This window comes from Hemiscyllium ocellatum, chromosome 34 (genome assembly GCF_020745735.1).
Source record: "Hemiscyllium ocellatum isolate sHemOce1 chromosome 34, sHemOce1.pat.X.cur, whole genome shotgun sequence".
Taxonomy (NCBI): Eukaryota; Metazoa; Chordata; class Chondrichthyes; order Orectolobiformes; family Hemiscylliidae; genus Hemiscyllium; species Hemiscyllium ocellatum.
The window spans coordinates 41,112,733-41,256,911 of record NC_083434.1 but is presented as its reverse complement, the minus strand read 5'-3'; the positions used below and the strand labels follow the sequence as shown (position 1 = coordinate 41,256,911).

Genomic DNA, 144,179 nt, shown 5'->3' with positions numbered 1-144,179 from the left:
CAGCTGAACATTGCCAGTTCTCGACTTGGAAGTCGAACAGGTACCTAGTCCGTTCAACTTGTTCCAAAGGAACTCCAAGTTGCTCAGTGGGCACCAATATTCTCGGGCATGAGCATGCCACATGTCGCCCACATCCACAGACATTGGTTTCCAACATGTGGTAGCCCCTAGGAGCCCTCATGACATATCTCCAGGAGACATCAGCATTTTAATGGTGCACCTTAGAATGCAGCAGTAACTCTCATGGTAATGCCACATCAAGGACACTGTCCACTCAGGGACATGCCCCCAGCTTGAGGGCTGGATCAGGCTGCGTTTCCTACCTGTTTCCTTGCTGTCTGATTGCTCACTCACTGTGAGTGTCCCTTAGCCTTCCTGGATGGTCACAGCATTCCTGCCTTGCATTGCCTTTTGCAGTATTCCCCCGCAGCCAGTGATACCTGCTTCATCATGCAGCTATATTGCCAAGCCTTTTGGTGCAGTCACACTGCCCAAGAACCTTGTTATGGTCGTTGGCAATCTTCAGCCAAGTCAAGGGAGATAGACTTTGGTCAGGGGTAGGTCAAGAGCAGCCTTCAATATCCATCCAGGAGCTTGGACATAGTCAGTCAGCTGCTGGGGGTGATCAGTCAGGATTCTGTCTATGTCAGGATAAGGAAGCAAATATCAGGCAACCCATCACCTATCTTAACTCTTTCTGCCCTACTAGGGAGTGTTTTTCTCCCAGAATGATAGAGAGAGGTAGGTATTGAGAGAGATGACAGAGGATGACTTAGCTGTTACTGTTGGTGTGTGCGTGGGGGTGGGGGAGGGGGAGGGGAGGTGTCCCAAGTGAGTGAGAAAGTAACACAAGGGAGCATGCAGGGTTCATGATGTTAGAGATTGGGCGGTAATAGCAGCAAGGGAAGATATTGCGAGCAATGGTGAGAGTGGCAGAGCGTGAGCCTTGGAGAACGTTGGGTACAATAGCAGTGAAAGCGTGAGTGTGAGGTAAAGGAGAGAGAATGCTGGCACTTGTCCTGGCTGAGTGGAGAAGGCCATTGACCTTCTTCCTACAGGATTGGGCATTCCTCCCGATGTCTGAGACTGCACTGACCCAGGATGGGGGAAGTGTGGTAACCCCAGGCCAGGCTGTTGTTGTGATCTTCACTGCTGGTCCTAGGGGAAGAGAATGTCCAATGTCTGCAATACCTGATTCTGCAGAGCCTCCAGGACCCTCCGTGCACAGTGGAGTAAAGATCTCCCCCTTGTCTGAGATGTCTGAGGCAAATGTCAGGAACCGTGCAGAACAACTGATGTTGTTTTTCCAGGTCTGTAACAGTCCTTACATAGATGGCATCAGTGCAGGATCCAATGAATTCCGTATACCCCAACAGTGGTGAATTGTCCTGGGAATGGTGTACGAAATTGGGCAGGAGGGACACCATAGGGACGGGGGCAGTAGTTAATGAGATGCATTTGGTAAAATACAGAGTCAATTCTCATGAGGGCTCAAGCCTTCCAAAAAAACTCAACACAATTAGCATTTAGCCCATAAAATGTAAGATACCTGCATTTCAAAAAAAATATTTAGTTGTCTGTAAATTGTTTTGGGATAACCTGAGGTTCTGGAAAGTATTTATTATATTTAACTTTGCCTTTAACATTTTTATTGTATTTTATTCTCTATAGTTGCACAGCCCTTGGGATGGTGGAGAAAGCTCCTGGTAATGCCACTTCTGATGCCATGTGCATTCGTGCTTCAACACCACCCAGTTCAGGTACTGTGGCTGTAATATCTATCAGGTGCAATTTGGAGTTTTGCAGTGTAATACAAATATTGAGCCTTCAATAATCTCATTTTTGTTTTATGTATTTTCTTTCATGGGATTTGGGTGTCACTGACAAACATAGACCATAAGGTATAGGAATAGAATTAGGCCATTTGGCCACTGAGTCTGCTCCACCCTTTGATCATAGCTGATGTTTTTCTCAAACTCATTCTGCGTCTTTCTCCCTTTACCAATCAAGATCCTATCTATCTCGGTCTTTTATTCTATGAATGGGTGCTAGGTAGCACATGTCTGTGTGGAGTTTGCACATTCTCCCCATGTCTGCGTGGATTTCCTCTGGGTGTTCCGGTTTCCTCCCACAATCCAAAGATGTACAGGTCAGGTGAATTGGCCAGGCTAAATTGCCCATAGTGTTAGGTGCATTAGTCAAAGAGAAATGGGTCTGGGGGGTTACTCTTTGGAGGGCCGAAGGGCCTGTTTCCACACTGTAGGGAATCTAATCTAATTATCCATCCATCTCTCCACACCTCCCCCACCCACTCCCCGGCAAGATTACCCACCAGCATGTTTCCCACCCTATCACAGGCCTCGACATTAGCAAACTGGGTTCTAAAGTCTGATCTTCGTAGGAATTTGCTGGCGATCCAGTGAAGAGAAAGTAAATCTTGTTTTCCTTCTTCTCGTGAACGTCCTGAGTAAATGGGTTCATGGGAACATGGAAGGAAAGAGAAGATATGTGGCTTTCAGAGACCACCTCTTTTCTCTCCACATTCGACTGTCCCCAGATTCCAACAAATGGAAGTCAACACCTCACCCTGGCTCGGCACATAGCTGTTTAAGTAGTTGTTTCTGTCCTACCAGGGATGCACACAATCGGGGGATGACAAGCTGAGGTCTTTAAGTGACTATTTAATGATCCTAATTGCCAACAAGTTAAAGTAGATGTACGATTGAGCCAGTATTTAATGCTGGCCGTGTTTGGGATTCCTTTTAATTTGTTCATGGGAGGTGGCTGTCACCGACTAAGCCAGCATTAAATGCCCAACCCCAACTGCCCAGTAGTAGTTAAAAGTCAGCCACATTTCTTTGGTTTGGAGTCACATGTAGGCTAGACAGGGTAAGGACAGCAGATTTTCCTCCCTAAAGATGGGTTTTTGTGCCAATGATTACATGATTCAGGATTTTGATTGAATTAATTCAAATTTTAACCATCTGACATGGTGGGATTTGAACCTACATCCCCAGAACATGGACCTGGAATTCTGGATTACTACTGACTGGGATGTTACCACTAGATCACCAAGTGTACTACATGTGGCACAAGTAGTAATCCTGAGATTACTACACTGCTCATCCTGCTTTTTAGTTTCCAACCTAACTCACTGAAATCACGTTTTAGATCTTCATCCATTTTCCCAGCTAAGTCATTGGTGCCAATGTGCACCACGACTTCTGGCTGCTCACTATCCCCCTTTAGAATCTTGTTGACTCGATCAGAGACATCCCAGACCTTGACACCTGGGAGGCAATGTACCTCCTGGGAGTCCCATTCGTGAGCACAGAATCTACTGTCCGTTCCTCTAACTATTGAATTTACTATCACTAGCACTTTTCTAATCACCCCCTTCCCTTCTGAGCCACAGAGGCAGGCTCAGTGCCTGAGACCTGGCCACTATAGCTTTCCCCGATAGGGCATTCTCCTCACCACACACCCCCTCCTCCAACAGTATCCAAAACAGTACATATGTTATTGAGGGGAACGGCCACAGGGGATCCCTGCACTGTCTGCCAGTTCCCTTTCTAACCCCTGACTGTAACCCATCTACCTCTTTCCTGTACCTGAGGTGTGACTACTTCCCTGTAACTCCTCTCTCTTAGCCCCTCCACCTCCTGAATGACCTGAAGTTCATCCAGCTCCAGTTCCCTAACAGTTTCCAAGGAGCTGGAATTGGGTGCACTTCCTGCAGATGAAGTCAGTGGTGACACCAGTGGTAAACTTTACCTCCCACATCCTACAGGGGGAGCACGCAACTGCCCTAACATCCATTCCCACGGTTCTGAATTTCCAAAGAGACTATTGAAAAAGCTCATAATCATACCAAATCGGCGCACAGAACCCTTTTTTTTGGATAGAAGAGGAGGATGGGTGGGAGACACTACCTAAATAGTGTTTCGGATAAAGCAACTGCCCAAATATATTACCTCATTTACTCAGCAGTCCAGTGTCTGCTCCTGCTCAGTGGCACTCTGCCTATTTATGAGATAAGTTAATGAAGGATTCATTTACCTTCCCGGAAACCTCCTGGTCCTTGCTCTTATTACTCCCACTGCTGCTGCAGAAATGGAGGCTGCTGATCCCACAAGATAAGTTTTTAAAGGATTATTGACCTTCCCAGCAGCCCCCCATCCTCACTCTCACCGTTCCCATCGCTCCTGCAAAAGAAAAGCGTAACATCCATTTGTAATTCTAATAGATTGGAGAAACTTCTCAGCATTGAATTTCCTGAGCAAGCTGTGTCTGCCAAGACTCCAGCAACAACTGTGTAGTATTAATGACTTGACTGTACTGCCAGACTTTGTATTATGATAACATTTATCCTTTTGCCTTCAAAATAACCCATTGGCTAAAACGGCCTTTTTTTATTCAAAAAGTCAGTCTCTCCAGAGAAATTATTTTTATCCTTCTCGTTTCCTGAAGTTTTAGGGATATTTTGAGTGATAAGCATGTATATTTCTACACTATGAACTGTGAATGTTAACTAAAAGTTGCATTTTTATTAAATAAGTTTTGTTTTGATAAACCAGAAGTTATCTTTATTAAGAAACCTAGTTGATAGATCTTGTTGTTTAAAATCTCATATAGTTAAGAAAATTAATTGACCATTATGGTAACTAGGGAAAGTTTATTTCATGTGGTGATCCATGGAGCCATTGGACCAGCGATGGTGCACTCTCCAGCCTTAATCAGAAGAATAGACTATCAAATTTCCAATGGTCATGCTCACAATAAAATCAGAAACTTTACAAGGACAGTAACATAAGGCATAATATTCTTCTGTCAGGTCTATCATGATCACAAAATCTAATTCTAACCCAAAATTTGATCAGTCTGCAAATCACCCCAATCAAACAATTAAATTGAAAATGCTGTGTTCAGTCATAGTAATTAGATTTTCCAGTCCTTCAAGAATTAACCAAAGCTTCACATTGGCAGCAGAACAGCCTTATGCAGCAGACAGTGTAATATTCTCAGCATTATAAAACAGAGCGACTTGCTCAGACTAATGCCACTAGAGATCTGCTAACATATAAGTGCACACATTAAGGTGAAGCCAGATGCATTTGTAATAAATTTGCCCATAGTCGTTACTTTCTTTTCATTTCTAATCTTATAAAGCTTGTGTGAAAATAAATGCATTACAAATGCATTTATGCCATCAATGAGTTCATGCTACCAGTTGCAAATTACAGGAAACATAACTTTCTATATTCCACGTGGACAGGCATTCTCCATTCAACTGCCACCAGTCGTTTCTATCCACGATGGAGTTTGGAAGGTTGAGGGCAGATCTAATTGAAACTTACAGAATATTGAATGGCCTGGACAGAATGGACATTAGGAAGATGTTTCCATGGTAGGAGAGACTAGAACCCAATGGGTCCTTAGAGTAAAGGGAATACTATTTAGAATGGAGATAAGGAAAGATCTCTTCAGCCAGAGAGTGGTGAATCTGTGGAATTCATTGCCACAGAAGGCTGTAGAGGCTGGGTCACTGAGTATATTTAAGACAGAGATAGATCGGTTCTTAAGTATCAAAGGGATCAAGGGTTGTGGGGAGAAAGCGGGAGAATGGAGTTGAGAAACTTAACAGCCATGATTGAATGGCAGAGCAGACTCGATGGGCCAAATGGCCTAATTTCCGCTCATGTGTCCAATGGTTTTGATCTGTTACTTGAAGCTCAGGTACCTGTGCAACTGAGAACTTTTGACACTCATTCAGGAGAGAAACCCACCTCAATGTGACTCCAAACAGGGCTGAAACCGAACTGGAAACTGACAGAGTGAAATTGAATGAGATTCACGGAGAGAGAGAGAGAGAGAGAGAGAAAGAGAGAGAACTGCTCCCCTTCAGGGTGCGTGCTGTAAGAATCCAAGGGGAATCCCCTGCACAGGGCTTTTTCCTGTTGATGTGCAAACATCGATTCAGCCCCCTCCACAGCTTGCCATTCAATAAATTCACTTTGGATCAGACGTGACGTGATAAAGACAAGGACGTTGCCAGGGTTGCACTACAGGGAGAGGCTGAATAGGCTGAGGCTGTTTTCATAGAATCACAGAATTCCTACAGTGTGGAAACAGGTCCTTCGAGCCAAAAAGACCAACCCTCCGAAGAGTAACCCACCCAGACCCATTCCCCCACCCCTATTACTCTACACTTACCCCTGCACCTAATCTACACATCCCTGAACACTATGGGGCAATTTAGCATGGCCAATTCACCCTAACCTGCGCACCTTTGGACTGTGGAAGGAAACCGGAGCACTCAGAAGAAAGCCACACAGACACGGGGAGAACGTGGCTGGAATTGACCCCAGGTCCCTGGCGCTGTGAGACAGCAGTGCTAACCACTAAGCCACCGTGTCACTTTCCCTGGAGCATCGGAGGCTGAGGGGTGACCTTACAGAGGTTTATAAAATCATGAAGTGAATGAATAGGGTAAATATACAAGTTCTTTTCTCTGGGGTGGGGGAGTCCAGAACTGGAAGGAATAGGTTTAGGGTGAGAGGGACAAAGGGACCTGAGGGACAATTTTTTCACACAGAGGTTGGTACCTGTATGGAATGAGCTGCCAGAGGAAGTGGTGGAGGCTGGTACAATTACAGCATTTAAAAGGCATCTGGATGGGTCTATGAATAGGAAGGGTTTGGAGGAGTGTGGGCAAAGTGCTGGCAACTGGGACTAGATTGGGTTGGGATATCTGTTTGACATGGACAAGTTGGACCGAAGAGTCTGTTTCCCTGCTGTACATCTCTATGACTCTACGACATAGTGTACTTAATGTATCAGCTTTAACATAATTATTTATCCCTAGATCTAACGTGAAAGGATGGATTGATTGTTCCATTAGTTGCAGTGTAATGGTGTGCCTGTCATGTAACTAAAATATCCATGGAATTACAAAGCCTGTTCGATATAATTTTTAAAATGTCTTCTTTCTTGGAATGTGGGCATCATTTGATTAAGACTGCAATTGTTGCACATCCCTAATTGCCTCTAAATTGAGTGGCCTGCAGGACTATTTCATAGGGCAGTTAAGAGTTGTAGGTCTGGAGTCACCCCATTTTTTTGACAACAAAGTCACGACAACATTACCTGTGTCTCAAATTACTAGTCCAGCGATGTTACCAATTTCTATGCCACCATTTCTATTACAATCTGATCCTGTCTTATTCTTCTGTTGTAGGTTACTCAATACTGGCAATCATTGTGGGCCTTGCATTTGGATGCGGAATAATTATATTGTTTATCTACACCTTAAGGTCCCACAGAAAGTATCTGACAACACTTTCAGGTATGTTGTGACCATCCGTATGGTTTCATACAAAGTCATAAGTTAATGAAATGATAGTAAGTCTAGATTGTCTTCGGTTGTGTCATTCCTGAGACATTGACGAGAATATTCTTCAGAACTGCTCCCTCTGTCCCAGAATCCCATTGGTAGAAACCCAAACTGTTCCGAGGCAATTCCGGGCCAATACATTCTCCACAGTTAATGCATGCATTTTTATATTTGCCAGTGTGAAGGAATATTTTGTATGTTTGATTGCCACAGCATCTCTTCAGGACATATTTCTAAACCACCACTGCAAACTTTCAGCAGAAATGCGAACTCTAACTGCACGTGCATATGGATTTTCACCAAAGGTGATGAGGCACAGAGCGGGAGAAGCCTGTCAAATACATTATAGGAGAAATAAGACTTGCAAGTGGCTTCAGTCAGAACTTTTCTGCCTTTTGTTATACAATCTATCTCTTGTCAAGAGGGTAAATGTTACAGGCTGTGGTATTTCGTTGGGTTTTTCACTCCAGCAGTGGTAGTTCATTGTGTTTATTGCCCCTGTAGTGATAACTCATTAGGGTTTATTCCCTAGTGGGTTTGTTGCCCTGGTAGTGGTAATTCGTTAGTTTTTTTGCCTCATTACCAGTAATTTGTTGAGGTTATTTTCCTATTATTGCCCTAGTACTGGTAGTACATTGAGTGTTTGCCTAAGTAGTGGTAGGTTATTGGGTTTTTTGCCCCATTAATGGTAATTCTTTGAGTTTATTGCTCCAGTAGTGATGATCCACTGGGATAATGATACCAGGAGTAATCCGTGTAAGTTATGGGTCAATTTTTATTCTGCCTATACTTCACAATGTAATGCAACTGTTTTGTTGGGAAATAAGGATTGATTTTAGTGACAACTTCTGGTTTTGATACTATATTACAATCCGATATTTGACATGTTACCTTCCATGTAGATTGTGTTCAACAGAGATTTGTTGATGCCTGGTGCAGCATTAGAGGAAAACAGAGAAATGAGGTGAGTTGAAGCCAATTAAAATTGCAAAACTGTGTAGAACTGAAAAAATAGTCAAGACTTTCATAATTAGTGGAGCCCCTCAAATTCCCTTAGTTTAAAGGGAAATATGCTGCCCTGATGTCTGAAACTATTAATAAAGGGGAGACATGAACTATTACAGTGGGTCTCAGTCCAATTTTAAGTCTAGCATAATAATTAAATTTGATGATGTAAAATCCATTAGCTAAACTTTGTGGTGTTATTATGCTGAATTACATGGGATAAAATTCCTCTTAAACTGTCTGAATATGCCCAAAAACCTTGGGGAGGGAATATTTTCCAATTCAGTCAATAAGCACCATCAGTCAATAGTTGAATCTCGATGCTCAGAAAACGTTTGATTTGATTTGATTAACGATTGTCACATACCTAGATACAGTGAAAAGTATTGTTTTGCATGCTAACTGGACAAATCAACTCTTACATAAGTACATCAGGGTAACAGAACAGAATGTAGTGTTACAGCTACAAAGAAGGTGCAGAGAAAAATCAACTCTAAAATATGAGAGGTCTGTTCATAAGTCTGACAACAACAAGAAAGACGTTATCCTTAAATCTGTTGTTACGTGTTTTCAAACCTTTGTATTTTCTGCCCAATGGGAGAGGATGAAAGAGAGTAGAACCGAGGTGGGTGGAGTCTTTGATTATGTTGGTTGTTTTCCCAAGGCAACAAGAAGTGTAGACAAAGTCAACTGATGAGCAGTCTCTTGGAGAGTTGGCATATCATTATTCCAATTTTCACAAGGACAGTTTTGCAGTTTATCTGGTTGGATTGTAATTTATACTGAATTGGGAATGGTGTTTGAATTTACACCAGTGCCCATTGGAAGCTGAATCAAGAGTTCCCAAACTAATTTCACGAAGCAGTTTTGTGAGGATACTTTTGACCTCCAATCTGTTCTGATTTTAAAACATTGCAACCCCTGATTTCTGACAATGCAATACACTGTCAGTAAAACAACTCCCAAAAGGAAGCCAATTTTATTACCAAGTGACACAGACTATAAAATTTGAATCTACAACTCAGTTATTTAGACATGTCTTGATAATGAAGAAAGTAAAGATTTTTTAGAAAACGGGAGAAAATATAGAGGAAAGGGATGGACAGAAGTAATTTTTTGAAGGTGAAGGATGTATTAACAAGAAAACCCAAGTTTATAACAGGGAAAGAAGAAGTCAGAAGATGCTACATTCTATTCATTTTTCATTATACCTTAGAAGGCAAAGTCTTTTCCCTGGGGTCGGGGAGTCCAGAAATAGAGGGCATAGATTTAGGGTGAGAGGGGAAAGATATAAAAGAGACCTAAGGGGCAACTTTTTCATGCAGAGGGGTGGTACGTGTATGGAATGAGCTGGCAGAAGAAGGTACAATTGCAACATTTAAAAGGCATCTGGATGGGTATATGAATAGGAAAGGTTTGGAGGGATATGGGCCAGGGTGCTGGCAAGTGGGACTAGATTGGGTTGAGATATCTGGTCGGCATGGACGGATTGGATCGAAGGGTCTGTTTCCGTGGTATACATCTCTATGACTCTATGAATAAGTATGGGAAAAAATTGTGGGCTTTGAAATGTGGCTACTCGGACATCTGCTAATCTTTTGTTGGTTCAATATCCCATCTCAGATACCATTTCTTGGAGTATGTTTTCATGCTTCGGGCCAGAGCCCTTCATCAGGAATGGCAGAAGGTAGAAACGGGTGGTGCGGGGTTGTGGGACTATGAGGTTGGAGGCAGTGGATGGAAGATCCCCTGAGGTGATGAGGTTATTGATGGTCTGGGAGATGATGGTTTGGTGGTGGCTCTGGCCCGAAACGTCGAATTTCCTGTTCCTTGGATGCTGCCTAACCTGCTGTGCTTTAACCAGGAACACATTTTCAGCTCTGATCTCCAGCATCTGCAGACCTCACTTTTTACTCATATGTTTTCATGCCACAGTATAAGGTGGATTCTTTACAGATTGGTTGAGGAGAATACAAAGATTAGACTTAGACTTAGACTTCACCAAAATACTATTCATTATTCATTAAAAATGAATAATCTCATACATGGTTGTTATAGACATACTGACTGACAGTTACATAAGGTAATCGATTGTGTGTTTTCTTCATATGTTCATGTCCAATTGCTGTCAGTCTCTCTTCCAGGGAGACACATTACAGCAGGGCCTTCCAGAAATCTCCCTTCTTTCTCTGTACACTCTGGTATTTATAGTCTGTGATTTGCAGCTCTGAGGCAAGTTAGCAAGATTGCTCTGGGATCCTGATGCCATTACACAACAGTTAACATTCCATGCATGGAACATAAGACCAAGAAAGAGGTACTTGAAATAACAAGAACCGAAGAATCTTAAAAAACTGCCAGCCAGAAAAGAAACTCAGTATTTTGAGCATTTGATTAGAGCTGTGCACGGCAGCACAGAGATCCCCTCCAGAGGACAAGGTAGAGAGCAGCACAAAAAGAGGTCAAGCTAGGCATTGGTGGTTGGTGGACAGAAGTGACAGAGCAGTTGCACACAGGCTACTCGTGATGTGTGAGGCTGGCGCAACAGGATGATGTGGCATAGATTTCAGATCACAGTTCTTATCACCGTACACCAGGATAGTACACCTAGACAATACAATTACTATTTCAAGCCCATCAGCCTGAAGGGAATTTCTAAGACTTGTCAATTAATGAATTAATTTGCAACCTTAAGCACCAAAATGGACCAACATATTAACTCTGTTTAATTGCAGTTTTCTTGATAGAATCACAGGATTTGGTCAAACGTAATGTTTTCCTTTGACATCTTTGCCCATCACTCTGAAAACGTTCTGTTATTTTTCCAGAGACATCCACCTGCCGATCAAGCAAATAGTAGGTTGCCAATTGATAATCACCACTGGAATCCAGAGAGTGAGCTGTTTATATTACCCAAGACTCCAGTGAAGGCAACTGATCATCTTAGTGGCTCCGTATTTTATGCATTTTCAGAGCATCCAGTTTGTAACACTGCGTTGAAGTCTTGCTACGAAGTTGAGTCCCTGTGCAATGCCACACATTTTTCAAGGATCCCAAGGGAGAATCCCGATGGCAAATGCTACACTGGAAACCAAGGGGAAGGCTGCAGTGCTGCACATTTGGAAGACCCAAGCACAGGATCAGTTAATCCCCTATTGCCCTCTGGGCATACAGTAGAAGAACCAACTCACCTTAATCTATCCACTCAAGAAAGCAGACACAGTGTCAGCGCTGTCCCCTGCCAGTCAGAATCATCTGGTAATCCTTGGACCTTAGGTAGCTCAACTCCATTGCTTTCCAGAGAGTCGACCAAAGGGCATACTATGAAGTGTGATTGTCACACGAGTCGTCAAAGTAACTCTTGCAGATACAGTCAGAGCTCTGACCATACCGATGGAGACAGTTCTAACAACACAGATCCTGACCACCCAAATCTAAGTGATGAAAACAGTCAGAAGTCAGCCAATTCAACTCCATCCGGTAAACTAACCTTTTTCCCTTAAACACTTGTTGGCTTAAAGAGAATGTAATATAAACATGTAGGAACTAGGAACAAGAGTGAACCATGCAGTTCTTTAAGCAAGCTCCACATCTCCAATGATAGCTGACCTTCTACATGAACTGTACCTTCCATAACCCTTGATTTCCTTAATGTCCAATATTTTGTTGACCTCAGATCTTGAACATACTCAAGAGTTGAGTATCCACAACCTTCTAAGGATAATTCTCATGATTCAGAACCTTCTCCTCGTGTTCGCGTGGGCTTCCTCCCACTGTCCTAAGATGTGCAGGTTAGCTGGATTAGTCATGCTAAATTGTCCATAGTATCCAGCGATGTGCAGACTATGTGGGTTAGCTATGGGAAATTGAGGGTTACAGGGATAGGATAGTGAGGTGGGCCTGGATGGATGCTTTTCAGAGGGTCGATGTGGACTTGATGGGATGAATAGCCTGCTTTCGCACTGTAGGGATTTAATGATTCTCTCCATCTCAGTCCTAAATGACTGATTTTTTTATTTCCAATACTCCTCATTGACTCTTTCCCACTAGCGCCCAGGTCTTTGTGACAATAATGTGCATTGTTACTAAATATTTGTTTCTAAAAGTATCTCCATTCTTTGCACTGACTTCCTCTCAGTGGATTCTCTTGATTCCCTGATGCTAATTACCCTTCGTATCGTTACATTTTGGAATAATGTACCATGGCTCCTATTTGTCCATCAAAACTAAAGATGTATTCCAAATGTTTGTCACTTCGCAAGTTACTGCTAATTTCCAATATGCTGATGTGGTGGTTCAAGTATTTTAAATTTTTAAAAAAGCTGAAAAAACATTAAACTTTTTTTCGCTTAATTTGCCAGGATTTTCTTGCGGAGATAATGCGACATACAATACAAGCGGTCAGTCCATGCTGAGTGTCGGTGGTTCAGTTGTCTTCAATGTAATTGTCAAAGTGAATCACACGGCAGAACAGAACAGCAAAGGAGACATGAATACAGGAGCTGATTTTCCTGCAAGGCAAGATACCCACAAGGATAATGGCACATTCCCTACAACAGAGGCAACGCCAGGCAACGGCTGTGAGCTTGGAGCGAATGCAGGCTTGCCTGTGCAGGAGGAAAACTTTGAGGAAAGTGTGTGTGTCCCTGTCCAAGAGGAACAGAACAGCAAGCATGGCCATGAGGTTCACATTCCAGTGCAAGAAGAAAACAGCAGGGAAAACTTGGAAGGAAGTCTGGACTTGGCCAGTGGAACAGTCAGACAGGAAAATTGGGTGCATCCCAAAGAAAGTACATTCATTCCTGAGCAGTAAGATGGAAAATCTGAGCATTTACACCACAAGGAATAGAATTGGTGATTAAAACAGTTAGGATCGATATGGGTTTTTTTGCAGTTCTGGACTCTGTCTTTTGCAAGTTATGTTAGACATATCTGAAGATGGTACACTAACACTCTGGGAGAGCTGCTATTTATCTATTTCTTCTAGAGACTGTAATTGAATTGTTAGGTTTTGGTGTGTTCACCAAGATATTTTACTTTTTTAGTAGCCTATTGGAATTATTTCTTAGTCCCAGAGAAGTAAAAAAAACGGATGGGGGCATAGAAGATAGAACACAGTACAGGCCCTTAGGCCCTCAATGTTGTGCTGACCTGTGGAACCAATCTGAAGCCCATCTAACCTACACTATTCCATTCTCACCTGTATGGGACTTCGATGTTGTGGCATTTCGGAGACATGGATAGAGCAGGGTGAGGAATAGATGTTGCAGGTTCCAGGGTTTAGATCTTTCATTAAGAACAGGCAAGTCGGCAAAAGAGGGAGAGGCATGGCCTTGTTAGTCAAGGATGGTATAATAGTTACTGAGAGAACTTTTGATGAGGACTTGTCTACTGAGGTAGTGTGGGCTGAGGTTATAAACAGGAGAGGAGAGGCCATACTGCTTGGAGTTTTTATAGGCCTCCACAGAGTTCCAGGGAGGTGGAAGAGAGGATTAACAAAATTATTCTGAGTAGGAGTGAAAGGAACAGGGTGGTCATTATGGGGGGACTTTAACTTCCCCAACATTGACAGGAAATGTTAGAACTCTAATATGTCAGATGGATCAGTTTTTGTCCAATGTATACAGGAGGGTTTCCTGACACAGTATGTCGAAGGGCCAACAAGAGGGGAGGCCACACTGGATCTGGTGCTTGGTAATGAACCAGGCCAGGTGTTTGATTTAGTTGTAGGTGAGCACTTTGGAGAGAGTGACCATAATTCAGTTATGTTTAGTTTAGTGATGGAAAGGGATAGGTACATGCCACAGATCAAGAATTATCGATGGGGCAAGGGCAATTATAATCCGATTAGGCAAGAATTTGGATGCATAGAATGGGGTAGCAAAATGCAGGGGATGCAGACAATGGAAATGTGGAGCTGGTTTAAGGAACAGATATTGCATGTCCTTGATAGGTATGTCCCTGTCAGGCAGGGAGGAAGTGATAAGGTTAGGGAACTGTGCTTTACAACAGAAATTGCATCTCTTGTTATGAAGAAGAAGGAGGCTTATGTGTTGATGAGACAAGATGGTTCAGATGAGGCGATGGAGAGTTACAGATCAGCTAGGAAGGATTTAAAGAGACAGTTAAGAAGAGCAAAGAGAGAACACAAGCAGTCTTTAGCAAATAGAATAAAGGAGAGCCCTAAAGCTTTCTATAGGTATGTGAGGAATAAATGGATGATTAGGGTAGGAATAGGGCCAACCAAAGACAGAAGTGGGAAGTTGAATGTGGACCCTGTAGAGATCGGAGAGGTGGTAAATGAACATTTCTCATCGGTGTTCACTCAGGAAAAGGAGAATATTGTAGAAGAGAAGAATGAGATACGAGGTATTAGACTAGAAAGGATCGAGGTTAGTTACACACAGGTGTTATCAATTCCAGAAGGAGTGAAAGTAGACAAGTCCCCCGGACCGGATGGGATTTATCCGAGGATTCTCTGGGAAGCTAGGGAGGAGATAGCAGAGCCTTTGACTTTGATATTTGAGTTGTCATTGTCTACAGGTTTGGTTCCAGAGGACTGGAGGATTGAAAATGTTGTGCCCTTGTTCAAGAAGGGCAGTAGAGATGACCCAGGTAATTATGGACCAGTGAGCCTTACTTCTGTTGTAGGAAAGGTTTTGGAAAGGATTATAAGAGATAAGATTTATAATCATCTAGCAAACAACAATTTGATTTCAGATAGTCAACATGGTTTCATCAAGGGCCGGTCGTCTCTCACAAACCTCATTGAGTTTTTTGAGAAGGTGACCAAGCAAGTAGATGAGGGTAGGCAGTTGACATGGTATACATGTACTTCAGTAAAGCCTTTGATAAGATTCCACAAAGTAGGCTGTTGGAGAAAATGCGGACACATGGTGATTTAGCAATTTGGAATAGAAACTAGCTTTCTGAAAGAAGGCAGCAAGTGGTGATTGATGGAAAATATTCAGCCTGGAGTCTGGTTACTTAGATGCAAGCACAGGTGGATGGATTAGTAAATTTGCAGACGACACTAAAGTTAGTGGAGTAGTGGACAGTGTGGAAGAATGTTACAGGTTGCAGGGGGACTTGGATAAACTGCAAAATTGGGCTGAGAGGTGGCAAATGGAGTTCAATGCAGCTAAATGCGAGATGATGCACTTTGGGAAGAATAACAGGAAGGCAGAGTACTGGGTCGATGGAAAGATGCTTGGTAATGTGGATGTGCAGAGGGATCTTGGTGTCCATGTACAGAGATCCTGAAAGTTGCCACCCAGGTGGATAGTGCTGTTAAGAAGGCACACAGTGTGCTAAGTTTCATTTGTACAGGAATTGAGGTCCGGAGCCGCAATATCATGCTGCAACTATACAAAACGCTGGTGCGGCCACACTTGGAATATTGTATACAGTTCTGGTCCCCATATTTCGGAAAGGATGTGGAAGCATTGGAAAAGATGTGGAGGAGATTTACCAGGATGTTGCCTGGTCTGGTGGGAAGGTCTTATGAGGAAAGGCTGAGAGACTTGAACCTGTTCTCATTGGCAAGAAGAACACTAAGAGGGGATTTGATAGAGACATACAAAATGATCAGAGGATTAGGTAGGGTAGATAGTGAAAGTCTTTTTCCTAAGATGATGACGTCAGTGTGTATGAGGGGGCATAACTACAAATTGAGGGGTGATAGATTTAAGTCAGATGTCAGAGGCAGGTTCTTTATGCAGAGAGTGGTAAGGGTGTGGAATGCCCTACCTGCTAATGTAGTCAACTCAGCCACATTAGGGAGATTTAAACAATCCTTGGATAAGCACATGGATGATTTTAGGATAGTGTAGGGGGACGAGCTGAGAATAGTTCACAGGTCGGCGCAACATCGAGGGCCAAAGGGCCTGTTCTGCACTATATTGTTCTATGTTCTATGTTCTATGTTCTATATGCGTATCACATGAGCAGTTAAATGCCCTTAAAGTTGGCGAGTCTATTAATGTTGCAGGCAGTACATTCCATGCCCCTACTACTCTCTGAGTAAAGAAATTACCACTGACATCTGTCCTATATCTATCACCCCTCAATTTAAAACTATGTCCCCTCGTTCTAGCCATCAGCATCCAAGGAAAAAGGCTCTCACTGTCCACCCTATGTAACCCTCTGATTATCTTATATGTATCAATTAAGTCACCTCTCAACTTTCTTCTCTTTAATGAAAACTGCCTCAAGTCTCTCAGCCTTTTCTTGTAAGATCTTTCTTCTATACCAGGCAACTTCCTAGTAAATCTCCTCTGAACCTTTTCCAAAGCTTCCACATCCTTCTATAATGCAGTGACCAGAACTGTATGTAATACTCCAAGTGTGGCCGCACCAGAGTTTTGTCCAGCAGCAGCATGACCTCATGGTTCCGAAACATAATCCCTCTACCAATAAAAGCTAACATACCATATGCCTTCTTAATAACCCTATCAACCTGGTGACAACTTTCAAAGATCTATGTACATGGCCACCGAGATCTCTTCGTTCATCTACACTTCCAAAAATCTTACCATTAGCCCAGTACTTTACATTCCTGTTACTCCTTACAAAGTGAATCACCTCACACTTTTCCACATTAAACTCCATTTGCCACCTCTCAGCCCAGCTCTGCAGCTTTTCTATGTCCCTCTGTAACCTACAACATCCTTCTGCACTGTCCACAACTCTACCAACTTTAATGTCATCCGCAAATTTACTACCTCGTCCTTCTATGCCCTCACCTCTGGCTAGATCAGCATTTATTGTCCATCTCTAATTATCTTTGAAAAGCTGGTGGTGAGCTTCCTTCTTGAGCTGTTGAAGTCCATAGGGGCACCTCACAATATCCTTGAGGGAGTACTCTCTGAAGGAACAGCTCGTAGTACAGTGAAGGAACAGCTCGTAGTTCCAAGTCAGGGTTGTTTGTTTTATTATTCGTGGCAATTTTAGTTGTAGAGAGATTTCTTTACAATATTATAGAATAGTAGAACGTTAAAAAGGAGCAATCTGCACTTGAGCAAAACTTGTATTTCTGGTATGTCTTTTATGTTGTAAAATGTCTTCACGGGATCATTATTAAGCAAAAGATCATATTGAAACAGAAGACCAAAGGTATGTTTTAAGATCATCTTTAAGAGAAAACTGAAGCCGAGAGGCTCCTAGGTTTGAGTGGGAGGGTAATTCTCGAGCCAGTGGGAAGGTGGGAGCCTGTGAAACTGAAGGCATGGCTGCCAAAGGGGAAGCAACTAAATCTAGGGATGCTCCATTCTTATTGACAGTTCTCTCTATTCCAAATTTTCATGATCAAAATAAGAAACCAAATCAAATTAAATTAAGACACTAAGACGTGTATTTTTAAATGATAAGCCAATTACCAAGCATTTGCATAGGTGGAAAGGAAATTCTGTCGTTTTGCTTAGTGGAGAGGGGGGAAGGGATTTAACTGTTTGGGAAACTTTCATCAGGTTGTCAGTTTGCCGGCTGAGCTGGTGGGTGTGTTCTCAGATGTTTCGTCACCATGCTAGGTAACATCGTCAGTGAGCTTCTAGTGCTGAGGATGACACCTAGCATGGTGATAAACATCTGAGAACATAGCCACCAGCTCAGTGAGCAAACTGACAATCTGATCCACAACCTGATCTACAAATCTTCTCCAAAATCTCAATCTTTCGTCACTATTAGAGTGAAGAGACGTGAATGTACAGGGTGGATGGGATGACTATTATAAGAATTATGGGTCCATCTATTGGTAAAAGTTATGCGAACCGTGCTTTCACTTTCATGCTCTAAGAGAAATAAATAAATGAATTAAAATGACACTTATACAGAACATTTGAGATGGACAGTAAAGTTGCATATAAGTAGAAAGGTTTGATTGTGTACTACTATAGAATGATTGAAACAAAAGGATAAATGTTAATTTGCATCTTTTTATTTTATATTGTGATAAATTTTGTTCAATCAGCTTTGTGTATAACTCGCAAAGATACAATGCTTAAACAGCTATGTTACAAAGTATAACCTTGGGACTTGACTTCCCAATGTTCATTTTGTTGGACTTGGTAAACAACTAGAAAGACCTCATCTCAAAAAGCTCTTGTTTGACTCTTGGTTTTATTTAAAGCTGGTAACTTATAAGAAGCCAAAGTAGTGGCAATTTTCTATATCAGTGACTCTAATGTCAAAGGGAGCAATAATAGTTGGGTTTAGCAAATGTCTTGTTCGAATTGAGAAATGAAATCCCGAGATCATCAATGCAAGTGATTGCAGAGATTGAAAGGAAGATAGAAAATGATGAAACAATATATTGTGTTTAAAAACCTGATGAGAAGGTTCACTGAAAGCAGTAACAGGTGTTAATAAAGCTATTTTTTAAAAAATGAAACATATCTTTAACTTTTCAATTCTTATAATTCTTATAATCTTAGCAGCACCTTATAACGAGCTGTGAAGGATCAAGCAAGTGATACAGCCTGTGTTGTGAAAGTGCATAGCGGCTGAAGAAATGGCCATTTTTTGCACCAAATGCTGATGCCATTTTAAAATAGCAACTGGCCAGTTCCAAGCCAGCAATTAACATTCCTGCTCAGTGTAGAGATGGACCCTCATTTCTGGAAGAACTTTTCAAGGCTTCAAATACGTCAGTATCTACAGTCAGAGTAATTATTAACTGTCTGATTTTCCAATTTACTCACTCTATCTCCAATCTTAAATTAGACAATAGACAATAGGTGCAGGAGTAGGCCATTCTGCCCTTCGAGCCTGCACCACCATTCAATATGATCATGGTTGATCATCCTTAATCAGTATCCTGTTCCTGTTTTATCTCCATAACCCTTGATTCCACTATCCTTGAGAGCTCTATCCAACTCTTTCTTAAATGAATCCAGAGACTGGGCCTCCACTACCCTCTGGGGCAGAGCATTCCACACAGCCACCACTCTCTGGCATCTCTGTCCTAAATGGTCTACCCCGTATTTTTAAGCTTTATCCTCTGGTTCGGCACTCACCCATCAGCGGAAACTTGTTTCCTGCCTCCAGACTGTCCAATCCTTTAATAAACTTATATGTCTCAATCAGATTCCCTCTTAGTTTTCTAAACTCAAAGGTATACAAGCCCAGTCGTCCAGTCTTTCAGCATAAGATAGTCCCGCCATTCCTGGAATTGACCTCGTGAACCTACGCTGCACTCCCTCAATAGCCAGAATGTCTTTCCTCAAATTTGGAGACCAGAACTGCACACAGTACTCCAGGTATGGTCTCACCAGGGCCCAGTACAGCTGCAAAAGAACCTCTGCTTCTATACTCAATCCCTCTTGCTATGAAGGCCAGCATGCTTCTTTACTATCTTTACTACCTTTTAGATTGTATCGAATATTTATCATTTTGTTCTGACTCACTGAAATATTTCAGCATTGTCGTTAATGAAAAAGGAACAGTTTAATCTCAAGTCTTATTTTCAAAGGGAAAACCTTCTTCCACTTACGCTGTCATGTTGAATACTAATTCACGGCCACAGCCATGTTTATGTGATTCCCATTCAAAGAAGATCTTGAATATTCAGCTATGCTGTTATCTCACTTAGAAAACCCTTTTTGAAATTAAAATCAGTAAACGAATGCTATAAATCAGAAATAAAAACAGAAATTCTGGAAAAGCTCAGCAGGTCTGACAGCATCTGTGGAGAGAAAGCAGAGCTAACTTCTGGGTTGAGTGACCCTTCCTCAGAACTGAGGTATTGAAAGTATTGAAAATCATAGCCTCACATCTTTCTTAGACAACACGAGGTATCGGGAGTTGAATTCTCACCAGTGAATGGCAAGGTTAATTGAAAAGATAATTCAAAGTGGGCACTTTGTTTGATGAGGAGTTGAGAGCTCTCCTCCACAGGGGCAAAATGGGACTTAGCTCTGTCTCCATTCCTGTCCTAATTTCAATCAACCTTTAATCTGCTCCCACTTTGTTCACTGCCCTCAGTTTCTCTCCAACATCGTTTATTTCCTTGAGTCAGTACCACTTGGTTTACTGCATCTGATTTCCTTGATTACCAGCATTAAAATATAAGGCGATGTTAATCAGAGAAAATTAGTACATACTCGTAAAACTGGGTGAAGAATGTGATTAATGTTATTTTTAGCTTACTTCATTCTTATAAATATTCTGGTATTTCTTCTGATAATGTGATGAGTGACACTCTAAGTAATAAATTTTTCTCCAATGCACATAACCACAAGAATATGCTTGTTACAATAAAAATGTGCAACAGAAATATTAAAATGCGGTTAAAGACCCCATAACTTGCAATAATTGTTTAAAGATTTTAATATACTTTGTGCAGAGATACTTTGTAGTTCTGGATCAATTAACAGGGTTAAAGTCAAGTTCATAATTTTACTTTACAGGAGACCAGCTATAGCTCTCATGACTAGTGCAGGAAACTCAGCAGCCAATTACTACACAACATGGTCCCACAAACTGAAATGTAATAATGATTTCCAATGGCTCTGAGCAATTTGTCCCATGCAATCTTCTACGTTTCACTTCATTAATTATACAACCTGGCTTTAAGGCACCTTTCTCTGGTAACTGTGTGGCCAGAAACGCAGACGTGTTCATCACTTGTACGATCATGCAGTGTACTAGCCTCTAGTATAATTTCTAAAGCCCAGCTCCTCACCATCTCACTGGGAGTCATCCAGGAACTCAGCCTCACCCTGTAGTACTTGAGCTTCAGCGTCCACAACATGGCCCTAAGTAAAGAAAAACATGCTCCCCGTTTTACAAACAATGACCTGGAGGTGGTGCTGGATGGGGGGTGCAGGGATAGTGAGGAGTGCCCAGATGGAGTGATGGTGGGGAGTGCCAGGGAGGGGTATGGAGAGGAGTCTCTGGAAGAGAGGATGGAGAGGAGGGCCCGGGTGGAGGAATGGCAAAGAGTGCACAGTGTGGGGATGGAGAGGAGTGGCTGGGTGGGGGATGGAGTGGAGTGTCTGGGTAGGGAGTGGAGGGATGGAGAGGAGTGTCTGGGTGGGAGGATGGAGTGGAATGTCTGGGTAGGGAGTGGAGGGATGGAGAGGAGTGTCTGGGTGGGGGATGAGAGGTGTCTGAGTGGGGGGGGGATGGAGTGAAGTGTCCAAGTGTGGGGATGGAGTGGAGTGTCTGAGTGGGGGGATGGAGAGGAGTGTCTGAGTGGGAGGATGGAGTAGTGTATGGATGGAGGCTGGGTGGGATGGAGAGGAGTGTCTGGGTGGGGGGATGAAGAGGAGTGTCTGAGTGGGAGGATGGAGTAGTGTATGGATGGGGGCTGGGTGGGATAGAGAGGAGTGTCTAGGTGGGGGCTGGGCGGGATGGAGAGGAGTGTCTGAGTGAGGAGTGAGGGGGATGGAGAGGAGTGTCTAGGTGGGGGGTGGAGAGGAGTGTCTGGGTGGAGGGTTGGGGGGATGGAGAGGAATGTCTGGGTGGGGATGGAATAGAGAGGAGTGTCTGGGTGGGGGGATGGAGAGGAGTGTCTTGGTGGGGCATGGTGGGATTGAGAGGAGTGTCTGAGTGAGGGGATGGAGTTGAGTGTCTGGGCGGGGGGATGAAGAATAGTGTCTGGGTGGGGGGTGGGGTGGATGGAGAGGAGTATCTGGGTGGGGGGTGTGGAGAGGAGTGTCTGGGTGGGAGCGTTGGAGAGGAATGTCTGGGTGCGGAAATGGAGAGGAGTGTCTGGGTAGGGAGTGGGGTGATTGAGTGGAGTGTCTGAGTGAGGGGATGGAGTTGAGTGTCTGGGTGGGGGGATATGGAGAAGAGTGTCTGGGTGGGGACTGAAGGGGATGGAGAAGAGTGTTTGGGTGGGGTGTGGAGCGGAGTGTCTGGGTGGGGAGTGGGGGGGATGAGAGGAGTGTCTGGGTGGGGGGATGGAGAGGAATGTCTGGGTGGGGTTGGGGGGTTGGAGTGGAGCGTCTGGGTGGGGGGTGGGGGATGGAGAGGAGTATCTGAGTGGGGGGATTAGAGGTGTCTGAGTGGGGGGATAGAGTGGAGTGTCTGGGTGGGGGGTGGGGGATGGAGAGGAGTGTCTGGGTGGGGGGTGTGTAGAGGAGTGTCTGGGTGGGGGGATGGAGAGGAGTGTCTAGGTGGGGGGATGGAGAGGAGGGTCTGGGTGGGGGGATGGAGATAAGTGTCTGGGTGGGGGGTGTGGGGATGGAGATGATTGTCTGGTTGAAGGTGTTGGAGAGACATGTCTGGGGGGGCGGGGGGGATAGAGAGGAGTATCTGAGTGGGGGGATGGAGTGGAGTGTCTGGATGGGGGGATGAAGAGGAGTGTCTGGGTGGGGGGGTGTGTACAGGAGTGTCTGGGTGAGGGGATGGAGAGGAGGTTCTGGGTGGGGGGATGGAGACGAATGTCTGGGTGAGGGTTTTGGCGAGACGTGTCTGGTGGGGGTGGTGGGATAGAGAAGAGTGTCCGAGTGGGGGAATGGAGAGGAGTGTCTGAGTGGGGAGATGAGAGGTGTCTGAGTGGGGTAGGAGTGGAGTGTCTGGGTGGGGGGTGAGGGGATGGAGAGGAGTGTCTGAGTGGGGGGATGGAATGGAGTGTCTGGGTGGGGGGATGGAGAAGAGTGTCTGGGTGGGTGGTGTAGAGGAGTGTCTGCATGGGGGTGGGGGGGTTGAGTGGTATGTCTGGGTGGGGGTGTTGGAGAGAAGTTTCTGTGGGGGGGATGGAGAGGAGTGTTTGGGGGTGGATGGAGTGGAATGTCTGGGTGGGGTTGGTTGGTTGGAGTGGAGGTCTGAGTGTGGGGGGGGATGAGAGATGTCTGAGTAGGGGGATAGAGTGGAGTGGCTGAGTGGAGGGTATGGGGAGGAGTGTCTGGGTGGGGAGTGGGGGGGATGGAGAGACGTGTCTGGGTGGGGGGTGGAGAGGAGTGTCTGGGTGGGGTTGTATGGAGAGGAGTGTCTGGGTGGGGAGTTGGGGGGATAGAGAGGTGTGTGTGTGAGGGGTAGAGAGGAGTGTCTGGGTGAGGGGTTGGGGGGATGGAGAGACGTGTCTGGGTGGGGGGTGGAGAGGAGTGTCTGAGTGAGGGTGTTAGAGAGACGTGTTTGGGTGGGGGGATAGAGAGGTGTGTCTGAGTGGGGGCATGAGAGGTGTCTCAGTGGGGGGATGGAGTGGAGTGTCTGGGTGGGGGTGTGGAGAAGAGTGTCTGGGTGAGTGGATGGAGAGGAGTGTCTGGGTGGGGGTGGGGGGTTTGGAGTGGAGTGACCATGGGGGGATGGAGTAGAGTGTCTGGGTGGGGGGATGGAGAGGAACGTCTGAGTGGGGGGATGAGAGGTGTCTGAGTGGGGGGATGGAGTGGAGTGTCTGGGTGGGAGTGGGGTGATGGAGAGGAGTGTCTGGGTGGGGGGTAGGTGGGATGCAGAGGAATAACTGGGTTGGGGGATGGAGAGGACTGTCTGAGTGGGCGGATGGAGAGACGAGTCTGGGTGGGGGGATGGAGAGGAGTGTCTGGATGGGTGTGGGGGTGTGGGGAGGAGTGTCTGGATGGGGGGTGGAGAGAAGTGTCTGGGTAGTGGTGTTGGAGAGAGGTTTCTGGGTGTGGGGGTGGAGAGGAGTGTCTGGGTGGGCGTGTTGGAGAGACGTGTCTGGATGGGGGGCGGTATAGAGATGTGTCTGGGTGGGACCGGTGGAGAGACGTGTCTGGGTGGGGGGATGGAGAGAAGTGTCTGGGTGGTGGGATGGAGAGGAGTGTCTGTGTTGGAGGGATGAGAGGAGTGTCTGGGTGGTGGGATGGAGAGGAGTGTCTGAGTGGAAGGATAAGAGGAATGTCTGGGTGGAAGGTGGGGGAGATGGGAGGAGTGTCTGAGTGGAGGTGTTGGAGAGACGTGTCTGGGTGGGGGGATGGAGAGGAGTGTCTGGGTGGGGGTGTTGGAGAAATGTGTCTGGATGGGGAGATGGAGAGGAGTGCCTGTGTGGAGGGATGAGAGGAGTGTCTGGGTGGGGGGATGAGAGGAGTGTCTGGGTGGGGGGATGGAGAGGAGTGTGGTTTGTCTTGCAGCTGATAATCACAAGAGGCCATGATCCCAGGCAAAGCCTGCCTGGATCTAGATAGCGACCCAAGTCAGTGCCATGCCTCAATAAAATGGGATGCCCAGCACGACATGAAGGTCAATCAGTTTCTTTGCTCACCAAGGGTAAGTACCTCCATCAACTCTCTCATACACACATCCATAACACACACTCTGTCACTGCACAAACCTCTCACCAAGACTCATGTAGCACAGCTCTCACTGTTTCAAGCATCATGACCATTCAACAACTCTCACCCACCTCATCCCCCACAATGATTAATGTCATGCCCTCTGTACTGCCTGTTTATCACGAGGAACCTGTCTTCCATCTCCTGCTCTTCTGCAATGAGTAACCATTTGTTCATTCACCCTCATCATAGTCCAGCTATCCTTTTGTCTTATTGAAGGATAAAATGTCCCACAGACTGAGAGGTCTGAGACTATACTTCTCAGGGTGAGACTTCTAGCGTTAGCTGGGGAAGAGTGTGATTGCTCATGTGAGGATAGAGGAACCTCAATGAACAACCTACACAGTCAGCTTCCAGGTGATGTGCTGTTCTGCTCTCCCATTGCCACCTCTGCTCATTTAGTGTTAATCTGCACAAGCTTTCATCTCTGTTCAACAACTGAATCCCTCTCTTGTCTAATGCTGGCACAGTCAGCACCTAACTAGCCTCCAAAGAGGCCAACACCGGACACTCTCAGCTCCACCATCACTTCTGAGGAGGGGAGCCACTAAGTGTTCAGAGGCGGCACCAGCAAAGTATTCACCAAACCCTCCACCAGTTCAAAGACTCTCTCCTCAGTAGCTACTCTTTCACAATCAGACCCAGGAACACAGTCTGGTGAGCACAGCACTGACACACTTCCACAGTCAGTCAAGGAAGGAGCATACATAGAGAATGCTGGAGAAACTCAGCAGGTCTGTCTGCACCTGTGGAGATAGAAATAGAGTTAATGTTTCAATTTTTAAAAACTAATTTAAAGGATGAGGGCATCGTTGACCAGGCCAGTATTTATTGCCCATCTCTAATTGTCCCGAGGGCAATTTAAGAGTCAACCCCATTGCTATGGGTCTGGAGTCACATGTAGGCCAGACCAGGTAAGGATGGCAATTTCCTTCCCTAAAGACAGGAGATCAGATGGGCTTTTCATATAAAAGACAATGGATACATGGTCACCATTAAACTCTTAATTTCAGATATGTTTGAATTCAAATTTCACCCCCTGCCATGGCAGGATATGCAACCAGGTACCTAGGACTTTACCTAGCTCTCTGGATTAATAATCTAGTGATAATACCACTACGCCACTGCTTCCCCAGTGTGGGAATATAGTATGACTCATTCCAGAGTCTGGTATGACTTTTCTTCAGAAGGAGTCTCCCAGTTCTCTGACACTTAAAGGACGTCCTGGGACCCAACACCTCAGTTGGCCCAGCTCCAGAGAGAAGACAATCCCATGGTGTTGGTCATCCATCATTCCATGAAAATGCACAGGGCAGACACAGGAACAACAGGCAGACACAGAGGTCCGAGGAATAGTCTGACTGGACTCAAAACATTAACCCCGTTTTTCTCTCTCCACAGATGCTGCCATACCTACTGAGTTTCTCCAGCAATTTCTGTTTATTTTTTAGATTTCCATTATCTGCAGTATTTCACTTTAATGAAAGAAGTTGTATAGGCTGAACATTGCTCATCTCCCATGAGTATCAGACTCCTGGACAGCAAATAACCCCAGACCATAATACAGCCTTGATTCAAACATGGGCAAAAGAGCTGAATTCCAGATGGGAGGTGAAAATGACAGCTCTTGATGTCAAAGTCACATGAAAATCTGTTCAAAGTGCTGCCCCTCTGACGTTCAAAGCTTTCTTATAGGATGCTCGAGCATTTCAGGGTATCTTAGTAGTCTACGAGAACTCTGAAATATTGCAGGGTCAAAAGGAGATTAACAGTGTGAAACAGCAAGCTTGATCTGTTGCTCAAACTTTTCAAATACTTAAGGATTCCAGGGGAATCTGAGGTTGACTGGGCATTTGTCAGGAAACAAAGTGACAGCCTGCCATTCATGAATGAGTCTGTGTGATATACGGTGAGAAATAATTGATCAGTGTCATCATTATCCCACAAGGTGGCATTCTATTTCAACATCAAGCTTCAACTTCAGAACATACTCAACTTCAGTCCTGCCAGAACACTATTAAATTGCCCTGGATGGTGTCAACCTTCTTGAGTATTGTTGGACCTCCACTCATCCAGCCAAGTAGGGAACAACCCATCACAATTTTGACTTGTTTCTCATAGATAGTGGACACGCTTTGGGGAGTCAAGAGGTGAGTTACACATTGCAGGATTCCTAGCCTTTGTTAGTGTTTAATTCACTTGTACTTCTCTTCCAGAATGATTACATTGAAAAAGTTTTTGCGTTTCCAATGGCAGAATTTCAATTTTCTCTCAATAAAACTTATAACATCTGAGAGACCTGAACTATTAATGCTAGTTTTTCTTTTTACTGCTTCCTGCCCTGCTGAGTATTTTCAGTATTTTCTTTTCATATTTCAGATTAATTAGATGGGCTGACATTGGTCAGATAGTATATGTTCAGTGAATAATTCAGACTTGATCGGTCAAGCCAAATTTATTTTTGCTCTGTTCTTGAAAAGTGAGCATCCCAGAAATAGTTTTATTTTCAATTTGAATAGATTAAGATTTTGCAAACAACACCAGCAGCTCAAGTTCCCCTCCAGGCCACTTCTGACTTTGGAATTTATTGTTGATCTTTCAGTGTAGTTGGATAAAAATCCTGGAATTCCCTCCTTAACAGTATTGTGGGTCAACCTACAGCCTGGAGACTATATTGGTTCAAGAGAGAAGCTCACCACCATCTTCTCAAGGGCAACTAGGGTGGGACAATTAATGCTAGCCAAACAGCGACTCCCACATCCCATGAATGAATATAAAATAAAGTTGTGAGTTAATTCCAACAGAGGGAGCCTTTACATCATATTTGGCAATTAGGACTTTGCAACACTTTACAAATTGTGTGTCTCAGGAATTGTGTTAATTCCAATAAATATTAAACTATTCAAAACAGAATAAGCTGGGAACACTTTATTGTTCTGAGTATTAAGAGAGCACTTAGAAAGATCACTACTTTTAGTCACTGTCTGAAATGCAATGCTGTGGTGAATTTTAGAACATAGAACATAGAACATAGAAAAATACGCGGAGTACAGGCCCTTCGGCCCTCGATGTTGCATCGATCCAAGCCCACCTAACCTACACTAGTCCACTATCCTCCAATGCCCGTTTAAATGCCCATAAAGAGGGAGAGTCCACCACTGCTACTGGCAGGGCATTCCATGAACTCACGACTCGCTGAGTAAAGAATCTACCCCTAACATCTGTCCTATACCTACCTCCCATTAATTTAAAGCTATGCCCCCTCGTAATAGCTGACTCCATACGTGGAAAAAGGTTCTCATGGTCAACCCTATCTAAATCTCTAATCATCTTGTACACCTCTGTTAAGTCATCCCTAAACTTTCTTTTCTCCTATGAAAACAACCCCAGGTGCCTCAGCCTTTCCTCATATGATCTTCCTACCATACCATATAAACCATTCATGTGAATAAATGATAGGAAAGAGGGAAGTAACTCCCCTCGACATCTCCCACCCACCCTTATATTGTTTTCTGTGTTTGGATTGGATAAAGTACCTGCAAAGTACTTGTGTCTCTTTGGTATTGTAAGAATGTCATCACAACTTTACACTTGAAGTGATATTCCATTGTTTTTAGAGCACATAACCCGCCAAACTCTGTCCATTCTCTATAATTATTTGACAAGGTCCATTGAAGTTGCAGCAAGTTGATTTGGTCAGTGTTCTGTAACAATTTAAAATTTTGGATCAAATACTATTCTGAGCACCGCTTACAGTAATATACAGTAGCGCCTTGACATATAAACGACCCCGTTCATGAACAAATCGGTTTACGAAGAGGATTGTATGTAAAATTTTGCTTCAACGTACGTACGAAATTCAAGGTACGAACGCAAAAAACCTGTGTGTGACCATGTGGTTTCATTGTTCTGCTTTGCTACACGCGCTTTGAACGCAAAAGCTCTCGGGCCCCGTGTGATCTCATTCAGTTCGTCTTTGGCACGTGCGCTGTGAACATCGCTCGTTGCTACGTCCAAGCATTCTTACGCTATCTGAACAATGGGAAAAATTGATTCAGTTCGCGAACTTTTCGGTTCGCCAACTGGTTCCCAGAACGGATTAAGTTCGTAAGTCAAGGCGCTACTGTATTATTATTAAAATACTGATTTAAGGGAAAAGCCAACATTTATACTTTATGAAAGGAGACTGCTGTTTGATTGTTAAGTGGGCAGCCATTAGGTGACAGCTATTTGCTGGGTCATTTCTTTGGGCAATGCTTTGATTGACTAGAGTCAACCTGCCTGATTTTAACCTTAAACAAAGACTGTCAGTTTTCATTACCTTGTGCATTCTCTGCAGTTACTCCTGTACCAAACAGAGGTCAGCTACAAACCAATCATGATTTTCATCTCCTGCAGTATAAATGTTGGTACTCCCCTTAAATTAGTATTCTTGCAAATTGTCCTGATAAGTGTAAACTTTTAAAAATGTCTTTTTTTTCTAGAAATTTTCAAGTTCTACATGACTAAACAGTAATTGTTATAACAATATTATTTAACAATATTTCAGAACCAACAGAACACTTCACTGGGGCTAAACCAGAAGCATTGTACAGGTTTTTGGTCTCTATATTAGATTAGATTACTTACAGTGTGGAAACAGACCTTTCGGCCCAACAAGTCCACACCAACCCACCGAACCGCAACCTACCCATACCCCTACATTTACCCCTTACCTAACACTACGGGCAATTTAGTATGGCCAATTCACCTGACCCACACATCTTTGTGACTGTGGGAGGAAACCGGAGCACCCAGAGGAAACCCATGCAGACACAGGGAGAACGTGCAAACTCCACACAGTCAGTTGCCTGAGTCGGGAATTGAACCCGGGTCTCAGGCGCTGTGAAGCAGCAGTGCTAACCACTGTGCCACCGTGCCGCCCACAATATTGAAGGAGGGATATAGTTACCTTAAAAGAGATGAGATAAATAATCACTCAATTGATTTGTGGAATAAGGGGATTGGTGAATGGGGAGAAATTGAATAGAATGGTGTTCATACTCTTTGAAGGTTTGAAGAATGAGAGTTGGTCTAATCAAAGTTTTTTTTTAATGTATTCATTAACAAGATGAGGGTGTCGCTTGCTTGGCTAGCATTTATTGGCCACCCCTGAATGCACAGAGGGCAGGTAAAAGTCAACCAACTTGCTGTCGATCTGGAGTGACATGTAGGCTAAACCAAGTAAGGATGATAGTTTCCTTCCCTAAAGGACATTACTGAACTAGATGTTTTTTTTTACCCTGACAATCAACAATTAGGGCTCTTAATGCCAGAATTCTGTTGAATTGAAATTCCACCATTGTATTTGGCAGGGTTCAATCCAGCTCCCCAGACTGTTAGCTGAGTCTCTTGATTATTAGTATAGCGATGATACCACCAGGCCATTGGCTACCCAAAGTGTGTAAGACTCAGACAGGACTTCACATGGGCAGATATTGAGGGGTTATTTCCTTTGGCTGGTGAGAGACTGTAACCAAGAAACAGTGTCTCAAAAGAAGTGCTCAGCCATTCAGGACTGAGATGAGGAGAAGTTCCTCTGCCCAGAAATTTGTGAATCTTTGGTATTCTTTATCCCAAAGAGCTAAGGTGTGCAATGGTTGAGTACATTCAAGATTTCTGTATATGTTGGATTCTATTGGAAACACCTTGGGTAGAATCATTCTCATCAGTTCTTCTTGCTATTATTAGTCTAAGCTGCTAATGGGGAAGGAAGTACATGCAAATTCTTCATAAGAAAATAGGCTTATTCCTTAAAAAGAATAAATGGGTTTATTGAAAATTTCTTAGTAGCTATTACGTTGCATCAAAGATGCATCATAGTCTCCTGTGAGTCTATAAGGCTGAACTTAAGAATTAGGTACATGTGACTGCTTTAGTCAACTGCTGTTAACAGTTTCTAGATTAGAGTGGTGCTGAAAAAGCACAGCAAGTCAGGCAACATCCGAGGAGCAGGAAAATCGACATTTCAGACAAAAGCCCTTCATCAACTGCCTGAAATGTCAATTTTCCTGCTCTCGGATGCTGCCTGGCCTGCTGTGCTTTTCCAGCACCACTCTAATCTAGACTCTGGTTTCCAGAATCTGCAGTCCTTGTTTTAACCTTGCTGTTAACAGTTTGATAATCTCTGAAACATTATACCCTCCAGTGAACACGTACAGAACTCATAGAATCAGGATTAGCTCCTCCCAGGGACAGTCTTTACAGCCTGATGGGAAAAAAATGATATTATGATATCAGTTAATTCTTCAGGTATTTTCTGTCTTATGCAACAGAGGTCAGTAGATTTTCAGACACGAGGAGAATCAGGCGATACGCGGGTAGTGGAGGAAGGTGTGGTCATGGTAGAAGATCAGCCATGACTTTATTAAATGGCTGAGTAAGCCCAAGGGTCAAATGGTTCCGCCCTGCTCCTATTTCTTATTTTGGCAGTACGTTTTATAATAAGATATGGCCTACGTTCTTGAAGGTGAACATTACTTATTCAATATAACTATATACAAAGGATGTAAGAGATGAAAACTTTCTGGAATGTCACAGACTCAGGCTCCTGTTCCATATCCTCTGACGTCATAATAATAAAATATATTTATGCACATACTCAGCAGCTGTTCTTAGAATGAAGGCATAATTAACCTTTTACTCATCAGGTTACAGGAAGCCAATCTCAATTAAATGCTAATTACAATTATGATTCATTATTAAACATTTGATTACCAAAAAAAAGAAGAAATCTGCATTTTTACCATGCCTTTCACAACCTCAAGTTAGCTGAACTTCAATAGAGAATGATGTACTTTTCCAATGGTTAGTTACTCTATTCCCTGCCTATTCATGTGTCTATCAAGATGCCTCTTAAATCTTGGCATATGTTCTGGGTGTGGAATAAAGCAAACATTTAAATATTTCCTGCTGTTTGTGGAGCTCATCAACCTACTTTTTGTTAGTGTGGTGTGAAACAGCATCTAGTGGCTGATGGTTAATTGGATTCATGTAAAGATGTGGCAGAAATTAGGCAGGATCTCTTGAGGTTAAGGTGATTCACTATGAGTCCAAAAGAAGGTCATATCAGACTCGAAATGCTAACGCTGTTTCTCTCTCTGTAGAGGCTGTCAGACCTGCTCAAATTTTCCAGCATTTTCTCTATTGTTTCAGATCTCCAACAAGTAATTTGCTTCAATTGGAAAGGACACCCCTGATAATGAAAGGCAAATAGGTCAACCTGCTGTGGCAGAATGAGTAAGTGAGTAGGCTAAGAGGTGGTGCACTTCTTCAGGGCATTGTTGATGATGAGTCAATCATTCTGGCTCACTAATGGTGGAGAAAGTGAGATCTGCAGATGCTGGAGATCAGAGTTGAAAATGTGTTGCTAGAAAAGCGCAGCAGGTCAGGCAGCATCCAAGGAACAGGAAATTCGACATTTTGGGCATAAACCCTTCATCAGGATGAAGGGCTTATGCCCGAAACGTTGAATTTTCTGTTCCTTGGATGCTGCCTGACCTGCTGCGCTTTTCCAGCAACACATTTTCGGCTCACTAATGGTACCTAAATATCTTTCCTCATTCAGGTGGACTCTGAGACTGAAGCCCTGGGTGGTCCTGGCTGAACGAGCAGCAGGAAACTCATGAAAATGTTCAAGCAAGGTGTGTCTGGTTTAAACTGTAACCCTGCATGTGATTGAGGATTTGAAACCTTATCACTGAAAGCCTGCACCTACGATTTCTAGACTTAGGTTTTCAAAATATGCCCATTGTCAATTATTGAGCGCACTCATTTGTTGGAAAAGGGGCATTACCAGTGAGTATAGATCTACCACTTATTTGAAGTGGAAACTCATAAGCATGATGACTGCTTTCACATGTATCAAACACCCAGCTAACATTGTTATATTAATGTTATGGTAGACTCTTCAGGTTAAAAATTCAAACATGCTGTTATTTGGATTATATTGAGGACGTCAAATCACAGTTCTAGCTCACAATTCTCTGTATAATAATGGCTGGAAAATCACATGGTGAAAGTGCACAATCCTGTTGCACATCAAGGGGGAATATCATGGAACTTTTGTTCCTTTATCACACTGGCTCTGTGGTTAGCACAGCTACATCACAGCACCAGGGACCCAGGTTTGATTCCAGCCTTGGGTGACTGTCTGTGTGGAGTTTGCACATTCTCCATGTGTCTGCGTGGGTTTCCTCCCACAGTCCAAAGACGTGCAGGTCAGGTGAATTGGCCATTCTATATTGCCCATAGTGTTAGGTGCATTAGTTAGAGGGAAATGGGTCTGGGTGGGTTACTCTTCAGAGGGTCGGTGTGGAATTGTTGGGCCGAAGGGCCTGTTCCCACAATATAGGGAATCTAATCTAATCACTTGACAGTTTGTAGTGGAATTGTGAAATGTTTCCTGACTATCTTTGTAGAATGAGATTTGTTTTCTAGGGTAGATTTCAGTTGTCAGGCAACAGGTCTCATTAATGTACATGTGGCAATTAGTATCATATGAAGTAATATCTCAGTACCGCCCACCAGCTCTAAGCTGGTGCAACAGAGGCTGGGCCTGGTGATTAATACAGCCAGGAGAAAGGTAGACCCAGAGCAGTGGGAGGGGAGGAGAAATGGTTGATTCAGCTGGGGCTTGGGAAACTAGTGGCAGCCTTCATTATTCTCCCAGAACCTGGGCAGCAGTCTTGCTTCACCTCGTCAAAAAATGGAACTCGCGCTTTTACTTAATTGGGTTTCTTCAGTTGTACCAGCAGCTTTTACTGGGCAGAGCAACACTAGCCCTGGTAAAATAATCAAAAGGCATTGTATAAGATGGGCTGAAGGGCTAAAATTGTTGATGATACTTGACAGCTGCATGACCTTGAAAGAGTCCTGTGAAGATTCCTGTATGTGCCAAAGATGGCATAATCAAACTTGTTTTCTGTACTGTTTGCTGTGCTGGCTGTTTGTGATGCTGAATAAGAGAGAGAGAGTTTCGTTCCAAGTTGTTGGACTTCACCTCGGACCGGGATCTTGAATGGTACCAGGAACTAACCTAAGCTCACTTGTCACTGGCTGCCGACCTGGGAAGGACCCTTTTATCTTCCCTCTCTGCTTTCTGCCAGACTGACAAGCTTCTATCCAAGCTAACACCTTGCCTCTGACACCACCTTATCTTACCCAATAGTGTCCTGTGTGGCTACTCCTTCCTTTTGTCATTTTTTAAATTACTTAATATTACAGTCACTTTTTCCCTTTCTTTTCCATTTTCTTATTATTACTTCATAAACATTCATATTTAAGCAACAGCGCCAGGAACAAAGCTAAGCCCCTGGATAAGCCATCGGTCGAGGGTTCCCCGACAGAAAGAAGGGCATAAGGCTCATTGCTTTCTTTTCCATAAGACCATAAGATGTAGGAGCAGAAATTAGGCCATTAAGCCCATCAAGTCTTCTCCGCCATTCAATCATGGCTGATAAGTTTCTCAACTGCATTCTGCCATTTTCTCCTCCTAACTCTTGTTCCCCTTGACAATCAAGAATCCGTCTATCTCAGTCTTAAATATACTCAGTGACCTGGCCTCCACAGCCTTCTGTGGCAATGAATTCTATGGATTCACCAGTCTCCAGCTGAACAGGTTTCTCCTTATCTCCATTCTAAAAGGTCTTTCCTTTACTCTAAGGCTGTGCCCTGGGGTCTTTGTCGCTCCTACAAATAAAAACATCTTCCAAACATCCACTCTTTCCAGGCCATTCAATATTCTGTATGTTTCAATTAGATCCCCCCTTCCTTCTGAACGCCATTGAGTATAAACCCACAGTCTTCAAACGTTCCTCATATGTCAAGCTCTTCGTTCCTGGGACCATTTTTGTAAAGCTTCTCTAAACACATTCTTCCTGAGATATGAGACTCAAAACTGTACACAATACTCCAAATACAGTCTGACCAGAGCTATATAGAGCCTCAGAAGTACACCCTGCTTTATATTGAAGTCTTCACAAAAGAAATGCTATCTTTGCATTTGCCATCCTAACTATTGACTCAACCTGAGAGTTTACCTTGAAGACTCCTGGACTAGAACTCCCATGTCTCTTTGCCCTTCAGACTTTTGAATTTTCTCCTCACTTAGAAAGCAATCCATGCCTTTATTCTTCCTACTAAAGTGCATGACCTCACAGTTACTCACTCCGTCTGCCACAACTTGGCCCACTCTTCTAACCTGTCCAAATCCTTCTGCAGCCTCCCCGCCTCCTCAATACTACCTGTCCCTCGACCTAGCTTTGTATCATTTGCAAACTTAGCCAGAATGCCCTCAGTTATAGAGTCATATGTACACCACAGAAACAGACCCTTTGGTCCAACCCGTCCATGCTGACCAGATATCCCACCCCAATCTAGTCCCACCTGCCAGCACCCGGCCCATATCCCTCCAAACCCTTCCGATTCATATACCCATCCAAATGCCTTTTAAATGTTGCAATTGTACTAGTTCCTTTATCTAGATTATTAATGTGTAAAAAGAAAACATATGGTCCCAACACTGAGCCTTGCAGAACTCCACTTGTCACTGGCTGCAGTCCTGGGAAGGACCCTTTTATCCCCATTCTCTGCTTTCTGCTGGACAGCTAAGCTTCTATCCATGCTACTACCTTGCCTCTGTCACCATGGGCTCTTATCTTACTCAGTAGCCTCCTGTGTGGCTAATCCTTTCTTTTGTCATTTTTTAATTATCTAATAGATGTTCATATTTCAGTCACTTCATCCCTTTCTTTTTCATTTTCTTATTATTGCTTCTTATTACTTCATAAATGTTCATATTTAAGCAAATTGCTATTGTCGGGTCTTCTCTTAATAACATTTACCCGAATCCAAAAGAACCACCTGCATACACTCTGTGTTCCAAGACAGCATTGGAGTGCTGGGCATGTAGATTAATGTGACTCTGGTTAAATTTAGGTATTTTGACCAGACAGTCCCACAGCAGGTGAAGCAAGACCAAACCTTGAAAATCTATTATCTGCTTCCACAGCTTGGTCACCAACCCGACTGCCACCAGCACCACGCCTCACTGAATGGTATCAAAACCTTCTCTGAGTCCTCCTACATCATACTCCAGGAGCTTACACTGGCATATTGTGTTCTCTTTAGGATGTGAAATAAATGGTCCCATAGATGGAAAAGCCAGTGTGCGTGGCCCACAAACTTCAATAGTGCTCTTGCGACAATCAAGGTAGTCCATGTGCACTCAAATGTAGAAAATCCATCCTAAACAATTTTCCCCAATTACTTGACTAACTGCTCATTTTGATGTTCCGACTACAATGTAGTAATCTGACGTGTATTGTAGGAGGATATAATAGAGAAAATTGTTTGCGGTGGATTAACAGCCTCTAGATGCCTTAGTGCTCATTCTTAATTCTCTCTAGTTCTACCTATGCTATTTGTAAGTGGCATTAGATGACGGTCCAGGGACATGACCAACTGCCATGAATTAATAGTGCTACGGTTACAGTGACACAATAATTTTTCACTATGGCACTGACAACAAACAAGTTTTCATTCAAATGGCAGGTGTTGTGGATACTGAAGTCTACATGATGTAAGTTAGAATGTGTTATTGTGATGTAGCTGCTGCCCTCTCGATAGTTGCAGAAGTGCCTGGCAACCACATTGTCACTAAAGAGTGAGATCCCTGGAAAACACACCTCAGCAAAGTGAATGTCATCTGTTTAATGAAGGTAGCTACTTTACAAGAACATCGATATAATGTACTTCCAGTACTTTGTCACTATAGACATTTTGATTATTACGGATAGTCCCTGACTTACAAACATCTGACTTAAGAATACGCATACTCACGAGCGGGATCCCATACAGGGGTGTGTTAATATTAACCTTAAAAATTCCAACTTCAATATTTGCTGATACTTTCTAACAGCTGTTTTATATTGTACTGTATTGTATTCTGACCTGTGTACAAACATACTCAAGAATGGAACCCATTTATAATCTGGGATTGCCTGTACAGTAACCGAGGAACCAAAAGACCAACAGTATAATGTAAGGAAAGGAAAGTTATAATAGTGATTATAATTCAGGTTTTTAATTTAACAATTGAGGCTCAGAATTAAAATTCAGCTACGCTCACATATTATACTTAGGCTTCTTGAATGCATAGCTTTTTTCATGTCTTATGAGTGCTTCTGGCTAATTTTTAACAGGGATATTTAAAATTATTGAGGGGTTTTAAAATTAAATTGGACAGAAATATAATATTTATAGTTCGTAAGGAAATTCAGGAGAAAACCCGTGACTGCTCAAGTGATGAGAATGTGGATTTGGCATCGTAAGGAATTGATGAATGGAACATCATGGATCATTTAAGGAAACAAGTCCAAGAGGGGAATTTATTGAAGGATATGCTGGTAAGCTGAGATAAAGGACTGGGGCATTAATACCAATGTAGACCAACATGTGACCAAATAGTTTCTTTCTCCATTGTATCTTCTAAATAATTCCATATTCATATTGTATGAATGTTTCAGGTCACATCTTGTATTGCTTACCTTTCCCTGCTTTCCCTTTCTTTTGTGCCTTCAAACATCCATCCCAGTAACAAGTGAATGAACACATCCAAAGGAAACCCAGCCAATCAACTTTAGCAGTGCCTAGTCCATCCTAGTGTCAAAATCAGAAGTCACACAATTCCAGGTTATAGTCCAACAGATTTATTTGAAATCACAAGCTTTCAGAGCACTGCTTCTTCATCAGGTGAAGTCTTCTGAAGACTTCTGACTTTGTCAACCCCAGTCCAACACCAGCACCTCCACATCATGGGTATCCTAGTGTCAAACAAGGCCGTTGTATTCCATAGCTTTTTTGTAAAAGACTGTGTTGAACTGAAGAATTTAACATAAAGTTGCCTCACTTCTTACTGAAGCCTTCCTGCCGAGCTGCACTCTCCGTAATTGCCACAGTAGTAAGCACATTGCCCTAGCTATCTCAAACTCAAGACCATCAGTAGAGTGTGAGTATTTTCTTTTACTGCCTCATTCATCCTTTAGAGGATATAAGTACCCAGGCCTTGATACTAAACAAGCCAAGTTTATGAACCTTTCCTCTCTCTTCAGTCAGAAATTAAGATGTCTACATTGGTTTTAATGCTCCAGTCCTTTATCTCATTTTAGCAGCATATCCTTCAATAACTTTTGGAAAATATTCTCAAGAAACTCTAACAAGGTTGATCAGCCACTCATATTAACAGTGGTATTGGTTGATGAAACAAATTTTTATTCGTTCTGGAATTAAGGACAAATTCAAAAGAGTTCTTTGATGAAGAAGAAGTTGAATTTATATATTGCCTTTAAGGTAGATAAACTTCCCAAGATACTTGACAGAAGTGCAATGAGTCAAAATGCAATGAGTCACTGAGCCAGAGAAGGAGGATAAATATTGTTTTGATTTTTATTAAATAGTTATTTAAAGGACTGTCTTAAAGAAGGAGAGGTGCAGTGTTTAGAGCGGCTGCAAAATCTTGCAGTGGTAGTGAAGATAGCACTTACTGAAACGTTTGATGTTATTGGTAATGAGAATGTGGCCTGATGTGAAACAGTCAGGTGAAGTTGTACTGTTTAGAACAGTTTTAGAAAAATGTAAAGAAAGAATTTTTTAATGCAATGTTAGGCGCCTACTGTTATGACCAGGTGAGGAAGGGTGATTAAGCTCCCCTTTCAATAACACCCCTTAGTCAGTTGCAACTAATATTCTTAATTTCTTTTAACACACAGCTAGATCACATGTTAATAAGTATGTAGTTCAGAAGATCAGAACAAAGGAGCCCAAGTTCCTTGAGTGAAAGAAAGAAGCAGTTAATACTTATTAACCTTGAGGAGCCATGACAAAATATAATATCAAGCTTACACACTAACGTACATAACATGCTTAAAAGGGAGAGTGTTTGGTACAGACAGAAAGAATAACTAGCCTACTCAGGGAATTTCACCCAAAAGGTGGGAAAGTGATAGATTGGAGCATGAAGGTGGCAAGGGAGTAGAAATAGGAACATGAGTCTGAAATAACTCCACAGAGACCAGTATCCCATCAGCAAGTCACCCTTTATTTGCACATATCTAGGACTTAACAGTGGTCCAGCTCCCTCAGAGCCAGCTCTCAGACTGAATAGAACCTCTGAGATTTTATATTTGTTTATACTGTCTGTATTTTTCAGCCAGCACTCCCTGATTGAACCAGATTAACAGTTCCAATCAGGGAACTCATATTCTTGAAATCCAGAAACAAAAACAGAAGTTGCTGGAAAAGCTCAGCAGGTCTGGCAGCATCTGTAAAGAAAAATCATTTGAGTTCACATTTCAGGTCGAGTGAACCTTCCTCAGGACATCACCGGACCCAAAACGTGAACTCTGATTTTTCTTCACAGATACTGCCAGAGCTGCTGAGATTTTCCAGCAACTTCTGATTTTGTTTCTGATTTACAGCATCCTCAGTTCTTTTGGTTTTATATTCTGTGAAGTCCACCTGGCTGACCAGGTGGTTGCCAAAATGGGAAGTAGAAAAATATAAATTAAATCTAAGGTATGACAAAAGCAAAATGGCAAAACATGGATGCTTAACAATTTTGTCATATTATTAAATGCTTGTCAATATTGCAAAGTGTCTACCTATCACTCTACTAGTAAAGTATATTTCTGGAAATATACTGTAATCTTGTAAACACTACAATCTCACTCAAACCAAAATCTGTGATTGAATCCATGAAAAAGAAACTGATTTTGGATATTGGATTCAAACTGAGGAAATAATCAAATTACTGAAGTATCAACCCTTAAGTGCCAACCTAATACAAAAGGAATGGAATATAAAAACATATTTTACTGCAGCTGCACAGGACATTGGTGAAATTACATCTGTACAGTTTTGGCTTCCTTATTTGAAAAGAAAAAGGATATAATTAGATTCAAAGCTCAAGGAAAGGCAGTGGTGTAGTGACCAGTGGTCCAGAGCCCCAGTTTAATGTTGTGGGAGCATGGGCTTGAATCACACCAAGGTGAAATTGGAATTCAATAAAAATATGATATAGCCCAATGGTGACCATGTAACACTGTTGATTGTTATTTGAAAACAAAACCAACCCATCTGGTGCACGAATGTCCTTTAGGAAAGGAAATCTGCCATCCTTACCTGGCCTGTTCCACTTGTGGCTCCAGAGGCACAGCAACGTGATTGACTCTTAGCTACCCTCTGGCCAATAAATACCCAAATCCCATGAAACAAATAAGTAAAACATTTTAGAGAATGTTCTCATAACTTATTTCAGCGATGAAGGGCTTATTTTATGAAGTAAGATTGGGCCTATACCCATTGGGTTTTAGAATAAGCAGTAATCTTATCAAAACATATAAGATTCTGAGTGAACTTGACTGGAAGGATATTTCCTCTTGTGGGGAGTCTAGAAATATGAGACACAGTTCTGAGTTCATTGTTCCTTTGAGAGTTTTTGTAGGGAAACTAGATAAAACTGATTACTTAAAAGGGAAGAGGCACTTGCATTTATATTAGGGAAGAGGAAGCATGCATTCAGGAAAAGTAAACAAATTCAGTATTAATCTGGTAATTCATTGTGCTTTGTCTAAAATGCTAATAAAATGATGTGTGATGAACATTTTCTGTGATGACAAAACATCACCTGTTTGGTACAGATTTCCTTAGTTCCTGGTACATTTTTACTTTGTTCCAGTCATCTCCTCTGAGGTAAATTGAGATAGTTTGCTGTTAGGTCATTTCACCTATAGATGCAGACAATGCTTACAGTTTGAATTTGTGATTGTTGTTTCCCACGATCTGTTCCCATTTTACTGCAGAGAACAATGTGATGTGCACTGAATCTCCAGGCTGAAAGTAATATCTATCTGTCTCTCCTGTTATTTCATAACACTGGCATTTTAATCAAAATGTCATGTCACGTTGTGGTATAATTATCTCCTCAAAAACAATGTATTTTTTAATGAGTTGCCAACTTTGAATTGATTCTTTTGCTACTTATAGGTGGAAATGTTATTGTGTGTCAAAAGCTCAAATGATTTTCACAGTTCAAACTTGTGGGCTGTTGGTCTGAATCTTACTATCATGTTTTACCCTGCTAAAATACACTCTTTTATTTCAGCAGTCCAACATGATGAGTTTGCATATCATCATGGAGACTTGGGTGAGCGATGTTTCAGCCAGTCTTTGTTTAGTCCAGGAACACCCAATTCGGTGAGCTAAAATCGTTCAACATCGCATATGTACAAACTTGAGAAGCAGAAATGACAAATACTGTGTAGTTCAACACATTTATCACCAAATGTTTTACTTTTCAGCTTAAAGGTACAGTAACTTTTTGATGATTTGAATGAATTGAATTAAATTTTATGAAGTTTCTTTGATGCTACACTCAGTCAAATGCTGCCTGGTGTCAATGGGCAGAGACAAAAAAACTGCAGATGCTGGAATCTAAGGTAGACAAGCAGGACATGCTGGAAGAACGCAGCAAGCCAGGCAGCATCAGGAGGTGGAGAAGTCAAAGTTTCAGGTGCAACCCTTCTTCGGGTTTGGGGGTGGGTGTAAGGGGAGCTGCAGATAAAGGGGATGATGCGAGGGGAAGGATGTTGGGTGGGGAGAAAAGCAGCTGGGCAAGGTAGGGATGGGTGAATACAGGTAGAGGGTACTGCCTTGTTGGTCAATGGGAGGAATGAATCCAGTTGGTAACTAGAAGGAAGGGTTGGTCAGACGACTGGAAGAGAGAGGAGTATGGGCTGGTAAGGGAATTGGGCAATGGGTGGAAAGGTTATTTGAAATGGGAGAACTCAATGTTGAGTCCTGTAGGCTGCCCAGGTGAGACGTTCCTCCAATTTGATTCACTGTGGCAATGGAGGAGGCCAAGGATGGTCATGTCAGAAAGGGGAATTAAAATGGGCAGTGACTGGGAGGTCAGGTCAGCCCCTCAGACCCGGCTGAAATGCTTGGTGAAATGTGCCCTTAGTTTATGTTTGGTCTCACCGATGTAAAGAAGGCCACATCGGGAACACCGGATACAGTAAACCCGGTCGGAGGAGAGGCAGGTGAACCTCTGTCTCACCTGGAAGAACTGTTTGGAGTCCTAGATGGAAATGAGTGGGGTAGTGTGGCGACAGATTTTGCATCTTTGTAACTGTACCGAGGGGGTGGGTTTGGGTGGGTGTGGTGTTGGGTTATGGTACAGGGGATTGGTGGGGAGAGTGGTGTTAATCAAGGTTTGGCGAAGGGATCAGTCCTTGCGGAAGACAGAGAGGGGTGGAGAAGGGGCGATGTTCTTGGTGGTGGGGTCTAGATGGAATAGCAGTCAATTGGAATGGCAGTGGCAGTCAATCACATCTTGCCACTGGAATTTAGCCCTTTTGTCCATGTTCAGACCAAGGCTGTAATGAGGTTTGAAGTTGAGTGATGTTATCATCTAATAAGGTCTGGGAGGGATGGCTGAAGCCTTCTGCATTTAAGGAACAGTTGATGGAAGTATACTTATTAAGGTGAACCAGACCTGGCAGAAAGCAATCAGAGCATCAGGGCACAGGCTATTGGTGAGCAAGTGCTCATTATTGGTACTGTCAATGGCATCTTCTGTCACTGGATTGGATTGCTGTTGCTTTTTGTATATAGGACATATCTCGACCTTTCTATTTGTCAGATATTATCAATGCTGAAGTTATACTAAACACATTGGCTAGAGATACAGCTACTTCTAGAACACAAATTTTCAGCTGTACAGCAAAGTTCTTCTCAGACCAATACAGTATCCAATGTATTTAACAATTCCTTAATATGTCACAAAGTGAATTGGATTGGCTGAAAACTGCTTCTGCAGTGGTGGTGACCTCAGGAGAAGATTGAGATGGATCATACACTCGGCTCTTCAGGCTGAAGATGGTTGAAAATACTTCAGCATTGTCTTTTCAACCAATGTGCTGTGTCCCATCACTGAGGTTGTTCATTGAGCCTTTTACACCTGTTAGCCTTGGATTATCCACAACCAATTACAACCGGCTATAGCAAAAACACAAAGTCTTGATAAGATCTGTTGCTTGTGGGATTGCTCCACTTCCATTTATAGCTGTGTTTACCAGTTCCATTATTTATTTTGTATCTAGTCCTTCCTTGTAGGTCTGCCACACTGCCAATTCATGTTTGGGTTAGGAGCTTTTCCTAGCATGCACTTCTATATTTGCTAAGTTAGATCTGATGTCCCAACATAATGGTAATGATAGAATGAGTAATGCACTGAGCCAAGAGGTTACAGATTGTGTTACAAATCTACTCCTGATGACTCAAGGTCACTGTCAATTTTCAGATGACAAATCTGTTCTGAGTGAACTTCATTTAGCATGGTGACAATGTCACACACTACAGGATGCCCTCAGAACAAAACTATGACTTTGACTCCACCAGGATTGTACTGTGCTCACTCTTACCAATAATGTCATGGAATAATGCAACTGTGACAGGTAGGTTGGTGGGAGTGGCATCAAGCATGCTTTTCTATGTTATTGGTTCTCACATCAGTCTCACAGGATGTAGCAATGATTCTACCAAGCCCCTCTTAAAGATGGACACTGACCTACCTCCGCAGTTCTGCATCCTTGCTAATCTTAATGTTTCTTCCAAGTGTTATTCACCCTTGAGGAGGACTAATTGACCAGCTAGGGAGGGCAGAATGTGATTAACATTCTTCTCATTCTACACTGCTTTGTGACAGGGCCTCAGTCCAACAATGTCCATCTTCTAAATCATTCACCTTCATTAAAGTAAAATATGCATTTATATAGCTGCTTTCACAACTTTTGAACGCCCCATAGTACTTTATAGTAAATTAAACTCCTTATATAATCATATTAAAGATGTGTTTCTGAAGTCAAGTATTTATCCATAAAGCCAGTGATTAGTTTCTGCACCAGTAGTATTATTGAGGAGTTGAAATCCATTCTTTCCCATCACCTTACTACAACACCCTTTAATGTTTGATGAAGTCCATTTCCAGCATTCTATGAGATTATAACATTCAGAGAGCAGAACATTCCAAAAGATTTGGGTAGCAACATTCAGTCCTGCCTTGTGATAGGCCAGGGCTTATTGTAAGGGCTTCAATAAGGCACAAAGGACAGTATGGAGGTCACTTAAAAGTAGTTCCAGACACAGAGAAGGAGAGATAGAAACAATCAGAACATCATTGTTCAGTAGATCTGCTAAAAGCTGGATTGCTAAGGAGGTGTCGAGTAGTAGAATATTTCTGTGTTTTCAAAACTAACTCAGGACAAAGTTCTAGCAATTAATAACCAACCAAGACTTGGAGATGAGATTCAGAAGTGTTGAGGAGATGAGAATGTATGAAGATTGCTGACTCCATATTGGAGGAAGAAGAGAGGGCCATGGACGAAACCTGTGAGTATTAATATTTCAGTGCTGCTGAAATAGTAGGGATCGAAAACCTGATGAAGGGCTTTTGCCCGAATCGTTGATTTTCCAGCTCCTCGGATGCTGTCTGACCTGCTGTGCTTTTCCAGCACCACTCTAATCTTGACTCTAATCTCCAGCATCTGCAGTACCCACCTCTGCCCAGTAAAACTGAGCAAAGTTAGAGTTCAGGAATACTCAGGGACAGTCGTTAACTTAGTAAAGGTGGCTGTCATTGAAATGCTGGAGTTGTGCCTGTGACTAATCACTGGAGTGCAGTTCCAGAGAAGGGAAATATAAACCCAGAACAGTAAGGTGATTGATGAGAAACAAGTAATTGTTGAGACATTTGTGATGGAATGGCTCTTGAGAGAGAGTTTCAAGGCCATATCAGCAAAGTGAAAAGTTGTAATCTCTTGTGAACTTTATGTAGATTTGAGATTATAATCGGTGGGGAAGGAGAAATGTTGTTGAAAAACTCATGGAACCTGTCCTGATTGCATTCTGTATTTGATATGTGCTGTGGAGCCTTCTATCACAGTCCATTACCCATGTTTACCGCATTCATTTAGGGCATTAGGAATAAGGAGTGCACAAATTGTCAATTGTATAATTGTTCTAACTTGTACTGAAAGGTGATTTTTAAAAACTTCATTTATTGCAGGACCAGCATCTATTGCCCATCTCTAACTGCCTTCAATCTGATTGGCTTACTAAGAGTGCATGTGAGAGTCAACCTCATTGCTGTTGGTCTAGAATAACATGAAGGCCGGTCCTAAGGACAGAAGATTTACTTTAAGACTGGCCTTATTCTCTTACTAAATTCCCTCGATCTCATCTATTGTGTCCTTTAATGAAAAAGGTTCCTAACCAGATTGTAACGTAATTTAGTGATCTTAACCAGAATCATATCATAAAGTTGCAGATGTTTCTGGGATCATATTGTGTAGTACATCAGGTGATCACAGAATTCCAGGTCCAATCTCCTGTCAACCTAAATATGTCGCAAAGGAGCCAAAAATTATTTTATTATATGTGCAAAATAAAAGTGCCTTGGAGTCAGCCATTAATTTACTTATACATGGACTACCTACAGAATGTGTGATTTTTGATCAAAATCTATAGGTGGTCAGTCCATGTGACATTTTATAAATAGAAATAGAACAGGTCTGACTCAAGGTTGGAATACAGATAGGATCTAAGCTTACACCTTTAATGCATTGTCTAAGCTGAGATGTCACCTTTATTTATAAAACCTTAAGTTATCTTGGAATGTGACTTGAATGAAGTTCTAGGAATTACATATTAATGAATCAAAACCTGCAACCAGTTCTGAGTGATTAAAAACTTAACAGCAATCTAGGTTTGTTCAATACATCACATCAGTTGTATGACACTTTGATCTTTTACAATATATGCTGTGACCTATGATCCTGCTCCACTAACTACCTGATGAAGGAGCAGTGTTCCGAAAGCTTCTACATCCAAATAAACTTGTTGGACAATAACCTGATGGTCTGTGATTTTTAACGATATTCTAGAATAGAAGACTTTTTCTCAATATATGCCTTGATGGGCACTTCACATTTTCCCCAGCTATGTTTTGAAGATGTCTTCATCATTAATCAGTTATCATGAATATAGATGACTGCCCCTCTTGTAAATTATTGTTTTGCAAGGAATATTACCATCAGTTTAAATAATCTCTGTTGTCCAAGCATGGCAAACAATGGGAAATCAACTCTTGTCTTCACTAACACTGATTTTTCTGCAATCTTGCTCACCATTTTAGTGGGGCTGGCATTCAAAATTTTTTTTTTCAGTTTGGTACTATAGTTAACTCCTTTTGTTAACCAGAGCCTGTATATCCCCTTTCTAGAATCCTTCCTCCTTGCTGCAAGTTATGAACTATTTTAAACATCTGCCATTGTTCTTCAGCTGTTATTTCTGTTGAACTCCTTTCCTGGTTCACTGTCCCCTCATCTCTATGTAATTAGTCTTATTTAAATCCAGCTCAGTTGTTTCTGACTCAAGTTTCTCACTCTCAAAGTGCATGCTAAATTCACTATGTTATGGTCACAGTTCCTGAGGGGATCTTCTACTTTAAGATTATTTTTAAACCTCTCTCATTACTCACCACCAGATCAAAAATCATTTGATTGGATCCATAACAGGGTGAACTACAAAAATGTCCTGAGTACACTTCATGAATTATTCCATGTGGCTACCTTTGCAAATTTTATTTTTCTAATCTCTGTGATGATTACATCACCCATGCAAATGTGCAACCTTTTTTAACATACCATCATTTTTTTCTGATTTATTCTCTTTAACATAGAACAGCTTCTGTTAGGCAGCCTAAAGACTACTCCCACCTTCTGTTACTTCTTTGGTTGCCTATATTGATTCTGCAACATTCAATCCTCAATAATTTCTTCCAATTGCGCTTATTCCATCTCATACTAACAAAACTACCCTGCCATCTCTCCCTTCCATCTTTCCCTTCCTGTCTATTCTTTCAAAATGTCATATATGCTTCATTATTTTGTTCCCAGCTTTGATCTCCTTGTAATCCTATCTCCCTAATGGCTATAAGATTATACCAATTAACCTCTATTTGTGCCATTATTATTATTGTGCCATCTGGATGGATACACGAATAGGAAGGATTTAGAGGGACAGGGGCCTATGCCTATACTGGTAAATGGGACTAGGTTAATTAAGGATATCGACCTGAACGAGATTGACTGAAGAGTTTGTTTCCGTGCTGCACAATTCTATGACTCTATTAGTAAAGACGTTAGAGCAGGATACTGGAAAATTCAAGGTAACTAGACAGGGTCAATGCAGTATTGTGAAAGGGAATTTGTATATAACCAGTAGAGTCCTTTGAGGAAGTAACATGAGCTGAGAACAGAGCAGAACCAGCAGATATACAGCTTTCTGATTCCCAAAACATGTTTGATGGGGTGTCACTTCAAACTTTAGTGCAAAAAATAAAAAAAAACTCATGGTGTAGTGGATCACATAATTGCATAGATTAAATAATGACAAGCAAATGGGAACATAGAATAGGCAATAAATGGGCCTGCTAGTTGGTAAGATATAATGGGTAGTTTACTATATGTATCAATGTTAAGGCCTTTAGCCTTTCTCACTTATGTAGAAAGGAATAAAGTGAAAAATATAGGCAGCAAAGTAAATTGTTAAGAGGACGTAACTAGGCTACAAAATAGATATAGATCGGCCGAGTGAGTTGGCACAAGTCTGGTTAATGGAGCTTAATGTTGGAAAATGTAGAATTATCAGTTTGGCAGAAACAATAAAATAAAGCACGTTATCTAAATGGTGAAAGATTCCAGAGCTTTGAGATAGAATGGGATCTGGGATTCATAGAGCTTAACTCACTGAAAATTAATGTTCATGCACAGCAAGTAGTTAGGAAAGTGAATACAGTACCATCAGTTAGTACAAGGGAACCTGAAAACAAAAGGAGGGAGACTAAAGAAACATTAGATTAGATTACTTACAGTGTGGAAACAGGCCCTTCGGCCCAACAAGTCCACACCAACACACAACACCCCCAGACCCATTCCCCTACATTAACCCCTTCACCTAACACTATAGGCAATTTAGCACGGCCAATTCACCTAACCTGCACACTTTTGGACTGTGGGAGGAAACCAGAGCAAACCCACGCAGGCACGGGGAGAATGTGCAAACTCCACACAGTCAGTTACCTGAGGCAGGAATTGAACCTGGGTCTCTGGTGCTGTGAGGCAGCAGTGCTAACCACTGTGCCACTGTGCCGCCCACAAAGAGCAAGTGTGGGTCATTTGGCCTATTGGGCTTACTCCACTATTCATTACTTTTATTCTATCCCAAAACCCTATTCCAGCTCTCTCCTTAGGTCCTTTGATACTTTTAGTGTCTAGAAAAATAGTGTTTTCTTTGTTAAATTTATTTAATAATTTCTCCAAATGCCTTATGTGAATATCCCACAGGATCATTACGTGCTGAATGAAGAAATACCTCTTCATGTCAGTCCTGAGACTGTGACCTCTTTGTTCTACAAATCCCAGTCAAGGGAACATCATTCCTGCATTCAGTCTGTCCAGTCCTGTCAAAATTTTGTGTGTTATGCTTCAGTTTTACAGGGTATTGGTGAAACCACATCTTGAATAATATGTACAGTATGAGTTGTTTTATTTAGATAGGGATGTGAATGCATTAGTAGCAGTTCAGAGGAGGTTTATTATACTACTACCTGGAATGGTTGGATTGTCTTATGGGGAAAGACTAGGCTTGCATCCACTGGAGTTTAGAAAAATAAGAGGGACTTGATTGAAATGTATAAGATCCTGAGGGGTCTTGGCAGGATGAATGTGGAAAGGATGTTTCCTCTTATTGGAGAATCTAAAAACCAGGGATCACTGTTTCAAATAAGGCTCATCCATTTAAGACAGAATTCAGGAGAGATCTATTTTCACAGAGAGTGATGAATCTTTGGGACTTTCTTCCTCCAAAAGGTAGTGAGGCAGAACCTTCAAATATTGTTAAGACAGAAGTCAGTAGATTCTTGGAAAGATAGGGGGTGAAAGACAGAAATGTGGAGTCATCGGATCAGCCATAATCATTTTAATGGCACAGCTGGCTTGAGGTGCTGAGTGGCCTGTACCTTTTCCTAATCCATATGTATGTATGCAGAACCTTCTCAACTGGATGGTGTACATTCACCAGTATTATCTTCCTGTATTAGAAACAGCTGCATAAGCATATTCACAGTTTCTGCATCCTGCCTCTGACTTCTTTAGCCTGCCTGTACTGCACCATTGGACTCATCGATGGTACAACTGAGCTCCAATGCCCCTGCATGCCTTCACACCTCAAACAGCTTCAGTCCATCCATACATTTGAGTTTTCCAATCTCAGGTTTTTGTTTCCTTATACACTAGAAGGGCCAGTTTCCTTTCCCAGTTTCCTTTTGCCTTTTCAGTTTCTTTGAGGGCCTGCCTCAAAACATATCAATCAGATTCACTCACAACATTATGGACATGTGATGCAATTTCCAGTTACCACCAACTGCAGATTTAACAACCAAACTATGGAACGGGGGCCAGTAAATCTAAGCTAAATTGTTCAAAATTATTTGCATGCGGAAAACAGACTTTTGGGCTAAGACATTGAAGGGCTTTTGTTCACGTGACATTGTATTCCATTAGGAGTTGGTAGTTTCAGCAGAGGAAAGAATCTGGAAACTAAAGCAGAAGGTGTTTTAAGACTAGGAGAAAGTGAGGACTGCAGATGCTGGAGATCGGAGTTGAAGAGTATGGCGCTGGAAAAGCACAGCTGGTCAGGCAGTATTCGAGGGGAAGGAGAGTCGATGCTTCGGGCATAAGCCCTTCATCAGGGATGTTTTAATACTGTTCTGTTCTAGATACTGAAAAGTGATGATGCCACTTTAAGGAATCAGTAGAGAAATACGAAAGGGTGCTGAGGGCTAGTGTGGACAGAAACATGCTGGAAGAATTGAGTATAAGACAAAAAAGAAAGCATTTGATACATTAAGTGAAACAAGCTAACCAAATTGAAATGCTAATGTGCTTGGAAAGATTATGGAACTGGGTGTGAATGCAATTCTAGTCCCCATTTTATGGTGAAAGATTTTTGTACAGCTTCAGTTATTTGTTCAGCATTGGGAAATACCAGGAAATGCCTGTGTTGCCCATTCAGAACCAGTGAGCAGCATAATTGTTAAAACACAGATGTCGAATATTACTTATTGGCTCAGTTTTCTCGTGAAAGGTAGAATTTCATATTTGTACCCACAACAGAAGAAGACTGTATTATCTTTCTCTACTGGGAATCTCGCTGGAGGAATTTGCAGATTACATTAGCAGTGTGAAAAGCACTGTTTGAATGTGACCTTCCAGCTCTTTCAACGTGACCTGCTGATCCTTTGGGAGTTCTTGTGTATTTGTGTGAAAGTAATTTTTGGGAAAAGGCTGCTTCCTGAAAGGTCTGCTTAGCAACGTTCAGCAGCAGCCAAGAGCAAATAAATGAAAGACTAGCCAAGCAGTCCAAAGAAAATACAGGAGCATGGCGCTTTTAGGCTAGGGAGAGCTTAAACTATGCGTGAGGCAAAATTCTGTGTGTATATGTGTATGTGTGTGTTTATCTCTGCATGTGTTGTGTGTGTCTGAATTTGTATCTGTTTATGTGTGTATTTATATGTGTGGCTTTGGATGTGTACCTGTGTGTATGTGTGTTTCGGAGAAAAATCCATTTTAAGTATTCAATCATTGTTGGTCTTTGGTTTTTAATCTGTTTTAATCCATGAATCAACCATGTAGATCTGGTTCCAGTTCTAAATGGAATTGTGGATTGTGGACTACATGAACAGGATGTTCAGGGATTTGGAGCTGGCCAGCATTCTCAGATTAGATCAGATGGAGAAACCAAAAATCTGTTAGCAACTCTACTTCCAACAAATTCCAACGTCCAAGGTAAATACCTAAATCTCAGTCGTCTGAAGTGCCACAATAGCTGGGTGTTGGTCTTCTAAAGGTGGGGGGAGATGGAGGAAGGGATGAGAAATGAAGACTGCATAGTCATATGTGAGCCTTGCAGCAGGCTTTTTATTTCACGTGTACATCATTGTGGGCTTCACTATCTAGGGCAGCATTTATTGGCCATCCCTAATTGTTCTCAGATACAGTGGTGAATTGCCTTCGTGAAAACCTCTGCCAGTCCTTGGGGGGTAGAGGCACCCACAGTGCTTTTAGGAAGGAAGGTCCAAGATTTTGTCCCAGTGACAGTGAAGGAATGATAGTTTCAGGTTAGAATGGAATGTGGTTTGGCAAGGAACTTGCAAGTGTAGGTGTTTGCATTGTCCTTTTTCAAACAATAGCAGTTGTGCGTTGGGAATATGCTGTTCAAGAAGTTTTGATGAATGGCTGCAATGCATCTTCTAGATGGTACACACTGCTGACACTGAAATGCTCCACAACCACCTCTCAGAAACAAAGCAGTAGTTACCGTAGGGATCAACGAGGTGTAGCTATCCTCAGCCTTGATGGTTCCCACCTCAGCCCACCCAGGCTGGACTCAAGCCCAGGCCTTTATCAATTTTTTTTTCTGTGTTGAAAGCCAACAAGCATGATTGAAGACCACTTGGCATAACCCAGACAAAAATGAAAGAATTTTCTTACCTAAGAATTTGCCCCCAGTGTCCAGCTCTTGCTAATGCAGAGGACTATGTCAGGCTAGGCATTGGCTGTGGCCAAACGAAACCCAGTGGAAACTTGGAAGCCCATAAATCCAGGCATATCTGCATCATACTGCCAATCACTGATGCTCTCTGCCACACTCCTGACAGATATATTTTAAGATTGTAAGTTAAAAAAAAACACACAACATTAGTTTATAGTCCAACAGGTTTATTTGTAAGTACAAGCTTTCGGAGTGCTGTTCCTTCATCAGGTAGGAACTTTAACCTGTTGGACTATAACCTGCTGTTGTGTGATTTTTAACTTTGCCCGCCCCAATCCAACACCAGCACCTCTGCATAATTAAGATTGTAAGACGAACAGCACAGGTATTCCATTTCAATACTTCTTTATGTTTTCTTGCTTTGCAAAATTACTACTAGGCTGCCAAAACTACACCCCTGTGTTGGAAGACCTGAGTTAGCTTGGACTGGCATCTAATTTGTCTCAAAAGTAAAAAGATATTTAAATACATAAATAAGCAGAGCATTTAAATCACTACAGCGTGACATGATTCACAATGTACAACTCAGACTAAGCAACAGGGAATATACAATTCACTGCAAAGGTTATGAAAATTGAAACAAGCCAGTATCTGGAGACTTAGGTGCAAAACTGAAGGTAGGATTCCTGTGCATTACCAAAGGAGTGCCAAACTGGTGGAGTGCTGTCTTCTAGATTAAATGTTAAAGGGTTCCATCTGCTCTCACAGAAGAATGTAAAATATGTGACAAAACTTGTGAAGTTATCCTTATCCTAGCTAATAATGATCCCTCAACCAGATTGCTAAAAACAAATTGATCATTATCATTTTGCTATTTATGGGAACTTGCTGTTGTATTTTCTAAATTACAGCTGTGACTACACTTCAAAAGTACTTCATGGCTCCTTTTATGTGACAAGAGCAAAGTGCCAGGATATCTTCTTCAGTTGAGCCTTCACTGAGGCAATAATTTGAAAGATTCTTACATAGTATTTTCGAGCATTACTGAAAAAAGAAGTTTGCTAAAGCTTTTTGTTTTGCACTCCTCAGGACAATTTGCTAGAAAACCAATTTGAGGAAAAAAATCAACATATAGCATGAGAGGAGAATGCTGATTGATTAGCAAGTGCAGTTTGATTGGTGAATTTGTTGCCATGGATGATGCACCAATAAATGGTAATTAACAGTTAACTGTCATACTTAGTTTACATTTCAAATGTAGACTAAGGCATGTTGTTTCTGATTAGTCAGGGAATCGTCTTGAGGCTGAACCTGTTTCTGTGTATGAATATATGTAGCTTCAGCATATGCAAGGGTATTACCTGCTTGGTCTGAAGGTGTAACAGCTCGCTAAGGTGAATCATCAACAGATCTTGCTGCATCTCCATGCCAACTATGGTCTAACCAATTTGCATCCTCTTCACGTGTTGCATAAATTGTTCTTTCCTCTCCCCTCTAAAGTTGATTTTGTTGTGTTTCAGTCTAGATCAATGTAAAAGGAAAAGATTCAACTTTTTTTCCAATATTGAATTTTGTACTACCAAGCAATATTATATCTCTCTTGCCAATCAATCTGGTCATTAATTTTATCTTGAATGTAATAGTTAAGAGTGTTGAACTAATCACCTTTCAGAGTGCAAGAGAATTTGATGAACTTCTTGCATTATCTCTCAATGCATCGTGCCATAGTAAAAGAGGAACTGGTATTCTCGTGTCAAGCTAGCTCTGTACAATACCTATTAGGTTACAGCTTCCATTTCCCAGGAGACTGGCAAAACCAATAAAAACTGTCTGCCTGAGGTGAACACATGATAAAGGATTACAATATTCTGAGGTGGAAAAACATATTAGGATGAGAACTGAATGCCTCAGTAGGTCAGAGGACGTTTTACAGTATGCTTCTGGATTCGTTAGAAAATTTGTGGTAGCCTATTGCAAGCTATAGTACTGTAGAGGAGAGAAGCAGTCTAGTTAATAATGTATCACAACTAGAACTTGACAGAGGGGTGGAAGATGGTGAAAAGAAAGCAGATGCAGATGGTGATTTGGCATAGGAAAGAAGCCATGTTTGTTAATTTTGTTGCTCATTTAATTATATGTTTTCAATAATAGGGCAAGTTTGAGAAGCAGCAAGCCATAGTATGTATTTCTAGTAAAGTATTTCCAAAGACATGGCATTGGGCTTGTAATGAAACACAGGCACCAGGACAAAAAGACTCGTTTTGCATTGCCTCCTCCACAACCTACAAAACCAGATGGATATCCATGCACTATTCTGAAAAATATATGGAGCCAACAGATAGAAGTGTATGTTTTTTAAACAAAGACTGACAGTAAGTTTGCTTTTGTCAAAGCAGCTGAACAACAAAAATGTCAGCAGGCAAAAATGGCAAAAGTGCCCTAAAATGAGTAGAAACAAACAATGTAGCGATTGTGAGCTAAGTTTCCTTGTCAGAGCAATGCTTCTCAAGTAGTGCTTGTTTTCTGCAGAGAATCTAGGACAAGGCTTCTCAAAGTGGGGGCCTCGATCCCATGAGCTGAACTTTTGGGGTCATGAGCTCAGAGACAGAAATGGCTACCATGGAGTGCACCCCTAACACCCCCACCCCACCCCACCCATTACTCTCTCAGATCTCCTTTTTCCTATAACTGCTCTTATAGTACACACACACACACACACACACCATTGTTCCAAATACATGATAGAAGCTTTCCTTAAGAAGCCTAGTTCACAGCCTAGTATACAAACAAAATGGTCAGCTTTTGTACTCCTCTCTAATTCATATTAGAATTCCTACAGTGTGGAAATAGGCCCTTCAGCCCAACAAGTCCACACCAACCCTCCACACCCAGAACCATTCCCCTAATCTATTATCCTATATTTACCCCTAACTAATGCACCTAACCTACACATCTTTGGATTATTGGAGGAAACCAGAGCAATAACACGGGGGAGAACATGCAAACTCCACATTGACAGTTATCCAAGGCTGGAATCAAACCTTAGTCCCTGGCGCTGTTAGGTAGCAGTGCTAACCACTGAGCCACTGTGCCACCCCTAATTAGTCTGGTAGCTTCCACACTCACCACAATTCTTAAATGTCCTTATGTTTCACATTCTGCCTAATTCTTCAAGTATACCTTAGAAATAAAACAATTCATTTAATTTCAGCATCCTTCCTGATCAAATCAAACCTTTACTGATGTTTACTTCTCATAAGGTACAAAGAGGCATTAAGTCTATCTCTAACAGTGTGTATGATACAAAGGCCATGTGTGGTGAAGGAATCCTAAGAGCAATTTAATGATTCATTTTCTCTTTACGCATGTCAGCATTGTCTTTCCCATGTGTTTCATACTGTGTGATGTTGTTGATCTGCTACAACTAAAGTAGATTTAACTCTAATACTGTTGGAGTATTTCTTAAAACTGTTCAATATGCTGATGATAACAAGAGGTCATGCTTTAAAGGTTAGAGGTGGAAAGTTTAACGGGGATACATGCGGCAAGTACTTCACACAGAGGGTCATGGGCGTTTGGAACGTTTTGCCAGCAGAGCGGGCACGATAGATTCATTTAAGATGCATCTGGACAGATGCATGAGTAGGTGGGGAGCAGAGGGATACAAATGCTTAGGAATTGACCGACAGGTTTAGACAGTACATTTGGATCGGCTCAGGCTTGGAGGGCCGAAGGGCCTGTTCCTGGGTTGTAAATTTTCTTTGTTCTCTTTGTTCTTTATGATTTATAAAAAACTCATAAATTTAATATACATGTGCTGCCACTATTGATTTGCCCTGGAACTAACTGTGATAATTTGATGGTAGTAGATAAGTTCTTCCTTACTTTTTCCGGGAGCAACTTGTCCTGAACATATTATTTACTTTGTTTTGCAACCATGCTTGGCAAGTTATGTTCAGCTCTTTGAGTTATCCCCATGAGCCAAATATTTGTGATACTGCATCCTGTGAATAATAATAATGCCTGCTGGAAATCAGCCTCTGTCTTTTTTTAGATACTTTCCTTATTTGTGTTATTACTACATCACAATGCAGCATTCTGTGCAAACTAACTTCAGCTTACATTAATTAATTGGTTATTAATGTTTTTAAGTCAATTATAATCTTAAGAGCTGTAGTTTTCCATGGCTTCTTGGGTTTGACTACTGCAGATGAATGAGAGATCCTGAAATGAATAGTGTATTACTCGATGTATTATTAAGAAGAAAATTATTAAGGTACAAGTGTTAAGAATAATCTTGGGACAATACTTTGTTTGTGCATCTAATCCATTAACAGAGAATAGTGGATTGTGAAGGCTGGAACACTCTTGGGTGTTCACCAGTCGGTTATTTTCCAACCTTTACTTTGCTGAAAATGTGTTGCTGGTTAAAGCGCAGCAGGTCAGGCAGCATCCAAGGAACAGGAACTTCGACGTTTCGGGCTAAAGCCCTTCATCAGGAATGATGATTCACCTTTACTTTGCCAAACTCACACATTAGCCCAGATGTAAACGTTTTGTTTTAGTTTGTAAATCATCATTTTTGATTTTGGAGCATTACTTTACAACTCATCCCAATTTTTCTAAGAAATACTTGAAATATCACATTGTCTTTATTAGAATGGCATACAATGCTCACCATTAATTCTAATTGATTGCTATGTGAGTTCTCTTTAGATCCAAATATGAATATTCTTATTTTCAAGCCTCCTTCATTTACCACTTCAGGAAATGATCATAGCCTGTCATTCTCTTTCCCAATTGATGGTCCATTTTAAATTTTACACACCACAACAGATTAGAGATCAAATTTATAATCTACATAACATGCGTCTGTGTAACAGAACCCATATTCCATCGGGCTGTTTAATCATTGCCCCCAATAAGAACATATACAACTTAGAGTACAGTAGCCTTAATTGTCCTTACTACCATATACAGCTGGCACGTTAAAAACGAGGCAGCGTTCCTCTAGGACTAAGATGCTATATGAACACACAGGCTACACGAGAGTACAGTCGTACACAGGGCAGCATAAAGTGCATTGAAAAGTGTAAACATGCAAGACAGTACAGTAATTCCTGACAAGACAACAGGCAGAGTGGTGGACAAATTATAATGTAACAATGACTGATCATTAATAAAACATTGTTTTAGCAACAATTTAAAATGGAATTGAGCATAGGGAAAGAAACTATTGCACAGTCTGGCCATGAGAGACCGAAAGCTCCGGTATCTTCTGCCAAATGGCAGGAGGGAGAAGAATTTCAATGAAGGATGTATGGGGTTGTCCAGAATGCTGTTAGCCTCTCGGATGCAGCATGTGGTGTAACTGTCTGTAATGGAGGGAAGAGAGACCCCGATGATCCTCTCAGCTGTTCTCACTATCCGTGGGATCTTATGATCTGAGATGGTGCAATTCCTGAACCAGGCAGTGATGCAGCAGCTCAGGGTACTCTCAATGAACCTTCTGTAGAATGTGGTGAGGGTGGGGGATGGGAGGTGGGCTTTCCTCAGCCTATGCAGAAAGTAGAGACGCTGCTGGGCTTTCTTGGCTGTGGAGCTGGTGAGATTCTCTGCCAGGTATACGCCAAGAAATTGGGTGCTCTTCACAATCTCCATGAGGGAGCCATTGATGTCCAGTGGAGAGTGATCACTCCGTGCCTTCCTGAAGTCAACAACTTCTTTAACCCATTTTAAGACAAGAAACTGCCAAAGTGCTTTAACTGCTGTTTTTCGTTTTGTCATTGTTAAGTTCCCTCATTGTCAATCACATGAGTTTCTTCTCTAAGCAAAAACTGAAACTAAAACTCATGTCAATATCATGCCTAGACGAATATTGCAGAGGTATTATGTGACTCTGTTTGAGTGACTCACCACTTGACCATTCCAAGTCCTTCAACCAGCTATGAGGCTTGTCAGGAGTGATGTGGTTTTTGGTATATAATATGATCTCAGTGTTCCTAAAATATTAGCTCTTGTAACAGATACCATGAAGACTGGGCTCTTGTTGAGACGTCTTGAGGTTTATTAACAACACTATTTCCACTTATGTAAGATTTCAGACACACATAATCTGGTGTCTGTGTTTATTGACTACAATGGGCAAAAATATAATAATGCTATTTTGGGCATGAGCCCTTCATCAGGAATGTAGGGGGCAGTGGGAGGGGAAGGGGTCTGAGAGATAAATAGGAGAGTGGGTGTGGGGCTGAGGGAAGGTAGCTGGGAAGGTATTAGGTATATGCAGGTGGGGGGTGATGGTGATAGGTCAGAGGGGAGAGTAGAGTATATAGATGGGAAGGAAGATGGACAGGTAGGACAGTTCAAGAGGGCAGTGCAGTGCCGAGTTGGAGGGTTGGATCTGGGTTGAGGTGGGGGGAGGGGAAATGAAGAAACTGGTGAAATCTATATTGATGCCATGTGGTTGGCATCAATTTCAACAAACGTAGTGACTACATAACCATTACTACAGCTGTGAAAGATAAGGTGGATACCTCTTTATACATCACATATCCTATCATCATCTACATGCCTGTCTGGTCTGGATCCATGGAATAAAGAAAAGGAGGAGAATGAAATACTCACTGTTTATTTCGATATAGATACTACTGCTTCAAGATATAAGACATTAGACAGCATTTAGATAAAGCAGTAGGTGTGATCATCACCTTGTCACTGGATTCAATATCCTCCCATCTACCACTGGCACACTGTAGCAATTTTTTTATATTCATTTACAAGGAATGGACATAACTGGCTGGGCCATTATTGCCCATCCCTAGTTGTGCTCAAGAAAGCGGTGATGAGCTGGTTTAGCGGACTTCTGCAATACTTAGCCTATAGGTACAGTGCTTTTCAGCAGGGAGTTCCAGTGGAGCTTCTTGAGGGCTGTTGGAGCTGCATTCATCTAGCACCCTTCTTCCATAACAAATTTGCCACCAAGACAAGATCAACAATCTTGTGAGACCAAGATCCCCGATGTTTCCCTTTAATTCGTACACATACGTCATTGCACTTTCATCGTTATTGAGTCAATACCTTGGACTTGACAGAATGACAATCCCAATAGCTGCAGGGCTTCAAAATGAAGGTCTACCTTTTTTGCAGGGGATGGACATTAAATGTGTCTTATGCACATCCCATGAATAAATGAAAAACAATCAGTAACTACCACTCGACAGCAGTGATCATAGCATTTTTTAAGAAATTCATTCATAGGATTTGGGTGTCACTGGCTGGCAAGCAATTACTGCCCATTCCTAGTGGTCTTTGGGAGGGTGGTGGTGGGTTGTCTTCTTGAGCTGCTGCAGTCCATGTGGCTTAGGTGGAACTGCAGTGCCATTTTGGAGGGAATTGCTGTACTTTGTCCCAGGATTATTTAGGAAATGGTGGTAAGTTTCCAGGTCAGGATATTGAGTGGCCTGGAGGGGAACATCCAGATGGTGGCATTCCCATGTATCTGCTGCCCTTCTCATGGATGAAAATGATTGCATTTGGAAGGTGATGTTTAGGGAGCCTTTGTGAATTTTTGCAGTGCTATAGTGTGGATAGTGCACATTACTGCTACTGAGTGTCGGTGGTTGAACGAGTGGATGTTTGTGGATATGGTGCTGATCAAGGGGGCTGTTTTGTCTTGGATGGTGCTGGAGATTGTCCTGGAGAGCTGCATTCAAATAGGTAGGTGTGGATTCCATCACACTCTTGATTTGTGCCTTGTAGATGGTGGGCAGAGTGTGGGAGTCAGCAAGTGAGTTACTCAGTGCAGGATCCTTAGTTTCTGAGCTGCTCTTCTAGCCATTTTATTTCTATAGCTGGTCCAAACCGGTTTCTGGTCAATAGTAACCCTCATGATGTTGATAGTTGTTCAACATGATTTGAATTTTATAGTGGCCCAGCAATGACTTATTGATCTAGAGATATGATGCTCGCTTAGCACCTTGTATAATGTCAAGGTGCAAGAGGTCCCGGGTTCAAATCCCAGACGAGCCCTCACATCTAGGGCAGCATGCTGGTTCAGTGGCCAGCACTGCTGTCTCACTGTGCCAGGGACCAGGGTTTGGTTCCAACCTCCAGCGACTGTCTGTGTGGAATTTGCACATTCTCCCCGGTGTTCCAGTTTCTGTCAGGTGCTCCGGTTTCATTCCGCAGTCCAAAGACGTGCAAGCTAGGTGGATTGGCCATGCTAACTTGCCCACAGTGTCCAGGGATATGAGGGTCTAGGTGGGATGCTCTTCAAAAGGTTGGTGTGGACTTGTTGGGCTGAATAATCTATTTCCACACTATAGGGATTCTATGATCCTATTACTATCTTACATACATTTGTATTATTGTCATTCTCAGCAACAAGTTAGTTCAGAGCAGTGAATTAATTTAGAGTTTGCTGCTCCATGTCACAGATATCAGAAACAATAAGCTGCAGCTTCATACCCAGAGTTCTCATTGGTTTTTTCTCGTGCTCTGTGACATACCTGCTTTTCTCTTCCAATTTCACGTTCATTTCCAAATCACTGGTTGCTGCAGAACTGCTGGAGGAATGAGTTTTGCTTTAATTTTTGTTCTCTGTCAATTGTAAATATCTGTGATATTCAGATATATATATATGTAGGCCTGCAAATGCTGTCAGGGAATGGGTACAGATTGGGCCAACCTAATGATGAAGAATCAATCCCACACATCGGTCCTCTGCGTATCTCCAGGTAAAAGTGGAGCCAGCTCTCAGTAATGTACACTGGCAGCCCATACCCATTGGGAGCACAACCAGTAAACTTCTCCTCTCTGATACCAATTAATATACCATACAGATACAAAATACCTTCTATTTCAGACTCAACCACCTGAGGATCTGGTTGGCAGGCATTTGAAGGGAAGTGTAGTTAATCCTTCTTTTGTTTTATTACTTGGAACTCTTCTACAAAAGTCCCAAATTTAAATAACAGTGAACCTCTGGAGGTGGCTTTCACACAACTGCTTATGTATTAATGTAACTACTAACATCTTTTCTCCACACCCTACACCTGCTACCCACACCACCACCACCCCCACCCCCCCCAAACTATAACATAAATGCTGACACTCCACACTTCACTTCAGCCCTAATGAAGCATCATCTCAACTCAAAACGTTAGGTTGCTCTCTCTCCGTGGATGCTGCCTGACCTGCTATGATCTCCAGCCTTTGTTGTTTTCAGTACAGATTTCAGCGTCTGTAGTAATTTGTTCCTACATTTTGCCTTTGTTCGGTGTTGCTGCAGATTACTGAATCAGCAGTAAGATAACTGAGGTGAACTCAGAAAACAGGACATGTATCATACGCAAAATTTGACACAATTGCATTGGCCAAGTTCCTTAAAGGAGCTGATGATATCACCCATCTCATGCTCCCAGAACTGAGCTGCACTCATGGGATACATACATCAGAGATTTCCTAGTGACACTAGCTCTCAATGTGTCCTCTCTTTGAGGTCAATAATGGGAATATAGAATTGATCCTTTTGTTTACAAAAGCTGCATATAAAGTTGCCATGCAACATCAAACTTTTGTAACTTTCGATGTACAAATGATGGAAGAAAACTATAGGTAATATGCAACAGCTTAATTCTTAACTTTTAAAATATTTAATGATGCTGAAACTAATTGAAAATGACTGTAGAAGAACAGGTGAGCAGTTGGGAATTCAGATTGAAAAATAAGCCCCAAAACATTGTCCTTTAATTGTGGCCTAGAAATTTAAACTGCATTGTGTTAAAACGGTATGATTTAAACTTTCACGTACAATAGGACTGTAATGGTATTTGCCTTTAAGGAAGAGGTCCTCTGTGCTGTTTCTCTTGCAGAGAGGTGTTGCAGAGACTTTTCCTTCAGACAGGCAATTGGTTAACAGCTTTTGACTTCTCCCTGGGTGTTTTTCTTAAATTAGGCAAAAGAAGCACAAATGTGGCAGGGTCAGGCCCACACAGAACCAAGGAGTTTGGACTTTGCTTTCAGTTTGATTTTGAGTTAGCTGGCTGCTGGACCTAATCAACAGAGCTCCCTCACTCTCCCTCTCTGCTACTAGCGAAGACTTGACAGAAGGTTTTACCTCTTAGAAATAAAAGAGGCAGAATGTTTTTGTTTGCAGGATTTATTTCAGCTGGACTGGAGAAAGACAGCACGTGAGAATAAAACTGTTTTGCTAAATTACCTTGCCAAGGGTGCTGCTCATATTGGAACAGTTGATGATTAGTGGTTAAATCACATATTAGCTTGTTAAGTATTTCAAAGTTATGCCAGTTTTGTTTTCCTTTCGTATTTTAACTGTGTCATAAGAAGAATGCGTGTTTTGCTTAAAGCCCAGTGGTGGACATTGAAATTACATCTGGAACACAGCGCCTTGCACATGCCTTTAAATAAATATAAAAGTTAAGGTCTAGGTAGCCTGTTAACTATGTTTTGGCAGGGCGTCTAATCTGGTCGATAATGATGACTATAAGACACTGGAGTAGAAGTAGACCATTCAGCACGAATCTACTCCACCATTCAATAAGATTATAGCTGATGTGATAATCATGTTAATATGCTTTTTACAATTTGTTTCTACTTTATGTACTAACTAAATTATTAAAGTCTAATATCAAACAAGGATTTTATTTGCACAATATATTAATGACAAGACTGTGGATTTTCTTTAGAGATAACACTGCTTTGCCAAACCGTAATGTCAATTGTCATTTATTTTGCAGCATCTTCTCCTGTTATGATTTATTATTGCTGAATATTTCTTAGAAATAAGTGGAATGTTAACCTGAAAGCAAGAAAGGCAGATTCGCAGGTGAGTGAGAATGTGGAGGTAGTTCACACAGCATTTCCACTAATTTCTGAACTTGAAGTGCCACTGAACCTTATAAGAGACATGGAAAAGCAAGCAAAAGGGGATGTCCATCCACTACTTTAGACAGCTCTTGACCTCAATCCAAATCATGACAATGGAGTCACTTGAAAATTTGGGAGAAGTGCAGAACAGATTTATCCACCCAAATGAAAAGGTGGAAATCAGCATGGCATCATACTATCCTGAAAAGATGCACCTGAGGCCCACAGTTCTCAAAATTCTTTAAAAGATCTCTAGTGGGAGAATCTTGAACTACAGGATATAGTTACAGAAGAAGGGGGCACTTATTTAGATCTGAGATGGAAAAGAATTTCTTCTTTAATGGAAGTAAGTGTCTGGAATTCTTTACCCTTTAGTTGTGGAGGCTAGATCACAAATATTTAAAGAGGAGGTGGATAGATTTTTGAAATATCGAGTTGGGAACTATGAGGGGCTGGCACAAAACAGGAGTTGACGCCTGGAGCAGATGAACCATGGACAGTGGGACAGAGGCAGGCTTAAGGGGCTGAATGGCTTACTTCTGCTCCTATTTCATATGCCTTTATGTTCTCCACTCATCAAAGAGCAGAGTGTTGGATTACCAGCTCCTTAGAATCTGACTGGGTTATTAAGAGTAATCTGGGTAGAATTTCAATATAGCCAGGAATACTCCTACAGATCTTTCTATAAAAGAATTTTATTGAGATTTGAAAATAAAATTGTAGTTTTTCAAGTTTTATGTGATCTGGAGATAACCTGCCTATCAGCAACAGAATTCTCTCTATATGACCATAAGACCATAAGCTGTAGGAGCAGAAGTGACCATTCAGACCATTGAGTCTGCTTTGCCATTCAATGAAATCATGGCTGATCTGATCATTCACAACTCGACTCTTCTGCCTTTTCCCTATAGCCCTTGATTCAATTCCTGATTAAAAATATGTCTATCACAGCCGTATAAGCTTTTAATGTCCTGCTCACTAACCTCCGAGAGAAGAAATTCCTCTTCATCTCAGTCTTAAATGTGGGACCCCCCTATTCTGAGATTATGCTCTTTCGTCCCAGACTCTCACACAAAGGGGAAATAACCTCTCTGCAGCTATACTGTCAAGTCCCTCAGAATCCTATATGTTTCAAGAAGGTTGCCTTTCATTCTTCTAATCTCTAATAAGTACAGTCTCAACATCTCCCTTATAAAAAAAATCCCTCCAGGCTGGAATCAATCTAGTGAGCCTTGTCTGGATTGCCTTTAATGTCAATTTATCTTTCCTTAGATAAGGTACAAAAATTGTATACAGAATTCCAATTGTGGTCTGACTAGTGCCAAATATAGTTTAAGTAAAACTTCACTGTTTTAATACTCCATTCCTTTGAAATAATGGCCAACATTACATTTACTTTCCCTTTTAACTATTGAATTTGGATGCTATCTGCTTGTGATTCATGGATGAGGACTCACAAATCCCTCTTTTCTACAGTTTTCTGCATTCTTTCTCCATTTAAATAACATTCAGCTCTTCTAATCTTTCTACCAAAATGCATAATCTCACAGTTTCCTGTATTATATTCTATCTTTAGATTTAGATTTTATTGTCACATGTACAAAATACAGGAGTACAGTGAAAAGTGCATAATGTCACCAGGATATGGTAGGAGAAAGTGAGGACTGCAGATGCTGGAGATCAGAGCTGAAAATGTGTTGCTTGAAAAGCGCAGCAGGTCAGGCAGCACCCAAGGAGTAGGAGAATCGATGTTTCGGGCATGAGCCCTTCTTCATGAATGAGGAAAGTGTGCCCAGCAGGCTAAGATAAAAGGTAGGGAGAAGGGACTTGGGGGAGGGGCGTTGGAAATGGTGGAAGGAGGTTAAGGTGAGGGTGATAGGCCGGAGAGGGGGTGGGGGTGGAGAGGTCAGGAAGAAGATTGCAGGTTAGGAAGGCGTTGCTGAGTTTGAGGGATTTGACTGAGACAAGGTGGGGGGAGAGGAAATGAGGAAACTGGAGAAATCTGAGTTCATCCCTTGTGGTTGGAGGGTTCCTAGGTGGAAGATGAGGCGCTCTTCCTCCAGCCATTGTGTTGCTATGGTCTGGCGATGGAGGAGTCCAAGGACCTGCATGTCTTTGGTGGAGTGGGAGGGGGAGATGAAGTGTTGAGCCACGGGGTGGTTGGGTTGGTTGGTCCGGGACCCAGAGGTGTTCTCTGAAACATTCCGCAAGTAGGCAGTCTGTCTCCCCAATATAGAGGAGGGAGTGGTCTTTTCGGAACGCTGATAGGGGCGCATCATTGCATCATCCGTCGTCATTTCCGCCACCTCCAAACGGACCCCACGACCAGGGATATATTCCTTCCCCTCCCCTATCAGCGTTCCGAAAAGACCACTCCCTCCGTGACTCCCTCGTCAGGTCCACACCCCCCACCAACCCAACCTCCACTCCCGGCACCTTCCCCTGCAACCGCAAGAAATGCAAAACTGCGCCCACACCTCCCCCCTTACTTCCCTCCAAGGCCCGAAGGGGTCCTTCCATAACCGCCACAAATTCACCTGCACCTCCACACACATCATTTACTGCATCCGCTGCACCCGATGTGGCCTCCTCTATATTGGGGAGACAGGCTGCCTACTTGCGGAATGTTTCAGAGAACACCTCTGGGAAACCCGGACCAACCAACCCAACCACCCCGTGGTTCAACACGTCAACTCCCCCTCCCACTCCACCAAGGACATGCAGGTCCTTGGACTTCTCCATTGCCAGACCATAGCAACACGACGGTTGGAGGAAGAGCGCCTCATCTTCCACCTAGGAACCCTCCAACCACAAGGGATGAACTCCGATTTCTCCAGTTTCCTCATTTCTCCTCCCCCCACCTTGTCTCAGTCCCAACCCTCGAACTCAGCACCACCTTCCTAACCGGCAATCTTCTTCCTGACCTCTCCGCCTCCACCCCACTCCGGCCTATCACCCTCACCTTAACCTCCTTCCACCTATTGCATTTCCAACGCCCCTCCCCCAAGTCCCTTCTCCCTACCTTTTATCTTAGCCTGCTGGGCACACTTTCCTCATTCCTGAAGAAGGGCTCATGCCCGAAACATCGATTCTCCTGCTCCTTGGATGCTGCCTGACCTGCTGCGCTTTTCCAGGAACATATTTTCAGCTCTGATCTCCAGCATCTGCAGTCCTCACTTTCTCCTAGAAGCTATTAATATCCTCCACCATGACAATTACAGAAATTACTTATTCAACTCTACTGCCATTTCCTGGTCCCTTATTCTTTATTGTCTAGAGTTCTCTATGTTCAATTTACTTAATAAAGCTTTTCTTATTCTCTAAAGCTTTTAATTCTAGTGACATTGAGTATATTAGCTCTCAGCTACGCCACAGTGCCTGTGCCCTGTATTCTAGATTCCCCAACCAGTAGAAACTCCAGAGAATAAAGGCCTAGTTTTACTCAGTCTGTCATTGTAGCACTACCCTCTTATCTCAGGGATCAATCTAATAAACATTTACTGTATATATATACTTTATTAAATATGGAGATCAAAAATACACACAATACTCCAAGTATCATTTCACCAAAACCTTCTACAATTGTGGCAAGAGTTATTATTCCTGCATTCCAATCCTCAGCAAGAAAGGCCAACTTGCTATTTGCCTTTCCAATTTTTATCTGTGCTTGCATGTCAACTTTGAGTTCCTCATACCAGCACGCCCAACTGTCTATAAACATCAAGATTTACAAGCTTCCCACCTAGTAACAAGTATTGTTGTCCTTTGCTATTCTTTCAATTACATCATAATCCATTATACTCATTATACATTATTACACGCATTATACTCCATTTGCACTTTGTTGCCCATTCACTTAATCTCTTGTATTTCTTTACAGTTTCTGTGTCCCCTTTGCAGTTCCAATTTAGGTTTGTATCATCCACAAACCAAGATACTTTGCGCCAGATATTCCAATGCCAGATAGTCATCAGAACAGAGCAGAATGGAGTTATGTGTTGACAGCATGTGGAATTCTAGTTCCAGTCGACTCTTGGAATTGCCTGGAAATCTCTGGGACACTCGTCCTGATGCTGAACACTTTAACTCCTCCTCCCAAGGAAATGCAGGTGCTGGGCCTCCTCCATTGCTAAACTCTAATCACCTGCCGCCTGGAGGAAGAACACCTCATCTTCCGCCTTGGGACCCTCCAACCCATGGGATCAATGTGGATTTCACCAGTTTTCCTATTTCCCTTCCCCCCACACATTATCCCAGTCCCAACCTTCCAACTTGGCACCACCCTCTTGAATGATCCTACCTGTCCATCTTCCTTCCCACCTATCTGCTCCACCCTCCTCTCTGACCTAACACTTCAACCGCTTTCTTCATCTACCCATCGCATTCCCAGCCACCTTCCCCAGCCCCACCCCCTCCCATTTATCTGTCAGCCCCCTTGGCCCACAAGCCTCATTTCTGCTGAAGGGCTTCTGCCCTAAACGTCGAATCTCCTGGTCCTCGGATGCGGCTGTGCTTTTCTAGCACCGCACTCTTTGACTGGGAAAATGAAAATTCTGATGGGCAATTCCACTGTGTGGAACTCGCTAAATAAACCACCTAAAGTTGGGGAATTTGTAAGGGTACCATTTCTGTTAAGTTAATAGCTATCCAGGAGTTGATCTAGGTGTTCAATCATCTTACTTTTCTTGGCTATTAAACAGACTCTCCAATTTAGCACACACCATCCAGCAACAACACCTCCAAAACCCCACTGCCCTGGCAACCACACATTCAGAATCCTCCTCCTAACCAACAAGCTTCCAGCCCCTACCCAACACCTGCCAGCCCCACATCTCCTTGCTCCATTGCTGCTGGCTCCAACACACTCACATCTCCCAACCCACCAACCTCAACACCCCCATGCTGTCCCTGAAATTTTATCCCCCTCCACCACGATGTTATACTTTTAAAGTCCAATTCTTGTTTCTGTAAGACATGTGTTATAGCATTTATCACTTCAGTTGCCTTAAGGATGGGGAGATTGACCTAGCTAGGTTAGAGGGAATTAACTATTCAATTATTTAAAAATAAAATGAAAAAATGTAATTCAAAGATATATAATGAGTGAAAGCAAATAAAAAAGTATATAAAATATATATTTTAATTAAAATCAGATATATTATGAATGGGATATAAATTATATTGAATATTTTATCAGGTCAGATCAGCTCACTTAGAGTTGTAGAGTTATACAGAATGGAAACAAGCCCTTCAGCCCAACTTAACTGTGCGACCAGGTCTTCTAAACTGAATTAGTCCCATTTGCCCCCATTTGGGCCATATCCCTTTAAACCTTTACTCTCCATGTACCTGTCCAAATGCCTTTTAAAAAATCTACCTCTACCACTTCCTCTGGTAGCTTGTTCCACATATGCACCACCCTCCGTATAAACATGCTACCCCTCAGGTCCCTTTTAAAACTTTCTCCTCTCACTTTAAAGCTATGCCTTCTAGTTCTGGACTCCACTACCCTGGGGAAAAGACCTTGGCTATATACTCTATCTATGCCCCTCAGGATGACAAAAACACCACAAAGTGATTTGCTCATACTGAGAGCTGATGCAAACACAATAGGATGGATTGTCATCCTTCTGCATTGTAAGGACTCTGTGATTTTAGAATGAAGAAAACACTGACACAACTGCCTCTGAGAACAGTACAATTGTTTCTAATTAACAAACAGCCTGGCATCAGAAATTATGCAAAGGTGGCCAAATTTGCAGAGGGAATCAAATTAGGAGAGGCAGTGGAATGCAATGTTAAAAAACAACAATATGCATAGGGCAGTCAGAACAATGGCAAATACAGTTTTAATATCGTTCTATTTAAAACTTTACACACAGAAAGAAAATTTGATGACACATTACTTCAAGAATGGTGTCAAACATCTAATATGAAACTGAAAGTGACTGATTCATGAACTCAATGGTTAACCTGGTCAGATAATATTGTAAACAAAGCCAATTGGATCTTGAATTACAGAGCCAAAATGATAGAACAGAAATGAAACTTACTAGGTAACTCTAGTCAGAATTAACAAGAAATTGGAGAAATATTCAAAAGTTGGAAGGAAGTACACTCTTTATGGTTAATGTTTCAGATGAAAGACCTTTAGGCCTTTCAGTCTGGAAAATAGCTGTCTGAAAGGTGCTAAGAAAGCCCCATACAAAATTGTTCAGGATATAGAGAATTTTAATCTGGCATATTACTTGAATCTAAACTGTGACACGGATTTAGGAAGCGAGGTTCAACCTAGAAAAGGAAAATGTTAAGACTGATATTTGGGAATTCTTTATTCTGCTTTATAAAGCCTAATCTTTTGGAATAATTTTTCATGTTAAGTTAATATAAACTTATAAATTAGTTACTCAGCCCCAGATCCTTTTCAATCATTCCTTAACATTATAACTGATCTGTTTGTGGCTTCTCCTCCACTTTCCTGTCTAACCACATACCCTTTATTGCCCTTGTCAATAAGAATCTGTGTAACAACTGCCTTAAAAATATTCAGTGACTACCTCAAGTATTCCTTGGGGAAAACAGTTCTGCAAATTCATCATCGTCTGGGAATTAAAAAAAAACTCTCCACCATCGTAAATGGAAGACTCCTGATTTTTACACCTTTCCTCATAATGTTTCCTCATAAAATAACCCCTCCTCCCAGGAATTAGGCTAGCAAACCTTCTCTCAACTGTTTCCAAAGCAATTATGATCTTCCTTAAAGTTGGAAAACAAAACTGTATGCAGAACTCTAGAAGTAATCTCACTAATGCCCTGTGCAACTGTAGCAAAAACTCTTAACTTTTCTGAAAAAGAATCAAAGAAATACAGATGCTGGAAATCAGAAACAAAAACAGAAATTGCTGGAAAATCTCAGCAGGTCTGGCAGCATATGTGGAGATGAAGCAGAGTTAACATTTTGGGTCTAGTGATGCTCTTCAGAACAGTTCTAAAGAATTAACTCTGTTTTCTCCCCACGAATGCTGCCAGAACTATTGAGTCTTACCAGCAATTTATGTTTTTCTCTCTATTTTTATATTTTGTTTCCCCTTCCGATAACTGACTTATCTTCCTAATTACTTGTCCATACTGACCTTTTATGATTTTTGTGCTGAAACACCCAGATCCATCTTATTTTGAGATATGGCAATACTTCTCAGTTTAAACAACATGGTGTTTTTCTTAGTTAAAATTGGCACCCATGGGGATGGCCTCAACCTTAGGTTCATGTCACACTACGGGTGACCCCACTATATATATATATACACACACACTCACACTCCCTGGCACACATGCACCCTCTCACAGACTTATACCCCTTTACACTCACACGGGCGGCATGGTGGCACAGTGGTTAGCACTGCTGTCTCACAGCGCCAGAGACCTGGGTTCAATTCCCGCCTCAGGCAACTGACTGTGTGGAGTTTGCACATTCTCCCCATGTCTGCGTGGGTTTCCTCCGGGTGCTCCGGTTTCCTCCCACAGTCCATAGATGTGCAGGTCAGGTGAATTGGCCATGCTAAATTGCCCATAGTGTTAGGTAAAAGGGGTAAATGTAGGGGAATGGCGGGTCGGTGTGGACTTGTTGGGCCGAAGGGCCTGTTTCCACACTGTAAGTAATCTAATCTAATCTAATCTCACACATATACACACACTCTCTCCCAGACACTCATAACCACTTTCCCCCACCCCTCTGCACACACACACACAGGTTTGTGGGGTGAATTTGTACTTGCAAAATTCCATTTTATTTTGCTCAAAAACTGCAAGAATCCATGTAAGATTCTGTAAATCTGTTTTTTAGATTAGAATCAGTCTGAACATTGTGGCACAGACAGTCTCACATAGGGCACCACACGCCTTCAATGCATTACTTGGGCCAACATGACACCATTGATTGTTAAAGTTCACTTGAGAATGTAACTTTATAAGTGTTCTGTGACTTACATATGAAAGAACTGAAACCAACATGTTCATTCTAAAAGATCCAAGTCTTTTCAATCATAATTTCAGTTACATCACACTGTAAACTTGTGCTATAAATTCTGTGTCTTACAATCTTATACTCCACAACCACCTGATGAAGAAGCAGCACTCAAAAAGCTAGTGCTTCCAAACAAACTTGTTGGACTATAACCTAGTGTTGTGTGCTTTTTAACTTTGTACACCCCAATTCAACAGCAGCATCTCCAAATCATTTTTTTATTATTATCCTGCCTAAATGGACAAGTTCACATTTTCCCATGTTATACTTCATCTGCCAAACTTTTGGTCACTCACTTGACCTTCTGTTTCCCTTTGCAAATCCTATGTCCTTTTCACATCTTACATTCCAATCTATCACTTCTCCCCATACTCACTTACCCTCTACATTATAAGCTTGAAATCTGTGCAGCCAAAATTGAAGTTTAAACCTGACAACAATGCTTGAGGAGGATGTAAGGATTCCTTTGGAGCGTTAAAGTAAATAGATTATATGGTCTTCCTAATTCATAATTATTGTGCATTAAGACCATAATAAATAAGAACAGGATGTTCAGCGCTCCTTCAGCTTGCTCGGCTATTCAGTAGGATCATGGCTGGTCTGACATTCCTCATGTCCACCTCCTTGTCCTTTTTCCATAGCCCCTGACTCCCTATTGATAAAGAATCTATCTGTCTCAGCCTCAAATTTATACAAGGACTCTGCCCTCACAGCTTCCTGTGGCAAGGAGTTCCAAATACTCAACCATTTGAGAGAAGAAATTCCTCCTCATCTCTGTCTTAAATTGATGCCCCTGTATTCTGAGATTATGCACTCTGGTGCTAGACTCTCCCTCTCAACATTGACCCAGTCAAATCCCTTAAGAATCCTCTATGTTTCAATGAGATCGCCCCTCATTCTTTTAAACTCCAATGAGTAGAGTTCCAAATGGTTTAGCCTTTGCTCAGAAGACAATCCCTCCATACCAGGGATCATCCTAGTCGACCTTCTCTGAACTGCCCCTCATGAAATGATATATTTCCTTAAATAAGGGTACCAAAACTGTTCACAGTACTCCAGATGTGGTCTCACCAGCACCTTGTACAAGTGCTGTAAGACTTCCCTACTCTTATACTCCAACTGCCTTGAAATAAGGATCAACATTCCATTAGCCTTCCTGATTATTTGCCACACCTGTGTGCTATCTTTCTGTGCTTTTCATGCACAAATACCCCTAAGTTCTTTTGTGTTGCAGGTTTCTGCAGTTTCTCTCCATTTACATAATATTTCATTGTTTTGTTCTCCCTTCCAAAATTGACAAATTCATATTTTCCTACATTGTACTCCTCTTGTCAACATTTTGCCCATTTGGTTAACCTAGGAGAAAGTGAGGACTGCAGATGCTGGAGATCAGAGCTGAAAAATGTGTTGCTGGAAAAGCGCAGCAGGTCAGGCAGCATCCAACGAGCAGAAGGGCTTATGCCTGAAACGTCGATTCTCCTGCTCCTTGGATGCTGCCTGACCTGCTGCGCTTTTTTTCAGCATTTGTTTAACCTGTCAATATCTCTTTGTAAATTATTGTACCCCTCTCATAACCTGCCTTTCCACCTATTTTAGTGTTGCCTGCAAACATTCACTTCTTTCCTCCAAATTGTTAATATATATTGTAAACAACACTGATCCCTGTGGAATCCCACTGGTCACAGATTGCCTGACTGGAAAAAGAACCCCTTAGCTCCATGTTTCCTTCCCATGAGCCAATTCTCTATCCATGCCAATATAACACCTAGATTACTGTGGACTTTTGTCTTATGACTAAACTTTTTGTGAGGTGCCTTATCGAATACTTTTTGGAAGTCCAATTGCAACACATTTACTGATTTCCCTTCTATCCACTCTGGTTGAGGTTCCCTTTCATGAAGCCATGTTGACTCTGCTTGATTAGATTGTGACTTTCCACAGGTTTTGTAATTGTTTCCTGAATAATTCATTCCAATATCTTTTCCAACAATACAAGTCATGATTTGGAGATGCCGGTGTTGGACTGGGGTGTACAAAGTTAAAAATCACACAACACCAGGTTATAGTCCAACAGATTTAATTGGAAGCACTAGCTTTCGGAGCGCCGCGCTTTCTTCAGGTGATTTGAAAACTAGTGTGCTTCCAATTAAACCTGTTGGATTATAACCCGGTGTTGTGTGATTTTTAACTTCCAACAATAGAGTGAGGCTAATTAATCTATGGTTACCCGCATTTTGCCACCTCTCCTTTTTAAAATTTCGGCATCACCTTAGCAATTTTCCAATCCTTACTGTGACTCAGTTCATTGAGCATGTCCACCAAAGCTGAATGACACGTAATGGAAATAACCATGACGAATACTCCTTGTGTTCAAGGGATATTTTACATTTAAAAACTTCTGACAATGGTAAAAGATCAATGCAATTCATTGTACTAGTAGCAGAAGCTGAAGCTCTGTGGGTTCCAGAGGTCGTTGTTCGACATTGGGCTTGAGGGTGGGGTTTGGGGAGTTGAAAATCACAGATTGATTGAATGGTGAGAGGCCAATTATGACAGGTTAGTTTGTGGGGTGAAGTGGAAGGTGGGGAGAAACCCCACCGTCCTCAAGTCTTGCTTTCTTTTAGCTGTCAGATTTACAAAGTTCTCCCAGCAACTGATCCAAGTTGATTAAAATCTGAGGCATGTGAGTCTTATTAGCCTACTAAAATTACTGAATCTTTGCTGTCTGGCTTCATAGCAGGAATAGGTTACATTTCAGATTTTGCAGAATTTATCCTACCTCCCACCAGCCTGGGAGGCAGAATTCCTACCTGTGTGATGCCATGAAAAACTGTGTTTTTGCCTTTGCTGATCTCTTATCAGTTGTTTGTCCCAGTCTTTGCTTTCACAGGAAATGAAACTGAAACTTACATTTCCAACCTTCCAAACAAGATTGTTCAACAAGCAAAAACAAAACTTTACTATAAGGAATTATTTCTTCCCTTGCACTATTAAATTCAAACTCATTGTGTTAACGGCAAGAGTAGGCACCCTTCCACACCTCATCGACTACAGCTAAATGAGGGGTGCCTTTCCCCATTCTATTGTATTAAAGATAAACTGCATGTGCCCTTTCCCCACACGTGAGAATAAACTATAGTACCTTACAATCACATTATACAAAGCAAACAGCTGATCATAGAATCCCTGACAGTTTGGAAACAGGCCATTTGGCCCATTGAGTCCAACCCTCCAAAGAGCATCACACCCAGACCCATCCATCCTATCCCTGTAACTCTGCAATTCCCATGCCCAATCCACTTAACATGCATATCTTTGGAATATGGGAGGAAAGCAGAGACCCAGAGAAAACCCACGCAGCCACCAGGAGAATGTACAAACTCCACACAGACAGTCGCCCTAGGGTGGAATCAAACCTGGGTCCCTGGCACTGTGAGAGAAACAATGCTAACCACTGAGCCACCATGCTGCCCACAATAGATATTAACAATTCTTTTGTTGAAAATAAATAATGGAATGTGGGAAGCTTTTGATGTAATATGGAAAAAGTTGGGATTTCAGATTCACAAGCAGAGCCTCAAGTGGCTTGATCACTTAAAAGTAAATGGAATGCAGGATTTAGTGTGAAAAACAATACATTGTAAAATTGAAGAGCCAAGTTAGAATACTGTACAGTTTTGAGTTTTATATAGAAAAGATGTTGAGAAAGTAGAGAGAGAGAGGGTACACATTCATTAGGTTGCAAACAGCTGTAAAGAACACTGAGACACTTTTGAAAAATTGGGCTGTTAGGAAATTGCTTGGTGATTTGTGGTCAGTCATTGGAGTTACCACAGGATAATCACTCTACATCGACAATGAGTGAGAGGTCTAGAATAGAGAGGCTATAGATTTACGATTAAAGCTAACATCTAGGACAGAAAATACAAGGTAGCTTTTTAACGGTCAAGTTAGGAAATGGCGTCAATTTGTGTTGGAACATTTTTTCAAGGGGGCTATTCGCTTTAGCCGACCATGTGGCTAGGTTGTGGTTCAGAGCAACTTTAAATGTGTGTTCAATATCTATGCTGTCAGAGGTAGTTCTTGGTGCATTCCCCAAAGTGATGTCATGACGTAACCATGATTCGAAATCCTCAGTCAACAAGGATAGTATAGTGAGAGAGGGACGAAACTTCTAACATTCTTCTACACCCCATTGCATTATAATTTAGCCATTTATCTTTTGTATGAAAAGGACCTTTTTGGCCCTTCAAATTACTAAGTTTCAAAGAGTAGAGTTATTTTCTCTCATGCTGACTGAATTTTGATGGTAGAAAAACGCAGAAAGATTAAATGCACAGAAGGAGCTAATTCTGTCCATTGTGTCAGTAGCAGTTGAAGAAGGTCTCTCAGCTAAATCCCAGTTCTCCCAGCTCTTGGTCCATATTCCCATGGTACACCTCAAGTGCACACCTGGCCATTCCATGAATTTGGCCAGGATTTCTCCCTCAAATACCCTTTAAGGTGGTGAATTCCACATCTCTGACATCCATTGAATGAAAAAAAACACTTTTCTAATTCTCCTGCCTACACCAAAGCTTACCAGGTTTAGGAGAGGGGTGTGTGGACCTTGAGAATATGCTGGGCGAAACAATCACACAGTGCTGGATTGACAGTAGGATGGTGGAGTTTGGTTTAGTGGTAGGTGCAGACATCCAGACATCCTTGTGATCCGAATCAAATTGGGTGACTTTCATAGACAGAGAAGAGAAGGGGTTGGTCAGAGTGTTCAGATTTAAGGGATGGATAATTGACAGGAGAGGCAGGGGTTCTTGAGTGAATTGACAGAAGTGTCAGGTTTTGGAGTCTGTTGATTGATAGGTGAGATGTGGTTTGGAAGCTGATGATTGAGAGGTAGGGTGAGGTCTGGGGGTTTCTGATCATTTGCAGGGTGCAGTTTAGTGTGAATAATTCACAGGTGGGCAGGGTTTAGTTGACAGGAAGCAAGGTTTGATTGATTGGAAGAACGCATTTGGTACACTTCCCTTTATTGGTCAGTGGAATGAGTATAGGAGTTGGGAGGTCATGTTTCAACTGTATGGGACATTAGATTGACCACTTTTGGAGTACTGTGTTCATTTCTGATTTCCATGCTGTAGGAAAGATGTTGTGAAAGTGTTCAGCAAAGATTTAAAAGGGTGTTGTCAGGATTGGAGGGTTTGAGTGAGAGGGAGTGGTTGAATAGGCTGGGATTGTTTTCCCTGGAGCGTTAGAGGCTGCGGAGTGAGTTCACAGACATTTATGAAAGCATGAGAAGCATGGTGAATAGTCTTTTTCCCACACATCAATGAATTTAATACACGCTGTGACGTCGAACACTTCTTCCGTCACCTCCGCCTCCGAGCTTACTTTCACAATCAGGACACCCGCCCACCTTCCGAGGACCCCTTCGCCCACCTCCAACACACTCCATCCCCCTGGACACCCAATGCTGGCCTATTACCCGCCCTCGACCTCTTCATTTCCAACTGCCACCGAGACATTAACCGCCTCAACCTGTCTAACCCCCTCCCCCACTCCAACCTCTCACCATCACAACGCACTGCCCTCCACTCCCTCTGCTCCAATCCTTACCTCACCATCAAGCCAGCAGATAAAGGGGGGGCAGTGGTAGTCTGGCGCACTGACCTCTACACTGATGAAGCCAGACGCCAACTCGAGGACACCTCCTCCTACCGCCTCATCGACCATGACCCGACCCCCCATCACCAAACCATTATCTCCCAGACCATAGAGAACCTCATCACCTCAGGAGATCTCCCACCCACAGCTTCCAACCTCATAGTCCGGGAACTCTGCACTGCCCGGTTCTACCTCCTTCCCAAGATCCACAAGCCTGACCACCACAGCTGACCATGTTTCAGCATGCTCCAGCCCCACTGAACTCATCTCTACCTACCTCAATACTGTCCTATCCCCCCAGTCCAGGAACTCCCTACATAGGTTCGAGACACCACCCATGCCCTCCACCTCCTCTAAGACTTCCGTTTCCCCGGCCCACAATGCCTCATCTTCACCATGGACATCCAGTTCCTCTACAACTCCATCTGCCATGACCAGGGCCTCCAAGCCCTCCGTTTCTTCGTCTCCCGACGTACCCAACAGTACCCTTCCACCAACACTCTCATTCGTTTGGCCGAACTGGTCCTCACCCTTAACAATTTCTCCATCAAATCCTCCCACTTCCTCCAGACTAAAGGGGTAGCCATGGGCACCTGTATGGGCCCCAGCTATGCCTGTCTCTTTGTTGGCTACGTAGAACAGTCCATCTTCCGTAATTACACCGGCACCACTCCCCACCTCTTCCTCCGCTACATTTATAAGTGCATTGGCGCTACCTCATGCTCCCGCAAGGACGTTGAGCAATTCATCAACTTCACCAACACATTCCACCCTGACCTTAAATTTACCTGGTCCATCGCTGACACCTCCCTCCCCTTCCTGGACCTCTCCATCTCCAATAATGACGACCGACTTGACACCGACATTTTTTACAAACCCACCGACTCCCACAGCTACCTGGATTACACCTCTTTCCACCGTTCCTCCTGCAAAAATGCCATCCCGTATTCCCAATTTCTCCGTCTCCGCTGTATCTGCTCCCAGGAAGACCAGTTCCATCATAGAACACACCAGATGGCCTCCTTCCTTGGAGACCGCAATTTCCCTTCCCATGTGGTTAAAGATGCCCTCCAATGCATCTCGTCCACATCCCACACCTCCGCCCTCAGATCCCACCCCTCCAACCGTAACAAGGACAGAACCCCCCTGGTGTTCACCTTCCACCCTACCAACCTTCGCATAAACCAAATCATCTGCCGAAATTTCTGCCACCTCCACACTGACCCCACCACCAGGCTTATATTTCCCTCTCCACCCCTTTCTACATTCCGCAAAGACAGCTCCCTCCGTGACTACCTGATCAGATCCACGCCTCTCAACAATCCACCCTCCTGTCTTGGCATCTTCCCCTGCCACCACAGGAATTGCAAAACCTGTGCCCACACCTCCTCCCTCACCTCCATCCAAAGCCCCAAAGGAGCCTTCCACATCCATCAAAGTTTTACCTGCACATCTACCAATATCATTTATTGTATCTGTTGCTCCCGATGCGGTTTCCTCTACATTGGGGATACTAGACGCCTCCTAGCAGAGTATTTTAGGGAACATCGCCGGGACACCCGCACCAATAAACCACACCGCCCTGTGGCCTAACATTTCAACTCCCCCTCCCACTCTGCCGAGGACATGGAGGTCCTGGGCCTCCTTCACCGCCGTTCCCTCACCACCCGATGCCTGGAGAAAGAACACCTCATCTTCTGCCTCAGAATACTTCAACCCTAGGACATCAATGTGGACTTCACCAGTTTCCCTATTTCCCCTTGCCCCAGCTCACCCCAGTTCCAAACTTCCAGCTCAGCACTGTCCCCATGACTTGTCCTACCTGTCTATCTTCTTTTCCACTTATCCACTCCACCCTCCTCTCTGACCTATCACCTTCATCCCACCCCCATCCATTGTACTCTTTGCTACCTTCCCCCACCCTCATCCCTGAGCAATCACCTTCATCCCCATCCCCACTCACCTAATTGTAGTCTATTCTACTTTCTCCCCACACCCACCCTCCTCTCATTTATCTCTCCACCCTTCAGGCACTCTGCCTGTATTTCTGATAAAGGGCTTTTGCCCGAAATGTCGATTTTACTGCTCCTCAGATGCTGCCTGAACTGCTGTGTTTTTCCAGCACCACTAATCCAGAATCTGGTTTCCAGCATCTGCAGTCATTGTTTTTACCTTTTTCCCCAGAGTACAGGAGTCCAAAACTAGAGGGCATGGGTTTAAGGTGAGAGGGGAGAGTTTTAAAAGGGACCTAAGGGACAACTTTTTCACGTAGAAGGTGGTGCATGTATGGAATGAGCTGCCAGAGGAAGTTGGTACAACTATAACATTTACAAGGTATCTGGTTGGGTACATAAATACAAAATTCCTACAACACTAGGCTATAATCCAACAGGTGTATTTGAAATTAGAAGCTTTCAGGGCGCTGCTCCTTTGTCAGGTGAAGTCAGGGTACATAAACAGGAAGGGTTTACATGGAAGTGGGCCAAATGCTGGCAAATGGGATTAGATGAATTTAGTATATCACGAACAGAGGGTCTGTTTCTATGCTGTACATCTCTCTGACCCTAAGAGGGTATAGAAAAACAGATATGAGGGGGTGTGGTTCAGTGAGTGATTGACAGGAAGGGGGCGGGGTACCGTGTGAAGGGGTTGGGCATATAGTGAGTGACATAACGGTGTGGGGTACGATGAGTGAGTGAGTGAGTGACATAAAGGGGCGGGGTATAGTGAAGAATGGACATGAAGGGTTGAGTTATGGTGAATGATTGGCATGGGGGGCGGGGTTTAGCATGTGACTGACATGGGGATTGGGGTTTCGTGAGTGGTGGCCATGAGGTGGGCGGGGCAGGACGTATAATTGACATGGGGGAGCGGAGTACCGCTTGACATGAGAGGCGGGAGTTCAGCGAATGATTGACATGAGATGGGGAGGTGAGCAGTGAGCGTTGGGCATGGGGGCGGGGATTAGAGCCTGATTGACATGAGGTGGGGCGGTGTATGGTGAGCATTTGCCATGGGGGGCGGGGCTCAGTGCCTGATTGACATGTGGGGCGGTGTATGGTGAGTATTTGCCATGGGGGGCGGGGCTTAGTACCTGATTGACATGAGGTGGGGCGGTGTATGGCGAGTATTTGCCATGGGGGCGGGGTTTAGCGCCTGATTGACATGAAGGGGGCGGGGACAGAGAGGCGGAGACTTTAAATCGAGTCGGCTCACCGCTGCCATTCTGAAGCTGAGATAAACTGAGAGGAAAAAAAAACCCAACGGAACGAAATCACCGGCGGGGTCTAAAAATGTATGAGGAGATGTCGGCCCATTTCCAACTGATTAATTAATTATTTTGTGTGTTTTTCATCCTCCCCGCTGGGGTTGTGCGTTATTCGCATTAACTTGATGACGATGAAGATGAAGGTGCTGATGAAGCTGCCTGACCCCGAACCCGAGGAGGAGGAGGACGACGAAGAGGAGGAGGACCCGAGGAAAGCGGCTCCTGCCATGCCGCCGCCGCTCTCCGAGCTCTGGAAGGAGGGGGTGTACGAGTGGTTCGGCTCGGTGCTGACCTCGGCCCAGCGCCTGGAGTTCTGCTGCGGCCTGCTCGACCTGTGCCACCCGCTGGAGCTGCGCTTCCTGGGCTCCTGCCTGGAGGACCTGGCCCGCAAGGACTACCACTCGCTGCGCGACTCGGAGATCCGCGCCAACAGCGTCGCCGACCTGGCCGGCGTCGGCGACCCGCGCGACGAGGTGACCCGCAGCAAGCTGGTGGTCTCCCTGGCGCTGCTGGGCTCCGAGAACCGCGAGGCGGCCGCCGTGCTGGCCCGCGCCCTCACCCGCGGCCCGCTGCCCCTCTCCGAGCGCGGCGTCCAGGAGTTCCTGCTGCTGCTCACCATGGCGTCCAACCACCCGGCCTTCTCCTTCCACCAGAAGGAGACGCTCCGAAGGCAGCTCGCCGAGCTGCAGCGCAGGCCCGGCAGCGGGGGCCGAACCTCCCAGAGCTCCGGCTGCAAGGTAACCCGGGGGCGGCCGGGTACTGGGGGGGGGGGGGGTTAGGGTTAGGGACACAAAAGGGAAGCAGGAGGGTGGGGGGGACACTGACGGGTCGGATCGTCAGTGGGCGGGAAGATGATGGGGGGGGGGTTGGGGTTTTTTTGGGGGGGGGAGATGACGGTTGGGGGTGGAGGCGGGAAGATGGTGGAGGTTTACTGGGGGTGGGGGGGGAGAAGATGGTGGAAGGGGGGAGGTTGGGCATGTTGGCGGTGGGGGGTAACAGGGCCGGGAATGCTGAGGGAAGGGGGGGGGGGGGTTACCGGGGCGCTGGGAAATGGGTGGGCGGGGATGTCGGGGGGGGTTAGAGGGGACGCAAGAAAAACGTGGGATGGGGAAACTGGGGTGGGGGGTCAACAGGGGATTGGAGAGGGGGGGCGGGGAAGAGGGGGAGAGAATGAAATGGAGGAGCTCATGACCAGCCTTTGCTGTTGAGAAAATGAAGCCCTTCTCTATTGAGTGTTGTATCTCCTTTGAATAACGACATCTCAAACAAACGTTTGATTTTTAAATTGAAACGGCAGCAGTTCGGTCCTCCGGCCGCCGTGGGGCGGGATACTCACTATCGCCCTGGGCTAGGGCTGGGCGCAGGCGCATTAATGTTCCCCTCCTACTTCGGCCAGGGGGCGGGGCCGGGCTGGGGGGGCGGGGTTTGTGGTCTTCCTGTCTCTCTTTTTTGAATGGGCCGTTGGCGCTTGAAGCAACCAATGAGGTCCTACACTGGGGTCGGAAGCAGGGAGGGGAACGTTGCAGGATTTGGATTACTTGTTCACTGTTTGCATGTGTTTTATCAGTAATCTCACCCAATCGTTATAGGGACTCCCTTTTACCCACCAGTTTGAGTAAATAAACTCCCCTCCTGCGTTCTAAACGGATTGTCCCTTAAACTGTTCCGCATATACTCTGTCGAGCCCTGGAAGAATTTTAAGTTTGAGAGCGATCGTCTCTTATTCTACTAAACTCCGATGAATGTAGGCCAAATCTGTTTAATCTTTCCTCATGGGACAACCTCCTCTATCCACGAGTTAGATTGGTGACCCATTGTTGCTCTACCTCTAGGGCAAGTGTTTTTCTTTTAGCAAGCGGACTAAATAAAACTGCATATAATATTCTAAGTTTAAAAAATCACACAACACCAGGTTATAGTCCAACAGGTTTAATTGAAAGCACACTAGCTTTCGGAGCGAGGCTCCTTCATCAGGTGATTTGTGGAGGGCTCGATCCTAACAGAATTTATAGCAAAAATTTGCAGCGTGATGTAACTGAAATTATACATTGAAAAATTATATTGAAAAAGCGGATGTACTTCCAATTAAACCTGTTGGACTATAACCTGGTGTTGTGATTTTTAACTTTGTACACCCCAGTCCAACACCGGCATTTCCAAATCATGTATAATATTCTAAGTATGATCTCACCATAGGTCTGTGTAATTGTGATTTCGCTGCTCGTTGGATGCTGTCTGAACTGCTGTGCTCTTCCAGCGCCACTGATCCAGAATCTGGTTTCCAGCATCTGCACTCATTGTTTTTACCCTGTGTAATTGTAGTCAAGCATCTGTACTCAATGTTTTATGTAATATGTCTGCAGTCGTGTTTGGGCAGGCCCTCTGAGGGGCTAATTCACCCATTACCATGCTTCCTAATATTTTCTCACCATAGTCCTGTGCGTTCTTCCTTTTCATATAATGATCCACTGCTCCCTTAAATGCTTCCATTGATACAAAACAAAAACAGAAATTGCAGGAGAACCTCCACAGGTCTGGCAGCATCTGTGCAGAAAAAGCAGAGTTGTTTTGAGTCCGGTGACCTTTCTGCACAACTCTTAAATGGGAGCATTAACTCTGTTTTCTCTCCGCAGACACCAGAGTTTCTTCATCGCTTTATTGTTTTTTGTTTCCGATCCGCACTGCACTGTCATACAAGAGACTAAATGGAGTCTCTGTCCCTGACTTGCGTGTAAAACTTTGGGTTCAAGTCTGAAGTGGAGTGGGAATGTTGTATATTGGGAGACAATGCTCTGTTGGTACTATTGTTGAACTGTTCATCCTGACGCTTGGGTAAAATTCTGGGGACCTGGATTTGAATCCCTTCACAGCAAATGGAATTTGAATTCAATAAATATCTGAAGTTAACAGTCTAATGACGACCATGAATCCATTGTTGATTGTCAAGGAAAAACCCATCTGGTTCACCAATGTCCTTTTAGGGAAGCAAAACTGACATATCCTTGTCTGGGTCTGGCTTACATGTGACTCCAGACCCACAGCAAAGTGGTTGCCTAGAAGGCAGTTGACCGTCAATTAGGAATAAGTAATAAATGCTGGTCTAGCCAGTAACTCCCTTGTCCCAGAAATAAAAAAACTCTAGCCAATATTCTCAGTTATCATAAAGCAGATGGTGTAATTGTTGTATAACTGTTTGCTGTGTGCTTTAGCACAGTTAACTACATTTATAAGAATTTCATTTCAGTTAAAGCACTTTGGGTCTCTCGTAATTTTGAAAAGCCTGATATATCTGCAAGTCTTCACCTATTTTGGACCAGTGTGTGATTTGCCTCTTGGGAATCCCCATCAACTGCAACTCGTTGTGGTCTACTGTAATTTTGGGAATTTCAGACCATGTGTATCCTATACCAGCTGTTTGCCTTTGCAAGTTTTACTATTGTCCCCATTTGCAACCTCTATTGCAATTTCTTGTTTAACGACTGCAAATCCCCAGAGCTTTCACTTGAGATTTTGATTAGTCTGTCAGTTAGCCTGTAGGGGGACACTCCTTGTTTATGTGCAACATTGTATTTCTTCACAAATCCATTAGGGGTTTATATTGAGGGTTCCAGCAGTAGGAGTTGGTGATACGGAGGTTATTCAAAGACTGCTCATAGAGAGATGGAGTTTATCGCAGGGAAATTGGTGACTTCCCATGCTTCATGTTCCTTAATCCAAAGGTTGTAGTCTGGTAGATCTTTGAGGAAGATTGCTCCATGTGGGAGACCAAGATGAAAGATGTGCAGTTCATGGCTTCAGCAGGTCAGCATGGAAAGGAGAAATGATGCACCACATGAATGGTTTTTAACCAGGTTTTATGGGCTTTGTCAGTTGGTAAACATGTGGGGAAGTGATATTTGAGTGGCTTTCACAACAGTCTTGCTTTTATTGTGGGCACTTTGTCTCTGTCTGACTCAACACAATTCCTTAAGTTATTTAATGTTTGCTGCTGCAATGTTCTCTAATTACCAGTAGTTTCCAGGGTATGGTTGAGGTAGGCTGGTTAACAAGGTTAGATCACATGGAATACTGGGACAACTATTCATTTGGATACAGAATTGGTTTGAAGGCAGAGGGTGGTGGGAGGTTGCTTTTCAGACTGGAGGGCTGTGACCAGTGATGTCACAAGGATTGATGCTGAGTCCACTGTTTCTCGTTACGTAAATAAATAACTTCGTATGTGAACCTAGGAGGTATAATTAGTAAGTTTGCAGATGACACCAAAATTGGATGTGTATTGGACAGTGAAAAAGGTACCTCTGAACAAGACCTTGATCAGATTGGCGAATGGGCTGAGAAGTGGCAGTTGAAGTTTAATTTAGATAAATGTAAGGTGCTGCATTTTGGAAAGGTAAATCAAGGTATGATTTTATGCTGAACGGACTGTTAAAGTGGAGATTTGAGACAGTCCAGGGAATTCCTTGTCGATTCAGACCTGTAAGCCCCTCTCTTGGTTCGTCCCAGAAATCGTACTCTTTGGAAGTCTGGAATGAAAACCTCTTACAGTTCAATTTAATTTTAGTCATCACCTTTAATCACTAGTTGTAACACTGATGCTACATCACACAGATACTTTATAAGTGAAACTAACTAGGTTCTAATAACCTAGGAGAGTAGGGTACCAGCTCTTCAAATGCCCCATCAGGCTACTCCAATGTACTCATGTAAAGTGGCTTCCTTTACACAAAAGTTTGAAAAAAAATTGCATGTTTTTAATTAGACAGATAGCAGTGAAAGACAATAATTCGTAAGGAATCAAAGTTAATTGACAGGTCTGTGTACACTTGACTAAACACTCCTACAGGCCCAAAGCCATTCATCAGGTGGGAAAAACATACCCAGCCTGCTAGCGAGATAAGGTTCTACTATAGAGGTACCAGTCTGAGCTAATTGGAGAGTCCACAAGGTAACCTTGCACAGCTCTCTTGTCTGATACAATTGTTTTACGAAATGACTTCTTAGCAAGGAGACCATAAAATGGCTTCCTGACAGATTGTCAGAATCTCTTCACTGTTAGGTTTAGAATAATTTTAAGCTGGGAGCAGATTCCCGCTGCTTAACTTTAGCACAGAATCACTCTGTACCTGAGGCTGAAATGTTACTGCAAGATTGTATTTAAAATGATTGATTAATCTCGAATTAAACATACCTTCTTTTCTTGTGATTCAAATTCAAATAAGATAAAAGATCTGACTAGTTAGAATTGACAGTAGAGCAGTCATGGTCTGTAAAAATAGCAAGTAAGTTAAAGTTTTATCAATGTTACCTTTTACAGAGTTTGCATTTCATAACCAGTAATGGCTACTCAAAATGATCAAAAACTCTCAAAATGCAATTAAATTCAATCCATGGCAGATAAGCACTAAGTTAATTTTCTGCTGGATTCAACAGTCTCAGCACTAAAATGATCTCTGTCTCTAGTGTTCTTTTGAAATCTCAAGTCAGCGAAGATTTTTTTCTGTCTGCCCCGTTTGCAAGGGGTAATAAGAATCCATTATAATTGGCAGCATCTGACCGTTAATTACAAAGTTTTTGATAGTAGCAATTTTCATTTCAGGGTCAGAATTGAATACTCATTAATTTCACAAGGGAACATTTGCGACTGTTATCGCTTGGTGTCCTGTTCACTCAGATTCACCAATACTAAGGCAAATGTTCTTAATTGCCTTACAGCATCCTGTTATCACTTGGTGAGCATAGGTGTCCCTATCTCTTGCATTTTTTAAGTTCCCCCTTTTTCTGAGCCTTCCTGCCTATTTTTTTGTGCAGTAAATGTATTCTATAATTCAGCATTACATTTTAGTCTAAATGTTTAAAGACCAGTTTTAAGGCTATAGACTTTCTCATTCCCTTCTTTTGTCATTTCATGACAACTACTTGGCTTATACAAGTATAATTAGTCCATTCAGTTGATTTGTATTCTTAATGAGTCAAGTGTCTCCTCTGGCGAGTCATCGTCCAAAAGAGCAGAATCTGAAAAATACTGGATTTCAGCATGGAAGTTCGAGCATGGAGGTAGAGGGGGAGACATGGGTGGATCATCAGATTCCTCTTTGGCCTAGGTGAAAAGCATGCACACAGAACTAAAGGGCATAGATTTGGGATGGGGGGGGCGAAACATTTAAAAGTTTTTCACGCAAAGGGTGGAATGAGCTGCCACAGGACGTGGAGGAAGCTGGTATAATTACAGCATTTAAAACCCATCTGGATGAGTATATGGTTTAGAGAGATATGGGCCAAGTACTGGCAGATGGGACTAGATTAGTTTAGGATATCTTGTTGGCAGGAACGAGTTGGACTGAAGGGTCTGTTTCCGTGCTGTACGTTTCTATGACTCGAAGTATAATTTTTTTAAATGTGAAGCTGTACCATAATGATGGTGAGATATTCAACCGCTGATTGTCACAGCCAAATCACATTCTCTTTGCAATGATGTGATGGCGATTGGGAGCAAGAAGTACCAGTATAGGACTAAAAATGCCACCTTCTGCACAATGTAAATGTTCAGTAACCTCACTTTCCAGGAAGTGTTGATTCTGTTGTGATTTTAAACAGATTGTCAGACTGAACAACCTACTCTACTTTCCACTGGTTTATACTGAAGCTTTGAATTCAGGCCTAGTTTACTGAAGTGCTCTTTGAGCTTGTATCTGTGTGAGCACAAAAATTAATTGTCTGATGGCAGATGTTTCAAAGTATTTACACTATTGAATGTACATTTACACTATTGTGTGACCGATACTTCAATATAAAGAATAAAATGTTGTGTTAATGTTTATTAGGGTAATCTTTCTAAATTTCAACTAAAAGGTTACAGAGTCATAGTCACAGATGTACAGCACAGAAACAGACCCTTCGGTCCAACTTGTCCATGCCAACCAGATATCCTAACCCAATCTAGTCCTATTTGCCAATACTTGGGCCATATCACTCTAATCCCTTCTTCATATACCCATCCAGATGCCTTTTACATGCTGTACTTGTACAAGCTTCCACTACTTCCTGTGGCAGCTCATTCCATATCGCCCTCTGCGTGAAAACATTGCTCCTTAGGTCCCTTTTATGTCTTTCCCCTGTCAATTTAAACCTATGCTGTCTAGTTCTGCACTCCCCTACACCAGGGAAAAGGCTTTCTCTATTTATCCTATCCATGCCCGTCATGACCTTAAACCTCGATAATCCTGAACCTCTGACGCTCCAGGGAAAACAGCCCTACCTTATTCAGCCTCTCTTATAGGTCAAACCCTCCAACCCTGACAACATCCTTGTAAATCTTTTCTGAACCCTTTTAATTTTCCCAACACTATTCCAGAAGTGGCCTAACCAATGTCCTGTACAGCTACAACATGACCTCCCAACTCCTATACTCAATATTCTGACTGATAAATGAAAGCATACCAAATGCCTTCTTCACTATCCCCTCTACCTGTGACTCCACTTTCAAGGAAACATGAACCTGCACTCCACGATCTCTTTGCTCAGCAACACTCCCTATGGCCTTACCATTGTGTATTAGTCCTGCTAAAATTTGCTTTTCCAAAATTTAGCATCTTACCTTTATGTAAATTAGACTCCACCTCCTCAGCCCATTGGCCCATCTGATCACGATCCCGGTGTACTGAGGTAACCTTCTTTGCTGTCCACTACACCTCCAGTTTTGAGGTCATCTGCAAACTTACTAACTATACCTCTTATGCTCACTCCAGATCACTTATATAAATTACAAAAAGTAGTGGTAGTTGTGGCACTCAACTTAGTCACAGGCCTCCAGTCTGAAAAGCAACTCTCCAGCACCACCCTCTGTCTTATACCTTTTGAAGGCAGTTCTGCTTCCAAATGGCTAGTCGTTCTTGTATTCCATGTGAGCTGACCTTGCTAACCAGTCTCCCATGAGAAACCTTGTCGAGCACCTTACTGAAATCCATATAGGTCACGTCCACTGCTCTGCCCTTATCAATCCTCTGTTATCCTTCAAAAAACTCAATCAAGTTTGCTATATTTTTGGGCCTCTTTCAAGTCTAGTGCAAAGTTGAGCAGAAAGGACTTTGACTACAGGCACTTGTAATGTTCAAACAAAAATAGTGGAAACATTATGTAAAAGTGTCCAGTGTGACTCCTCAGATGCAGAGAACCTGGGTCTTTTCTAGCACTTAAGTTGATGCTGGAAATCTGAAACAAAAACTAATTTTGCTTCAAGACCTGATACTGTTTTGCTGTATGATTGATTTATTTATACAAAAAAATGTTTCAGCCGTAATAGCATGAGGCTGTTCTTGCTGCAGTAACCATTCTGTAGTGCTAGTTGGGTGAAAGATGTTAGGCAGGGCAGGTTTGACCAACTATTCATCAGTCTCAAATATATAGAATCAAGACAATGGAGAGACAGCTGGGAAATTTATAATTTGTATATCTGCACTGATTTTTTTTTTCGCTCTAAAGTCAGTGATCAATACACTATCTGAAGTTTTAAGTTCTGCATGAAAGTAAGGTTTAATTGCAATTTTAAAATTACCGTCATTATTGTGGCAACGCAAACAATGTGATTCATCTAACACATTAGAAGATGGTGCAGCATTTCAAATTGCATGGCTCAGTGAGAGCTTCCTGCTTTTCATAACCAATTGCTTGTGCCGTAATGGTTTGCATTTAAATTGGTTGACAAGATATGTGAGCATGAGGCCTGATAATGTAGGATAGGTACAGTTATTGACTTTGTGCTGATAAATCCACGGAGCAGTGCTTATGGAGCTTCTGATTTGAAATACGTTATGACATGTTTAAATGGTAATATCGTCTGCTCTTATGCATTTAATTAAGATTAGCTGATTCTACAGCTATGAAATAAACTGAATAATGTCCCAAAATGCTTTAGTCAATGAAGCACTTTGTGAAGTATAGTTACTATTATAATGTAGGCAATCTAGACGCTAATTTGCAAGCTCCCCCAAATGGCAATAACAAATCCAATAATCTATTGTAGTTACATTTAGGCATAAACAACAATCAGGTTACTGACACAGATTTCTTGCTTTCCATTTGAAATGATACATCAAAACTACTGATTTTGCAGAATTCACTTTAGCAATTTTAATGTTTGTTTGGAGTCCATGCCAGAATATAGAACATAAAACAATATAGCGCAGAACAGGCTCTTCGGCCCTTGATGTTGCGCTGACCCGTGAACTAATCTAAGCTCCTTTCCCCTACACTGTCCCATCATCCGTGTGCTTGTCCAAGGATTGTTTAAATCTCCCTAATGTGGCTGAGTTAACTACATTGGCAGGCAGGGCATTCTACGCCCTTACCACTCTGAGTAAAGAACCTGCCTCTGACATGTGTCTTAAATCTAACACCCCTCAATTTGTAGCTATGCCCCCATGTACAAGCTGACGTCTTCATCCTAGGAAAAAGTCTTTCACTGTCTTCCCTATCTAGTCATCTGATCATCTTGTATGTCTCTATCAACTCCCCTCTTAGCTGCCTCCTTTCCAATGAGAACAGATTAGATTAGATTACTTAGTGTGGAAACAGGCCCTTCGGCTCAACAAGTCCACACCGACCCGCCGAAGCGCAACCCACCCATACCCCTACATTTACCCCTTACCTAACACTACGGGCAATTTAGCATGGCCAATTCACCTGACCCGCACATCTTTGGACTGTGGGAGGAAACCGGAGCACCCGGAGGAAACCCACGCAGACACGGGGAGAACATGCAAACTCCACACAGTCAGTCGCCTGAGTCGGGAATTGAACCCGGGTCTCGGGCGCTGTGAGGCAGCAGTGCTAACCACTGTGCCACCGTGCCGCCCACTAGACCCAAGTGTCTCAGCCTTTCCTCATAAGAACTTCCCTCCAGACCAGGCAACATTCTGGTAAATCTCCTCTGCACCTTTCCAATGCTTCCAAATCCTTCCTGTAATGGGGCAACCAGAACTGTACACAGTATTCTAGGTGCAGCTGCACTGGCGTTTTATATGGTTGCAGCATGACATTACGGCTCCAGAAGTCAATCTCTCTACCAATAACATCTAGCTCACGGTATGCCTAACAGTACCCATCAACCTGAGTGGCACCTTTTAGGGGTCTATTTACATGGACTCCAAGATCCCTCTGCACATCCACACTACCAAGAATCTTTCCCTTGACCCAGTATTGTTATTTCCAAAGTGAATCACCTCACATTTATCTGCATTGAACTTCATTTGCTACCCCTCAGCCCACTTGCAAGTATTCTAATGTAAATTGAATTTCAGTAATCTTATTAGCGAGTCTGTGTGGCACTGAATTGCCCCATTTCAACTTGCTACAATAAATTGGCTCTGCTTGGATGCTACAAGTGCTGGAGGAGAAGTGGTCCCATTGATGGAGAAGGTGGCATTGTAGAATTTTGATTAAATAATATTTAAAATATTTCATCTGTATCTGAATACCAAAACTAAACTATACTTTATTCTTGTGTAAAATATGTTTCACATTTAGAAGGAATTTTAAAGCTTTAGATTAAAGTTGAAAATGTGACTGCAGGGCTCATTACATTGGGAAATAGAATTATTTGGAGGCTTTGTGATGCTTATCACGTTTTCTTCCGAGCATGCCTCAAAGTCTGGCAAATTTCAAATGTGGTAGCACTTCATGAAGAAGGGGTACATACAAAACAATTCACAATTCTAATGTAAATACCTAGCCATGCAAAGTAAATCTTGTTTTCTACCAGGTTGGTGGCTTGTAAAGTATTGGTCTGTCACAACCACCCCTAGTGGCTAGTTCGATTCACTTGGTCAATATTCTGTATCTGCAGGAATTTCAAGAACATATTTACTGAGGTTCTTGGCTCCTCTTGAAAAGGAGATAGGATTTATGTTGGTGTAGGCATTTTAAAATGAGAAGTGAAAAATTACTATGTATAAAAGATAAATAACAACAGAATTCATTGGATGCTGAGAGAAAAATAGATGTTTGATACACCTGGAGCAGGTTGAACTTGACCCTGGGTATTCTGGCCCAACAAAAGGGACATTACACTGCTCTATAAGTGTCCCTACTAATTACTTTCTAGATTCATCACCAAATGAGAATTGTGGATATTATTATTCAGCTAGCCTGTTACTACTTTGGCTCAAATCTATCCACCGTTCCTGCCCCTTTCCATCTTTTGAACTTCCTCTAGTTATACAATCTTCAGAGAGCTATATACTGGCCATTTGTTGTCCCTTTCTCTTTAAGGTGTTCTTGCCTCTTTTTACCCAAGGATAAGTCTTTTTTTTTTTGACAGCTGCCAAATTAAAATGCACCTTCTCAAATGTACCAATTCAAACATTCTCAATTTTAACCCTACCTGATTTTTTTATTAATCCTCTAATGAGTAGGTTTATTATGTTGTTCTCCTACATTTATTATTGCTATATAACAAATCCTTTGCATATTTTCATTATATAAAGCAATAAGAGTTTGAGTAGTTTCACTTCCTATCCATTGAGTAGGGCAAGTTGGATTCAGTAATCAGTAAACTTCAGATGTGCAGATTAGTTTTAGAATGCATGCCATGTGATTTACAAGCTATTTACCAGCCAGCATGTCATCCAGTCAATAGTAGACTTTTATTTTTTGCCCTTTGTTCACACAGATGGTGTTTTTATTTTACATTACCATCTTTGACTTTGTTAACTTTGAAATTTATAGATTTTGTGGAAGAAGTTCTTTTTTTAAAAGATGAATACAATATTGGCTAAAATGGAAAATAAAGGTTTAATGTGCATTTCTCCATTATAGAATTGCAATGCTTGCTTTAAAGTTTTAATGTATTTTTAGATTGAATACCCTACAGTATGGGAGTAGGCCCTTTGGCTCAACAAGTCCACATCAACCCTCCGAAGAGTAACCCATTCCCCTACATTTACCCCTGACTAATGCACCTAACATCGTGGGCTAATTAGAATGGCCAATTCACCATATCTGCGTGCAAGCTCCATGCAGACATTTGCCCAAGGTGGAGATTGAACCCGGGTCCCTGGTGCTGAGGCAGCAGTGCTAACCACTGAGCCACCATCTTGCCCTCAAATGAAAGTTAGTGATGGAAGAAATTTGGTCAGTATGCCAAAGGAACACTAGTGTAGTGATAGTGTTCCTGGGTTAGGAATGCCGAGGCCTGTGCTCATACTAGGGGAATATGGGTTCAAGTGCCACTGTGGAAGTTGGAAAATTTGAATTCAAAACATAAGAAATTAACTTTATTTTAATTTTTAAAATTCTGTAAATTAACTCTAATACAATTAAATGATTGATATAATCTTAAAACTCCATCTGGTTCTCTCATGTCCTGGTGTGGCCTTTTTGTGATTCCAGATCCACAGCAGTGTGGTCAATTCTGAACTGGCCTCTACAGTTTTGCTCAATTTAGAGGCAGTTAGGTATTGACAACAAGATGCTACTAATCTGAAAGCACTAATCAGCTGAGTAGGTTAGGATGCAAGTATTAAACTTTTTGTCCTTTTGTGGAGCCAGTAAAGAGAATCTGAATGTTCTGAGTTGATAGGATAGCATCATTGAATTTGGGCTATGTCAGTGATTGAAAAGAGGCCAGGCATTAAAGGTTTTGATCAGAATTTTGGCAAAGCATCACAGGTCAAGTGACTGTTGAAAGTTCTGGTGTTTGCTATGCAATTGTTATGGCTGTAAGCAGTGGTGGAGAGGCTTAGATCTGGGTGTTATGTGTATGTGGAAGCTGACTCCATGCTTGATGCAGATTGTCATACCATAGGGCTGCTTGTGGACAAAAGGGAATCCGACTTTGAGGATACCCAGGAGGATACATGCTGGCTAATAGAATGGATGAGAGACTACTAGAATTAAGCTGGTACTGTGGAAGTGGAATTTGAAAGAAAAATATTGAACCCTTCAATAGTCAAAGAAAACACAAAGATTGGCTAATATCAGAATAGTTGACCAGTGACAAACTGGGAATCAGAAGGAATTGTCCCAGGCAAATGTGAAATTATGGTGGCAAGTATTCTAGAATTTTCTAGAAAAGTGGGAAGGGTAAGTGGAACAGTTGGCAAAGTGGGAAAGATAGAAATACTGTGACAACCTGGAAAAGTATTCTTGACAATGTCAACAGAAAAAGATGATTACGCAGAATTAAAAAGGTGAGAGAGCACAAGGAGAAGTTATTAATTGATGTGGCATGTTTTATTTGCAAGGAAAGATTAGATTGTTTAAAAACTGCAATTACCTTTGAAAGTTGTGCATTGTCATCTCCTGAAAGGCAAAAATATATTGCCATTAAAATTCAATTGTTTGACAAATTTGCCATTAGATGGTTCAGTGGAATTGTGACCTTCATACTATCCTTTTGGACCTTGTTTGCAACTTGTGGTGCTCAATATTTTGAGTAAAAAGTTTACTATAGCAAGTTCTTAAAACCAAAAGATGCTAGAAGAAAACCAATAAATCTATTAAAAAAAAATTGTCATGCCTGGAAATTGTTGGCATACAGCTTTTAAAGTTAATTTTCACTATTTAGTACTAAACATTAATCCTATATTTAGAAGGGATACTTCTTAGGGAAGGAAGTTGCAAAAACTGGCTTTAGTGGTTGCTTCACTTTTTAAAACAAATTTTTGTATTTTCTTTTTTGTTTTGAAAGGATCGACTAGCCAGGAAAAATTATTCCTTGGGGATGGAGAGTAACTACTATGAAAGAACTCCCCCATCATCTTGTGAAGAGGCTGCAGCAATCGCTCAACGACCAGGTAAAATTTAACCTACTCAACTATTGCATTGGCAAGAATATCAATCAATTCCTAACATACAAAATTGTTCAACATGTTCAGTAATTGCCATTCAAAAGATTGAGACTTTTTCCAGAGTATAAATGTATGCTTGAATGCTAGCAGGAGGGCTCCAAGTGCTCCTCCGTTTTGTCAACCTTACCACTATCTAATCCCCCAGCATATGCAGAATTTTTCCTGGTGTTCAGTTTGGAAAAGCTGTCGCATACATGGGCAGGGAAATCACCCAACAGAATAAATTTTAAATAAACATATCTGATAAGTGTACTATCTCATCATTTTACATGATCTTGATTTAAGTTTGTCAGGATGCTACCTTTTTTTATTTGTCAGCACGAGACTGGAAGTAGACCATTTATAGCAGTAACTTTATAGGTTAGGTAGGATTGTAGCTTGTAACTTGACCAGTACTGCACTGGCTTAAACACTTTTTATTCTCCACAACAATCCAGATTGGATCTCAGAAATAGCCAACAAACTTGTGCAAATGCCATACCAATGTCTTGCTAGTGTGTAAGAAATTATCCAATTAACATCTTTTAAGGCCAGTGTGATCTTGGGAACTGATTTTGATCATATAATTGTTTAGTAAGGAATTTATGAGGCGCTCTCTGCCCCAGTTGACCAGTGATTCTGTGTGCGTTTAGACTCGTCCAACGTGATTATATCATTCCAGGTGATTGGGGAAAGTCTGGATTATGTTGAATAAGATACACAACTGTATGGGATAAGTATAGTGTTTGTCAGGTATAATTAATTACTGTTGGTACAGCTAGTTTAACATATCAGCTGACCTTCCTCTCCTATCATTAGAAAATCAGAGGAACGGATTGGAGGTAATATTGAGTTAATTGGGCTGACAGCAATCTATTTAAGTATTAACCTTTTTAAATGAAACAGTTTAGTGGTGTTGTTTATTTTGTATAGAAAGTATTTCCATTAGCTTTTCTTTTTCCCTTCTGCCAGAATTGAACATCAAATTTTGTATGACAACAGACATCCTGTAATGACCATGTACATTGTGTACTGTTATATAAATAAAGAAAGATGGCCTTGTTCTTTTGAAATGTCATTCCTCGTTAGATGATCTGGGGTGTTAGAGGCATCCCTACCTTTTATCTTAGCCTGCTTGGCATACCCTCCTCGTTCCTGAAGGGCTTATGCCCGAAACGTCGATTCTCTTGCTCCTTTGATACTGCCTGACCTGCTGTGCTTTTCCAGCAATACATTTTTAAGCTAAGTGTTAGAGGCATCCCAAAAGTCAAGAATTACTCGGGCACAATTGCCTCTTAACCATGACTTAATTGAGGATCCTAGTTAATAAAACTCTCAGCAGATTAATTCAGGAAAATACTAGGGTTTCATTAAATATTAATATTGACTGTTCTGTCCACCAAGGCAGAATATTTTTATACTCAAAAGCACATTACAAAACTGTCAAAGATAAAGCTTATGGATTAAATAAAAATAAATTGAAAAAATTTGCCTTGTAATTGCTCACCTATCCATTCACCTTATTACAGATATACGCCTTGCAACTTTTCAACAAATTCTCTCTGATTTAGAGTCATAGAGATATACAGCACGGAAACAGATACTTCAGACCAGATTTCCTAAACTAATCTAGTCCCATTTGCTAGTACTTGGCCCAAATCCCTCTTAAACTCTGCCTATTCATATACCAATCCAGATGCCTTTTTAAATATTGTAATCGTACCGGCCTCCTCCACTTCCTGTAGCAACTCATGCATCACCCTCTACGTGAAAAAGCTGCCCCTTAGATCCCTTTTATAGCTTTCCCCTCTCACCCTAAAGCCATGCCCTCTAGTTTGGATTCCCCCACTCCCAAGAAAAGACCTTGTCTAGTTACCCTATCCATGCCCCTTGCGATTTTCTCAACTTCTACAAAGGTCACCCGTCAGCCTCTGATACTCAAGGGAAAACAGTCCTTGACTATTCAGCCTCTCCCTATAGCTTAAACCTTCCAACCCTGGCAACATCATTGTGAATGTTTTCTGAACCCTTTCAAGTTTCACAACATCCTTCCATGAGGAGGGAAACCAGAATTACACACAATATTCCATAAGTTTAATGATTATATGATTGTGGCATTTACTTTTTTTTAGTTAACTGCCTTTCAGGAATGAATAGAGTTCTGAATTTTACAAACAAAAAAAATCACAATTTTGGGGATAGTATTGAAATGTACATTGCAGTGATGTGACAATTGCTAGACTAATGTAGTGTAGAATCTGGAGGAAATGAAAAACTTTTTTTTAAAACTCTTTACTCCAGTTTGGTGGTGTACCCTTCCGTCTTGGCTCCCATCTTGAGATGTGAGGAACCTGAATTGAAGTGAATTCAGATGTTTTAAGCTCAAGGCAAAATTCTCCAATATTCAGTCCATCATTGTTTACTTTTTAGAATTCTATTTACACTTTAAGTTCAATATTAGAGGGCAACTAACTTCCACTTTAGATATGTGCTGAGTTTGTTGAAATAGTACAGTTTGGATCCAGCCTCATTCCATAGTGGAGAAAGTGAGGTCTGCAGATGCTGGAGATCAGAGCTGAAAATATGTTGCTGGAAAAGCACAGCAGGTCAGGCAGCATCCAAGGAATAGGAGATTCGATGTTTCGGGCATATTCCTGATTCCTGAAGAAGGGCTTATGCCCGAAACGTCGAATCTTTCGCTCCATAGTGGGAAGGGAAAGTGAAAGGTGCAATAGTAACACATAGCACTTGTAGCATTATAACACTAAATCTGGGGTGGGTTCACACATGGCTTATAGACTGTTTTGGACCTACTGATTTGTAACCCATAACTGTAAAGTAAATGGCCCTCTAAGTCTTAAGATTCCAGAATTTTTGTAAATTTGGTTTCCTGAAACACAAGCACAAACATAAGGTTTATCCAATAGTCTTGCAACTAAAGTAGTTAATAACATAAGCTGACTGTTTTGATGTTTATTCTAGTGAACAAAATCAACTGATCTTTTTTGTAAATATGGTTTCATTTTCAGGTGCACAGATTGAGAACATTATATTCAAACCTCTATCAAAAAAGAGAGCTGACATCTACTGGGAGTTTGATGTGAGTAGTAGATGGTCTTCAATTTGATCTGTATTAGGAAAAATAAAAACCTGGAAATCTGAAGTTAAATACAAAAGTGTTGCTGCAGTTTAACTGCTGTTAATGATAGCAAAATAAGTAGTTCAGATTTCAGGTGAAGAGCCTCATTTAGTCTTTTGATTTTGGTTGAAAACTGTGTAGTTTATGGAGATTGATGGATAAAGACTTAGCAACTTTTACTTTAGAAATCCTATGAACAACACTACATTAATATCAAGTTTAACCTCCTTTGATATGGCTTGATAATATTGCATTCACCATTAGCTTTTGTAGCAGTGTGGAAACTGTTTACTTTCCTATCTAGGAAGGTCCAATAATTTGCAAGTTTGAAAAATGACTGGTGCATCCAATGCTTGTTTGATTTTAATCTACTCATGCAGTACTGTCTGCATTGGAGGAATATATTGGAGCACACGGTTATCAAATGATTTATCATTCCTGGAAATAGAATATCCTGATAATGACTTTACTTAACCACCTCTGATATGGCACAATATTACTGGCACAGAAAGGAGATTTATACAGAAAGGAGATTTCATCAATCCAATAATTTGAATTAAGCACCAAAACTGATCAAAGGGAAGTTTAATATTTGATATTTAATCGTAATATCAGTTCAAAAACTGGATGAATTGTCAGAGTCTTTAGGTTCTGAAAATTTTTAGAAGTTGTACTCTAGTAGAGGACAAGAATGTCGACGAACCAGATTTGTACATATTTAAATTTAGTCTTAAAATGAACAATCATAAGAACTAGGAGCAGGAGTAGGCCATCTGGCCCTTCGAGAGTGCTCCGCCATTCAGTAAGATCATTGTTGATCTTTTTGTGGCCTCTGTTTCACTTACCCATCCCCTCACCGTAACCTTTAACTCCTTCATTGTTTAAATAAAGTCTATTTTAGCTTCAAAAACATTTACTGAAGTAGCATCAACTACTTCACTGGGCAGACAATTCCATAGACTTACAACCCTCTGGGTAAGGAATTCCTTCTCAATTCAGTCCTAAATCTGCTCTCCCTAATTTTGAGGCCATGTCCTAGTTTCACTGCCAGTGGAAACATCCTCTCTACTTCTATCTTACCTATTCCCTTCATTATTTCTTATCTTTCTATAAGATTCCCCCTCATTCTTATAAATTCTAATGAATATAATCTGAGTCTACTGTTTCTCCTCATAAGCCTAAACTTTGGAATAAACTTCATGAACCTCCTCTGCACCCCCTCTTGTGCCAGTAAATACTTTCTCAAGGAGGGAGACCAAAACTGGACACAGTACTCCAGGTGTGGCCTCACCAGCACCCTGTACAGCTACAACATAAACTCCTTGCTTTTAAACTCAACCCCTTTAGCAATGAAGGACAAAATTCCATTTGCCTTCCTAATTACCTCTTGCACCTGCAGACCATTCTTCTGTGATTCAGGCACAAGGACACCCAGGTACCTCTGCATGCTGCAACTTTTTACCATTCAAATAATGGTCCTTTTTACTGTTACTCCTACAAAAATGGATGACTTCACATTTATTAATAGTGTATTCCCTCTGCCACTCATTTGAAGTATCTATGTTCCTCTGCAAAGTTTCACAATCCTCTGCATACTTCACTCATCTTAGTGTCATCTGAGAATTTTGATACTTTGCACGTGGTTCCCAACTCCAAACCATCTATATAAATTGTAAATAATTGTGGTCCCAACACTGATCCCTGAGGCACACAACTAGTTACTGATTGCCAGCCAGAATAGCACTCATTCATCCCCACTCTGCTTTTTGTTAGTCATCCAATCCTCTATCCATTTACTTTACCCATAATGCCATGCATCTTTAGCTTATGCAGCAGCCTCTTGTGCGGCACCTTGTTGAAGGCCTTTTGGAAATCTAGGTACACCATGTCTACTGGGTCCCTGCTGTCCACCATGATTGTAATGTCTTCATAAATTTCCAAAACTTAGTTAAGCATGACTTGCCCTTCATGAACTCGTTCTGCGTCTGCCCAAAAGCACAATTTCTATCTAGATGCCTTACTATTTCTTCCTTGATAATAGACTCAAGCGTATTCCCACTACAGAAGTTAAGCCAACAGTCTATAATTCCCCATCTCTTGTCTACCACCCTTCCTTTCTAATTAGTGGTGTTACTTTTGTTGTTTTCCATTCTGCTGGAATTGTCCTAGAGTCCAGTGTATTTTGGAAAATTACCACAAATACACTTGTTGTTTCTCCTTCCATCTTTTAGTATCCAGGAATGCATTCCATCAGAGCCAGGAGACTTGACTATCCTTAGCTCCATTAGCTTGCCCAACACTACCTCCTCCACGATAATGATTGTTTCCAGGTCCTCACCTACCTTCGTCTCTGTTAGTAACATGTTATTAGCGTCCTCCGCTGTGAAGACTGACACAAAATACTTATTCAATGCCTTGGCCAGTTCATCATACCCCATGACTAAAGTCCAGTTCTCATCCTCTAAACGATCAGCGTTTACTTTAGCCAAACTCTTTCTTTCTTTCATTTTATGTTTATAGAAATTTTTGCTATGTGTTTTATATTCTGTGCTAGTTTTTTCTCACTCATCTTTTCTTTATAGCTCTTTTTGTGGTTTTCTGTTGACATTAAAGCTTTTGCAATCTTCTAGTTTCCTGCTGATTGGCCACTTTGTATGCCTCCTCTTTCAATTTGATAGTCTACCTTATTTCCTTAGACATCCATGGCAGATTACCACTTTTCACTGGAAACAGTGCTGAACACTTGAAAAATTGCTTTGAAAGTTCTCCACTGCTCACCAACTGTACTGTCATAAAGTCTGTTTCCAGTCTGTTAGCCCAGATTGCCCTCATTCTATTGTAGTCTCCCTTGTTTAAGCACAGGACCTTGGTATTGGATTTTATTTTCACGCACTCCATCTGTATTCTAAAGTCAACCACACTATGATCGCTCCTTCTAAGAGGATCCTTAACTGAGGTCATTAATTATTCCTGTCTCATTACACAGGTCCAGACTTAGGATAACTTGCTCCTTCGTCAGTTCCATTACGTCCTGTTCAAGAAAACTACCACGGATGCACTCAATGAATTCCTCCACAATGCCACCTTGACTGGTTGAATCTCAATGTGTAGATTAAAATCTCCCATGATAATTGCCATACCATTTTTTATTTTTTTTACAGGCATTAGTTTTAATTGCCTGTCCCAACGTGATATTATTTGGTGCCCTATAGACGACACCCATCAGTGACTTTTTCTTTGAATTCATTTGGGTGGAAATTAGAAATTCTATCTTATTCTCCATTAGAACCTAAATCATCTCTCAGCACTGCCCTGATGTCATTCCTGAATATCACAGCTCTACCACCACCTCACTTTGCTGTTTGTCCTTCCGAATAGTATGATATCCCTGAATATTTAACTCCCAACTGTAACCATCCTGTAACCATGTTTCTGTAATGGCTATCAAATCATTCATTTGTAATGATTTGTGCTGTTAATTCATCGACCTTGTTATGAATGCTACAAGCATTCAGGTAAACTAGTCTTATGCTAGTTTTCATACCCTCATGATTTCCAACATCTCAAACATAGAACATTACAGCACAGTACAGGCCCTTTGGCGCTCAATGTTGTGCTGACCTGAAAAAATTTGATGCCCATACAACCTTCATTTCCAGAACTTATGCACCAGGACACAGATCTTTGTTCATCTGCACTACCAAGAATTTTACCATTAGCCCAGTACTCTGCATTCCTGTTACTTCTCCCAAAGAGAACTACATCACACATTTCCGCATTAAATTCCATTTGCTGCTTCTCCATCCAGCTCTGCATCTTAGCTATGTCCCTCTGTAACTCACAACATCCTTCGACACTATCCACAACTCTGCCTACCTTGGTGTCATCTGCAAATTTACTAACCCATCTTTCTATGCCCACATCCAGATTATGTCTAAAAATGACAAATAGCTGTGGCCCCAAATCAGATCCTTGCGTCACACGACTGGTAACTGAGCTCCAGGATGAACATTTCCCATCAACCACCACTACTGTCTTCTTTCAGCTAGCCAATTTCTGATCCAAACCACTAAATCACCTTCAATCCTGAAACTTCGTATTTTGTGCGATAGCTTACCGTATCAAATCCTTATCATGCACCACATTAACGGCTTTACATTCATCCACCTGTTTTGTCACCTTCTCGAAGAACTCTATATGGTTAGTGAGGCACGACCTACCCTTCAAAACTGTTGACTGACCCTAATCAACTTATTCCTTTTTTAGATGATTGTAAATCCTGTCTCTTATAACCTTTCTCCAACACCTTACCCACAACCAAAGTAAGGCTCACTGGCCTATAATTACCAGGGCTGTCCCGACTCCCTTTTTTGAACAACATTTGCTATTCTCCAGTCTTCTGGCACTATTCCTGTAGACAATAATGATATAAAGATCAAAGCCAAAGGTTCTGCAATCTCTTCCATGGCTTTTCAGAGAATCAAAGGATAAATTCCATCCAGCCCAGAGGTTGTATCTATTTTCAGATCTTGCAAAATTACTAAGACCTCGTCTTTGTTAACCTCAAACCCATATAATCTTGTAGCTTGTATTTCCGTTTTCTCACTAACATTGCCCTTTTCCAATGTGAATATTGAAGAAAAGTCTTCATTAAGCGCTTCCCATGTCCTCTGATTCCACACATCACTTTCCACTACTGTTTTTGGTCCTAATCTTTAGTCATTCTTTTATTCCTGATCTCCCTATAAAAGGCCTTAGGGTTTTCCTTGATCCTATCTGCCAACTATTCCCATGACCCCTCTTGGCTCCTCTGAGCCTTCTCTTTAGATCTTTTTCATGCCTCATCCTCTCAAGCCTTCTTCCTCTTGACAAGAGCTTCAACTTCTTCAGTAAACCATGGTTCCCTCTCTCGACAACTACCTCCTTGCCTGATAGGTATATACCTATCCAAGACCTGCAGTAGCTGTTCCTTGAATGAGCTCCACAGTTAGTGTGTCCATCCCCCACAATTTTCTTCCCCATCCTATGCATCCTAAATCTTGCCTAATCGCATCATTTCCTTTCCCTCAGTTATGTCTCTTTCCCTGTGGTATATACCTATTCCTGTCCATTGCTATTGAAAACCTAACCGAATTATCGCCAATTTGCTTCCCTACCTCCAAACCTAACACCTGACTGGGTTCTTTCCCAATTACCAAATCCAATATGGCATCTCCCCTTGTCCGACTGTCAGAAAATGCTCCTGCACACATTGAACAAAAACTGACCCACCTAAACTACTTGAAGTATAGTATTCCTAGTCAATATTGGGGAAGTTGAAGATCCCCATTACAATTACCCTGTTACTCTTGCTCCTATTGAGAATCATCTTTGCTATCCTTTCCTCTACATCTGTGGAACAATTCTGAGGCCTACAGAAAACTCCCAACAGGGTGACCTCTTCTTTCCTGTTTCTAACCTCAGCCCAAACTACCTCATTGGGGGGAGTCCTCAAACATTCTCTCAGCTGCTGTAATGCTGTTGTTGATTAACAATACCACACCTCCCCCTTTTACCATTTTCCCTGTTCTTACTGAAATATCTAAATCCTGGAATCTGCAACAACCATTCCTGGCCCCACTCTATCATGTCTCTGCAATGGCCTCAACATCAAAATCCCAGGTACCAACCCATACTACAAGTTCACCTACCTTACTCTGGATGCTCTTGGCATTGAAGTACTACATTTCAAACTAATGTAGTGGTTTCTGGTGCCTTCTCATGACCTTGTAAACCTATCCCTGAGCTCACTACCAGCCTGTACACAAACGGCAATTCAAGTTCCCATCCCCCTGCTGCATTAGTTTTAACACCATGACCTCCACCGAAAAGAATTAGCAAATACCCCCAACCCCACCCCTTGGATGTTGATACCACTCTGTTTGTAGAGGTCCCACCTTCCCCAGAAAGAGCTCCAAGATTCTTATCCAAGAATCCAAAACTCTTCCCTCCTGCACCATCCCTGCAGCCACATTCAGCTCCGCTATCTCTCTATTCCTTGTTTCACTAACACGTGGCATGGGCAACAAACCTGTTTGTTCTAGCTCTAAGCTTCCAACCTAGCTCCCTGAATTTCTGCCATCGATCCCCACCTTTTTACCTATGTCGTTGGTGCATACGCTGAACACAACTTGGTCTGCTCCCCCTCAGGATCCTGACATCACTATCAGAGACATCACAAACCCTGGCACCTGGGAGGCAACAAGCCCATCATGAGTTTCTCATTCCCACAAAACCACCTTTCCATCCCCCTGACTATGGAGTCCCCAGTGACTAAAGCTCTGCTTCTTTCCCCCTTCCCCTCTGAGCAGCAGGGACAGCCTGTGTGCCAGATACCTCTGCCCCATTGCTTATTCCTGGTAAGTTTACCCCTCCCCTCAACAACAGTATCCAAAACTGTTGAGGGGAACCACCCCAGGAGATCCCTGCACTGCCTGCTGGTTCCCTTTCCTACCCTGACTGTAACCCATCTACCTCCTTCACGTAGTTGTAGAGTAACTTCCTTCCTGTAGCTCCTCTCAATAACCCCTTCCGCCTCCCAAATGATCCAGTTCCCTAACATGGTTCTTGAGGCGCTGGAGTTGGATGCAATTCCACAAATGAAGTTAGCCGGGACACCAGAGGTGACTCTTATATCCCACATACTGCAGGAGGAACATTCAACTGACCTAACCTCCATTTCCACTATTCTAATATCTCCTGACCTATCCTTCCTTCCTTTCACTATTTTCATATTCCTCCACCCCCCCCGCCGCCAACCCACCAAGCTCTATAGTTTTAAAGTCCTACTGACCACCCTATTTTTTTCGCTAGAACACTGGCCAGTTCAGGTGGAGACTGTCCCACTGGTACAGATCCCTCCTGTTCCAAAACTGATGCCAATGCCCTGTGAAATGGAACCCCTCTCTCCCACACCACTCCCTTAGCCACATTTACTTCCCTAATTTTCTTATCCTTAAGCCAATTTGCACGGTAGTAATCTAGACGTTATAATACTTGCGGAGCTGTTTCTTAATTTTGTTCCTAGTGCTTGATAATCCCCAAACAGTTCCTCCCTCCTAACCTTGCCTATGTTTTTGTCCCAGAGTGGACTGCAACAACTGGATCCTCCCCCTCCTGCTCTAATATCCTTTCAAGCCAGTCAGAGATGTCCTGCACCCTGGCACTGGGCAGGCAATACACCACGTGGAACACTCAATCAGGCTTGCAAAGGATACTATCTATCCCCCTAATTCTAGAATTGCCTATAAATCGCCACTTGTCTTTTTGCTTTCCCCTGTTAATTGGCCTCTAGCGCTATGGTGTCATGGTCAGCTGCCTCATCCTTCCCGTAGCCCTTTTCCTCATCTACACAGCGAGTAAGTACCTCATACCTGTTGGACAAGGTCAAGGGTTGAGGTTCCTCTGTTCCTGAACTCAGGATCGCCCTACTGCCTCACTTGTAATCACTCCCTGCTGTCTGTCTGTCTATTACTTAATACACCAGCCTCCTGAAACAAGGCTGCAGGTAACTCTTTTCCCCCTCCAGGATGTGCTGCAGTGTTTGAAGCTCAGATTTCAGTTCATTAATTCTGAGCTGAAATTTCTCCAGCAACCAACGCTTGCTACAGATGTGATCGCTGTAGTTCGCAATACGATCAGCCAGCTCCCACATCATACAAGCTACCGCACATCACCTGCCCAGCCATCTCTACTTAAGTTTTTATAAATTAAAAGTAACTGAGTTAATTAATTTATAATACTTCTCTGCCATGCTCTTTTTCAAACTCACTGCAATCAACCAATCAGGTCATAGCTTCCCTGTGATGTCTCCAGTATTTTTTTGCAACAAGTTTGATCCTCACTCCATGTTACTGCTGCTGCTCTGTGTTCTGACTGCTCCCTGCAGACTAGGCTATGCTCCCTGAGCTCTGAGTTTTTTTTTAACACTCCGTGCTGGATTAATGGTGCAATATAATCAGTGTTTGAGATGGACCAAAGTGGATCAGTAATTAAATTATTTTAATCTGAAAATAATAAAATTCCAGACATTGCGTTACCCTACTAGGTTACATCTTCAGTGGGCCTCATGCAAAGCAATGCTGAAAATCCCTGCTTTCTATTTATGTTTGTTTCTTTGGGTTGATGTTGTTTCCTGTGGTGAAGTCACTTCCTGTTCCATTTCTCAGGGGGTGGTAGATGGGGTCTAACTCTGTTTGTTGATTAGAGTTCCATTTGGAATGCCATACTACTTGTATTTCTTGTGCGTGTCTTTGTTTGGCTTGTCCTAGGATGGATGTGTTGTCCCAAAGTGGTGTCCTTCCTCATCTGTATGTGAGGATGCTAGTGAGAGGGGGTCATGTCTTTTTTTTTGGTTGGTTGATGTACATGTATCCTGGTGGCTAGTTTTCTGCCTGTTTGTCCAATGTAGTGTTTGTTACAGTCCTTGCATGGTAGTTTGTAGATGATAGTTTTTCTCATTGCCTGTATAGGGTCTTTCAAGTTCATTAGCTGCTGTTCTAGTGTGTTGGTGGGTTTGTGGGCTACCATGATGCCAAATAGTCTGAGTAGTCTGGCAGTCATTTCCAAGATGTCTTTGATGTAGGGCTGAGTGGCTAGGGTTTCTGGACATGTTTTGTCTGCTTGTTTGGGTTTGTTGCTGAGAAATCGGCGGACTGTGTTCATTGGGTACCCATTCTTTTGGAATACACTGCATAGATGATTTTCCTCTGCCCTGCGTAGTGGTGTTGCCTCATTGAAATAATGTTCTGATGCAGCTTTGTTTGTGGATGTTGGGATGATTGCTTCTGAAGTTCAATATTTGGTCGGTATGTGTTGTTTTTCTGTAGGGTGTCTGGTTTGAAGTTCCCCATTGGCTGTTTGCTCTACTGTGACATCTCGGAATGGTCATTTGCTGTTTTCCTCTTTAGTGAATTTTATGCCAATAAGGGTATTAATGATGGCCTTGAACGTTTCCTCTAACTTGTTTCATTTAGTGATAAAGGTGTCATCCACATAGCAGAACCAGAGTTAGTGTTGGATGGTTGGCAGAGCTGTTTGCTCAAGTCTCTGCATTATTGCCTCTGCTATTTGTGGCATTCCAACCGGAACTCTATCAACAAACACATCGCGTTAAACCCCACCTACCACCCCCTGAGAAATGAAACGGGAAACGACTTCACCAATCCAAAGAAACCAAACATATAAATAAAAAGCAGGAATTTTCAGCATTGCTTCTCATGAGGTCCACTGAAGATGATACCTAGTAGGGTAACGAAACGTCTGGAAATGAACCTTCCAGCTCAGTGAGCAAACCTACATCCAAAACCTCAACCTGAGCTACAAATCTTAAAACTTGCTGAAAATAATTAAATTAAATCACACGATAGTTATGGACAAAGAAAGCTCTTCATTCACCTTAAAGGCCAGCCTTACTGTATGTTATCCTTTTTGTTACTGTATCAGAAAGTTGTGCATTCAAGCCACAGAAACTTGTAATCTTAGCTAACACTCACTGTTAGCTTAGTGTTAGAGTGTTACCATTGTCTGAAGTGCCATCTTTATAAGAGATGTAAAACCTTTTTATGCAATAGATAATTGAATGTGGAAGTTTTCATCACAATCTGTTGAAGTTGAGTAATAAACTCTTTTTTTTTATATATAGGTATTTAAGGCAATGGGGTGCAAGGGAATGAGATTAGCCTGGAAAGAGAGATTAGTGTAAACTCTAGTTGATTGCTTTGTGCTGTAAATGTGATCTTTATTGCATCTGTCCCATCATTCACAACATCTGTAAAATTGCATTTAAGGTCACGTGGACTAATCTCTCGATGTGCACTGTGAGAAAGACTGATCAAGAGATTCATGAGTTTTTAACTAAAGTAAGTTTTTACTCTCTCCCTTTAAAATTTAAAATAATATAGAAGGTGAAGGTGTGAAGAAATAAGCTGTGTAGATGATAGACTAGTTTAGGTTGGGATAGTTTAGCGTGGAGGAGGCAATTTGTAACCTCAGTAATTTTACATCGAGAACCTGCTCTTGGAATTGAAACCAAAGTAGAACCTAATAATCATTAATAATTTGGATGTGTTATGCTGGTTAGTTATTTGCTGTGCTTGAGAATAGAGCCATTTTTGAGGGTGGGAAGGACAGGATTGTGGCTGGATCTTAACTGTTCATCCTAATGACAGGTGAAATGCAACAGCTCCGTGCATTTCTAGCATTGTCTTCAGTAGTTCAGCTTAATTGGATGTCACCTTGAATTTCGGTGTAAAGTAAGTTTCATAAGTGATTTTGTCTTTTTAATAATCCTGTTAAATTGGTCAGATTTTTCACTCTATTTTTGTATAGGTATTCCCAAAAAAAAACAATAAGTAGAATGCAAGATGATTCAATGTACCATCTGTTGAGGTCTATTCTTTTATATTCTAATTTTTTAAAAATAAGTGGTCTTTAGAATACAATCAGCAATTCACTCAGTTAAAGATTTCATTGATCAAGGGATGCTCTGCAATTTGTTTCTTTGCACAACAAAGACTGAAAAGTATTCATTAGGGTAATTTAGTTTATTCAGCAACCTTATTTGATCAAGTGGGCTCCAGTGCTTGTGCCCTTGCTGCTTTGATTTTTGTCTTTCGTTTTTTCTTCTGTCCTTTTGCCGAACGGAAAATTCAGTCATGGGATGTGAGCATTGTTGTCCACGTCAGTAATTTTTGTCCATCCCTAGTTGCCCTCGAGCAGATGGAGGTGAAACTGATGATTTATATAGCTGAGGATTATGCAGCCACAAAGATCTACACTTAGCAGTTGTCAGTCTAGAAGGGAAATTGACATGTTGGTCGAAGGATGATTGTTCTGCCCATACCACTGTTACGGTAGTATTTTAAGAGATGCAGTTTCTGAAATTGATTTGCTGTAAAGGACTGGAGTACAATTGTTTTTTTGTTCATAGTTTTCATATAAACTAGTTAACTTAGAGCAGTCTACCTTCCAAGGCAACTTTTTTCCTTACCAGCGTTTGGTCTTTGGTAATACATGTTTCTGTGAAGTGTGATGGAAGCAAAATGGCCACAGATATGACTGTTCGATTCCAACCACAAGTTTTTGGCCATCACACTCCTATCAATCGGATGCTCTTTGGTTGAGTGTAAATCTATTTTCTACTGAACTCGCTTAATTTTTCTGTTTGTCCAGTTCCTGAAGGATTGTGAAGTTACATTGCCAACAATTGAACAAAAATGGCTACTGAATGTTTTTGTTTTTCAATTGGTAAATCTGTGTATATTTATCACTTTTTGACTTTAAATGGAAACTGTTAGTTTTTTTTATTCATGAAAGGTGATTTCATTGGTTTGACCAACATTGCCATCCCTAAATGATGAAGGTGATGGTGAGCTACCTAATTATGAATTTTAAGGGGAGTTGTTTTCATTAATTGGTTTTGGGTCATGCACAATTAATGCAATCTTCCTATTGAGAGATTTGAAAGCACTATTATTTTGTCTATACAGCTGCCTAAGGAGCTTTCTATTGATGCTTCTGGCAAGACTACATTATGGTCATCAAATCACAGCTCGCAGACAAGAGAAGACCGGCGTCATTTCAATTTGGAGTCCACCATAAGGTAACTAATGGACACATTAATGAAAGTAGTGTTAATTTTTCTTGTTTTGTACATGTATTTATATTGCTGTTTTCATTGTACAGTGCTTATCTAGCTAAAGCCAGAGTTTATTCAGTTTAATCTATGTCAGTGTGGTACTTTTGAGAATAAGGTTTTTATTGGCAGCTCAAAGTGAAAGTTTCCAGAAAGGAAATGTTGTGCAATTAGAAAGCTTACAACTTCAAATTTCAGTAAGATTTAGCATTGCTGTTCATCAAAAAAAGTGCTTGTTGCCACTTTTGTCTCTTGTCCCCTCCTTTAAATCCTTTCCACCCTTTGAAATTTGTGAATGACCATATACATCACTTTTTTTGCAATACTTGTATTCTTGTCATTCACCACAATCACAGCAATTCAGTCCACGTACCTAATTCATTTATATTTAACATTTTGTGAATTTACACTGCTCAGATTCTTTTATTTTGATTTCTGAATAAACATGTGGTATTTTTAGCTTATCAAGGGGGAGGCAATAGCCTAGTGATATTATTGCAGGACTGTTGATCCAGAGACTCAGATAATGTTCTGGGATCCAAGTTTGAATTCTACCATGACAGGTGGTGTAATTTGAGTTCGATAAAAATTAAGAATCTATGGGTGACCTTGAATCCATTGTCAATTGTTGGGAAAAACCCATCTGGTTCACTGTCCTTTTTAGGGAAGGAAACTGCTATTCTTACCTGGTCTACGTGTGACTCCAGACCCACAGCAATGTGGTTGACTTTTAACTGCCCTCTGGGCAATTGAGGATGGACAGTAAATTAGGGATGGGTCGTGCCAGTGACGTCCACATCCTGGAAATGAATAAAGGAAAAAGTATTGTCATGAAATAATAAATCTAATTTAAAAGTTTCTTTACCCTTGTTTGCCTGTATGTTTAATTTTTTTAGACTCTGCGTAGTTAAGTTTAAAGTTTCATTTCTTTGTTCATTCTGATTGTTACCAACAACATTTCAAGTATTCTACTTTCAGCAATGATCTTTTTGTGTTCTTATAAATAGTCACTATTTTTAAACAGCATAAAGTAAAACAATTGATTGTAGTCACGTCCCTTTTAGCTGTTTCTGTATTCCATTTTTGTCCAAAACATTTGCCAAGGCGATTTTTAGCAAATGTTTGTGTTTTGGGCCGATTTTCCTACATGGTCTTTGCCCCAGATAAGATTCTGCAGTTCTGGATCGGCAAGATCCTGACTGAGTGTCTTCCAGTCCTGTACATCATCTTTAGAGACTAAATAAGTTTTTCCATTAATTATCCAGTTAAGAATACTGCTTAAATTCATCAACCCAATAGGAGTGCTGACCAATTACGTCATCCTTGCATGAAGCTACTGCCAGGACATGAGTAAGGAATCCCTGACATCTTTCATACAGCCCAAGCAAACCAATAAACAGAGCGTAACTACAAATGGATGACTGTATTTTCACAGATGGAAAATGTGATGTGCTACTGAGAGCTTGTAAACTACTTTTCATACTGAGCTGTCTGACAGCCTTCTCTACTTTAGTAAGAAACACCAAGAACTGTATTTTGTCTCAACATTGTAGGGAAAACGCAAGCTCTCCTTTTTTTAAAGGAGTGGAAAGATTTAAAGCTGTTTTCACAATTATTTCAAGTTCAAGAACCCCTCCCTCGTCCCGCCTCTTTCCCTCCCTCCTCCCCACCACTACTTTTGGTTGAATAATATCTACAAACAAATTGAAAGACACTGATATTTAACTATCCTTTTTGGCAATGTACAATTGTCAATCTGTGGCAGGCTTTCAATAAAATAAAGTTCATTTGTCTGTTTGCTGGTTATGCTGATCATAGGAGTTCTAAATGTTCTGGTGCTATTAGTTAAGGCCTTCATCTTTTAAATATAGTTCTATAAACTTCCTGTATGAAAGTTGGACATGGCTCCAGAACAAAGGACCAATTGATAATGATTGAAATTTAACTCCATTGAATTCATGAAATGTTTAGTCATTGCAAGATGGACTAAAATTAGAACCATAGAATTATAGAGTGGGAAAAGACCATCAGCTGAACTACTGGCCCTACAGCCTGCTGTGCATAAGTTAGTATCTCTTTTCAAGCCTCATCTGATTGATGATACTGCCACCTTGGCTAGGGAAAGAAAACATCATCTGATGTCACTCCAAACTAAATGAGGATGAACTCTTTGGCACTAATTGAATCCATGCCAGTCATCCAGGCTTCATCCTCCCCCGTTGTTGTTCAATTTAAGGAAAACGTTTAAAATTCAGTCATCTGCGTTTGTTGCATATAACCAGGTGCAATTGCAAATTCTTCATGCTCTAACTATTTTAGTAAAGAGTTTGTAGTCATGACAGTGATATTTTGATCATTGTATTTTATCCTCTTGGTTAATTCTGATAATGAAAGCATCCCAAACAACTTTAAAGTATTATAGTGAGTTTTGAGAAGACTTGTAGCTCAGGCTGAGGCTCTGGATGTAGGTTTGCTCACTGAGTTGGAAGGTTTAAAGTATTTTCCTAACCTGCGTCCACAGCTCAGCAGCCATAATTACACTGACTTGGGGGCCAGTTACAGATTTGATGAGCTGACTTTTTGAATTCAAGTACTAAATTCTGTGGGGTATTTGGATCTGTACATAATATCACATCATCCCGTTTTTTTCCAAATCCTTGCATGTTAAGCTATTTCCTTAAGATGTATCTCCACTTTATAGTGTTATTCAAATAAGACTCTTCACCAGAAGGCTGGATTGTCTAATGTATTCTTTATAATATATTCATTTACTCATACTATTGTAGGTTATTTGTATTGCTCTTTTCAGGTAATAAGAGTCAGAATCTTACAGCAGGGAAACACATCCTGCTCCTGGACCAATTCCACCCAAACCTTTTCTATTTAAATGTCTATTAAACATTGTAATTGTACCAGCATCCACTACTTTCTATTTGCCTCGGTCTTTTATAAATCTGCCTTCTCTCTCCTTAAAAATGTGCCCCCAGTCTTGAAATTCCCCCATCCTAGGGTAAAGACAGCTACCATTAACTCTATCTATACCTTTCATTATTTTATAAAATAATCAGGTTGCCCCTCAACCATCTATGCTCCAGGGGGGAAAAAAAGGCCCAACCTCTCCAGCCTTTCTTTATAACTCAAACTTCTATGCGTACATCCTTGTAAATCTCTTCTCAACCCTGTCCAGCTTGATAATATCCTTTCTATAACTGGGTGACCAAAACTAGGTAGTGTTCCACAACTGGCCTCATTAATGTCCTGTATATCCTCAACTTCCCAACTCCTATACTCAAAAGAATGAGCTATGAAGGCAAGTGTGCCAAGTGCCTTTTTTTAACCATCCTGAATGTGATGCAAGCTTTAAAGAATTATGTAGCTGTACCCCTAGGTCCCTCTGTTCTACAACACTACCCAAGATCTTACCATTAATTACATAGGCCCCACCCTTGTTTGTTGTACCCAAATGCAATATCTGGCATTCATCCAGATTGACCTCCATCTGCCATTTTTCAGCCCATTGACCCATTTGATTAAGGTCCCTTTGTAAACTTAGGAAACTACCTGCACTGTCTACCACTTACTCAACATTCCTTCTATATTCTCATCTAAATCCATTATATAAATGACAAATGAAAGAGGACCCAGAACCAATCCCTGTGGAACACGCTAGTCATAGGCCTCCAGTCTAAAAAGCAACTCTCTGCTATTAATCTGTCCCTGCTGTTAAGCCAATTATGTATCCAATTGGCAAACTCAATCCCTAATGTGTATGTAAAATCTCTCTGGCAGGTAAGATTAAGGATAATCCAGTGTTATCTCCATTCCCCCATGTCTTCCTGATTTCTCTCTCAATGCCCCCACACTCCTTAGTTGATTAAACAATTCAATTGAACCCAAGTTAATATATTGTAAAATAAGCTCTCTTGATTTTGACTAGAACCTCTATCTTTAATTCATCCATTATTTCTTAATCTTATCAACCTTGCCCTCCACTCGAACAGGAACAAAATGCTTCTGAACACTCCTCTTACCCTTGAATGCCTCTCTCTTGTCAGATGTCCTTTTATCTGCAAGCAGTCTACTCCAGTCAACTTCTGAAAATCCTTCCCTTTCCATTTTGGATCTCTTTTGATACTGAGCCTTTCTTAGTTGCCTGCTTTAAATATATATGCTAGGCAGCTTCTTAGTTGTTTCTTGACATTTGCGTGTTTTGGACAAATTTAAGTTTTAATTTCCAACTTTCTATATTCCTCCCCCATTTACTTCCATTTTAAGAATCTGGTGTTAGTCACCTTTTGCAGCCTAGCAAGATGTCTTAAATATCTGAACCTTTCCCTCCCCACTCAAGCATCTTTCCTAATCCTGCTTTTGCTGTCCAGTTCAATGTGCATGAATTGATAGGATTTTAAAAGAATATTACAGTAATCTTCTGTTCTGAATGGGAAGGGCAAATTGTGCTGTGATTCTGTTCAATCAAAGCAAAAATGTGTATCCTGATGGCAAGCTCCATATTATGAAATGCACATTGATCGAGCCTGCCAGTCATTCTCAGCATGTGCTGTACTTCTACAAAAAATGCAGTTCTTGGTTTGTAAAATTGCAGCAAGTGAAATAGACTTCATCTAGGGATTTGTTCCTAGTCTTGTATCTGAGTAGTTGATCAGAAAAGAACTGATGAGCCTTTGTTAATACAAGCATGAGAACCAGTGCTGTGACCACGTAACAAATGAAACAGTAACTGGATCCGGTAGTGCTCATTTTAATTCTAATTTATTTGTTACTGGTGTGGGATGTTGCCCAAGTCTGCCAAGTACATTAGGTGATTGCTTGTTTTTATTCATTAGGCAAATGTTTTCATCTCCATCTCGAGCTTTCTTAAAAAGTGAATATGTTCGTGAATTCTTCTTTGGGAAATTATCTGACTGCAGTCAACATCACAGTAAGTGACAATTATGCAGAATTGCTTTGTATTCTTTTAATGAAATAACGGTATGGAGGATTATGCATATCTTTGTTTCCTTGGAGGAACATTGAATAATAAAAGGGGAATAAGTCTGGTAATTGCAAGGAATCTACTGCAGCCTTGAGAATACTGCAAGTTATGGAGTATTAAGGAAAGCCAAGTCTGCTGCGTGGATAGGGCGAATAGTAGAGGCCATTTCCCCAAGGTAGGGGAGTCCAAAACTAGGGTATGTAGGTTTAAGGTAAGAGGGGAAAATCATAAGGACCTGAGGAGCAGCTTTTTCATGTAGTGGGTAATATACATATGAAATGAGCTGTCAGAGGAAGTGTGGAGGCTGGTACAAATACAACTTTCTTTAAAAGTACCTGGATAGGTATGTAAATAGGAAGGGTTTAGAGGGATATGGGTCAAATGCTGGCAAATGGGACTGGATCAGTTTTGGGTATCTGGTCAGCATGGACATGTTGGACCAAAGGGTTTCCATGCTGTATAACTCTGACTCTAACTAGACTCTAATTTTGTTGTCTTAAAATCATCAGCTTGCTTTGATTTTGGCATGGTGACCAAAATCCTTGTGGAAGAGATGAACTCCGAGCATGGTTTTGAATGAAGGTAGGCAGTAGATGATGTATAAGTTTTAGGGATGGCATTCCCAAGCAGTGGAGCTAAATCTAGTGAATGCTTGCTGCCAGCAATGGGGTGAAGGAAGAATGGGTGTCTTGAGATTGGTGTATGTTAGATGGCAAATGAGACTTGAGTGTGGGATATACAGGAGAAAGTTGGAATAGGGGAAAGTGAGGACTGCAGACGTTGGAGATCAGTCGAGAGTGTGGCGCTGGAAAAGCGCAGCAGATCTGGCAGTATCGGGAGCAGGAGAATAGATGTTTTGGGCACAAGCCCTTCATCATGGATGAGAATTGGAATAGTCAGGTCTGCTTGTGATAAAGCAATAATCAATGTTTTGCTCATAGATGAGCTGAGGCAGGTGTTGGAGTTTATATCCTGTTTCTACTTGAGGGAGCAATTGTAGAGTATGCAGAACATGCAGTTCAAGCAAAAGAAGTCTGCACTTCAGAAAAGGAGAGAGCTGACACATAGGAGCACCTTGAAATATATTCACAACAGGAAATTTTATGGATGACAAAAATAGGTGGGGAATGCACGTGGTGAGGCTGACTGTCTGTGGAGGGATATAGACAGGTTCTGAGTGGGCAAAAACCTGGTAGGTGGTACACAACATGGGGAAGTGTGAGGTTTTATGCACTTTGGCAGGAAGAATGGAGCAGTTGAATATTATTTAACTACAGAAAGTGACCAGATTAGAGGGATTTGGGGGGTCTTTGTCCATGAATTATAACAAACTAGCTTTCAAGCTGAGCAGGTAATACAGAAGGGAAAGTAGTATAAAATAGGGAAGTTCTACTAAAAAAAATACAAAGTCCGATCACAGCTGGAATACCATGAACAGTTCTGAGCCCCTTACCCAAGGTAAGATACACTGGTATCCAAAATAATTCAGACAAGGTTTACTAGACTGATACCAGGTATGGATAGACTTTTGAGGAGAGGTTTTCAGGTAGTGGTCCACCACCTCTGGTTAACTTTAAAAAGTCAAAAATAGTATCAAACTCCAAGAAAAGCCTTAATTATGCAAAGATAGGTGGCAAGTCTGAAGATTGGACAGAATATTTTAAAATTCTTAAAGATTAATAGGGAAAAAATAGTGAGGACATTAGCCCACAACATAAACACAATGGTTGGCCCCATAGCAAATGAGTTGGAGGATTACATATGGAGGATAAAGTGAAAGATAAACAGATTGTATCCTCGCTGGAGAAGACTGATGCACAAACAGCATCCTGGAACTAGCTGTAAATCCGGAATCGAAAGTGAGGAACTCAAGAAAACTGCAATTACCAAGGAAACAGTACTGAATAAATTTTTGCCAATGAGTTGACAAGTCTGTGCCATGATTTCATTGTAACATTTGAAAACTTGTATCTAGTGAGATAGTTGTGTTGGTTTTCATTTTGCAAAGACTGATTGACAGATATAGAAAAGGTTCCTGTTTGATTAGAAAATAGCCATAAAGTGAGAGGCAGAAAGCAGGAAACTAAGCCAGTTGGCTTAAAATCCGCAATCGTGAAAGAATTAGAAGCTATAATTATAGATTACTTAGTGTGGAAACAGGCCCTTCAGCCCAACAAGTCCACACGGACTCTGAAGAGGAATCCACCCAGACCAATTCCCTACATTTACTCCTTCACCTAACACTACAAGCAACTTAGCATGGCCAATTCACCTCACCTGTACATTTCTGGACTGTGGGAGGAAACCAGAGCACCCAGAGGAAACCCACGTAGACACTGGGGGAATGTCCAAACTCAACACAGACAGTTGCCTGAGGTGGGAATTGAACCCGGGTCTCTGGCGCTGTGAGGCAGCAGTGCTAACCACTGAGCCACCTTGCCACCAATTAATGATGTTCTAACATGACACTTTGATAAATTCAAGGTAATCTGGTAGAGCCAACGTAATTTATTTTAAGGAAAACAATGTTTAACTAATTTATTGTATTCCTTTGAGAAAGTAACTTGTCTAGATAAGAGAATTAGATATTTTTAGATTTCCATCGAGTGTCACATCAAAGATTGCAGAAAATAATATCTCATGGTGGGACTAACATCCTGTCATTGATAAAAGATTGGCTTACTGACAGGAAGCAGAGGTTAGGAGCAAGTGGGTTGTTTTCAGAATGACAAAGTTACAAATCCAGGACCAGCTGGTGTTGGGGTCTCTACTTTTTTTTTTTCGCAATTTATACAAATGATATGTTTGAAAGGATCAAAAGTATGGAAGCTATATTTCCTGGTAAGATAGGAAGGAAAGTGAGTTGTGAAGAGGACAGAAGGTGCCTAAAGGGAATAGAAGATATGTGAGTGGGCAAAGATCTGGCAAATAGAGTACAATGTGGAAAAGTCTGAAGTTGTTAATTTTTGACGGTAAATTACAAAGAACATATTATTTGAATGACAAGAGGATGCAGAAAGATTTTGATGGCCTAGCCAGTGAATCATGAAGTTAGTATGCAGTTAAAGTAAGTAATCATGAAAATTAATAGAATTTTGCAAGGGGAATTGAATGCAAGATGGATGTACTGCTTCAGTTACAGAAGGCATTGGTGAGACCACTTTGGGAGTCCTAATGTATATGGTATTAGTCACCATATTTATGGAAGGATGTTAATCGTTGGTAGCAATTCAGGAGTTTTAAAAGACTCCTTGGAATGGACAGAGATTGCCGCATGAAGAAAGACTTGACAATTAAGTTGTCTGTATCCTTGGGTTTAGGAGAATTGGCGATTACTTACTTGCTTGAAACATATAAAATCCTGAGGGGACATGACTACTGGATATTGAGAATGTTTCCTCTTGTGGGAGTCAAAGCTTACAAAAAAGGGGTGCCCATTTGAGAGATGGAATACCTTTTGGAGGATTGAGTGTCTTTGGTATTCTCTTCAAAAAGAATAGATGTCAAATCCTTAAAGTTTTAAGGGTGACGTGAGTTCTTGATGAGACATGGGGATGAAACACTATTGGGGTATGCAGGCATGTAGAGTTAAGGTTTAAAATCATATCAGCTATGATCTTATTGTATAATAGAGCAGGCTTGAAGGGTCAAGTGGTCTACTGTTTGCTATTTGTATGCACTTGAGTGTTGTGAATCTATGGAATCTTTTACTACTGAGGGCTGTCATGGCTGAGATAGACAAGTTTGTAATCACTAAGGGGAATGAGGGTTGTGGAAGAAAGAGCAGGAAAGTGGAGTTGAGGACTATCAGAACAGCCATGCTCTCATTGAATAGCAGAACAGATTGGATGGAGTGATGGGTCTGCTCTGCTTTAACATCTTGTCTTAAGTCAGACAGATCTCCAATTAGTTTGAAGTTGCCTAACTGGCAAATATATAATATAATATAATATAATATTTATTCACTTAAATATTATAAATGCAGTAAGATGTTAATTTTTTTTAAAATTGCTTCCAATTTCTTCAGCAAATTTACAGCCAGCGTTAAAGTTGTCTAAATCTCTAGAACGCTTCAAAGAAGACAGTTCTGAGGCTTCCAGCCAGGAAGAAGGTACATAACTTTACACCTTGCGCTCAATGTGCTTTTTAATCCTTAGAGTGCACTTTGTTTAGGAAAATATAAAATGCAGAATTACTGGAATTTTTGTAGACACTTTTTTTAGTGTACTGAAACAAAAGGATTACCTAACATGGGGAACTTAAAGTCTCCAAACGATTGTGACAATGCTAACCTTGTACATGGTGAATAATTTAGGGGAGAAGCTCAGCAAAGCTGACAGCTCTTCTCTCAATTGGGTTGTCCAGCCCTTGGCATGAAAAACAATATTGGGTATGAGCACAGCTACCTGAAATGTTAATTTTTCAGTTCATTAGTATTTGTTTCTATAATATATAAAAAATCAGTTTATAAAAGCCTTTTCAAAAGAACTGAAATGTAGAATTGAACTTGAGGCAAGAGAAGCTTTTTATCTACTCTTTCCTTGTCCATTGCCATGTCCTCACTGCCAATCCTCAATGTTTCAGTTAATATGAATGCTTCACTCAGTAAGTTCAAAGAATTAAATGCATGCATTTAGCTACACGGGGGTTGTCGGGCAAGTTAACAGGGTACTTCATTGATTGGCAGCAGTGCTGTTGTGTGCAGGTCACTGGAACATGCTTTTCAAAGTGGGGGAAAAGGGAGATGCAAATTGACCTTAAGGGCTGCTTTTATGATGGATACTTTATAACAATGACTTTTGATGTGTTTCCAGATGGACAACAGTTGATTCATCAGAAGAAAAATATGGGGAAATCAATAGGCTGCAGGCAAGTCTGTCTAGATTTTCTTCTGATGTTGACTTAAAAGAATGTTTATGCTTAAGAATTATCTCCATTCTGGTTGCTGAGCAATTCTGAAGTTTTGAGAAGTCTTTTTGAAAGTGTGCATGGGATTTTGGTTTAATTTAGCAATACTAAAATTTACGTTATCACTTCACTCCTCAGGATGAAATTGCTTGCAAAATTGATCTTTGGCATTTACTGTTTGTGAATTTAAATTTGATGACTAAGCTTAGCTGAGTGAAGCCTTGCTTCCAATTATTATAACCTGCTGGGTCTCTTCAGATGTATTCAAATAGCTCCCAGGAGAGTCAGTGTTTTCTTTATAATTTTAATTTCATTAATTCAGTAGAAATTCAGTACAAAGGGAAGAATAATTTGAGGTCTAATTTTTAAAGTCAGACTCTATTCTTCATTGGTGGTTTGTACCTCTACTGTCTAGTGCACTGTATTAAAGGTTTTACTGTCGCAACATTTAAGGGATATTTAGGTGATTACTTAAAATGCCTCTACATAAAAGGCAGTTGGCCAGGTGAGGAAAATGGGGCTAGGGTAAATTGGTACCTGATGACTGGCAAGGACACGATGGGTAGAAGGGTTTCTTTCCAAGCTGTAAAAGTCTGACACAACCCTGACAGTAGACCATATTTACAAATCAGTTTTTTTTTTGCTTTCCTGAATACTCTGCTTCTCTTTACAGTGGCGCTGGTACAAAATCTCAAGGGATTGGTGTGAGCTTACAGCACTCTGAACAGAATGGTATACTGGACTGGAAGAAAAGGAACTATAGTACAAAGCACAGTACCGACCACTGTACAGCTGTGATGGCACATGTGGGTGTGAAATGTTGCCTTAACATATTAGTTGTTCAAACGCTTGCAAAACTCTAGAAAGCCAGCCTTGTATCATCTTAACTCCACAATTTACTGTCTAACAGTTTTGAAGTTTTTTTTTCCCAACAGTGATGAGATTAATAAAGTCAGCACTTATTTCCCACTCTAATTTGCAGTCAATAAGATGGTGGTGAGCTCTTGCCCTAAACTGCTGAAACCCATGTGGTGTGTATGTAGCCATAATGCTATTAGAAAGGGAATTCTAGGATTTTGACCAGCTGAAAAAATTGCAATATATTTGTAGTTCAGGATAGTGAGAGACACTGAGGGGATCTTAAAGGTGAATGCATTTCCTTGTGCCTGCTGCCCTTGTCTTTAAATACTGGAGGTGGCAGCCATTGAACTGTTTTTAAAGCAGCCTTGATGCATTGCATTCCGTATGTAGTACACATTGCAGAGGAGACAAAAGAGTGAATTTCTGACGTGATTGTCTAAGTGGGTTGTTTTGTCTCGTGCACTGCTGACAGTGGAAGTATGTTATTGCACTTGTGATTTGTAGATGGTGGACAGGCTTTGTGAAGTTAGATTCACAGTTGAAGTGCTTTTGTCTCCCCTGAGGAAAACAGTTATTTGAGCTCTAGAGCCAGAGTGTGGGTTGGTTGACATGAGCTGCAGAAGTCATCATTGAGTAACTTGTGACTTTAGTCTTCTAATGTTCCACCTTGGTGACCTAATCAGACAACGATGAGAAAGAGTACTTATTGAATTAACTCCTCATAAAATTGAACTCTTCATCTGCAGCACAAAAACTTTCAGACAAACCACCATAATTGTACAAGTTTGGAATTATGTTGCCGTTCCTTTGCTGAATCAACATCCTAGTATATACTGCCAATCACATTGTGGGTGTACCTACACCAAATGGTCTGCAGTGGTTCAAGACGGAAGCTCCCCACTATCTCAAGGGCAACTAATGATAGGGAATGAATGTTGGCCCAGCGAGTGATGCCCATGTCCTGTGAGTGAATGTTGTTTAATAAAACCTTCCCTTGAAGCAGTTTGGTTGCAATGGTTTGAATTTTGGTTGATTTGGAAATATCAAACTTGTACTGTGACTTGTCTTAAATAAATTTCTTAACTTCCCTTGTCTCTTGTGCCACCTTGCAAGCTTGTTTGAGGTTGGGCCAAGTTTATTTTGAATGTATAGTTTTCACCCTCAGACAAACTGTTCTGCCTCCCTTAACATAAGATGTAGGAACTGAAACAGACCATCCAGCCCATTGAGTCTGCAGCATCTGCTCTACTTTTAATTGGGATCTTGGCTGATCTAATAATTATTAACTCTCTTACTTTCTCCCAATAAACATTGATTTCCTTTCTTATTTTAAAGAAGTCTGTTTGTATCCATTTGATTTCCTGTCCTCAGCAGCTTTCTGTGGCAAAGACTGCCACAGATTTACAACCCTCTAAAGAAAATCCTCTTCATCTCTAAACCAACTCTTTCACGCTTGAGAAGATGCCCTCTGGTCCTAAACTTTACCACAAAGGAATACAGCCTCTCCAACTATACCCTATCAAGTCCCTAAGAATTTTTATAACTTCTTTTTAAATTCAGTGATGAGATGTAGTTGTCAACTGACTCAACTTCTCTACTTAAAATCACTCCTTAACCAGGTTCAATTAGCAAGCCCTCTCTGAACTGCCTCCATTCCAGTAAATCTTTCCTGAGTTAAGGGACCCAGTACAGTCTTACTAGTGCCTTGTATAATCTTGGCAGAATGTTTCTATTTTACACCCGATTGGCTCTGATTTCAATAAGTTGTAGGTGAACGCTTAGTGACTTGAGCTCAAAGATTCCCAAATCCCTCTTGTAGCTTTATTTTTCTCCTTTTTAAATAATATTCAGCTCCTCTGTCCTCCTTGTCAAAATGCATAATCTGTCATTTTCTCAATATATTCCAGGTGTCCGGTTTTTGCTTACTTAACCTGGTTCTTTCGCACTCTGGGTTCTGTCCTCTCAACTACCTGCCTTCCTCTTATTTTTGTCTTCTGCAAATTTAGCTATATACATTGACTTTCCCCTCTCTCAATACACTATATAAACTGCTTTCAGTTAGTTGGCTAACTCTCTGCCCATGCTAATGTACTACCTGTAATACAATGTGCTCTTGTCTTGAGTTGACCTAAATGCTGTACCTTATCAAAAGCCTTCTGGAAAACCAAACATATTACTACATCTTTCTTATCCTATCACCTCAAAGAATTCTAACAAACTTGGCATGATTACCCCTTAAGTCATACTGACTCTGCTTGAGTATGTGCTGTGTTTCTAAATGTTCCAACATTACATTCTTTTATAATCTAATATTATCCGAATAACTAAGCTAAGTAGCCTAGAGTTAGTCTTATACTACTTTTTTTTTGAGTAAAGGCGTTACATTTAGCAGTTTCCCAATCCTCAGGCACTTTTCCACATTCTAAGGGTTAGTGGATAATTGCTAGCAGTATACCTCGCTGTGCAGCTTCTAATGTACACAATCAGGTCCAGGGGACTTATTGGTGTTCACTCTATTTGTTTCCCGATTGTATTTTCTCTAGTGATAGTTATTTCATTTGTTTTCATCCCCCGTACCCCCTCTTTGCTGCTCGATTGCTTCTCTTGGAATGCTGTTAGTGTCTTCTGCTCATGTCATGCTGTGGTTTATGACATCACACTGCCACTGGCTTCATTGCAGATGGGCCTTTCAGCCCCTGATGTTTTTTCCCCTTTCCACTCCCCTCTTTCTAGTGTGTTTCCTCTTTGTGGTAAATGTTTGTGCTGTGGTCCCCCTTGGCATTTGAATTCCTACTTAAATTTTCAGTTTGTTTAATTGACCCTTCTCTCTCTCCTTACAATGTGTGCAAAGAATCCTTCTTACCAATGCTGGTATTCCAGGCACTATCCAGTGCTACCAATAATGATGGGAAATATAGCTTGTAATTACACTTTTAACCTTGTCTAAGATCATCCACCACATGTGAACAGGTACTTCTAGTTTCCAGTGGCACTTTCATCCTGAAACATTCAATGCACAAAAATGTGCGGGCATTTGCTACAACTGTATACCAGAGCAGGTTCTCCTAGCATCTGTACCACTGCTGCTTAAAGGCTTAAATCGGTAAAGGGCAATGCTATATCTCAAGCTGTATAATAGTGAAGCTGGCCCCTCTGCCTGAGGCTTAAATGCAAGTATGCTGCTGCTATTTATTTTTCACTTGAAGGCACCGATTGTCACCTTTAAAAGTGACAATCATGTGTTCCTACTGAATACCTTGTGCACAAACCTATCTGGTCTGGACTTATTTTGGGGCATATATGAGCACTAATGTTGCACTTCAAACATAGATCTAAATTTGTTAGTGTTGATGTGATGGTCAAAAGCGAGAACTGAAAATTTGACTTTCTTGAATGCTGAAAACTGTACCCAGAATTTTAAATGTATAAATTTGGTGCAGTATTGCCTCAGACTCTGCCTTGGATAGGTTGCAACATGGAACTTTGTGAAGCTGTTTTTTTCATTCCTCCAGTTTATGTTGTTTACTGCTGACCAGTAAAATAACTGAGTGATGGTTCAACAATAGAAGTATAGTAATGTTGGCACTGAGTGGGAAATCTTCAAGAATTTGACAGTCTAGAACCTTGATTATTACAACATGTCTTTGATAGGTGAGAAATGTCCTCCAAACTTTAAACCAGGATTTTATATTAGTTTGCCAAAAGTGATGAGTCATGTCTGTCTTGTGAAGAAAAGCCTAAAGAGGGAGTCTGAAAACCCCAGTTTTGAAGTAAAGTAGGTGCAATCAATAAGTGTATATGCATAAACCCCAAGTGCCTCTGCACTGGCTTTTATATTGTCATTTAGTTAATCATCCTGTTGTTCTACATTGCATTAAATAATGCAATGGCTTCATCAAACTGTTATCTACGGAATGTTTGATAACTTCTGTAAATTTGAATGGCATCCATTATTTAGTCTAAACCGATGCCAGCTTGGAATAATAGAAAATGGAGTACATTGAATTTCAATTAGATCATCTTGTGCCTCAGTTGTTGCTACTGATATTGTATTTGCCATGTTTCCAGATGTTCAAATGGATTCTGATCATACATTTTCCCCCCAATTAATTGTAGTGTTTATCAGAAGATAAAAGAAGTACTTCATCATCTGGGAGTAAGAAGCTGAACTCTCAGTCAGACATGTATGTATTCTGGAAAGGGTAAAGTGTTTTCTTTTGTGTAAAGTAACTGTTAGGAAGGTAAAGCATTGAAATTCCTGAACATGAATAAGTTGGGATAAGAAATAAGTCTTTGAGAGAGGATGGGAAGGCAAGCAGTAGATGCAAGAACTGGCATTGGTGTCCTTTGGAGGGTGAAATTATTATTTATTTCAAGTTATTCATTTAACCTGATGGAGTTGAACAATGAATCAAACTTGCCTGCGCTACCCAAAATATTCATAAACCACTTGTAATGCACCCACTGTTGTTTATACTTGGTGTCCCATAATTGATGTGGTTCCATCATTGGATGGCATTTGTGAAATAATCCTGAATGTAAGAATTATGCCGACAATCAATTTAAGATTCAGTGAAACTCCTCTATGGTGGCATGATTGCATGTGCGGTAAGCTACACATTACTATGCAAGGCCTTGTCTCTTCAATCTTTAATTCTTACACTTGATTATTTCACGAGTACCCTCCAATTGTGAGACTAAATCAAATATTGGACACAATAAGCATAAAGGTGGATGAATTAGAAGTGGTTTTCAAATAGCTTTGGGTAGTGCAGGCAAGTTTCATTTCAATCGCTGTCCCAACTCTTATCAAACTGGATGAATAACCGTGGTTTCTTGGTATTTTTACTCTCCAACCAAGGGACACCAGTCAGTTCTTGCAACCCCATCTACTGTATACCTTTCCAATATGCTGAACTAAAGAACATGTACACATTGCACTTTTTTCAACTTAACACAATAGACGATACATAGTGTCTTGTTCATTACTCCTAGTCAAGGCATTGCTCTGAGAAATCAGCCTGCCCAGTTTAAATCTGAACAAAGCTTAGCAGTAAGCTATCTGCCATCTAACTGGCGCATTTGCCTTGCAATACCTCTGATTCAGCATTTGCTTGCCAACCAGTTGGTGCTTTCATCCAATACAGTCTGCAATGATACTCCCCTTGAGATTCCCAAGAATACCAAATGTTGTGTTGAATGTTGGATGAGAAACTTTGAAATATATTTTAATGTTGTCATTGAATACATTCTTTGGACTTTGTTATACACGGGCAAAAACTAAGATTTGAGCTGGAAGAAAAAGGAATAATCGATGTTTGTGATCCATTCCTAATTGTTTTACTTTCTCTTTATTTAGCAACAACAAAAACAAGGTTGAGCGAGGGAGTCACAGGGCTCCTGTCGGCAATGGTATCCTTAGAATTCCACCTGTACAGCATGTGTGGGCTGTGCCAGGGAAAGGTAAGACTTTTATCTTTTTGCATCATTCCCTGAATAGCATATGGCTATTAATGTCCTATTACTAGTCCATTTCTATCAAGAATAGAGATTGTGGTCGGTGCTAAAAATCATAGGTGAGGGGATTGAAACATTTTGCTGGCAGTTGTTTTAAAACCAGAAAAGTGCTTTAAAGAGTATAGGTTAGATTGTTGGCATTGTAGGTGAGCGAGTGAGGTGAGGGAATGCCTAGTTGAGTGACCAAGTCAGGGGGCCTGTGGCGGTTTCATTCTTCATTTTCGAATCATAATTGGAAATTGTTTGGGATATAATTGTAAGCTAATACAAACTTGAGAGCTGGACTGTCATCAATAATATTGCACTCCACCTCCATTACGTGATGTCAAGTAGCCTCAGAAGACCTGTGTTGTGTTTTACAACCAGCAATATGGGGAGAGATTGTCCCTTAACTGTGTCAATGGAACAGAAATGTAGTTTTCAGTATCATGCCTTATGGATTGAGAGGAGTATGTGCGGGGCATATGTCCTAGATTTTATGTTGACAATAGATAGGGAGTGTATTGGCAAAATGCAAATCCGTCGTAAGTGACTGGAAAGTAGCAAGAAGTTATACTGTTAGATTTTGAGGGAAGTTGACTTGGAGACAAGAATAGTGAAAATGGGGGTTCGTCTTAATTTGTACATACATACTTAGGGGAGAAAAGAGTATTTTTGTGATTTCATAGAGGAGTGGTATGTTGCAGGTGAAAATGTATTGAAATTAAACAATGTATTAGTGTGATAGCTAAATAGTTATAAGGCATGATACTGCCTGCCTTATAGGGAAGTCTCTTGGTCAAGATGACTTTCTTGGGCAAGATATTTCTACAAGTCACAGAGGATATTACTTTTTTTTTCAAAGCATGTTGGGTAAATTTAGCTTGATGAATTTTAGTCTATATAGAGATGTGATCAAGGGGCAACGTGTCCATTTCTAAAAGTATGGAAACCAAGTGTCATTATTGCAGGAAAGCTGAAATAGAAATTTTACTCTGCTCAAGCTGCAAGATATGGTGCCTAAACTGAATATCTATGGTACTGTTCTGTTTTGTTTCTAATGAATATTTATGTGGCGATCATGTTTGGAACATTTAATCCAAAGTTCTTCACTGCCATTATACAGGTTTGGGAATGTATGCTGATGATGGTCACGTTCACCTGTAGAGATTTGCTTTGGTTGTGCACTGAATTCCTTGAGCACAAAATTGAGTCTTCCAAAAGAATCTTTTGTTACTCTGCATGAGGTGAAAGAATTTTCAGACAAATCAGGCTCATTTATTTTCCCCTTCTAAGGAAGTAAAAGTTTACAATTATTTTGGAACCCATAAACATCAGAAGTGCTTCACAGGAGCATAATTTGATAAATTCATAACCTTGTAGTTTCCTTAAATTTCATTACTTGAGAAACTAGTAGGAATTCACTTTTATGTTATTACAAGGTGGTTGCATGGGTTTTAGTTTGCCCAAAATCCTGTTGATTCAGGGACTGTTCTGTTGGTTTGGGATATAACAAATGTAACTTTTTTGCTTACAAAGGGAGGGCTACTGAAAGCTGGAAACTTTAGATCTGTTGGATTTGAAGTGGTAATGTGCTGTGGATCATGGGGAACTGGCAAATGTATTTGGATTTCCAGAGGCTTTTGATAAGATTGGTGAAGGGAACCAGTGCTGGGATTGGTACTGGATCTCAACTATTTAAAACTTGTACGACAGAATGAAAGATTTGGTCGCTAAACTTGCTCTTGCCAAAAAGGTAGGTAGGAAAATAAGTTGTGAAGAGGACATGAGGCTACAAAGGAAAATAGATTAGTTAACTGAGTGAGTGAGCAAAGATCTGACAAACAGATTATAATGTGGGGAAGTGTGGAATTGACCATTCTGGAAGGAGAGAAAAAACTATCTGATACAGTTTTGCAGACCCCTTTGAGATGCACAAGAATCTGTGTTCGAGTATGTGAATTCAAAATAGTTATTAGGCATGTTTCACAAGTAATTAGGAAAGCTAATTGAATGTTAGAATTTTTTCCTGAGAGGATTGAATATAAAAATGGGGAGATTAAGTTGATGGTGGGGTATTCAGTGGTGGTAACACCATTGACTGTCAAGGGACAATGGTTAGATGATCTCTTTTTGGAAATGGTCAAAGCCTGGCGTTTGTGTGACAAAAATGTTACTTGTCGCACTAAGCCTGGATACTGTCCAGAGCTTGTTTGTATTTGAACATACTACTTCAGTATCTGAGGTGGTGATGAAGGGTCCTGAACTTATCACAAAACCTTCCCTCTTGCTATATGATGGGGGGGGTCATTTGAAGCAGCTGAAGATAGTCGATTGTAGGACAGTAGTCTGGGGGAGTTCCTGCAGAGATGTCCTGGAGCTGAAATGACTGGCCGCCAACAACCATGACATTTTCCCATGTGCCAAGTGTAACTCCAAACAATGGAGACTTTTCCTCCTGATTCCCTTGATTTCAATTTTGCCAGGACTCCTTGATGCCACACTGGGTGGAATGCAGCTTTGATGTTAAGGACTGTCACACTCTCCTCTCCTCACCTTTTGGAATTTAGCTCTTTTGTCCATATTTGAACCAAGGCTGTAATGAGGTCAGCAGCTGAGTGGCCGTGGTGGAACTCAAGCTGGGCATCACTCAGCAGGTGCTGCTTGATAGTATTATTGATTACACTTTGTATCCCTTCAGTGATTTAAGTAAACTAATGCGGCACTAATTGGCTGGGTTGGATTTGTCTTGTTTTTCAGCTGCAGGACTGAACTGGGTAATTTTCCACTAAACTATCTTGGTGAGTAGAGAGTCAAGTTCTGGAGCCCAAGCCTTGAATGCTATTGACCGAGTGTCGTCAGGACATGTAGCCTTTACAGTATCCATTGTCTCCAAATGTCTTTTGATACGATGTGGAGTGAATTGAATTAGCTGAAGATTGGTATCTGTAATGCTCATGACCACTGGAGGAGTCCGAGTCCTAGGCGTGTCCAACCTGTCCATGCCGACCAGACATCCCAACCCAATCTAGTCCCAGCCCATATCCCTCCAAACCCTTCCATACCCATCCAAATTCCTCTTAAATATTGCAATTGTACCAGCCTCCACCACTTCCTCTGGCAGTTGACATTTCTGGCTGAAGATTGCTGCAAATATTTCGGTCTATCTTTTGCAGTGATGTGGTGGGCTCCCCCATCATTGTGGATGGGGATATTTATGGAGCCACCTCTGGTGAGTTGTTTAATCGACCACCATCATTCACGAGTGGCTGTGGCAGGACTGCAGAGCTTGAATCTGATCTGTTGGATATGGGCTTGTTGCTTATGCTGTTTGGCATGCAGCTAGTCCAGTTTTGTAGCTTCACCAGGTTGACACTTCATCTTTAGGGATTAGATTAGATTCCCTACAGTGTGGAGACAGGTCCTTCGGCCCAATAAGTCCACACCGACCCTCCAAAGAGTAACCCACTTCCCCCTGACTAATGCACCTAATGCTATGGGTAATTTAGCTTGGCCAATCCACCTGACCTGCACATCTTTGGACTGTTGGAGGAAACCGGAACACCCAGAGGAAACCCACGCAGACACGAGGCGAATGTGCAAACTCCACACGGACAGTTACCCAAGGCTGGAATTGAACCGGGTCCCTGGTGCTAAGGGGCTAGCCACCGTGCTGCTACTTCTGGCATGTCCTTCTGCACAGGGTTGATCCCCTGGCTTGATAGTGATTGCGTGGGAGATAAGCTGGGCTATGAGCTAGCAGAATCTCACACCTTTACAATCTGCAGTTGATGGCCCATATTGCCTCATGGATGCCCAGACTTGAGTTGCTAGATCTGGTTGAAGTCTGCCCCATTTAAAATGGTAATAAACCATGCAACATGATGGAGGTTACTCTCCATGTGAAGGCAGTCTTAACAATACTGTCATAAGATGCATCTACTGACTGTGGATGAGAACAGGTATGTCTTTCCCTCTTGGCTTCCTCATTACCTGCTGACCTTGTATTGAAATCCCCCCCAAGTATAATACATTTTGGTGGCCTTGCCATCCTCAGTGTTTTCTCCAAGTGTTGCTCAACATGGAGTGCAATTCATCAACCAAGGGAGGACTGTATGTGGTAATCAACAGGAGGCTTCCTTACCCATGTTTAACCTGAATCCACAAGACTTAACATGGTCTAGAGTCAGGACTCCCATGGCAACTCCCTCCTGACGCACCACCACCTCTGGTCTGTCCTTTCAGTGAGACAGGACATATCCACGGATGGTGTCTGAGGCGATGTGTGTAAGATATGATTCTGAGAGTAGGACTGTAAGGCTGTTGGGTGACTGGTCTGTGAGATAGCTACCCCATTTTCCCCCTCTTTCTCCCCGCCCCCCTCCTTGCCCCTCCCCAAAAGATGTCAGTGTTGACAGGGAAGAATTCACAAACTTATTCACTTTTTTGAAGAAAGCTTGAGACTGAGATGCAAACGTCTGCCTGATGGTTGACTTCAAGAGAAAGTTCTGAAGAAGTCACTGGACCTGACACATGTACTCTGCTTTCTTTCCACAGATGCTGCCAGACCTGCTGAGTTACTCCAGCAATTTGTTTTTGTTCGCTTGCTAGTTCCCATGTGTTCATTTGGCTTGGCTAAATTAATTAGCTTCTCTGGTTTGAGATTACATTGGATTGTTGGTCAGAAGGTGGTATGTAATCACTGACTGGTGAGGGGTGGTGTTGGAAACAGCAGGGTCACAAGGGTGATGATGAGATTGGTTGATGTTTGTTCTGGAAGAAGAGATCTGTACTGTTTTATACAGTGCTGCAAAGGCTTATGGATCCAGCCCTTTTTGTCTCTCTTACCTGTCTAGTTTCCTAGCATTTAAAGTAGAACTTTGAATATACAGCACAGGAATGGGCCTTTGCCCATGATGTGCTAACATGATGCCACATTAAAAGAATACCTTCTGCATGCCCATGTTCCTCCATTCCTGGCAGCATGTTCCAGGCTCCTGCAACACTATATATTTTTTTTTTTAAAAATCTGTCCCTCATCTTCTTTGAACTTTCCCCTCACCTTCAATGCGTGTCCCCTAGTACTAAATTTTTCAACTCTGGGTGCGGCGAGGAGTGTGACTGTCAAATCTATCTATGCATCTCAAAGTTTTATAGACATATAGGCTCCCCCAGCCTCTGCTACTCCAGAGGAAAAACCTGAGTTTTTCCAACCTTTCTTTTTAGCTCCTACCTGCTAATCCAGGCAACATGCCGGTAAACCTCTTCTGTGCCCTCTCTCCAAAGCCTCCACATCTTCCTGTAATGTGGTGACCAGAATTGAACGCAGTATTATGTGACCCAATCAAGATCTTAAAAAGCTGCAGCTTGTCATCTGGACACTTGTACTCGTTTTCCCAAGTCCCCATGTCATTTGCTGCCTTTCCCCCTCCCATCTACTTGAGTGGCTGCTTTCAGGCAGCTATGGATTGAACTCCAAGATCCCTTTGTACATCAGTGCTATTCAGGATCCTGCCATTAACTGTATACTTTCCTTTAACATTTGATCTCCCAAAGTGCAACACGTCACAATTGCCCAGATTAAACTCCTCCTGTTTCTCCGCCCACATCTCCTGTATCCTTTGACAATCTTCACTGTCTACATCTCTACTGATCTTTTGTATCATCTGCAAACTTACTAACCCATCCATATATGTTTTTATCCAAGTCATTTAAATATATTACAAACAGAGGTCAAAGTGCAGAACACCACTAATCTCAGGCCTCCAGCCAGAAAAGCACCCTTCTGCCACTACCCTTTGTCTTCTATAGGCAAGCCAGTTCTGAATCCTAGTGACTGGATCCCATGTATTTTAATCTTCTGGATGAGCTTACCATGAGGGACCTTTAATGAAAGACTTACTAAAATTCATGTATATGACATACACCGTTCTAAACTCATTGATCACCTTTTTCCCTCAAAATTCAATCAAGTTAGTAAGACATGATCTGCCCCACACAAAGCCATGCTGACTGTCCCTAATTAGGCCATGCTTTTCCAAATGCCCATAAATCCTATTCCTACAATTCTCTCCAATGGCTTCCCAGCTACTGAGACTCACCAGTCTAGGGAATCCTGGATTATCCCCTGTTTCCCTTCTTGAACAGAGGAACCATTTGAGCTACTCACCAGCCCCCCAGGATCCCCCTCCATTGGCTGAGGTTACAAAGATTTTGGTCAAGGCCTCAAATCATCTGTTTTGCCCACTCAAATAACTAGGGGTACTTACTATCGGGCCCAGGGGACTTATCCTTGTTAATGATCCTCAAGAGACCCAACACCACTTATTTCTCTATCTCAATGCCCCACCATATTAGCTGCTCAACACAAATCTCGCTATCCTCCATATCCTCCCCCTGGGTGAATACAAATGCAAAGTTTTTTGAAAAATATAGGGATATACAACCTCTTTAACCTTTTAAATGATTGACTTGTCTCATGAATGGATTGGTTGCCTGTTACAACCCTATTAAACCAAAAGTGGGCTGATTGGAGTTCAGTTTGAATTTGTTCTGAAAATTTAAACTTTAACGTGAACCACACTTTTTAAGGGCTAGATTTGCACTGATTAAGTTCTGCAGTTGGCTTGGTAGGGACATCTGCCAAAATCAATTTCAAGGATGAAGTTTACAATTTCCCAGCAATATATCTGATGCACTTTGGGGTCTACAACATAATGTACCTCTTCTATTTGGCAAAAATGAGAACTGCAGATGCTGGAGATCAGAGACTAGATTAGGGTGGTGCTAGAAAAGCACAGTAGGTCAGGCAGCATCCGAGGAGCAGGAAGATTGATGTTTTGGGCAAAAGCCTTTCATCAAGAATGAGGCAGGGAGCCTCTGGAGTGGAGAGAGAAATGGGAGGGAGTTAGGACTGGGGAGAAGGTAGCCAAGAGTACACAAGGTGGAGATGAAGGTGATAGGTCAGAGAGGAGGATAGAGCGGATGGGTGGGAAGGGAGATTGGCAGGTAGGACAGGACATGAGGATAGTGCTGAGCTGGAAGGTTGGAACTGGGGTAAGGTGGGACAGGGGAAATGAAGAAACTGGTGAAGTCCACATTGGTGTCCTGGCATTGAAGTGTTCTGAGGTGGAAGATGAGGCGTTCTTCCTCCAGGTGTCGGGTAGTGAGGGAGTGGAGGTGGAGGAGGCCCAGGAACTGCATGCCCTCAACGGAGGGGGAGTTGAAAGGTTCAGCCACAGGGTGGTGGGGTTGATTGGTGCGGGTGTTCCAGAGATGTTCCCTAACGTGCTTCTATTTGGCTTACTTTGAGAAGCAGGTCAGGATTATAGTGCTTAGTAACAAAGTACTTGGCGATTAGTTCAGAGATTTCTTCAGTTACGCTCTATATTCTTCTAAGTGCAGTGTTTTGCTTTTTCAAAAAGATGTTTTTGTCCTTTAGTGAAAGAATATTGAAATGAGCCAATTCATTTTCCTCTGGTTATTTTTTTGCATTGTGTCTTTAACACAGCCTGCTTCAATACCTTGCTAACTTTATCTCAAGTTTAACATTCCAGTCTAGCAAACAGAGTCCAATTAAGTTCAAAAGTTGTTTTGTTGCTTGTCAGTTTTGATGTGATTGTAAATAACTTCACTGACAGCAATATTAATGTGACATTCAGATCACTTTTATACACTGTATTTAGAGACTAAGCATACAAAGGTAGTGATTTTACTTGTGTTTTTGTAGATAGTGATTTAGAAAGAATCTATGCAAGTCAGAATTGAATAAGTCATCGAGCTGGAAGTATTGGTCCTTCCAAAGGCAGTATGACAAAAATCAGAGTGATTAAAAACTTGATTTCAGTAGTGGAAAAGATGCCAACTGTAGCTGGAAACTGAGGCAAGAAAGATTTATTAAAGAGTTGCACTTAGCTTGCAAAATATTCCATACTGAGGGGATGACCCAGAGAACTGGATCTTTCCAGCAAGTTACAAACTGATTTCTAATCTTCTTGGAAGCATCATTCACAGAATAACTTGCAGCTTTCACTTTTAATTTAAGACCCTTTTAATTAGGTCTTTTCCTATTTTAAATTTGCAGTTGATTTGTCACAGTAAAGATTATAAAGTATAGTATTATGATTCATGTGCTTGGAAAGTTGACTGCAGCCCCAATAAACTTGTGCAAAATATTCTATATCAGAATTGAAACTGGAAATAACTGTACTGTAACTGCCATCAATTGATCATTCAGATCTTTAATAAAGAATAACTACTGTTGTCCCTCCTCTGGTTTTTCATAATCTTTAGATTTTCATAATACTTACATTAACCTTTAGAAAGTCTATTGTTTCTTGTAACCCTGTGAGGTTTGTGTAGAGGCAGGGAAGCAGGAGAAGAAATGCTTAGCATCTGCTTAGTATTCGCTTCGATGAAGCGGAGCCCAGTAACTCAGTGTGGGAGTATTGGCTGTGAATCTGTCTATGGTGCCTTACAGTCAATGAGCAAGTCTGCCAGTCATAAATACACAAATTTTATTTTGAAGTTTTAACACCACCTAGTGGTTAAAAGCTAAGTATGTTGCTAATGTTATTCCAACCTTTGTATTGGTGTTGGACAAAAGGGAATTTCTCAATGTCATTTGTTCATATCTGATCCAGTCCACTTGCAGATTATGTATTTTTCAGTTTGAAAATGGTGTTCATTTGTGCTTTTGCCATTTAGAAGTTGTATTTTGTTTGCATATTTTGCAAAATTGTGGTGTTGCAATTAAGGTTCATAATAGTTGGCTGTCTCATGACAAGAAATGAGCTGGATGCTATAATGTTGTGGATTGTCATTAGTGGCAATGCAAATGTAGCCCAAACTCTGCAGTGTACTTGCCTAAAGGACAGGGATAAGGGGGTAGGTGCAAACAAAGTGTTTTACAAAATAATGCAATGAACTACATGGCCTGTAATTGTGCATCGTGCTACAGACTAAAGAGTTGTTTGGCTTTATTTTATCATTCAAATGTACCTACCTGATTTGTTCTAGAATTAAGGGATGTTGGCTCTGGACTGGAGGCATGTGGAGACAGCTCTTCAGAAAGCTACAGTTCTCCCTCCAGCCCAAGACATGATGGAAAAGAGAGTTGTGAAAGTGAAGATGAAAAAGACAAAGGTGAGTTATTTTGAATTACTAAAATCCTTCTAAATAGTTTTTAAGAACATTATAAGAGACCATTTGACAGCACATGGATACTGGACTAGCTTCACTGCAGGTGCCTGTATTTTATCTTGAAGCATTCAATGAAGTTAGTAATGATGTGTCAAATGATTAGATCTCAAGTGGGTATTTGATAAGTATTCAGAAAAGGTATCAAAAAAAGATTTTAGAACCAGTTTTAAATATTCATGCTCCTGAAGATGAAATCCCAATTTAGAAAACAATTCTAAATGAAATATGGAAGGACTTTTGTATGGGAACTGTAAATTTTGCTGTGTAATGTGTAACAAACTACTAGAAAGTAATCACTGATTTTTAATTCTTTAATCATGTATTCCAGTATAAATTTGGAGTCTCAGCTTATTGAGAGCACTTTAAATGTAGCTCAAATGTGGACCAAAAATGTTTTAACATTAGAGGAAGTTAGTTTTGTTAGTAGTGGCTACGAAATCATTAATTTTTGTCAAAAATCAATCTCGTGTTCTCATGCTGTTTTGGAACCAAATCTACCTCATCGCCTGATCTGTTCTACTTGTGACTCCAATGTACTGTAGTGTGATTTGGCTCTTAACCCTCTAACAAGCCACTGTTCAAGGGCAATAGAGACAGGCAATAAATGCCTAATCTTGTCAGCAATACTGACATCCTCAAAATAAAATTTTTACAAAAATCTTGATTCCTGTAGCTTTCAGCTAAGTTTGACAATGTGTGTTCCTACCCCACTTTCCTTGCTAATAAAACATACACTCTTTAGTATCAGGTCCTTTACTGGTACTTGCATTTTCATACTAATATGTTCATTTAGTAATTTGGTAATCTAAAGATCAAGTCACATGAACAGTTAAGTCTGTATCAATGTGTGCTCCTCCAGAACCCCCTCTTCTGGCTTGCTTGCCATATTTTATTTTGCTCCAGTGACAGCTGTTCCTTCACCCTTAACTCATTTGCTTTTGGGAAACTTCCAGCCCAAAACTTATTTTTTTACTACCTTTTCTGTAATTGCTTTTAACTTCAGGACACTTTGATAGTCTATCAACTTGACCCTTCAGTCTCTATGCAAGAGTTGTTACTAAACCAAGTCGATATGTCATGAATTGAATGCACTCATTTTGTTAACTTTGTGTGGTTATATATAGCTCAGAAATGACCTATTCAACCCAACCAGTCCATGCTCCACTTGGTTGTCTCTCCTTTTGAAAAGAAAGGGATGTGTCAATTTTAGTTTGTATGCATTTGAATTTTGGGTATTTCTTCCTTGCCTTCCAGTTTTTATAGTCTTATTGATAATATGGCCACCAGATTGCAGGCAGTATTTTAACTGTGATTCACCTAAAGGTTCAATAAATTTGGCAAAACTTCTCTCCATTTTCAATTTTGTTCTTCTAGAATTGGAGCCTGGAGCTTGCTTTTACTTATGACCTTGCTAACCCATATTGCAACTTCTAGTAATCAAGCTGGTGTTCACCTGTTAGCAGCAAAGTCTGTAGTTCCACATGTTATGCTAGTTAGTCTTTCAATTACTGATTAGATTTCAAGTGAACTCTAATTTACAGTGCAATATTCTGAATGTACAGAAATGCTTTGTGGAAATTAGTTTGGAAGTGAAGTCAATGTCGCACAAAAATGTGATAGCAAGTTTGTGTATTCAAACAGGAATGAGATGTATCTCCAGTTGAGCAGGTTTTGGGGTTGGCTATGAAGTTTGGTCAGAATTTAAGAAAGGAAACTCTGCCAAGGGATCTGGGCATGTAGGACCTGCTTCAGTTTGATACCCGTTTTGAAAAATGTTATTGCTCACAAACTTCTTTTGCACGTTGTTAGCCTGCATTATATGCCCATAGTCTGAAATGAAGCCACTACCTTCTCAAGTGCATGTGTAATCGTTGCACCAGGCTGACACTTGGGGTACGATTAATGTAGTATCATTTAGATGAATGTTTTAATTACCTTCTCAATGTCTTGCTGTTGTATCAAATATTCCAATCTCTGTCTAGTTGATAGTATACTAGTGATTTTGTATTTTCCTATAAGAATTTTTGGAGAGGTTTTTGAGCATGTGCAGTTCCACACAATTTGGAACTTGGCTTTAGGTGTCATTCTTTAATGCAGGTATTAGAAGTGCTTCTCGCAGTCAAATGTTCTCTTCCAAGCATTACTCATTTTATGATAAAATATTTAAAATGATGATCCACAAAGCACTAGTTTTGTCGGGCAGTAATTTGAACAAATTTTCAAGCCTGAATTTTAAGTTGTGTAATGAGTATCAAAAGTAGATGGATCAGGGTAAATAAGTGTTGGGGTACAGGTCAGCTGTGATCTTCTGATGGATAGCATGCACATGAAAGTCTAAGTGGCTTGCTTTTGTATTCCTTGAGCATAATCCTGCTAGATCACTTCTTGAAAATTAGTTGTTTGTTCAAGGCAAACGTGAACTTTGCCGCGGTCTTTTTTTTAAACAGTTTATACTTTGGTTATTGCAGTAATACCACAATTTTCCTCCTCAGTGATTCACTGAGCATTAATTAATATCTAGCATGTTTGTGTATAAATTTATAATTGCTGTTTTGTTTTGAAAGTAACATGTTACATGCTTCTTTTTTTCGATTAGATTCTGATAGCACTTCAGAGGATTCTGGGAAAGATAAGCACCAGGAGAGGCCCCCCTGTAATCTGGCTCGTGGAAGTACTTCGCGGCCAACTGCTCAGGTTGCTCCAGTGCAGAGCGAGAATTGTACTCCTCCAGGGAACCCGCCTATCCCTTTTCTTCCTCGCATTCCTTTAATGCCTCCTATGCCCTATGTGATGCAAAATGGTGGAAAGAAGCCAGACTGTATTGCTCCTGTAGACAAAACTGTTGGGATGATTGTGACTGTCCCTCCTGCTGCCACCTCTCTTCGGGAATCTTCACATGTAGCACCACTTGGTGCTGCTGAAGCTGGGAAGCGAGTGGACATGATCCCCTCCCACCTTTCAGTAGCGACACCTTTCCTTCTGCAGACTGCTAACCCTGCCCTGCATCCCATGACGCACAGACATAAAATGACAGCGTCACAAATGAACTTTGAGAACTGCCATGTTCCGGGACCCCAGACACCAGCAGGCACGGTGAATATTGGATCAGCCAACACCGCTTTCATCCCAGTTCACAGCCACTCTCCATCTGGGAAACTATCAACACCCTCTGTTTTGGATCCCACGACTAAACCTTCACAGAACATCGTAGGACTGAATGCTTTGTTGCCTCAAGCTGATGGAAATCTAGGCACCGTACCAGAATCTGCCAGTTTAAAGGTGATGCTTCCTGCAGCTGGCCTGCTACCACCACCTGGCTCATACAATCTAAGTGGAACTCCAAACAGTGTTTTGCCTTTGCAGGGTTCAGCAACCCCTCCATCTCCTGTCGGTCAAATCCAGTCTACTGGATCCTCTGTCCCCACCCACACCCCAGGCCCTGTGCCAAGCCTCAATACAGCATTAACTCACAGCACAGCTCAGAGTGACAGCACCTCTTATATCAACACAATAGGAAATACTAGTACTAATGGGACCATTCAACCAAACCAGCAGCTTGGCTGTGGAGCTTGTAGTTCCTGCGGATGCCGAGGTAGCTGTGGGACCAATAGTAACCCTCATCTAAACTACTACTACCCTAGCACAATACCTAGCCATCTTATCAGAGTTCCTTTTATCCCTTTCAGTGGGGTAACCTCTCTTTGTAATGGTAGCTACCTCAACCAAGCACATCAAAACAATGGAACCCAGATGCCCTTTTATCAGAACCCTTATACTAGTGGATTAATGCATGATCCTATGGCAAATCAGACTAACTACGGGATGCAACAAATGCCTGGATTTTTCAGAGGATTTCCATTGATGTATCAAGTGGCCAACATGGTCACCAGTGTAAATGGTATGGGACCTAAAAAAAATGGAAATGCATCCTGTTATAATTGTGGTGTAGGTGGACACTATGCACAGGATTGTAAACAGCCATCTATGGAGGCCAGTCAGCCAGGTAAGCAGAATGTGTTCAAGATAATTCAAACAGGAATCTGCTTCAAATATTTTAGTTTGATTTGCTCCCAGAATCTTGAAATGACAGTTTCAAACTCAGTAGCGGTTCAGCTATGCCATGGCCTCGCTTCTGTTTGCAAAGCCATTTTGAGATTTGCTGCCCTGTTAAGTATAATCATGTGATTTCTGATTTAACCATTGAACTCCATTAAATACATTTGAGTGGATCTGATAATCTAATCCGCAGGTTACTGAGTGACCAGTGAAATTATTGCATTGTTAAATAATAATATTCTGAGGAAAAGCTTAAATTTGTAGTTGACAGAATTTGTCTTGTATCCTGTAATTGTGAATATACAGCTTGTACTTCAGTGCACTGATTTGAAAAGGGAAGGTAAGATATCTTTGATCTTGTTCCTATTTGTCTTGTTCAATACTACATTGAACGCCCAGGCTGGAGGTGCATCTGAAACCTCCGTGTGGTATTTTCAACATTAGCTTTTAAAGCTTTCAAAATTACTTACTTTTTCCTCTTCTCTATACTGATGGCATTGCTGGAATTTGTCATATTGTGTCTTGGGCTAGAATAGAGATTTGTAAACTAATTTGATCAAATTTATTATTAACTCAAAGACAGTCATGTGCACTTGTTCAGAGATGGTTGGAGCTAATTGTGTCCCTTTGTACTGAGAATGGGACAGACTGAAAGAACATTGAAGATGATAGAGCAGTAAGTAGCAAAATTACTCCCCAGACTAATGAAGCGCAACTCTGATTATCTTACTGACACTGTAAAGTCTAGCAGCAACCGAGAATGCTACTTTCAGTTCTGATCAACATACTGGAGAGACACCAAGTGATGGTGGGAGAGAACAGCATTGATTCCGGAGGCCTTGATTTACATGTGAGAGCATTCACTTTTTTTAAAAAAAACTCTAAGCAAGTTCCCAGTAGTTTTGTCAGTAAGATGTGTTCCATGTGGCTTTTCACTATTTGTTGCCAGGCACCACTGCAGGAGTCCAGTTAGAATTGTACCTTCTTTATTTGTAGCATGAAAAGCTGTGGGTGAAAACTTCCTTATTTTGGTACAAGGATACTGGTGCCTGTGCTTGTAAGTAATGCAGAAATGACCATCTGAGTTGTGTTGGAGGCACAAACTATAGATCCATTAAAATACAATGGGAGGGAAGTAATGAGTCTTCCTCATCTCCACTGTCTTTATGAAGTGATACTTTCAAATTTCAAGTGACAAGTGTAGCAGCATGCACACTTATTGCAAAAACACATACCCGCTCGAGTTTAATTCAAACATAAAATATTTTTTTTCTGTGGGCTCAACATTCAGACATTCCCTTACAGTTTAGGGATGAAGGAACTAGTGATTGTACAGAACCGTTTCTGTTTGGGATTGCTAGGCACATGAATGGCTGTACAAAAGTTAAATTTTAACTCCTTTAGAGTTCAAGGCATAATAATGAGAAAACAAATGGAAATGAATTATCTTTCTAAAAGTATTCAGATCAGCTTATAAATGAAACTTTAATCTACCAACTGACTAGCTTATCACTGCTCAGCAGCCCTGTCCTGTAGGTAACTTACTCTTTGGACCACAGAAGTTAAGTCCTTGCCTGTCTTGGACTTCACCTCTTATAAATTGTGTTCTAAAGTTCACAGAGCCAATGCTTTCTGATTACTGTCATGTTTGCTTTATGTACTCTGTCTTTGTCTTTGTAATGAATTGCAACTCTGCTCCCTGTTTTACTTGAAGCAAAGCTGTGTGTAATTGAAAACATCTGTGTGCTACTAACTGGATCACAATGACAAGCAGAAGCAGCTCTTTTTTTTGTTTCTAAATGCCATCACTCCTCATCACTGCTCAAGAATACGTTTTTAAAATAGTAGAATGAAAGTAGTGTTGAACTTGCAGCTGCTTCTGGTGATTCATCCTTCTTTCTAAATATGCTTCTAGATTTCTTTTAGATTTCAGTAGTATAAGATTTTTATTTAAGTCCTCTTGCAGTCTTTCCTGTGAAAGTTAACAGTGATTGCACAATGGAGACTTGGATCAGTTGTAGTCATACAGCGTGAAACAGACCCTTTGGTCCAACTAGTGTGTGCCAACCACTTTCCAAAACCAAACTAGTCCCACTTACCTGCATTTAGCCCATACCCCTCCAAACCTTTCCAATTCTTGAACTTATCTAAATGTCTTTCAAAAGTTGTAAATCTACCTGTATGCACCACTTCCTATGGCACGTGAGCAACTGCTATTAAAAAAAATGCCCCTCCTGTCTTAAATATTTCAGAAATACAATTTTTAAAAATTCCTGTAGGTGGGATTAAAATTATCACAAGACTCTTCTGTACTTTGACCAGGCCAAAGTGATTTCAAAAAGGATTTTTTTTTCTCAGCATGAAAGAATCCTATTTAACCCTTGTGTTTTCAACTTCCAAACGGTGACATCTTCTTTCAAAACAATCCTTTGGCAGGATCTGCACTGCATTTGGCCAAAGTAGTCTTTTGTAGTCTTCTACCTTATTGCAATATAATGTGTAAACTACACCAAAACATAATTGACAATGAACATTTTCTCCATGGAGTAAACATGTCTTTTGCAGTGATCTTGTAATGTTTTGAAATACTGCAGTGGGCGTTTTTAATAAAATTAATTTTCTTCTCACTTTCAGGTGCCTTCAAATTAAAGTTTGCGCCATCTCATGATTTGGATTCAGCTGACTAAGCTAGAAGGGTTATATCAACTTAGAAATGAGCCTGAATATATAGATGTGACCCGAACAACACACTTGATGCTCTGTTAGTCCAGCACAAATGGTTTCTCCATTAGATTGGAATTAGCACATGGTCACTGAAGCCTGGGTTGTCTTGAACTTGTGGCATTTTTTCAGTGTATGGACATATCCTGACCTATTTTGGCTGTGGTGTTCATGAAGCAAACAGAGCAGTCGACCTAGAAATATATAATATTGACCTCTCGATTTGCACTGATGAATGTATTATACCAAGAGGCACGTGCAATGTTCGCTGTTATATTTTATGGCAGTGTTTGAGAACTGACTTGTCCGACAAAGACACTGGGCTGGAATGAGCAGACTGCTGCCGGTTAAAATGCCAGGTCACATCTTGCATCATGGTACATCTCCTGTCTGCGTCAAATTGTCTTCAAATTACAAATCTCTCCCTTTTTCTGTTTTGTGTTTTTTAGTTTCAGTTGATGTAGAGATCACTCTGCTTTCAAAAGGTAGATGCATGAATTTAGATACTTCTGTTTTGGAATAGTGAGTAAGAGTAAAAATAGATTGATATGGGTAACATTTTTTATTGTTTTTTGAAGAAAAGCTTTTGAGTGCCTGTATTAATCCAGATAAAAATAACAGGAGCACAATTTTCAGAATACTGCCTGTTTTGTTTTTTAGGCTTTAAAAAAAAAGCATTTTTTGAATAGCTGATTATCTTCATTACTTTACTTTTTGATATTTATGATGACTCTTTAAATTTGACAGAAGTGTGAATGTGTTTTTAAATTTCTTTAGATCAAACCATTGAATATCCACAACCATTTTGTGAATCCCATCTTTATACTGTACCATAAATGTGCATCGGGTGTTACTTGATTTTCTTTTTTTAAAAAAAGGCTCTAAGCTGAGATTGTTAATGGGGAGATGGTGTTTACTTGGGTTTTAGAATGTAAAACAAATTTTATTTTACTCCTAGCTCTACATAAAGGTTACACTGCTCCATGATGAAAAACAAAAACCACTGTTAGATATTTATTATAGAGTGGTGTGATCTCTGCAGATTTGACGTGGTAGTGATTTCACCATTTCACTTGCATTTACCACTACTATAATGTGAAGATGGATGCTTGATATTTGTAAATGGTATTAATCATGTCAGCTTGTCAGTAATTATTGCTGCTTTTTTAGGAAGAGAGGTAAAAGCCAGTATGCACTATTCTGCTTCCAGGTTTATTTAAGTGCACTGAGGTGATTTGCAAGATGATGGCAGTTTTGAGGGTTGCTGCATCTTCCAGCAACAGGTTGAATTAGTGCTGTCCAAGCTTGACAGTTGACATTCCTTAACATTAATGGGAATATATGGAGTTGTGATATTGGCATGCAGCAGTCTGCTTTTTGTAAATGTATAGAGTCTTATCTTTTTTTTGAGTGGATTGATGTATGTTGACTTGAAAAATGAGTGAGTGTCATAGGAGTTGAATGTGCTTTTTCTCTGTAGGCTCTTAAGGAGCCTTTGTCTCGTCTTTAAGGCCCATGTCAATGAAAAGCTGTCAGAGTATTTTTTTAAGGGAAAGAAACATTGCAGTTGACTTAATCTGTCCATACGTTAGTCAAGCTGCTTTGACCCAAACTACTTGCATGTAAGAAATAACCAGTTGACATTTGAGCCTTTAATGCCACTTATGTGAATCAGTTAATAATTGTTTCTAGATCTCTAGAGGATGACGTGTGGCATTTATTTTCCTTAAATGTATTTTACTAACTTTGGATGACCAATTGAAAACAAAACCATTATCTTGCTGCAACTGTGCTGTTGAATTCGATAATAGATTTAAAAAAAAGGTAAGCCACGTGAACTTGTAAGACGATATGTTGTAAATAACTTGGCTATATTGAAACTAATTTTATGGTTTAAAAACTGTACTGTATATAGGAGGTATGCTGCTACCTTCAGTTCATTCATATGTTTACTGTATTCTTTGATATTCAAAATGTTATGTACTGGAAAGGTCACTTATATTTCTAGAACAAATTTTTGGATTTTATGCAACTTTTTTCCCTGAATTAACAGCAATAAAAATTATACAAATCTTTTATTACAGTTTCCTCTCATTTTAAACACTGTTCTTACGTTCACAGATCCAAGAACCAGATTTGTTTTGCTGTTATCATTTACAGTAATTCATTAAGAAAGTATTGGTCTACATGAGAGGAATAGTGTTTGAATCCCAACCTTTGTAGCTATACTTTGCCCAAATGGTAGCTTTGCTAATTGGAATGTGGTTATCAGTCAGCAGCAGAAATGGCTTCAGGGGCTAGGCCCATCTTTCGCATTCATGTACAGTTGCTGTGATAGAACCATGACAAGACTATGGTCTTTTTTAAAAAAAGTAAAACCTGTTTGCATTCTTTTCCATAACATCAATATTTTGATCACAATGCTTGTTTTCATGGTGAGATCATACTGATGTCTTTTAACTTTTGTCACTTTCATGGTCCCCGTACCCCTCAATTAGTAACAAGAATTGTTTAGGGAATACTATCTGCTTCACTTTTGAGGCCCATTGTTTGTGTTTGCTACTTAACTACACCACTAACTACTGAGCCTGGGGTGATAAGCAATTAATTTAGTAACCACCCTGTTTTTCAAATTTGCATCTTACTGGTGTGCTAAGATCTACCAGAAAGTGAAGAGTTTCCCTTTGTGAATGGTGATGCTATCTTGACTAATCTGGCCCTTGAGACTGAAATCTGAGACCTATAAAATCCTAGCAGGAAGGATAGTCCTGGTAACAGTAGAGTTCAGTACCAGGGGTTACAGTCTAAGGATACAGAATGAACCATTTAGGACTGAGATGCAAAATGTCTTCACGAGAGTGTGGTAAGCCTATGAAATTTGGTACCATAGAAAGCAGTCAAGGCCAAAACATTGTGTAATTTCAAACCATGAAAAAAGTTGGGTGTAGTATTTAACACGAAAGGGATCAAAGGATGTAGGGAGAAAGTTGGGAGTAGGGTATATTAGCAAGATTCAGCAACTTGTCAAAATTAAAAACTGCTAAAGTTAGATGGCAAATGATTTGGCTCTGCTAAGTAGTCAGATAACTAATAATTTAGTGTCTTCAAAATCACTTTGTCTTGTAAGCTATGTGACTGCTGGTTAACACGTCATTTTTATTTTTGACCAAACTGATCTTAATCCCGTATGCAGATGTTTGCTGTTATGTCCAATCCATGACCTAATACAATCTGGCACATTGATAAGTGGGAAAACATTTGTTTAATGCAGGAATCCATTTTCCCAGTTGGATTTTCATGTTGAATAGCTTTGCATGGTGCACTTTATAAAAGTTGTAAAGGCTTGATTCATTTTATTGGCAGACATTGTCAATATGTTCAGCTGCCAGATAATGTGGCCAATGCATTTTTCTTCAACTGTGATTTACTGTTTTATGCCTACAAAATGTGCCAATTAGGTACAAACTGTTTATTTGCTGCCACGTATGTGACCACTGACGGTCACAATTGACAAACAGCTGGCTTCCCTGTTCTTCCATAATAAGTCAAAGTTCACAGTTTGAACGTAGAGCTGGTATGAACATGCATGTGGCTACTGAACAGACTTAGAAATAATTCACAGTGCCAAGTATTCCATGATTGATCCCTGGACAATGAGGCTGTTAGGATATTTGTATAAGCTGGACCTGTGCGAGGTTTGTTTTCCCATGGTGTGGCTTAACAGATCAGAGGTTATGCAATCACAAAGAGGGATAGTTATATGGTAGTAGCGAGCAGTGAATATCTTTGGCAGAATTGTAAAAGTGGAATTATAGCTGCCTTGTCTCCTGCCTTAGTCTTTGTTTTAAGAAGTGAAACAAATCAATCATTCTTTTTCTGTCCCATCCCACGTCAAAAAGTTAAGACTAAAGGAAAAGCTAACTGAATTGTTGCAATTCTAAGAATAAAGGTTTTACTGATTACATAAAATATACTTGTATTGAATATGTAGCACTGTGCGGAGTTTGCACATTGTGTCTGCGTGGGTTTCCTCCCACAATCTAAAGATGTGTAGGTAGGTGAATTAGCTGTGCTAAATTGCCCAGTGTTCAGGGATATGTAGGTTAAATGCATTATTCAAGGG

At 41.4% G+C, this 144,179-nt stretch overlaps 1 protein-coding gene across 1 annotated transcript; it reads left to right on the top strand.

Moving 5' to 3' along the window:
* The first annotated feature begins 79,133 nt into the window (after positions 1 to 79,133).
* Positions 79,134 to 142,101, top strand: LOC132832362 (zinc finger CCHC domain-containing protein 2-like). Its single transcript, XM_060850313.1, has 14 exons — positions 79,134 to 79,921; positions 92,869 to 92,974; positions 96,037 to 96,107; positions 105,974 to 106,045; positions 107,675 to 107,787; positions 112,665 to 112,759; positions 116,841 to 116,924; positions 117,628 to 117,682; positions 118,395 to 118,527; positions 122,699 to 122,766; positions 123,942 to 124,045; positions 133,097 to 133,222; positions 135,876 to 137,282; positions 139,970 to 142,101. Exons 1-14 carry the CDS (start codon positions 79,310 to 79,312, stop codon positions 140,020 to 140,022), a joined length of 3,099 nt encoding a protein of 1,032 aa, XP_060706296.1. The 5' UTR covers positions 79,134 to 79,309; the 3' UTR covers positions 140,023 to 142,101.
* Positions 142,102 to 144,179: the final 2,078 nt, after the last annotated feature.

Excerpts from the sequence above, each read along its gene's own strand:
- LOC132832362 (XM_060850313.1), top strand. The coding sequence starts at position 79,310 with ATGACGATGAAGATGAAGGTGCTGATGAAGCTGCCTGACCCCGAACCC. Across the intron at positions 107,788-112,664 it reads AATTTGGAGTCCACCATAAG|GCAAATGTTTTCATCTCCAT; the intron begins GTAACTAATGGA and ends TTTATTCATTAG. Across the intron at positions 133,223-135,875 it reads TGAAGATGAAAAAGACAAAG|ATTCTGATAGCACTTCAGAG; the intron begins GTGAGTTATTTT and ends TTTTTCGATTAG.